Source organism: Lissotriton vulgaris, chromosome 1_1, assembly GCF_964263255.1.
Source record: "Lissotriton vulgaris chromosome 1_1, aLisVul1.2, whole genome shotgun sequence".
NCBI lineage: Eukaryota > Metazoa > Chordata > Amphibia > Caudata > Salamandridae > Lissotriton > Lissotriton vulgaris.
Genome location: NC_141685.1, coordinates 1,684,870,938 through 1,685,015,116, shown reverse-complemented (window position 1 = coordinate 1,685,015,116; position 144,179 = coordinate 1,684,870,938). Strand labels below are relative to the sequence as shown.

Genomic DNA, 144,179 nt, shown 5'->3' with positions numbered 1-144,179 from the left:
ATATTAACAGTGATGCTGATCTCAGAGGAGTTCATGACCCGTCAGCGCGAAGAGTAAAGATTTACATGTAACGTCAGTTCCCTTCTGGTATCTAAGTTTGTTTCCCCCTTGGGATTCTATAGTGTGAATATGTATATAATAATATTCACAGTCATTATGATCTCAGAGGAGTTTATGACCCGTCGCCGCGAAGATGAACAATTTCAAAGTCCCAGAGAAAAGAAGCTCTGAACATATTCACAGCTGGAAAGTATTTAGTTATTGATCTAGTTTTGTATTCATAACTTTATTTTCCTTTTCCTTTTTGTGTACCATCAGTGACACTCTCTATATTGTAATAGAGTGTCATGTTGTTACACAACAGGAACTGGAGATTTGTCCGCGCCAGGAGTAAACCATCTGAAACACAGCTTACTGACCTTAATAACTTACTTCATCAGATATTTTTACAGTGAGATTATTTTTCGAAATTGCAGTCTTAAAAAGATACTTTACATAGATACTATCTTAGTGAATACCTATGATAAAGCCTACATTTCTGAATGATATTTAGTAATTTCTATTTTTCGCAGTTGTGGTTCCTATTCACCTTCTCCGTATAGAATATATAGGACCAGTAGTGTATATTATTATACTACTATCCTATATATTCTTAAAAGAGTACTTGATTTGTTAGCGGAGCAGTGAGCAACCTCTATGTAATATGACAGAACATTACAGAATTCTACAGAATAGAAATTGTAAAAAAGGATAAAGCGTGCATTTCTATGTAGTATAAAATCATTTGGGTTTAACAGTTTTTTACTTGTTATTGTTCTTGTGACCTCAGATGAGGTAGTGCGTGAGTGTTTCTTGTAGCATTTCTTTTCTACTTTATCTAAAAGTAACTCATGCCCTCTTATATTATCAAGAATATGGGACAACACTTTTACAAACTATATAAAAAAAGGGAGGGTGTGGCCATGCCTAAGTGATATTTTAGGAATGCGTTTTTATTTGTCACCCCTTTGATATATACAGTGTCAGTTTGCGAAGAATGTTTATTTGGAATTGCTTAATAAAAACAGTTTCAAACCTAGACAAAAATTTTTGATGCTCAACCAAACCTCCCTGTCAGAAAAGTAAACACCACATCATAACTAAATAGTGCTCCTGGGAACAATCCCACCTACAAGCTTAATAAAAAGAAGATCGCAACACACTCTGTTATTTTTCGGCCGTGATTTGTACACCCCACGCCAATTATATAAATGGCCCTTAAAATATATATAAAAACTATTTTTACCTTCACAATCCCTGTCCACCACCTTGTCACCACTGTACAGAGTTGATAGTGTTCCCCGCCTCCCTGCTACTAGTTTTCCCGTACTCCATTGAAGTCCATCACAAAATGGCTGACAACAGTGAACCGTTCCCAGGCAATAATGAGCAAACTTGTACTCGGAACACTTTGCCAATAAAATGTTGATGGTGTTCCGCAGAGGGAGAGGGAATCGCTCCCAACACTTCTACTTTTAATGCTTCACAGCCAATGAACATTAGGCTTGAGAAGGTCCTGGTTGGAACACATTACCCAATTAGATATCCCTGATGCTCCGCGGAGGGGGAGGGAATAGCTGGCAACACTCCTACTTTCAATGATTCGCAGCCAATGAACATGAAGCTTGGGAAGGTCCTGCTTGGAACACGTCAGCAATTTACATGTCCTTGCTACTCCGCGCAGGAGGAGGGAATGGCTGGCAATACTCCTACTTTTAATTGTTCACAGCCAATGAACATTGAGCTCTTTTTTGGAATACCTCAACCAATTAAACGTTAATTTTGGTCCGCACACAGGAAACAGAACACGCCCTCCCATATAATATAAAATTTCGTCTAACAAAGTGACACAGTCCGTGATAAAAGTGAACACTGCATTATAAGTAAACCTTACTGCGCATTATATTAAAAGAAAGATGCAATACAGTGCATTGTTATTTTCCTGATATGATTGCCACAGCCTAGTGAAGATTGCCACAATAGCATTGTTTTCATGATGGGATTTCCAGAACCTACGCAACCTTAATGCTTGCCGCAATATTGTGCATTGTTATCCCAATGCGATTTCCAGACCCTACGCAACCTTACTGCTTGCCGCAATACGGCGCATTGTTTTCCTGACGTGATTTCCAGAGCCTACGCAACATTCAAACTCCCTACCTTTACACCGTACAGACTGCTTAAACTAAGACCACAGTGTTCCTTCTATACCCTCTTATACACTTTTTCTCTTTTTTTCCCCCTACTCCTTTCAACTGAGTCACAGAACTAAGGATCCGATGGCTTGTAGATGGAGAGATGCGAGCTGGCAGACTGAATCACAAAATGGCTGCCAACACTTCCTAGTTTCAACCGTTCAAGCCAATCAGCCGCAAGCTCGTGCTCGTAACCCCTCAGCCAATCAGATGTCAGAATTCTTAAATATGGATTTGTGTAAAATGTGATATTTCTCAAAAACTACTGAATAGATTTACACCACTTAAACAAAAGCGTGCTTTCTGGACCAACACCTTTCTCCCTGCCAAATTTCACGTAATTTCGTTCAGCAGTTTGACCTGTAACCTTGTCTAAAGTTTCCTATGGAAATTACATTGAGAAAACACATTTTGGGACCCCCCTTTTTCTCAGCCCACCCTTAGCCAATCACCCCCAAACTATGAAGATAGCAGCTGATCAAAAAAGAGAAACTGTTTCGAAAATTTCGTAAAGATTTGTCAAGCGACGCCAAAGTTATAAGCACATGAAAAAATGCTTTACCTATGGAACCGTGGTGGTTCTAACTATAATTACCTACTGGCGACCGCCAGTAGGTAATATATATAATGGTACACTATTATTAAATATATATATTTTACATCATAATACATTTTTCGGGCTTTTTTTTGTTAACTATTATAAAATTCATATATATACACCAGCACCTGCCAAAAGTGATACAATTGGTGCGCCCCCTGCAGACTCCGAATCTAACAGTATTGAAGCCGGAGGTTGAAGCCGGAGAGCCAGAGGGCACCCGTCAACAAGATCAGCTCCCCAGGCTAAGAGTTGCACGCTCAGAGGTGCGGGAGTCAGGCTCATCACTAAAGACCCATTTGGAGGCTAAGTGCGGACAGCAGTGCATAGTAACATAGTTTTTAATACATTGGAGATGAGTGAAGAGGATTGTTCTATCTGGGAACAATCAGCATCTAAACTATTTATTGAGAGTGGCAACCTCACATGAACCGCATGACACTGGACCGCATAAGATTAACTGTGGGCCAAAAATCCGTTCCGCTCGCGGAATTTGCGGATTTTCGGCAATTTCGTGATCCGCGAATCTCGCGAAGTCGCAGAAAAATCCACAAATCCGCTCGCGGGCGGATTTTTTTTTGGCCCACAGGAAGCACTTACAGTTAAGGCAGGTGCTCGAGTTGAAGCTAACTTTGTAACCATTTTAGAATGGCCCCGGCAAGCTGCCAGAGTTGAAGTTGCTTACTTGCAAGTTGCAACTTCAACTCTGGCAGCTTGCTGGCGCCATTCTAAAATGGTTACAGAGTTAGCTTCAACTCGTGCACCTGCCTTAACTCTGTAAGTGCTTTTTGTGGGCCAAAAATTAAACCTCAACAGGAAGCACTTACAGATATAAATAAAGCAGGTGCCCGAGTTGAAGCTCAAATTCAGTAACGTTTTAATCAGCTCAAAACATTAGTGAGCACGGTCGAGGCTGGGCAAGTGTGCTTCAACCCAATATCTGTAATACTCGAGGGAGGTCTTTGAATCCCTGAGTTTCTCAAGCGCAACCCCCGTGTAGTTCCTGTGACCAGGAGGCTGCTTTCTCCTCAACAGCTGCCCTGCTCGCTCTCTGACCCTTTATACACAAGAGGCATATTGACACGCATAGAAGCCCCGCTCGTTTAGCCCCGCACCACACACTAGCGGTATCAAACGTCTTCCCGCCCTTTCCCAACTATGATGGACAGCTCACTCAAGGGACCTCAACACCTTTTGGCGCGGTGGGAAAGTTACAGGCACACATGGTCAGTGGAAACAAATCTTATGGCCCTTTACGCAGCTGCAGTTTAGGAAAAGCACTTTACATTTACCCAACGAGGTAGCACTTACTGAATTTGCCAGTAGAAAGTACTCCAGTTGAGTAGAGGTATTGCACAAAACGGTAGCATCTACGTGGATAACTATGCAGGGCAGGATTCATTCTGGCACGAAGCTCCTGTCACAAAAATTAAACCTCAACAGGAAGCACTTACAGATATAGCAAGTGCCTGAGTTGAAGCTCAAATTCAGTAACATTTTAATCAGCCCAAAACATTAGTGAGCACGGTCGAGGCTGGGCAAGTGTGCTTTAACCCCATATCTGCTGTCGAAAATTAGCTGTAATACTCGAGGGAGGTCTTTGAATCCCTGAGTTTCTTGAGCGCAACCCCCATGTAGTTCCTGTGACCAGGAGGCTACTTTCTCCTCACCTGCTGCCCTGCTCGCTCTCTGACCCTGGACAGCTCACTCAAGGGACCTCCGCGCCTTTTGGCGTGGTGGCAAAGTTACAGGCACACATGGTCAGTGGAGACAAATGTTCTGGCCCTATACGCAGCTGCAGTGAAGGAAAAGCACTATACAATTACCCAACGAGGTAGCACTTACTGATTAGCCAGTAGAAAGTACTCCAGTTGAGTAGAGTGCAAATCGCCAAAAAATCCACGAGTTCGTGGGAAAATCCGCAAATTCGCAGGTTCGCGTGAATTTGCGGACCTCAGATCTGCATAATTTGCCCATACTTACATAAGATATTGACACTTGGAACTGGTGCAGGACACAGCACCAGGCCTCACATACTACTCTTTTATACACTAAAGTTGTAACAGTTCATGCCCACAGCCAAACGTGAATTTCTGGTTACAGGCCCACGCCTTGAGAAAGCCTGAGGCCTGTGTACCAAGAAAGGGGTAAAACGGGTGTTGGCTTTCTTCATCTGTAACCTTGTTCATAAGGATACGGCCATATCAACCTGTGTTCAAAAATGCATGTGATTCTGAATTTAAGAACCGCTTTCAAGCACAAATTTGCACAAGACAATGTAATGTAATGTAAGGGAATTTTATATCGCGTTGAACTGTCACCCAAAGGATATCCTGGCACTTAGATTGTCCGAACAGCAAGGGCGAAAAAAAATGGATTTACTTTATTGGAATACAGCACACAATAAAACAACATTTCAGCTCTGTCCTTGTTTTACGGTATGGACTTCACTTTAATGGGTTAGTGGGTTCCATTACTTAAGGATATCTGAGAATACTGATTATCCCCATTACAAAAGGACAGGATTACCTGGCACAACCACCCCTTTCGTATTGAACGGGCAATGGCAATAATACTTTGGAAGGGGAAAGCAGCACTATGGCTGTTTGGACATGATTGTGGAAGAATGTACAGACATTAGAAAGACTGAAGAAATGAAACTCTCAAGGTGATGCAAGAGTGCCTCTCTGAAAATATATGTGGAAGTGGGGAGGGTACAGAGAGGCCTCCAGATAATGATCACACCCACGAATGCGAACCCCCACGCAGACTTACTAAAAGGCAAAACACAATTCCCATAGCACACTTGAAATTCCCCAAATATTGATCAAATATGCAGATATTGAAATATTGGAGTCATTGTTCAAAAGCAAGGAATTGAATGAGTCTATTGATATAGACGAGAATATTGACTAAGTCTCCAAATTCAGAACTAAACTCAAAGAAAGTCTTACTAAATACAAACCAAACATAAAACTAAGAAAAGCAAATAAATTCCAGCGAGATTGACTTGATTCAGCAAGAGGGTAAATCTATACATTTGACAAAAGATTTGATTCAATAAGGAGACAAGAAATACGGGGACGTAAACAAAAACCAGCAGGACCTAACATTCAGTGACCCAAGTTCCGATATAGGTTCAGAGGTAGAGCAGGATGAAATAACAAGAGAAGCCTATTGCCTATATCCAATCGTACATCAGTTATTGATGAATTCTGTTTTTTAAGACTGGACCAGAGAACCGATTACAGACCAGGTTAGGTCAGGGAAAACCAAGAAGAAGAGAAAGCAGAGGAGGAGGGGCCATTTCAAAACCAGATCAGGGAAAGGCACTTGGGAGAACAACCAAAAACAGCCAGAAGTGATTCCCAACTTATGAACAGCAATAAACCTTGCTAATACAACCTTAATAACTGCAGAAATACAGATACTAGAAATGGGGCTTTTGTCCTTTCAGGAACATAATTTCAACTATTCTCAAAGCAGAATTGATCTTTATGAATTTATAAGGAAGCTGAAATTGACCAAATTACATAAGGATAGGAAGGCATGAACAGTAATGAAATTGGCAGTAGTTGAGGAGAAAATTAAAAAACCTCTAACTTGTTAGCCTATGACTATGATCTAATGAAGGATCGATTTCAACTGGAGGGAGAACACAGTGCGACGCCCGGCACAATAGCAATACAACTTGAGAAAGAGCTTTCCACTATTAATACAACTGCAGCGGGAGGCTAGGATTTTAAGCAATAGTCCAGCTATATCCCTAAAACCACTAGAGAAAACATTGATAACTTCTCTGAAGCTATCATAATAGATTAAGAGATATACAATTTCACTCCATCAAAAGAAAAGGGTTCAAAAGTAAGAGAAATATGACATACAGTAAGACTGTGGCTAGACTGAAGAAAATGGACAATGTGGTGGTCAAACCCTCCGACAAGGGGGAAACGTAGTGTTATGGGAAAAACAATTGTACTTACAAGAGGCTTACATACACCAGAATGATGAAGAATGCTACAAGAGGATCGCCATGTCTGAGTACCTGCAGGTCAAAAACAAATTCACGAATAAACTCAATAAGTGGAAGGAGCAAGTCTTACTTAGTTGGGATGAGCATGCTTTTCTTAAACAGAATCATCCAAGGCTGCCTATATTCTGCTTAATTCCTAAGGTTCATTTGAACAAACACTTGCTTCCTGGATGGCCTATTATAGCAGCCCTGGGTAGCTTATTTGAAAGTGGACCAAAATATATTGTTCCTTTTTAAACCCTATAGTTACAACTCTACCATCTCCCATCTTGGACACTACTGACTTCTTGTGCAGAGTCTTTAATATGAGGTGGGAGGACAACATGCTCATGGTGGCCTTGTATGTAACATCATTATACACAAGTATTAGGTATTCTGATGCACTTACTGCAACTAAACACTTCTTAAGAATGAGACCTATCAAGTATCTGCACCATAATATAATGTTACTTACCATGATGGAATGGCGTTTTCTCTAAAAACATGTTTCTGTTTAATGATTAAATCTTTCAGCAACTTAAAGGAAAAGTTATGGGCACCTGCTTCGTCCACAGCTATGCAAATTTGCATATGGGCTGGTGAGAGGAGAAGGTGCTCGGTGGCAATAGTACCGTACATTGGACTAACCACATCACCCTTTGGGTCAGATTCATTGATGGTTTGTTTGAGTTATGTAAGGGTACTAAGACCAAAGCAAGTCAATTCATAGAAGCACTATATAGAAATGATTTGAATTTAAGGTTCACAAGTAAGATCAGTAATACAAAAATGGAGTTCTTAGATGTACTGGTGAAGGTAGAGTGAGACAAACTGGTTACAACGCTATGCGAGAAACTCACTGTGGGCAAAACTATCCTGGAAGCGCTAAACTTCCATCTTGCCCCTCTTATTAAAAGTATTCACTTCGATGAATTCTATAGAGCCAAGAGAGTGCGTAGCATAGAGGAGGAATGCATTAAGGTTGAAGAATAGATTACATTATGCTTCAGACCTAGAGGGTACAAAGAAAGCATTCAGAAAGCATCATGTAAGAGATAGTTCACAAAAACGGAAGGGAGTGTGGGTTCCAAGGAGATTTAAAGACTTGTGAATGTTGAGTCCCCATCCACAAAAAAGAACCCTCAGGTCTGGAATTGGAAGAAACGGTCTAGCTATAGTGGGGTAGCCCTTTAAAAAGACGAAATTCCTCACCTTCTTCATTGGGACTCTCCGTGCGCCATGATGCCCCAGTCTAACCCCGGGCATAGTGGGCATAGCGAGGCAACGCAGAGGGCCACAGAGTTGAGAGCAAACTCTGGGAGCTCCACTAAGCCACCCGCCTCCCACCTGCCCTATTAACAATTGCTTACAACTTAAATAAAATGACTTTAAAGTAAATGAAAATGACTTACCTTGACTGCGGCGTCCCCAGGCTGCCCGCCTCCTCTTCATCGAGTTCTCTGGAAAAACTGTGCACGCGCGCACGCATGCACGCATGCGCATTTCTCACAATAAATTGTTAATAGAGGGTGGGAGGCGGGGGATGGCCAACTCTGCTCCGTCGTGGAGTGTACAGGGATTTGCCTCCTACACGTTCTAACGGAACGCAGGGTAGGTAAATCTCTGCACACTTCACGGCGGAGTGGAGGTCTCCGCCCAGGGTTAGCCTAGTCATGGCACAGGCTACAGAGCTCCGGGATGTTTTGTATGGACAAGGAAATATACAAAATACCACACAATGAGCTCAAGGTCAGTTGGGAAAGCAGTGCAAAGAAAAAATATATGTGGAATTAGAACTAGCTCCAGGGTATGTACTGTCTCCTTATTTGAACGGGCCAGGACTAAAAACTGCTGCAAAAAGTACAGATGATGAACGTAATGCTGAACCAAGCACAGAACTGGGTTGAATTCATAGTTTTTTGGCATGCCACACCATTCCAGTTTGGACCCAGCCATATGGAAATCCGTCTTGACCATGCTCCCTATGGGAGCAGTCCAGCTTGAATTGCCAGCCCAGGTCCACCTTGGACCAGACACAAGCATCCTGGGAATGGTTTTAGGGTATTAACCCTCATCAGCCACGCTAGTTTGAACCTTGTGGTGTAGGGAGCACGGCACACACATCAGGTCATACCCTTCCCACTTAGGGCGACAAATGCAATAAGAATAGATGATGGACTGAATACTGAACCAATCAAACATTGATTTCCAGTCACAGATCTGGGTTAAATCCAACATTTTAGCCCCAACCATTTGGAAATTAGTCTTGACCCTGCTCCCTATGGGAACAATCCAGCCCAAACTGCCAGGCCACGTCTTCCCTGGACCAGAAACAAGCAACCTGGGACCGGTTTTGCGGTATTACCCCTCATCGGCTAGGCTACCTTGAACCTGGTGCCGTAGCTAGCACAGGACCCATGTCTGGGCATAGGCTTGTCATTTAGGGCGATAAATGCAAAAAGAACAGATGATGGATGGAATACTGAACCAATCAAACATTCATCCCAATTCATAGATCTGGGTTACATCAATACTTGTTTGCACTCCATGCCATTCCATTTTAGCCCCAGCCATATGCAAATCAGTCTTGGCCCTGCTCCCTATAGGAACAGTCCAACCCAAATAGCTAGGCCAGGTCTGCCCTGGTCCAGAAACAAGCATCCTGGGACTGGTTTCAGGGTATTAACCCTCATCAGCCAGGCTATTTTGAACCTTATGGCAAAATGACCACAGGACCCACGTCTGGGCACACCCTTCCCACTGAGGGTGACAAATGTAAAAAGAATACATGATGAACAGAATTCTGAACCAATTAAACATTCATTCCCAGTCACAGATATGGGTTAATGCTGTTGTTCTTTTGTTGCACGCCACACCATTCCAGTTTAGACCCAGCCATGTGCAAATCAGTCTTGACCCTGCTCCCCATGGGAACAGTCCAGTCCAAACTGCCAACCCAGGTCCTCCCTGGAACAGAAACAAGCATCTTGGCACCGGTTTTGGGGTATTGCCCCTCATAGGCCAGGCTAGCTTGAACCTGGTGATGTAGTAAGCATGGGACCCACGTCCTCCCACTTAGGGTGACAAATGCAAAAAGAACAGATGATGGACAGAATGCTGAACCAATCAAACATTACATTATTCTGATTTTATTTTTCCTTTTGAACAGTGGGGGGGGTAAATAAGCTGATACCAAAGTAAAGAGTTGCACTGGTCTGCCATCTTGGAACAGTAAAAAATGATAGAAAATGGGGAATACCATTTCAAGATGGTGGCATGCCTGGCCGTCTGCATAAGACAGTTGATGTCCAGTAGCAATGAAGAGAAGCTTTTGGTACTCTACTCAATTAGCATTAGTCTGCAGTTGCAGATGAACTCTTGGAGGATGAACTAAAGAAAATATATCCTGAGGTCGGACTTCTCTGGATGCAGAGTAATGCAGAGTAAGCAGGCCAAATACTGTTACTCAGACTACACAACAGCCCAAAAAACAGTGGCTCTCTACCAGGCAGAGCTAAATATTGGCAACAAAGCTAGTGGCTGAAGAAGGTGGATCCAGTGGCCAGTTTTATGTATGCTTTTCTGAAGGGCTGAACCAATATGTGAATGACGAAAAAACGAAAAAGCAACAGTTCAGATTTGGTACAAGTGTAAGGAGCAACACTGTGGTGAATGAGTGCAAGCTTGACACACACATAGCATGAGTCATACACACAAAACAGGTACAGCACTGGGGAGGAGTACACGCTTTCCTCACACACAGAGAATACATACTGATCTGGATAGCAGAAAATGCAAGTTTCCCTCTCATGCACAGAAAAAGAACAGCCTCTCCAGCATCAGTTCAACCCTGGGTGTAAACACACACACAATGTGCAGCATTTGGCAGCTCTGTAAATTCGCCTCACACACAGCATAAGCACAAGATGGTTAGCAACAGAGCATGTTCATATATCACAAAGGCTTCTGCATCTAAAACCTATTTCAGGTACACAGAATACCCAGTTAGGAATAGACGTGTGAGAGTCAATGAAGGCTCAAGCAGATCCTAAGCTCTGGTTCAACTCATGGTTCAACTCATGGTCCTCTTGAGGCCAAAATGAGCTAAGCTTACATGCGGTTTCTGCCTGCTACCCACGGTCTAACATCATGCACCAACAATGAACAACAGAACAATAACTTTGCTGTAATCAAGAGTGAGAAGGTGATACCAATAAAGTGCTTCAATTGCACAATGTAAAACCAGAAATGTGGGATCAATCTTGGCTTGGCCACTTGACCAAATTTTGTGATTCATGTAAATTATTTTATCTTATCATGGCTCTAAAAAATGTTTTATTCGTTATGAGAAAACCTTGAAATACTTGAGTAAGAGTGCTGTACAAAAATGTCGAGCGTTTGACTTAAAAGTCTATAATGCTGCACTAAGTCAAATAAGAATATAGCCCACAAATAGGGTGTACATGATAACTTACTTGCCTGTTAGTTCACCAATGGTATTATCGTCATCGTGCGGGATGGTGGCATGAATGTTCCAAGTTTGTCTTTAAAAACGATCACTTTCAATAAATGCCTCTGAATGCAGTGATATAATCTGATGTACTAAGGTGAAATGCTTGTTAAAGAAATTTGCTTTTTCTATTTCGAAGACTACTATATTTTTACGTAATATTTGTTCCACGATTTCCATGGCAAATGCTCCCATTGCTCAGCTCGTGCCTGGGCTCTTAGACCCCAGATAGGCTCATAGAGTCAAGATAGACCCTTGACTCAGCTCTCCCTGTTAATTGTTTGGCTCTCTCACCTCTACTACAACAGTATGTATAACAGTATCTCGCTCTGAGGAGCCACGTCTTGTTTTCTGAGATTCTTGATGGTTTCCAAGGGTGTCAGAAGGATACATTTTCATATTGCTAGTTTCAATAAGGAAGAATCGTGCATTAATGACCCCAATGGGGCGTAGCTACTAGTGGTGCCGCTGGTGCAATGAACAAGGGCCCAGAGTTTGGAGGGAGCCCAACTGCATCCTGGAGTTCCACACCCATTGAGTATGGTACTTGTGTAGTATGTAGCTGGTGTTGCATTTAGGAGTACACGGTCACAAATATATTACTAAAGCATGGAGTGGTAGAACACTGTCATTCACATACAGCACATTTTTCATTGAAATTACCTCTACATTTGCACATAAAATGTTAATGATAATACTGTATAGCCCACAAAAGATAATGTGCAGAAATTGGGATTTAGTGGATATGTGTCATTTATACTTCACAAGGTAAAGTGTCTTGTTTGTTTTTAATCCTATTACAATGGTTGTTTCAATCACAATTCATAATTAGAGAAGTGTTTAATTTGTGCTTTCCTAGGTGTTTATTTATTTTGAAATCTTTGTACAGTTCATTTATATGTATTTACATTTTGTGTGTGATGGAATACTGGAAAAATCAAACATTCACCCCAAGTCACAGATCAGGGTTTAATCCAGTGTTATTTTCACTCACCACACTTTCCAGTTTGGACCTAGCCATATGCAAATCAGTCTTGATCCTGCTCACCATATGAACACTCCTTGGACCGGAAACAAGGATTTCCTTATTTTCTCTATTGCAGTCAATGGTCCGGCGGGGCTGAACATAACAGGGGGAGGAGTGGTTTGCACTCCCTAAGTGCTCATGACTGTTTGTCCGTTCCCCACCAGGTTGCATTACACAGCCTGGTGAGGAACATGCACAGGCTCCCCATCCCCGTCGAAGCACATGGCACGCAGACCAAACACAGGGCTGCATTGCCTGGGTGCCCGTGCGCTACCTGCTGATGTCAGGGACTGTACAGGAAAAAGGAAGAGGACATGGACAGAAACAGAGGGGAGGCAGTGGCCGGCCGTTCCAGGAAAGTCCCCATTTTTTCCCATTCAAATAACCGCCCACCCGCCCCTCTACCCTAGTTCGGTAGCTTCCTCTGCTGCATCAGTGTGAGGCTTTAGGGTTGTATTGTCATTGTGTAGCAGGCCTGGGACAATCCAGGTGAAGCTACAGAAGTAGGCGGACAAAGGGTGGAAGGGAGAAAGCAAAGGCAGGTTATGCAGTGGCAGAGGTTAGTGTGGCCTCATAAGAGCACGCACAGTGTCTGATTAGCCTAGGAGGGATGTGAAGTGGAAGAGAATTTGGAGCGAGGAGTGGCAAAGGTTAGAATCAACTTGAGAAGATGACATGCTCATTATGAAGGTACAAGCAAGCTCTCCAGTGAGATTGCACCATGAAAAATGCTGCATGACTGAGAAAAAACTCAACCAGACAGAGCCTGACTTGGTGATGACAGCATTGACACAAGTCACTGGTGCCTTCCTGCTAGGTTCACACTTGGGTCCTAAATCACTTTGCTGTTTTACAACCCGGGGTCAGTCAGTCAGTCAGTCATTAAACCTTTATTTGGATTGTTACAACCATAAAAGTATTCACTATACATGTATAAAACTTTATAAAAACACAGAGTATAAAACATTTGGAAAATTGCAATTCAGTCTTTTCCCAGAGGACAACCCCAACAACTTGTTAATAAACAGTATCCTCCTAGGTTGTGAAAATCACAAGGGTAAACATGAATAAACATATGTAACCAGGCCTTCCAAACTCAATACATACATTAGGTGCAATCTTGTTAACATACGCCTATACCTCTGTACTCTGGAGAAACCCCCTAACTCTACTCATGTATTTCCCCAAAGCGCAGGCTATATCCAGATTTATCATCATCATTGGGGCCGATACCTCTCAAAGCACTGGAGTGCTCAGAACAACAATGTTTTTATGCATAAAGACATTTCTATCATGAATTGCCTTTAGTGTGATGTCAGTGATTGTTTGTTCAATTGGTAGGTCTTACCACGAATCTCCTGTCTTTTATTTTCATGTTTTTTTATTCATTAGGCGGAATGAGCTACACCGATAGTGAAATGAGCCCAGGACACGCCGAGCAGCGATTAAAATTACTGCTATAAATATCGGTAGCTTTTGCAGGGAGCAGGATTTATCACTGCGTCACTTAATTGGCACAGTGACATTTGGAATGACTAACAATTGCTGAGTAACAACATATCCTTATGTATTGGACAATATAATGAAAATATAACAAAGCGCGACGTGACTTTATGTTAGTGTTTGCAATACTGTGATGTATGTGCACGAGGCTCCCAGAATGTTACGATTTGCAGTGCCATATGTTGAAATAAAATATAATAAAGCTATGCTTCTGTGATCTTTAGCATGCTATATTCCCAGAAACTACACATACTATAATGTTTTAGAATCACATCATCAGTATATCTTTCCTTTCCTGTTCGCAGTGATAACTGTGATGGACTTGACTCTTTAAGGGCCATTATTGCTGCATTAGCGGGACTTTTTCCCGCTAATGCAGCGATAATTTCATCGCCCTATTACCAAGCTGTCGCTAACACCAGTTAGCGACAGCTTGTAGGTGATAGAGGGCATTTAGGGGCCCACTTTGCATGTCAGCGATAATTATCGCTAATGACATGCAAAGTGGGTGTGCCAATATGTTAGCGACTGAAAACAGTCGCTAACATCGCTATCTCCGATTACCAACTTTTGGAAATATTCGCGCTAAGCGCGAATATCTCCAAAAGCTAACGCCTGCCCTGAGCAGTTCTTAGCCATGTTATCCAATGGTAGGTGGATAACATGGCTAAGAGCATTAGCTCGGTAATGCATGAATATCTCTGACTTTTCAGCAATATTCATGCATTTCGGCCGATTTTTATCGCTTAGGAGATAAACCTTGATAAGAACAAGGCTCCTAAGCGATAAAAATAGGCGAAGCACAGCGATACAATTATTGCCGCTAACCAAGCATAGCGATAATTATCGCTTATGCTTAGTAATATGCCCCTATGTATGGTAGCTGTTGCAATATAGGGTGACACCTTCTCAGACTTAAAACCGTGACAAACACAAATATGGAAGTAGGACTGCAAACCATGGGTACAGAGGAAGGACTATAATAGCATTGCTAACCCAATACAAAATGAACTATTTAATAACGCTGTGCCTCCAAGACATGGCTTTTTACCAAGATAGTCCACTTTAAAACAAACGAGAACCTACTTGAGTATAACTTTTAATAGTCACACGGGGGAAAAATGGAAAAATGCCTATTTGGCAGTCAATCTTTTTATATTTGTAAATTGCAGCACACACACAAGACAGGAACTGGTTGAGTGGCGATAGTTGTGAGTCCAGATAACGGTTTATGCTGACAAGAGAGGTAGAGAATTGGGATTAAGGAGAATCCCCCCCCACTCCCCCAAATAAAAAAGGCAGTTAGAGAAAGTGAGCCCTAGCCAGGCAGAGGGGTGAGGCAGGGAGAGAAGTTTAGAAAGATGCTAAATGGAGAGAGTGTGAGGAAGTAGAGAGAGGGAGAAAGTGAGAGGAGCCATAGAAATGCGGGTCAGGTAAACAGAGCGGAGAGAATGAGAGAGCAGTGAAGGGCAGAAAGAGAGATGAGGCATATAGACAAAACGTGAAAATGAGACGCAAAGGCAATGCAGAGAAAGAAAAAGTGACGAGACTGATACAAAGATGTGAAGTCGATTTAAACATGAAGAGAGAGAGGGTGACACCGAAAGAATGATGAGGTAAAGAGAGGTAGATAGAAATGAGGTCGGAAACAGTATAAAGAGAGGTGTAAAGAGAGAGCTGGAGCAGAAAGGCTGAGTTGAAATCCAGAAGGATGTTCAAAGCCAAATAAGAGAGACAATGGGGGTAATGATAGATGCAGAAAAAGAGGAAGCAACGCAAAAAATGAGAAAGCACAGAGAAACGGTGATAATGCGAAAGGACCAAAGTAAGGAGAAAGTCGATCTAGAGGAAAAAGAAAGAGCGTGAAGAGAGGTAGAGTTTGAGGTAGTGTATGACTATTGATGTAAATCAGGTTGTGAGAGAGATGCGTTACTACGAAAGACGTGAGAATGGGAGAGAAATGAGGTAGACAGAGGAGTGGTGATGTAGAGGAAGGTAGTGAGCGTGATATTAGCTGAATGGAAATGTGCTTGTTCACCTACCATAACTTTAAAAACTGAGACACATTTAATTTGTGGAAAAGTGTCATGATTCCAAAGAAGATGTACAGGTGTCCAATAGACAAACCAGTTTTCTGCTGGATTGACCCACTTTTTAGTATCTGTCCCATATCCTACACTTATCTGCTGTAAGACACCAAGGGGCATATTCTCAAGGACTTATGGCCGAGTTATCGGCACTTTAGCGCAGCCAAAGTGGTGATTAATGTATTGCTCTATTCTCAAGCTGATGCAAAAAGCTGATATCGCCAGTTTCCCTGCGAGAGCAGCCACAAAAAACATCCAGTGCAAAAAGATGCGACAACACCACTTCCCAACGACCAGCCAGATCGGCAATGAGATCCCAAAACAGGCAATAAGGCGCATTGACAGCAGGGATTTAACACCTGCCTTTTACTGGTGTTAAGCAGGACGACTACCTGCAGTATAAAAGGAAGCCCAGCCCAGAGCCACATCTGAAGACCAACAGATGCCATGGAGCCAATGATCATGTAGCATGGAGACCCAAGAGGGCCACAACACCCACCGCCACCATCCCCAGGACCACCCCGCAATACCACAGAGGCAGCACAGAACAGTACAGAACAGTAATTGATGTTGTTCGATCACCTACGTTATCAGGATCCTGTTTTCCTGCGGACTGAACCACGTCTTCCTGTCCTTGCCCTTCCCTGACCCCGAGGTCCCAGGCTGGTCCTCCGTGGTTGTGGGGTTCTGGTTGTCCTCTGTATTTGCTCTGGCTACCTTCATTATGCTGCGCAGTTGTTCTGATTTTGTTTGTGGTTTTTTTTCTGCTTTTATGGTGATTTTTCCCGCATGACGTGTGTGAATTGCAGGCCTGGCTAAGATTATCGCTGATTTTTTTAGCTCGGTCGAGCCCATTGCAACTTTTTCACGTTGGGGTTTAGATTTTTATCGCCGTCCTGGTGACTTTATCGCGGACATTTGACGCGGTATTGGGAAACTATTGCATGTTACGGCTGTGTTGTGAATAGGACGTTAACTTAGAGTTGTTTTCCCATGATAGACGGCGATATGAAGCAATGTGCTAACCGATTTTGGCGATGATTATCGCCCGTTCTTGAGAATTTCCCCCCATATTTCCTGCTTTTACACCCATCAGAGTAAACATCGGAGAAATACCAGGATGTGAGACAAATAGGTTCATAATGGGATGTTCCTCTCAAGGGCCAGCACTCAGTGGAAGGGAGCTGTGCAGAGGATCCTGTGAGGTGCATATATCTTCAACATGGTTGCAGTGAACCAGGGCTGAAAGAGGCAACAACTCCTAAATTAGCCTGATTGAGATAAGTCCACCCACGTATTAAATAGCCTGAGACCTCGGGATAAGCAGAGTAATACATTTCACTCATTTTCATGTGTGTAAAAAGGAGGGATATTGGCAGGAATCTTGCAATACATTTACACTACTTTGTAATGAGTTTGGAAGTCTGATATTGTTGCACATCTTTATTGTAATAATGATGTAAGAATAAAACCATAACGTGAGACTAAATGATGTGTTATGGTTCTTCCCATGGCAGATTTCAAACTGGTGCCACCGACTGAAACCTGACACTGAACTGTAGTCAATGTACCTCAGGCTGTCCACCCTTTTAAGAGAAGATGTTCCAATGTACACATTTTTCCTGCTCGGGACTTCAAAGCAAAGATCTGGTGGCCCCAGATAGGACGCACCGAGCAAAACGTTATGTTGCAATATTAACTGTGATCATGGGAGTGCATGGGCAATATAAATGCTTCACAAACGCTACCAGTGCACCTGTTGTTAGGTTTCTGATATGATCTATGCATATTCTGTTTATGTTTCAGCCAGCTATTGCTTTTCATATATTCCTTATGTTCATCTATTTAAGTGCACATTTCTCAGTTATGAACACGTCTTGGATTTTGTATTATTTGCCCATGGATACCATATCAAATGTGCTTTATTTTAGCATCAATTATAGTTTACATAATTTATATTGGATCATAGAGTTGCATGAATGTACAACAAGACGAATATGTTAATTCTTGCATTTAACATCATTCATTTTGAGGACAACACTTTTCAAAATAATCAGAAAAGTATATTTCAGCTGGGTATAGAAAAGTATTAGGCCGAAAGGAGGATGTTTAGTTCCTGGGAGATCAGATGAATGCAAAGGAAAGTTGGAAACATCTTTTGTAAAGGCCATAGACATGCTCCTCGCAGCCAGTGTTTCCTTATGTGATAGCCGGAGACTCAACAACTTACAAGCGTGTTGTTCAAGCTAAGGTATGCGGCTGAGAAGCCACCTTAGAAACTCCTATAGGTGCCTTTTGGAGCCAAACAGTTTAGATAGGGGCAAGAAGGAAGGTGTTGGAGAACAAAGACTTAACTCCACATTTTTCTTGCAAGAATATTAAATTCTACTACAACATTACTGTTACATTTTACATTTCCTTTTTTTTTAAATTTATTTTTATTGTTGCTATCACATGGTACAGAGTAACGGTGAGTCGTTCTTCAGAGCAGCGTCAACATTCAGCTGCCTACAATCAATAGAGCAACTTTTTACATTTTACCCCCCCAACTTTAAACTTGCTACTTCAAGGGTCAAAGTTCACGATCCGTGACAGGAATCTATTGTAACATTGGTGCGTCTAGAGGCATCTAGCAGCCTTTTAAGCAGTCACTGATAATAACACTCTCGCCTGCACTTACAGTTCCCAGGGCCTCGCGTCGTGTGCTGCTTCTGATTCCTACTCCTCGCTCCCTCCCACTACTACATATCCTCATCATCCCCTGAGCTGTCCCCATCTTCCTCTTCAGGCAGAGGCTCACAAATGTCCCCTCTGTAAGTGTTCCAGGGTGTCCAAATTTTGTTCCATTTGCGTGGATTAAGTCTCTGTTGGTACACTGCCCTCTCTGTCACCATAAGCATGTCCATGTTTCTGCACCACTGCGCCAGTGTCGGTGTCTCCAGTGCCCCCCAATTTTTCGCGATATCCCGCTTTGCCAGCATCACACCAATGATCACCCATCTTTTCGCATGCAGTGACAAGTCTGTTGGGCCCCATACATTTAAGAGGCAAACTCTAGGGTCAGGCGTGAACGGGTTCTGGAGGGTCTGGCTGATCGTGCGTGTGACACGCCTCCAGTAGTCTTGTATATTAGGACAGGTCCATACAGTGCGGAACAGTGTACCCTCCTCCCCACAATTCCTCAGGCAATATGGGTGTTCTGCCCTGTGTATTTTATATAGTGTCGTGCGGGTGTAGTAAACCCTATGTAATACTTTGAATTGGACCAATCTGAATCGGGTGGAAATACCTGCCTCCCTGGGTGATGCCAGAGCTGCGTTCCAGTCTGCCTCATCCAGGTCCCCTATCTCGTCTTCCCAATATTCCTTCAGCTTCCCTAGTGGATCCGGTAGGTTGTTCAGTAGTTTGCGGTAAGTGAGGGAGGTTGCACTTGACTCCATGTAGTCCGTAAGCAGTCGGTCCTCTAACGGAGCCGATTCCGGAACTGTCACACCTGGCTCCAACACAGACATGAGTGCGTGCCTAATTTGTATGTATCTGTATGTTTCAGTCACCCCAAGGTCGTACTGCTCCCTCAGGGTCGCAAAGGAGAGCACGCCCTCTCTTGTCCATAGGTCACCCACCGTGGAGATCCCGATGTTATCCCATTGATCAAACCCTTTAGAACTGCGCAGGTTACCGAGGGCCTTGGCATCCCATAGTGGTGTGAGTTTAGTGATCACTCCCTCCCATGCCAGCCGCCTCTGAGCTTTGTGCCATATAGATACAGTGTGTCTGGTAGGTCCTACCAACTTCCTCACCATTCCTTTGTTGTAGAGTGGGGCCAGAAGGGTGGTTGCGCCCAGTTGGTGTCTATCCGTCATGTAAGCCGGGTCGTCCTGTGCTGCGTGGACCCACTGGTTGATCACCTTAAGGTGAGCTGCCCAATAGTACAGTTCAAGGTTGGGGAGGGCTATCCCCCCACTGTACCAGTCTCTAGTTAATTTCAACTGCGCAACCCTGGCCGGTTTGCCTCCCCACAGGAGACCTGACAATTGCGCCGACACGTGGCGGAAGAATGATACGGGGACCATCGCCGGCGTGTTTTCCAGTACATATAGGAAGCGAGGCAGCGCCATCATCTTAAAGAGCGCCGCCCTACCTAGAAGTGTCAAGGGGAGATTCTTCCAGAGGCGCACGTCTGCCTTCAGCCTGTCCAGCTGGGGCTTAAGGTTCAGGTCAAGGAAGGTTGTGTGTTCCCTTGTAATTTGGATCCCTAGGTACTTAAAGGAGATGGGTTCTACGAGCAATTGGCAATCCGTAGGTAAGACCGGAAGGTCGCCCTGCACCATATAAATTATGGAATTGGACCAGTTAAGTTTATAGCCTGAAGCTGCACCGTGGCTCTCGCACAGTGCCAGTAAGACCGGGATACCGTTCGTGAGGTCCATGAGGTAGACGAGCATGTCGTCGGCATACAGGGAAACCCTATCTTCCCATCCACCTCCCCACTGTATGCCTTTCAGCAGCTGGGTGGTTCTGATAATCGTGGCCAGGGGTTCCAGCACTAAGGCGAATAGCAGCGGCGAGAGCGGGCACCCTTGTCTCGTGCCCCTTTCCAGCGGAAGCTCCCTTGAGATGTGTCCGTTCGCGGTCACCCTTGCCACGGGTTCGGTGTACAGTAGTCTGACCCATGATATGAATTTCGAGCCAATACCCATGTGTTCCAGGACCGCAAAGAGATAGCGCCACTCCACCATGTCAAACGCCATTTTGGCATCCAGTGACAGCACCGCTGCCGGCTCCTCCAACTGTGGGGCTCGGGCTAGTACCCCGTGCAGCCGTCGCAAATTCAGCGCCGTACTCCGGTGTGGCATAAAGCCCGACTGGTCCGGGTGTATCAGGTGCGCCAGATGGGGCAGTAGCCTGGTGGCCAACAGTTTTGCCAGAATTTTACTCTCGGCGTTGAGGAGGGAGATCGGGCGGTATGATCCGCACTCTTCAGGGGGTTTGCCGGGCTTAGGTATTGCGATGATTGTGGCCGTGCGCTGATCAGGAGGCAGTCGCCCCTGTTCCCAACATTCCCGGAACATATGGAGCAATGGTGTGGATAGCGTTTCGGACATGAGTTTGTACTATTCTATCGGCACACCATTGGGGCCTAGCGCTTTCCCTGGGTGTAATGCTGCTATGGCTATCTGTATTTCTTCAGCCGTCAGGTCGGAGTCAAGCTTGTCCCGTTGGTCTGGTGGGAGAGTGCGGGTAGGCACTCCTATGAGAGAGCCCTCCGCCATCTCTCGTGTGACCTCATACTCAGGGGAGTATATGGAGTGAAAATGGTCTGCCAGGAGTTCTACTATTCGCGCCGGACTGGTATGTATCTCACCACTAGGGTCCTTTAGTTGCAGTATGGCCCTCTGGCCTCCCCGTGTCTTCTCCAACCACGCCAGGAGCTTCCCTGCTTTATCTCCTATGTCATATACCCTACTCGTAGTTGCTGACATATTGTCCCTCACCCTGCGGCGTAGAAGGTCGGTGTGACGCTGCTGGCACAGTCGGAGCGTGTGTTGGGTGTCCCCAGTCGGGTTCCCCTCGTGGTCCTGTGTTGCCTTGTCAAGTTGTTCCTCTAGATCTATCAGTTCCTGACGCTGTGTGCGCTTGTGCTGTGTGATTACTGAGATCGCCTGCCCGCGAAGAACCGTTTTGTAGGCCTCCCACAGGATTGTATGTGACGCCACCGATCCTGCATTTTCGGTGAGGTAAGATCGCGTACCTCTCTTCAAAGCCCTGGCTATGCCCGGTTCCCTGAGGTAACCCGGGTAGATAGGGTAAACTCGTCTATGGGTTCGTTCCTGACTGGACAGAGTCAGTGTCAGCGGGGAGTGATCGGAGACCCCTCGCGGTCTGATCTGAGAGTCAGTGAAATTGAGGAGACCCCCCCCCAACGTTAGGAAATAGTCAATCCGCGATAGGCTGTCGTGAACTGCCGAGTAATATGTGTACTGCCGGTCTTCTGGGTGGAACCGCCTCCATATATCTACTAAACCCTGCGCTTCCATGAAGTCATGTAATCTGGAGGGCCCCGGTGTTTGTGTACGCACTGGGTGGCGGTCTAGGGAGTCGTGTGCCACTGCATTGAAATCACCTCCCACGATAAGATCCCCTTCTGGAAGGTCTAACAAAAATTTCCCCAGTTCCGGGAGAGCTATGGTGTGCAGTGCCGGCGGGATGTACACCGAGACCACGTTAAGCGGCTTTCCCTCCCACTGCCCATGTATCGCCGCGAAGCGCCCCTGAGTGTCAACGTTAACTGATTGGGTTATGAACCTGGACGAGCGATGCATTAATATCCCTGTGCCCCAGGACCCTCTCGTAAACTCAGAGTGGACCACCATGCTGTAGCCTTTCCTATCTAGGGCCCGTGTGGCTGTGCCGGTGAGGTGTGTTTCCTGTAGTAGGACCAGGGCGGGAGTCAACCTTTTTATACTCTGCAGGACCAGCCCCCGTTTAATTTTGTCTCCCAGACCCCTCACGTTCCAGGACATGAGGGTTAACGGGGATGCCTGCCCTATATTAGTGCCCTCCCCCATCATGTTTGGGTGTGCGGATGGAAAATTTGCACGCGTGGAGGACCAGGAAGCCTGTGAAGTGAGCCTGTGCGCTGTAACGCGACATTACCATTCTACGCTCGTGTGCCCCATCGTAGCTGTCTTGACCCTGTGTACAAACTAAGAACCAAAACCCCATCCTACCCCCAACTCCCCCCCTCCCTGCCCCCCTGCTCAACGGACTCAAAACTGCCCGCCCCCCCAACTCAGCAGAGTGCCTGATCCCAACCCATAACATAGTACTTGCTCGCTGGGGTGAAGGACTCTCCGTGGTCAGCGGCCCCCTTCCTCAGCTGCGGAGGCCCCTCCGCCCAGTGTCCAAGGCGGCCCTGCCGGTCGTCGTCGTCATCAGTTCAACCAGACATTAGCAGTGACTCATTGTTCTCCGTCGGCACTGTCCTCATGATGTTCAGCCAAAGGGGAATGTATCTCTGCATCCTCGTCGTTGGCTTGGGAGCCCTGTCGGGATCCAGCAGTACGGTGTTTGTCCTGCCTGTTGGAGCGACGAGGGAGGCCCGCCGTCCTCCATCCCTCTAGCCAGTCCTGCGCCACCTCCGGGGAATCAAAAAACCAAGTTTTGTTGTCTGCCACGACCCGAAGCTTGGCCGGAAAAAGCATTGAATACGGGATTTCCCTGGCTCTCAGTTCTTTTTTGACTTCGAAAAAGGTTCTCCTCCTCCGTGCAACCTCGGCTGTGTAGTCCGGAAAGAATGCCAGTGTAGCATTTTGGATCTTAATAGGGGGCAAGTTCCTTGCCGCCTGTAGGATGGCGTCCCGATCCCTGAAATTGAAGAGCCTCGCTATGATCGGTCTGGGGTTAGCGCCCGTCTTATGGCGTCCCCCCGGGACCCGGTGCGCCCTTTCCACTGTGAAGAAGGCGGAGAGTCCTTTGGGCTTTAGGGTCTCCTTGATTAGGTTCTCCACATATAGGTCCATCGCCCTCGTGTCTTCCGATTCCGGCACACCTATTATACGGATGTTGTTCCGCCTCGAGCGCCCTTCCTGGTCATCGAGCTTGTCGCGCAGTTCCTTATTTTCTTTTGAGATGCGCTCCATACTAATCTGCAGCTCCGACACGTCTTCAACCAAGGATTTGGTCACCACCTCCATATTTTACATTTCCTTTTAATATTTAGTTCATTAAGTACTATCATTGCCACTATTTTATTCATTTATATAGTTACAAATGCACACTTTTTTGCAATAGGATAGGACTTCAATATTAATGATATCATTAAAAGGTATTCCTAGTGGGAAATTTTGAGCGTGTCTGTTCATGATCAAAACAGGTATGAACCTATTAACAACAAATACTGCCATGAGTCTCCCAGGACAGCTCGTTACAGAGAACACACCATCTACATGTAATACACAGATGGTTCGTGGGCTACAGTTCATCAGCTTTCCTCTCTCCAGTTGGTAAGTTGGCATTTAGCCTGTGCTTTTGCCAGAGGATGTGGAAAACATAATCTCAGTCTGCATTTTGCTCAGAAAAGCAAAAACACCGATCAGGGACCTGATACAACTTGACTTCTCTGACACAGCAATCATTGGGACCATGCCTGGGTATACCCATCACAATATGTGCACCTCAGTGATAAGGCCCAACAAGTCAGAAACTGGTCTGGGCTGCTTTTTTACCACTAAGAAGGAATGTGACCTTGCAGTACAGGCTGGATTGTTCTTACTTGCGCCGGATTTGCACAAGATTAGTATTTGTTTTTGGTGGTACAGTGCGCAAAAAAACTTGACTGCTACCCTCAGTAATTACCAGCAGCTGAGAATAATTCAAGCATTCCACCCATCACTTTTTGGTTTTCCGTTCAGGCAATCAAACCTAAAAACGTCTTCATAGAGTACACACATGAGGCCCCACAAGTAGATTTAGGTCCAGCAGGTCCCATAAAACTTTATGACTTGTTTGCTCATCAGAATGCATTTATCTTTGATTCAAGCACTGATAAATATATATTTGAATTCTGATGTGAGTTTAATGTCTCTCAAAAAGCTACCGAATACAAATAAAAACCGGGAAACACCAATGGGTTGATTCAACAAACCACTGCAAAATCACAGGTATTATGTATGCATCCACAAAGATTAATTCTAAAAAAGTTCTATGTTGCACAATCTCACTTTTGTGGATTTGTCCGCATTACAGGAAAGAAGGAAGTGGTATAGTTTGTGCCCTAACATTCTGAATGCACTTCAGGATGCTCACATTTAACATACAGATGTATACATTTCACTATGGTTACTTGTGATCATTTTAGACAGAAAGTATTTCAGACATTTGAAACTGTTCAAACAAATAAAAACTCACTGGAATTTATAGGTGACCCTTTTAAGGCTCATTCTACAGATTATATTTAAAAAATGAACCTGCCGGAAGACCTGCTACTTTCACCTCCACGTGGTCATGAGGATTTTTTCAGCTTTACGCACTGAAATAGATGTAGGCACTCCAAAATAGGGAGAAGAGCATGAGACTTTCAAATGAAGAAAGCAATTAAGAACGGTGGAGATCAATTTGCTAGCTTCACATCTGCAACTGCTGTAGTTGCACAATAGTGTCGACATCAGTAGCTTAACAAAACATTATAATAAGGAAATAGATCAATACTGTCAGGTTCCCCTCTTCAACCTCAGAGAGCCAACCCCTCTCCATGTTCCACATGGCCCACACACTAATTATTCATCTATTTTTTCAGAGTTTGGAAGAACCTTCTTTTTGAGGATTTTGCTTCAACAAATCAGATACTAAGTGTTTGGGAACCTCTGCTTTGGACACAGTTGGTTATAACAGTCTTTATTGTTTTGTGTAGCCTGAAGACTGCAACCAGATCGTGACAATGACAACAATTGTAAAAAAGGTCTCTTTCAGCCACGTTGGGCAGAATAGAATCTATTACCCCACTTTTGCCGCTTTGTATGCTTTCTGAGGTACTACACCGTCGGCCAAGTAGCACACTTGTTGCATTGCCTGCACCGTTGACTAGGATTACTAGGTAGTGTTCGCTCAGCAGGGCCAGACTGGCTTTAGCGGGCAACGGGCACTTTCCCGGTGGGCCGTAAGGGTGGGGTCCAGTTATGGACCATTGGGGGTCAGTTTTATTTCTGGAGACCCGTTTTGCAGCAGTGCTGCAATATCAGGCCCCTGTAACAAAAGCAGGAGTGATGGAGCGAAAGCATTGCTTCTAACTAGCACCCCCCCATGCTACCGGGGCATGTCAAGCATCTTGGCAGGGCTGGTTGCTGTTCCCACTCCAGCTGTGTCTCTCAACCCGCAACTTGCTGTCAAGGAGTGTACTGACCGCGTCTCATAAAAACAGGTAAGAAGTGCAGGAAAATGTATATGAGAGTTGACCCTTTAGGAGCTGAGGCAGGATAATACAAGACGCAACCCCTAATAAACATAAATGAAGCCTGAGATTTACATGGAGGTTGGCCACAACATAGAAGTGTACTGTTAGAGGGTGTCTTTTAACCCACAGGAATTAACACTAAATGTGTTATCTGAAATAACAAGATACACTTCTGAAAAGCAGGAATCGAGTCAGAAGTGGCACTTTATTAAAAACAAACAAGTGTCAAAGACACATCATTAATCAAGAACAAAACAATGTAATCTAACAACTATTATATCATGGCAAGTCAAACAGAGAGTGAGAGAGAGAGAGAGAGAGAGAGAGAGAGAGAGAGAAAGAAATTGAATATCAAAATACAATGAGGCAGTATAACCTTATCTAATGCTAAATAAATCAGCTAGCTGGGAGCCCCTTGTCATGTATTACACCGTGTGAGGTGATCAATGAGGTGGTCAGTGGACGGTCTTTTTATACTGTTTTAATGAGGAACTGGTGACAGCTAAATCTAAACATTAGCAGGTGCTTGACTGCAGAACATAACAAAAGCTGGACATTTATCAAAAACAATTTGTGTCACTCCTTGAAAAATGTAAGAAGCAGAAGTTACTTATAAAGTACATTGTTCATCAAAAGGTTATTGTTGATTTTGAGCCGTACCACTGTCTTAGGTTCCAAAGCTAGCAAAATAAAAGGAGGGAAGTTGCGGAATGTTATGGTTAGCCCACAGACCTACTCTTAGCCCATCTTGTTCTTCTAGATGACAGATGCATCCTGCTGTTTCTTCATCAACTCGATGTACAGTAAGATGTGCACGCAGAGGACAGGGGCACTGGGACTTGTTTATCAGAAAGGCAGTGGCCTGAGGTTAGTGGCCTTCACAGGAGAGATACACCTAAAGTTACAGAAGGACACAAGGCCTTCTGTCTCAGTAAATGCTCAAGGCAGTGTAGACAATTTAGCTTAACCCTGTCTATGGGCTGGCAGGGACATTCAAAACTCTCGTGCTTCAGATGTGGACAGAATGGACCTGGGGCACTATGGTAATACAAGATCCTGCTTCAGTACCATGGAAATCATTTACTGCCATGTTCCTGGTGCAGCACTCTTCAGTTACTACAGAGCCCACTCCCATTGGCGCCACCTGGATTGCCGCACTTCCAAGACCCCAATGAAGAATTTCAAGTAAGTGCAGCACAGAAATACTACTTTGGGTGAGATGGGGGGAGCCCTGAGTTTATTTTTAAAAAACTCTGTGTGACTTTCACTGTAGTAAATGACTGATGTACTGTGTGTGTTAGTGAACTTCCTACAGTTGTTCTGAATATCACCAAGGCAAGCCCCCCTAAGGCAAGTTGTTGTAACAACTTGGTTGTAATTGAAATGCGTGGTTCAGACACTTTTGTTGTTCCGCCTGCGTTGTTAAGGTATGCGTGGGAAAAGAAAGCATGGTTGTGTCATACAACCCTAATGATTGCCCTATATGACCAATGACTTGATACACGATCTATGGCTGCATAGCATGAATCAGTTATGTATTATTACATTCATTCTGAAATTGTTTGCTAATCCATAATAATTTTAAATCCCTGGCCTACAAAATATATTAAATTAATTTATCAAAATTATTTGTCTATGCTAATATCTAGCAATATAATATGAAAACTTCTATTGTGCCTTGAAACTTGCTTAGCCTGTTTACCATATTTCTCATTTCATGTTAGGGAAGTGAGTAACAAAGACTCGTGTTTTTGGAGTAAACAGGTTAAAACACTTGAAGGAGACTGTTTGGATTCTAGGAGTCACACTATAGTGGTGATACATGTTAGCACTTGATTCACGAATTCTGAAGATCATATTGAAAAAGCATGTGTTCACAATCATGACCTAATGACATGTATGAGGAGATTTGAGAGTGTGTATTTCGGCAAACTAGCAGAAATGTAACTGCAGGTTCATATTAGCTTTTAATAAAATGTTACGTATTATCCAATTGTTCAAATTCTGTAATATGTGCTGCAGAATATGTTTCTAAAATCCACTATAATTGCCATGCATCAAGTATGGCCTAGGTTAGTGATAACAAATTAACTGTAAAGTATAAATATTTTTGTGGTAAATTTTCACTCCTCAGAACAAAGTGAAAAAAAAATTGAAGATTCCATGTTTTTTAATTTAGCATGCAAAGTCTCAGGCAAATTTAAGTTAGCCTCAATATTAGCTCATTTTTGAGAACTTCCTTACCAAAACTGATTTAATCACTCAACCTCACCTGTTAAAACTATGCAGATGGCACCAAAAGCAATGTAAAAATGGATAGCCCAGAAGACCTTTACAATTCAAAACATGAAGCACATGGATAATGAATAACCATCTAAAACTCAATGCCAGGGGGTGTGGCTACCGGCCGAGCAAGATGGCCCCTTAGCCTTTGAGCTCTGAGGCTGACTTTGCCCTTTACATTAATCCGCCCATATATCCGTGTTTTTGGACTGCCCCGAAGGCTGTGCCCCACGTCGGAACCTGAACGGCATCTTCCGGTGAAACTCCGGTAAAAATCGAGCGCTGCCTTCCGCCTGAACTGGCGACTCTGTAAGTGCGGCCTGCTGGCAACGATCAGACCGGGGACTGTAGTAGCGGGCCGCTATCATCTGGGGGTGCGATGGCGCTGCCCTCTCCCCTTCCCTACCACATCTGACAGGCCTTACACGCTCCTCGCCTGGCTTGCCTCAGCTCCGTGAGCCCTTTTATTGCAACCTGTGGTGGCTGACTCCCTTCAGCGTGGATACCCATTTGTGCCGATTGGGAGGCCCTGCTCCCGCTGCTGACCGCGAGAGGAGATACAACACACTGATGACTGGCATACCGGCATCGTGCTTGTGGCCCTGTTCTCCCATCATCGCAGGCCTGATGTTCGCTGCTTGCGGGGTGAACCTACCGCCCACGCTACCCTGCACTGCGCCATAGCCCTTTGGAGAGACTCCCTATGCCCTTTGCGGCGATCCTTGCGCTGGAAAGACATTGTACTGTGCGTAGTTTGGGGCGGCTGTGACTTTGGGGATCGGGGTTCATCCCTGTGTGGAGTAGGCATCACAGGCTGCTGTATCATTCACTTTACGCCTCGTCGGAGTGTGCGTGGACCTCTATCGCCCCGCAAGTTACTGAGGACCTCGCTACTTTGCCCACTCTTGGACTACTGCGATCTGTGTTCTCCCCCCCCCCTGTGCCCCCCTGACCGCTGCGAAACCTACCCTACCACCGGGGTGAAGTCATTTCGGCGCACCTGTTGGATTGCTGCCATCTGAAATCGTGAGTTTTGTCCGGATTTCATATACAGTGTGTTTATCAAGTTGCATCACCATGGCGGGCAGAGGGCCGAAACACCACTCTACACAGGCGAAACTGGACAAGTTTGCATATGATAAGGGCTCATCTCCGGTGCACCCTCAAGGTAAAGCATCGGACAACGACGGGACAAAAAAGGTAACTCTCGAGGACATTATGAAGGCGCTGGCGCGTGTGCAGACCACGGTGGGCACTATTTCTACTGACGTTTCTTTGCTGCAGGCTGACCTCCACAAGATGGCGGACAGGGTAAAAGAAGTGGAGATAGTGGCTAAATCTTTGGTTACGGACACTTTTAAACTGCAGACTTCCATCACCCAGCTGGAAAAGGAGAACAAGTTACTCGCGGAGAAGCTTGACGAACAGGAAGGGCGTGCCAAGCCGCAATAATGTCAGAATTATTGGTATTCCGGAGTCTGAAGGTACCCAAGCAATGGACCTATACATAGAAGCCTTGATCAAAACTAAGCTGTAGCCCAAGGGGCTCTACCATTTCTTTTCGGTGGAGCGTGCCCACAGGGTGCCTGGTGGTAGACCTAAGCCGGGAGCGACCCCGCAACCAGTACTCACCAGACTGTTTAACTTCAGGACCAGGGATGCAATTTTGCAAGCAGCGAGGGTCTGCCCTTCCATCCGTATTTTAAATTCAACTGTATCCTTCTTCCCGGATTACACAGAAGCTGTATCTAGACGGCGGCGAAGCTTTTTTAAGTTAAAAAGTTACTCCGGGCGCAGGAGCTGTCATACTCTATGCTCTTCCCTGCAAAATTAAGAGTAGTGGCGGATGGCCGGACATGGTTCTTTGACACGCCTGAAGCAGTGCAGGGCTGGCTCGAGGGGTGGCGCACTGTGAATCGTTCAGATCTGAGACCCAGACCTCATCGTCCACGTGATGGAGAAGATGCCTCAGGAACTCTTATCCCCGAACACCTGGAAGCGAACCATGACCCACTACGAGAAGAGGAATAAGTACTGTCATGGCACCATTGACTCCTGCTGCCTATGTTGGTCCTGTCGTCAAATGCACTTTTGCCATTCTTTGGTTCTGGACTGGGGCGGACCTGGGGGGCTCCAAAGGGCTGGAGCCTTGTTGAGCTCTCCCCCCGACAAGCAAGTATCTTAGTTATCGGAGGGGAAAAGCGCTCTGCTGAGTTGGGGTGGCGAGCAGTTGGAGGTTCGTCAAGCAGGGAGGCAAGGCGGGTGGGTGGGCCCCAGGGTGGGTGGGTAATTGGGTTGTTTCCATTCGCATTTTTTGCAGTTTGTATGACTGGTAGGGTGTCACACTGTTTTAATGAATGGACATTGCAGGTCAAGTTTATCTTTGGTTGCACAACACTACACTATACCATAGATGGCTACGCACGTAACAGATGAACCTGAGGCTTCTCGAGCACAATTGCCCCGTCAGTCAGGCTTCACCGTGATGATGTGGAACGTCCGGGGATTGGGCCTGGTACTGCAATACTTGAAACTATGTTGTCCTGACGTAGTCTTATTGCAGGAAACATACCTAGTAGGCTCTGCCACCAAGGCTATGGGTAGGTGGGGATATACTATGGTGGCGCACGTAGAATTCTCCTCCGGCTCCAGGGGAACAGGGATCGTTGTCAGGAAAAATTTCCCTTATGTGCTCCAACAGACGCGTGTTGATGATCAGGGCCGCTTTGCGGCAATTACATGCCAATGGGAGGGTCGCTTGTTTAATTTCGTTTCTGTATACATCCCACCTGCCCTACACGCCACTGCACACTCTGCATTCTCAGCATTTCTACTGGCTTTACCTGTCGCGACGTTGGTGATAGGGGGTGACTTTAATGATATCATCCACGATGAGATAGATAGATACCCATCCAAACCAGTGGTACACGGGGGAAGAGAGCTAATTGGTCTTTTGGATGCCATGGGGCTCAAAGATTTCTGGAGGTATAAGCACCCCGGCGACAGGCAATACACTTTTTACTCTGCAGTCCATAGTTGTCTCACACGGATTGATTACATTCTGATGACTGTGGATGGCCTACAGGGCATAGAAGAGGTAGAAATCCGCCCCAGAGGTATTTCTGATCACTTCCCGCTGCTATTAAAGTATACGCACCACCGGACGCACAGGCGACGCATGTTTCCTGTTCATGCTGGTTACTTACAGGTTGCCCCCCTTATGGCGGACCCTGCTGAACCACCAAGCACTTCTTTCAAGAAAATACTGGCTCTCTGACCTCTCCTAGCACTCTTTGGGGGGCCTACAAAGAAGTCCTGCGTGGGCAGGCGATGGCCTTAATTACAGGCCACAAGCGAGCACAGCGGGCGGAGCTGGACGGCCTCGAGGCTGACCTAGCCGCCGCTAAAGCGGAGCAAGAGACGTACCCCTCGCCTGGGGCCACCCAGGAGGTTCGCCTTAAACAAACCGAATATGTAACATACCAGAGGGAAATGGCGAAAAACACTCTCCAGTCGACTCGACATAGAGTTTATGAGATGGGGGACAAGGCAGGGAAGATGTTAGCTTGGCTTGACAAAAAAGAAAGAGCGAGTAGAGTCATTGCACAGATGTCGTCCCCTATAGCTATAGTTGTTCTCCTGGCTGATCACTTTGGGAAAATGTATGCTCCCCAAGCGACGTACACGATGGAAGAAGCGTACGAGTACATTAAAGATCTGACGATTCCTCGCCTTTCCCCAGACGTGGTGCTTCTACTAGTGGCGGACATCACCGCTGATGAGATTCAAGAGGCGACCTATTCGCTCGCGTCTGGCAAAGCATTGGGTCCTAACGGGCTTCCGGTAGAACTGTATAAGAAAACGGCGCAAGCAACGGCCCCCTTCCTACAGAATATGTTCAATGATAGCCTTGAAGCTGGGGAACTGCCTAGAGATCAACGACTTGCCACGATTGTTGCGATTCAGAAAATGGGCAGACCTGCGACGAATTGCACCTCCTATCGCCCAATTTCCCTAATAAACGCAGAACTGAAGATCCTTGCCAAATTGCTGGCGTTGCGCTTGACCCCCCCACCTTGCCACCTTAGTGCATCCAGATCAGTCTGGCTTTATGCCGCATCATAGTACAGCGCTCAACCTTCGCTGCTTACACGCGGTCATGGCCCGCCGAGAGTATATACAGGAACCTGCTGTCCTCCTCTCCCTAGACGCCACTATGGAGTTCGATACAGTAGAATGGCCATATATGTTAGCAGTGCTTCAACAAATGGGCTTCGGCCCTAAATTTTGTGCCTGGGTTCGTCTGCTCTATACCAGACCCCTGACTCACGTGGTTGCCAATGGATTCATCTCAAGGGATTTTCCACTTGCCCGTGGGACGAGGCAAGGATGTCCTTTGTCCCCCTTATTATTTGCGCTGATTCTAGAGCCGTTAGTGATCTGGATTAGGAGGGAACCCTCTGTTAAGGGACTCCGGTGGTCTAACGTATGGGAGGACTGCAAATCTCTCTATGCGGATGATATACTCCTTTACCTCACTTCCCTCAAAAAATCCATTCTAGAACTGATAAATGTATGTGAAAAAAGGGTGTCGGGTTACAGGATTAATTGGTCCAAATCTGTCCTCTTTGTTCTTGCTGGCCTCCCGCCTGTGCTCCCCGCGAGCTGCCCCTTACGGCCTGCTACGACGGCATTCAAATACTTGGGTATATATGTCACGTCAAACCTGGATGAATTCTATACTTTGAATCTGAAGCCACCATTGGACCATTTCAAACCAGATGTGAAGGTCTGGCGGGCTCTACCCCTCACGCTCTTGGGTAAAGCGGCCCTATATAAAATGATGTCACTCCCACGCTTCCTATACCTCCTAGAAAATACGCCTTTTGTGGTCCAGGCATCTTATTTCAAAGCGATAGCGGCGGCAGTCTCTTGCCAATTGTGGGATGGAAAGCCAGCACGCCTCACACAAGACAAGTTGGTGAAGGACTGGTATGAGGAGGCATAGCACTCCCAAATATCGAACTGTACTACTGCCCACCTTTAGCAAATTAATTACTGGTTACCTGCCCCGCAGATTGAGCCAACATACTTATCAGATAGACAGTGCCTGGAGGCTAGAGGACTGATGAGTAATCTCTACAGTCGCCGCATGCCATCGGACTTAATAGGCCCTACGCATCACTCGGTGCATCTGTGGTACAAAGCACACAGGCGCCTTCAATGCTCCGGTACTATTACCCAAATGACACCACTTTGGGACTCGTGCAGGTTAGGTTCTCTCCGCAACAGTAAAGGGTTCCAGAATTGGGACAACATAGGCATGTTAGTGGTGGGAGACCTTTGGAAGAAGAGTAAGGCGGTGGACTTTTCTTTCCTACAGACGCAATACGATATGGCGCGGGTGGAACGGTTTAGGTACATCCAAATTGGGCATGCGTTGCAGACTGCCATTCCACTGGGTACGGCATTGCAGGAATCCACCCCTCTTGAAGGTAGGCTGTTGACAGAACATATGCCGGAAAAGGCAACATCCCTCACATACCGAAAGCTTGTTAACAACCTTTCTGACATGATGTCCAAACTGAGATTGAACTGGTCTCAAGACGTAGGCACATTTGATGACTTCGAGTGGCAAGAGGCCCTTTCCTCCCCCCGAGAGACGACTATCCCCTCCAGGCTCAAATTAATCCAGCTTAAAAATACTGCACCGCATGGACTACACCAGAACAATTTTACACAAGATAGGGAAGGCGTCACATGTGTATTGCCTGCGTGGGTGTGGGAGGAGGGGAATTTTTTTTTAAAAATCTTTTTATAGACAATTTTTTTACATTAAATAAAATTACATTCCCTCCCTCCCCACCCCCCCCTTTCCCTGACCAAGAACACGTCAAAAAGAAAAATAAATAGCATATTATATACATGCAGCAGAAATTAATCCCGGATGATATACTTTGCCATCAGTGTACAGACAAAATAAAGATGAGGATAATACTATATACACAAAATACAATCATGTATGTCTCTGGATTCAGGATAACATTGGTGACCAAATCCGCATGCCCATTAATCTTTTCTTAGCCCCTTTGTTTTTATAAATTGCAGCTTCCAGGCTATAAGTGGCTAATAATCTAGCTCTCCATTGTTGAAATGCCGGTGGATCAGGATCTAACCATGCTGAGGCAATAGTAAGTCGAAGTATAGCCATGGCCACGAATATGAAGCCCTGAATGTTTGTCTGCAATTCACGATTTGCTACCCCCAGCAAGATTTCTTCCATTGAGATTTCAATTCTTATTTGACAAACCTCTGAAATAAATTCAGAGATGTCATTAATCAGCTTAGTCAACGTATTACATGTGGCAAATATATGTATAATATCGGCCCCGTATAGTGCACAACGAGGACATGTTGTTCCCTTCCCTGTTCCCCATTTAGCAATTTTCTTAGGGGTGTAATATAGGAAGAAGAAAGTTTTATAAAATTGCGCCTGTAGCTTTATTGACATTAGTGAATGTAGTGCAAACTCATATGCTATGCGAGGGATATTAGAATGTACTCCTAGTTGTTCCTGACACATTACGCAATGTTAGTCCATATCATCTGGGGCCATTAAGTTCAATGTTTCATAGATTTCCCCAATCCTGGGAGTTGTTTTTTACATAAATTATCAATCAATTGATTGTTCCGGAAGTTCTCCCGCCCACCAGTTTTCTTCGTTAGGAAATCTCTAACCTGCAAGAACTTAAAGAAATCCCTATGGCTAATATTATATTCCTCATGCAGATCCTCAAATATCTTAAGACATCCTTGTTTATAGAAGCAACCCAATTGCACTATCCCTGCCGATATACATCTATTTATGCACATGTCATGAAATATTAGAGGCAGATCATTATTACTATTCGTTGGTGTGTAAAATGAGAATCTCCCAAGCCCCAACATTTTACGAATACTGCTCCATGCTTTATAAGCCCCTAAAATAGTCTTAAACTTGATTTTCTTAAAGTAGTTGTCGTTAGTATGTCGCCAGAAGCAACCAGCACAATCTTCTCCTAATAGGAGTTCCTGAGGGGTCGGGATCTCCTGATTGATACTACCTATCGAGATCAAATTGGCGCAGTATTTTGAGATAGTGGCCCAGTAATACAACTTAAAATTTGGTATGGATAAACCTCCCTTTTCCTTCGGTAATACCAATCATTTAAGAGCCCGTCTAGGTTTTTTATATCCCCAAATAAAATTTGAAAGCATAGAATCGATATTCCTAAAGATTTGGGGGGAAAATTCAAGGCAGACGGTCCTAAAGAAATATAAAAATCGGGGGGAAAAAAGCATCATAATCAAGTTACAGCGGCCCCCTATAGTTAGATGTAAATTATCCAGTCGGACCATCTCCTTCTTGGTTCTAGAGAACAATGGTTTTAGGTTAATATCAACAATGTTTTGAATTTTGGCAGTTATTGTTACCCCTAGATATATGGCCTCCTTAGTTACTCTTGCATCCCCCATCACAATATTGTTATTTAGAACAATCTGGGTTTTATTAGCATTCAGTTTATATCCAGATACTAATCCGAATAAATGTGCTTCCTCTTCTATCACCGGCATGGCTATATTGGGGTCTGTAGTGACAAGCGCAATATCGTCGGCGTATGCCAAGGTTTTGGTATTGTGACTATGTATTTGAATTGGTGAAATATTTATACAATTGTCCAGCCAAATAAATAAATGGATCGATATAAATAGCAAATAGGAGGGGTGAGCAGGGGCATCCCTGCCTGGTTCCTCTCGTGATTGCAAAGTTTTCTGACAGGAGCCCATTAACTAATACTCTAGCACTTGGTTTATTATATAGGCCTTTTGTGGCCACAATAAATTTGTTGTTGATTCCACTATAAGACATTGCCGTCCATAAAAATCTCCAGGAGACCCTATCAAATGCTTTCTCTGCGTCAAGGAGTATAAGCGCCTGTGGACTCTGTATAGTCAAACAGTGAGATCACCCGTTGAACATGGTCAGTTGTTGACCTTCCTGGTATAAATCCATGTTGGTGTTTGGATACTATTTTATTTATTATTGGTGCCAATCTGGCCGCCAGGAGTTACGAGTAGATTTTTGAGTCCCCATTTATTAGAGTAATTGATCTATATGAACCTAAATCAAGCGGATTTTTTATTTTTTTTCAAGAAGACCACAATCTTAGCTTCTGAGCAGGATGGAGGGGGTGTACCTTCCTGAAATATGTGGATGAACAAAGTCATCAGAATTATTTTTAATTGATCAGCAAATTTCAGATAAAACTCAGTTGGTAACCCATCCAGTCCTGTCGCTTTTCCGCTTTTTAATGTTTTTAAAGATAGTAGAATCTCATCCCAGTTGGGTATTTCATCCAACTTGTCCTGGTCCTTCTTCTCAAATCTAGGACCTTGATTTACATCTAGATAAAGATCTGGATCCCCCAATCCACTTATCGGTTCTGTATAGAGATCTTGATAAAATCTCTGGAATGCGGCCCTTACTTCATCTGGTTCTGATTGTATACCTAATCTCGGGTCTTGGATTTCTCTAATAGTGCTTGCTGATGCCTCTTCTCTAACACGCTTCGCTACCTGATGCCCAACCAGTTCGCTCAGCTCATATATCTTTTCCGTATTTACTGATGCTTTAGTGATGGCCTTTCCACTATTATTTCTGTGATACGGTTTTTTGCAATGGCTACCTGAGTTAATGCACTGTCTAACTCCTGGCCTTGTTGAGCTGCAGCAATCAGATCTTCTTCTGTTTTACCCAAGTTATAGTGTAGTGCAGCTAAGTGAGATTTCCCTTCCTTGTTAGACCTGAGAGAAAATTGTAGGGTCTCACCTCTTATGCCCGCATTAAGGGCATCCCATACGAATACTATAGATGTACTTCCCATATTATCTGCAATAAAGCCCGGAATCCACCCCTTCATGTGTTCGCAGTACTTTTCATTCATTAATAGAGCCCTTTCGAACGTCCAGCTCTTATTTGGATGATTATTCGGAGTATATGATAGTTTTAAAGTTAATGGGTTATGATCTGATAGTAGGCGTGTTCATTTATCTATCGTAAACATACTTTTCAGTGAGTTTGATATAAGCATGTAGTCAAGTCTTGCATGTCGCGAATGTGGATATGAGTAGAATGTGAAACCAGGATCTCCCCAATGATTATGTTGCCACCCATCTATAAGGCTATGTACCAAACATAAGTCTTTTAGAGCCCGAAAGACTCTCGGTTTCCTGCCATGATATTTAAATTCTGGACCAATAGTCCAGTCCCCGGGGAGATGTAGGTTAAAATCTCCAAACACTACAAGGGGAAGAGGTCAATGAGCGAGCTCGTTGGAGATCTTTATTAGCAAATCTGGTTCATCACAAACACTCCCATATATAGTGCAAATTGTTATTTTATTTCGCCCCCTTATTGTACTTGCATTCGGCGATTGCCCATCTCCCGAGTTTATCGGGCAGTACTCTGTCAAATTGGAGCCCCCCACCTTTTGCTAAGATTGCCACCCCCTTAGTTCGGACTCCCTGTATAGAAGCTGTGATAAGGTTATATCCCAGCGATTTCAATAAGTAGTGCTGAGAACCTTCAATATGAGTTTCTTGCAAGCAGGTGATATTAGCCTCCATTAGTTGTAGTCCTACCGCCACCTTCTGTCTTTTTTTAATATTGTTGAGTCCGCAGATATTTAAAGAAACAATTTTTAACTTAGCCATATTAATATTAGAATTATAGCCATCAGCCTGGTGTCATACCCATGTCTTTGTTTCCTAATCGTTACACGATTGTCTGTGACTACAGTGATATAGTTTTTTTTAACCTTCATGTGATTGGTGTTCCTTGGTCCTTCACTCCCACCCCCTACTTCCATGTCCCACCCTTTCCCCCCCCCACCATCCCCGTCCCTTACCATCCCTTTAGGCATCCTAGGTCCTGAGTCCTAGGTGTGGGCGCCCGTATGGTCAGATCGCCAGTGCGCACCCCGCAGCCCTGACAGATTTATATAAATTAAACACAACCTTTAAACTGGTAAAGCCATTTGTTTCTGCAAAGGGTTTTTAAGTTTAAACTCATAATATGCTTCACATTACTTATACATTTTAATACTCCCCCGTGCATTATTCAGTTATTTCCCCAAATTTCGGGTCTCTATCTCTGAGATTTCTCTTAAATATTCTTCAGCTTGTATTTCACTCGTAAAGCTTCTGATTGAACCTTTAAATAAAATTTTCAGCCTTGCCGGATTCTGTAGGAATACCTTGGCACCAATTTTTTTAAATGGTGCAAATAATTGGCGCATTTTCCACCTTCGCTCTACGGTGGTATGCGCGAAGTCTGGTCTGACAAAAAATGTAAACCCTTTATATTCCCTTTGGCTTGTGGGTCTTGCAAGATCATAAATTGTTTCTCTAAGAAGAAAGTTCCCAAAGTAAATCAGCATAGCCCTGGGATACTGGTGTGTTTTCTGAGAATGTTTCGGTAGAGTCATAGGGAAGCGATGGACACGTTGAATCTCTCTATCCATATCCCATGCCTCTAATTCCGGGAATGCCGTTTTGATTAAAGTAATCATTGTCCCTCTATGAGGGGACATTTTATCATACTTTATGGAACGGTGGTCGGATAACAATGTACTGGACAGCCGTGTTGCGTACCATTTCTCAGACTCTATCTATTTCCCTTTTGCCTGATCCCCGGCAATGTTTGTTGAATGTATGGGAAGCTAATGACTTAACGCATCGCCATCAGGATTGGGTATGATGGTGGCGAAACGCAATATAGCCAGGCTGTGGGGCTCGGATGTGTTGCCCACGCTCAGGAACTGGTGCAGGGACATGGATGATGCAATGGTGGCGGAGAAGGCGGTGTTTGTCCACCGGAGGTGCTCTGGGAAATGGGAACAAATATGGGGTGCTTGGAATAGGTTCAGGGGTAATATTTGCGAGCCCCCTAGACTAGATGAGGAGGAGGTTGCCTCGGACTGATAATTGCTATTACGATCCTGTGTGATATTGCATTGTTGTGCCTAATTCAAAGTATTTCCTACAACTTTGTGACTTAGACATTAGTTACGCTTGATTGTGCCTGCACTGTATATCTTTAACTATGCTGCAAATGTATGCTTCTTCGCCCTACCTGTTTACTTAATAAAAACAATTAAAAAAAAACTCAATGCCACAACGACAGACATTGTTGCCTGCAGACTGTAGCAAAAAAACCTGCCTACTGCCATATGATCTAAGGGACTTGTGGCCCTTAGATCATATGACCACAAGTCCCACAGACAACTTAAAAACCTAGGGTTAATCATGGATTCAAGCCCATTGTTGATACCACGTTGACCTGAAAAAGAGTTTGTTCTACATAATGAAAACAATACGTCAAATCTTCCCATACCTTGCTCACCAACATAAACTGCAAGCCATTCTTACGCTTGTAATCTCTCAAGCTTTACTATGCCAACAGCCTATAACTTGGCGCACCAACATTTATCATATACAAAATAAACACATGCAAGGCTCTTTACCCACTTCCACCCAAGAAAACACATAGTTCAAATTCTGCAATTGCTCTGTTGTCTACCTATTGCTAGAAGGGCGATGTTCAAGACACTGAATTGTCCCCAAAACCTCTTAACGAAAAGAACCAATATTTCTACAAGTTAAATTCAAGCAATACGAACGAAACAGAACACTGTGCTCCACTCTCTCACTGCTTATTATCATAGCACCTGTCCCTAAGAAACTGGTAGGAGGCTCTGCTTTCTCAGTACATGCTGCCTATCTCTGGAACTCACTCCCTGAGAGCATTAGCAACAATCAGGAGCATATACACGTCAGAAAACAATTGAAAACATGTTTTTTTCCAAGATAACGACCCCACCCCACATCCTGGCAACAGAGCCCAGGAAGACAGCCACTGCCTCAAGCACAAACTTCAGCTTACAATCCACTGATTGGAAACAACCCAAACAGCACACTGCACACTGCTTTCGATATGCAGACAAGCTAAGAAGAGTTTACCTATGGTTTGCCAAGCATTATAGAGTTATGTAATTTCATACAAAAGATGTATGGCCCACAAGAGACCATAATACTCAGCAGTCAGCAGCCAACTGTAACTAATATCTCTTACAGTCGCATAAAACATCTACTACAAGGGTTGCCCATCTCCAGTACTATACAGCCAAATAACAGACATCACCAAATAAACAGGCATAACATAACTGTAGAGATCTGTCACATTGCTGGACAATTCAGAGGACTTTAATGTAGTCCACCATTGCAGCTCATAAATATCTTTATACTCTCACTGCTTCTTTACATCTCACAATGACACTCAGATATGGGGTGATCGTAAACATGCCTGTCCCAGCAGATCTCCTTACTTTACTCTATCCATGCCAGCTCAGGACCACAGCTATACACAAAATCTCAGACTGGAAAGCCCAGGGTGGTAACCAGCTTAGCAGTCTATTTTCATAAGAAATTTCACAAAGGGACCCACACAGCTGTTCAAAGCTGCCAGCACATTAAATCATAAAACTCTGTGACTCTCACACCTCATCACCCAGCAAACTGCTAGCATTGAATTCCCATACCTCAGTGGTTCTCACTCACAACATGGAAACACTTCCCACAAAGAATTACAAAACAAAGACATCATCATTCCAACCACATACCGTGAATGGCATAGCTTGCCACACATGTAGGTAAGCACCTCAGTGCCACACATAAGCGTAGTAAGCGCTATACAAATGCTGTAATACAGTACAATACAACCATGCCCACAAGATGTGCTGACCTGCTACCCACTTGCCAGGGGAGGAACAACTGGACCTACGACTTCACCTTGAACCCAGGACGCCAGAGTGACTCCAAAGACTAGTCTGACGGGCTCCTGTTCTGAGCCTCAGGGACATTACAGGTTAGGGAGTTGGCTCTGAGGGCTAAAGAAAATCTACTGTTTTGTCACCTTAAGGACTTTGGGAAATTTAGAAGTGTAGTTTGTGAATAGCAAAGTGCAGTTTTGTGGGTTGGTTTTTATATTAGCCTAGCCTTCCCTAAATCTCTCCCTATGTTTTCCTAAATCCCTCCCAATGTGTAGCACTTCCACATTTACTACTTAAACAAAAGCTTATGAGTGCAGAGGTCTCTGCCACTATGGTGGTGAAATCCACTTAGAGACGATATGAGAGGCTGAGGTGGAGGTATTCGCCCATAGGATAGTGAAGAGCATTTTGGAATATGTGATTAGTACTACTCTATTACTACTTCACGTACTACAAAATGCAGTTTGTAAATCAATCCAGCGTGTTCCAGAGGAGTGAAATATGTCGTTTCTCAGTAGAAGAAAGAAGGTTTTAATTACAACAATATCAGACCTGACAATTTCTAAAGGTTGTTTGCCATGCGAGAGGAGGGGACAGGGTCTTCAGGGGTCAGTGCTTTGTGCTGCACACAGCCTGAGACACTTCTAACTCTCCTAACCCCCCCCCCCAAAAAAAAAAAGGCATCGAAGCTGACACTGATGCCCTGAGAACTTTTCATACCCTGCAGTCCACACCAACTGTGCTGAGCCTCCAAACATAACCTGGAAATTGGCTCTATGCAAGGATTTCCAGCCCACATTCTGCTCACCAAGCAATATCAGCTCTTCACCGTGTGACAGTGTGAAGAGAGCTGGTATCGAGCCCAGTACAGGGGCACTGTGCAAGTGTTAAGGGCTGCAATACACCAACGAAGGCACAATAACATTTCTACCTTGAAACCAGTCTTTCTCGACCACTAGGAGTGCTGCATCCCCGCTCACTTATTTACCATTCACAGCTAACATGTAGGTGGAAGTGCTTACAAGATATAGGGGATCAGTGCTCCACGTACATCCCTTCCTGTCATTTCATAGCTGCTTAAACAGGTAAAAGTAGTCTGCCCAGCCACACTTTACTGCAAAAGCTGCAAACTACAAAGCATAACCGCCAGTGTAGATATTTGCCACGTACAGCAAGCAATAAGATTTCAGTTGGCACCAATAGCCAGACCTAACTTTATATTAATATCCAGGGCACAAGTCCTAAAAAAAGAAGTGGGGGGACGCTGACGTCACGACAGGAAGTGACGTCACAAAAGGTGGCTTGCACCATTAGACTCATTGCCTCCCCTCGCTCACCCCTTAGATGCGATTGCCTCAGAGAAGCCAGCGCGTGAGCAGCGTTCGGAATGAGCTCCGATCTTGCCCCAGAGAGGCCAAAGAGTGAATGTGTGGCTCCATTTGCTCTAGTTATCGAGCTCCCGTTAAAATAAGTGGGGGGACGCTGTCCACCCGCGTGGTACCCCGACTTGAGCCCTGTTAATATCCCTTTTAGCTGTTCCTGTATTACAAGTCATCCCCTTCCCCCAGGAATTTTAGCGGTCCCACTTGCAATTCTTGTTGAATTAACAACCAGTTCCTGACAGAATATGCAGAGCAGTAGCATTTACAATCCTACCTATAACATAGGAACCTTCCCGCTGTGAGTGAATTCTGATTGGGCTGTTTTGATGCTCTCTCAGCCAGTTTGACTTTGTCCCAGTACCCCGCTCTGCAGAACTGATGCCTGGGGCGCAATTTTCTCCAGTGAATATGAACATTAATGCATTCTTGACACTGACAATTCTAAAATGAAAATACAAATGAAAACTCTAAAATACAAAATACAGCGGGCTCTACGGTACAAAATTGAGTCGTCTATTTCAGAAAAAAATTAGAGGGGCCTAATCACATTTTATGAAAGTCCATGCCTGCAAACAACAACCAATCTGCAAAGCGCTGGAGGGCAGTAAAATAAAGACATTATCGGGTTTTATTTTTTTTTAGTTTTATATAGCATGAACTTGATCAGAAGGTATCAGAGCTCTTTGCATAAGCACTAGTTGCGTTACAAACGGACACATTCATTTTGTTAGACACGAGGAGATTAAGGAGCAGATTTACAATAACTGGCGCATCCCCAGGGATGCGCCAGTTATTGTGCGCCGCAGCTCCGCCACCCATGGTGCGCCGCATTTACAATGCGGCGCACAAGGTGGCGCATTGCTGGAGTTGCGTCGCAAGCGCGATGCAGCTCCAGCAAGGCTCGGGATGCCCTATCTGTCTAATGCTTTGTCAAGCCTTATGCCTGCTTCAAGCAGGCGCAGGGTTTTGACGCAGCATTGGCCTAAAAGTGACTGAGTGAATTCTTGTAAATTTCACTCAGCCACTTTTGCGAGGCGCACCTGCCCCGGAACGCCCACCCTGCGCCGGAACGCCTACATGTGGCGCAGGGCTTTTACAACGTGACGCATCTGCCTAGATGCGTCACGTTGTAAATGGGTCGCAGGGATGCGCCACGTTTACGCCGCCGTTGCGTGATGCAACGGCTGCGCAAGTCCAACATAAATCTGCCCCTTAGTGATTTGCCCAGAATCACAGGATGTTGAGCGTCCCTGCCGAGACGCGAACCCGTTTCCCCACCTTCGAGGGCAACCGCTCTAGCCGTTAGGCCACATCCTCTCCCAAAAGCATCAAATGGGTCCCTCAGAGCACTCGGCCTCGATGTCACTGTGCCTGCTGCACCAATGTTAGTTGCACCCCTGTGCTGATGGAAATCACAGTGCCCTCTGACTCGCACATTTTCAAACCTGCTGAGAGCGCAATCTCAATCTTCAGGGGGATCAGGCAGGATTCAAGGCTGGTAACATTTGGCCTTGGAGTTTTCAGGCACATAGTTTAGCAACAGATATATTTGCAGCGTGTGAAAAGTGCTTTAGTACAGCTTTCTAGGGCGGGGATCTTAATTGGCTTTGCCATGAGACCCCCGAACCCTACCATCGAGCCTTCATTTATGCCATGAATTGCTGTGTCTGAAGGTAGCGGCTGCACTTTGAACCACAAAACAGCCTGGCGGTACACAGGTGTAGGAGACTCTCCGGATACACAGCCATTTATGAAAGAAGGACTTATTTTCAACCAGGAGAGCTAGAATTGCATCTCTACCCTTGTCACAAACTGAGTTGTCTGGTTATCGACACATGAACTAATTCCGACCCAGAATAGAAATTCACCCTTCGTTCTCAATACACTAACACTTTGTAACCATCCGCTTGACTCTAAACTTTTTACTTTCTTCCAAAAATCTATGTAATTTAGAAACGTTCTCCAGATTGTCTCTCAACATAATATAAAGCAATAAGTGGTATAATTTACACCTCTTTTTTTAATATAAATTCCGTTTTCATTTTCAAGCAAAACTACATATGCAGTGATTTATGCGGAAACCAGCACTAGAGGAACAACTGTTTACTTACCTAGCTGGTGTGGCTCAAGATGACACCTCTCGCAGGCTGTTATTCTTCGTCTGACTGCAACATGTTATTTGCCTGCGATGGATGGAAGGACGTTGATGGGACGGGAGAGGATGGGCGGGAAGAGCAGACATTGTACCGTAAAGTTATTAAGTAGGGAGGGCGCCGCGACGTGAGATCGGTGCGAGATTACACTTCCTGTCACATTTGGTTATTGCATCCCAATTTCAATGCGGTGAACAAAAAAAAAAAAAAAAACAGCGCCTTATTGGATTTGCCAACCTTTCAATATTAAAATGCCAGCGGACGGCAGTAGATTTGTTTTAAGTTGCGCTGCAGTATTGTAGGTGTTTATGTAAAAACATTCCTTCCTTGAAATGCAGGGTGTGATCAGGGTTGGAAAGAGCGACGCGCTGTGTCGTCCAAGGAATAATACAGCGCAGCCGTGAATGCGATGGTGCTGGAAACAGTAAGAGACATATATCATGAGTTATCCCCAGTCTTCGGTGTCTTGTTGTGAATACTCTTCAGTTGGCCAATCACAGTCGTAGATTACTCATTATTTTACATAAATAGTCCTTGTTATGGCATTCTTTTGGGGCCTGATGTATGAATTGGTTTTGTAGTCCCAAAGCGCGTGATTACCAAAAAAACAGGATTTGTGACCTCAAAATCACAAGTCGCAATGCGCAATATGTTTTGTGAGTCAAAGAAGTATTTCAGACTCACAAAGTGCCCTCTGCGACTCATTCAAAATAGCCTAGAGGAAGGGGTGTGAGAGGCTTTCTGTGCTGTGAGCCACAGTTATATGTGGACGCAATACGGGTCACAAAACTTTGACAGGTTACCAGCACCCGACATGGGGTTCCTGTGCTTAACTTGTAAAAGAGTGAGTGCCAGTGACCAAAGCTCTGCTCAGACGAGCACGGTCAATGCAATCGAATGTTGGTGTGCCGCACACCAAGGCTGCATAGTCCTAAATCCACCTCATGTCTCTTTGATCCAGCACCAAATACTCCCTTCCCCTTTATGAATCAATCAATTAATCAAGGGTTTGTAAAGCGCAACTACTCCCCCTTGATGGCCTCAAGGCGCTAGTGGGACAGGAGGGGTAGGGACTTGCCAGAGGTGGAGGGGGATGCCATTTCAGGTCTTGGATGCTAGGTAGGAGGAGGACTTCTTCCCGTTCTGGTCTTGTAGATGCGTGGGATGGTGGCCAGATAGAAGCCAGCTGCTCGGAGGTGTCCCTTGGGTGTGTGGAAATAGAGGTGGTTGTTTAGGTATGCTGGTCCGATATTGTGGAGGGCCTTGTATGTGTAAGTGAGGAGCTTGAGGGTTATTCGTCATTTGATGGGGAACCAGTGGAGATCACAGAGGTGTTGGGTGATGTGGTTGTGATGGGGGATGTCTAAGATCAGTCTGGCTGTAGCGTTCTGAACAATCTGGAGTTTGCGGAGTAGCTTCTTATTGATTCCGGCTTAGAGGGCATTGCTGTAGTCCAGTCTGCGACTTATGAGGGTGTGCGTGACCCTTTTTCTAGATTCTCATGGGATCCATCTGAACGTTTTTTAAAGTATGCAGAGGGTTTTGAAGCAGGCCGTGAATACAGCGTTGATCTGGTGGTTCATCATGAGTGACCAGTCAAGTATAATGCCAAGGTTTCAATCGTGTTTCGTCGGGGTGAGGGGGTTCCCGAAGGCGGGGGGACACCACGTGTTGTCCCATGCAGAGGGGGTGGTGCCAAGGATGAAGATTTCTGTTTTCTAGGAGTTGAGCTTCAGGCAGTTCTACTTCATCCAGGTTGCGATGGCTTTTATCCCTTCTTGGAAGTTGTGCCTGGTGATGTTGAGTTCTTTGGTGAGGGAGAGGATGAGCTGGGTGTCATCGGCGTGGGAGATGATGTTGAGCCCGTTGTTTCTGACAATGGTTTATCGCACTCTTGGAGGTCCCTGCTTTCTTCCTTTGTTACTGTTTTTCTCTACCGCCGTCTTTTCTTTTTTTGTATTTTGTTCTTTCTTCCTCTAGCAAATGTTTGATGTAGTAAAATAAGTGCAGGTCCATAAAAATAAGTGCCTGTGGCATCCACCAGTTCAAATTAAGCACTAGTTATAACCAATTTGAAAATTGGAAGCTATTACAGTGAGACATAGTCCACCTTTTGAACTGTGATGGACAACTTCAGGGGTGCAGGCATTGGTGTTCCCCTGTACACAAAGTCATCCCCTGCATGCCAACCTTTTCTTTAAAGAAGTCCCTACCCTTTTAAGAACATGATGATCTGCTTAAAAAAATAAAAAGACATATAGGCAATGTGAACGAAAGGATGAAGGTTTGCTGTCCCTTATAGGCATTTGCAGGTGAGAGGGGTAATGCATTGCTTCACATATTTACCTGGAAGGAGGTTTTAATGACATCCTACAAATGTGCATTTTTTGGCTGATTAATATAAAAATATTAAAGGCAGGTCACAAACCAGCAAATATTCAAAATCACTGAACAGTTTATATCCTGCGTTTTGTACATCAGTGCGTTAGTGCTCAATAATGTATGTTATTTGTAACCCTGGGCGGAGTTGGCGGAGTGGGGCTTCGCGGAGCTACGCAAAGTGGGCGAGAAACTACGCCCACCTCCGCACTCCGCGTAGCCCCACTCCGCAAACACCACTGGCCGCCAGCCCCGCCACCCGCCTCCCACCCGCCCTCCCTAAATACTTTCAAATAAAGTAATCAAATAATTTAAAAAGCACTTACCTTTTCCGCCGCTGCCCGCCGCGTCCCCGGGGCTCGTTATCTTCCGTCTTCCGTCTTCTTTAGTAATGCGCATGCGCGGGCGGCCGCGCATGCGCATTTTCTCGTGAAAATGCGCATGCGCGGCCGCCCGCGCATGCGCATTACTAAAGAAGACGGAAGACGGAAGATAACGAGCCCCGGGGACGCGGCGGGCAGCGGCGGACAAGGTAAGTGCTTTTTAAATTATTTGATTACTTTATTTGAAAGTATTTAGGGAGGGCGGGAGGGAGGCAGGTGGCGTCCAGCTACGCTCCGTCTGCGGAGCGTGCGTAGTGCCGCCTGGCTACGCCAGCTCCGCAAAATGCGGAGTAGGCGGCACTACGCACACTCCGTGCACGGAGCGTAGCTGGCCGCCCACCGTTAGTTATTTGTATACTCGGAAAGAGAAATATTTCATGAATCATATTATTGGATCAAGTGAATGGTTGGTAAAAGCTGTGTCACAGATAGGAAGAAACATGCACATTCTCGACATGAATATGGCCTCCAGCATGTAAAAGACACCCAACTCTATCTACAAGTACAAGCTCAAATACAGAGACAATACTGTAAGGAGTGAAGTAATGCAGGAGGAAAACAGATCCACTAGAAGGTAAACCCAGCTCTGTAGCAACTAAATATGGATGCCAGCTTGTTGCCTTTCTGGCAATGCATGGTTAGAGTACATGAGCAGGAACAACAAATACTACCTATGTTAAACAAGGTTATCAGCAGACATCTCAGTTCCTGAAAGTTATGCAATTAACAACAGCCAAATCCTATATCGTTCAGAGTAAACAAGCATTGACAAAGCCAATAAGTCTGGCAGCTGGCCTTGGCAAGCTGGGGGAAATGTTACTTCTTTAATATTTATTTTAAGCCTATGCCGCAAACATTAAAAAAGGAAAGCATGTTGCCAGCAAAGTATGGTGGCCTACAAAGGACTGGTTACTGAGAAGGTTTGTTGAGCCTGTTTCTTGACTGCCTGAGGAAAGGGCAACTCCTCCCTGTAGACACAATACCACTCTGCACTTAATAGTACATGTGAAATGGTTCAGGCACTCCTTATTGAGTGGCAGACAGCAGGACATAAAGAGTAAAAAAAAACTCCTGTCCGGGCTGGACAGGCTACTAGGCGTTTCATTCTAAATAAGCAAAGCATAAACAAATGATATTCAAGTAGGATTTAAGTGATAATATCATTTTATTTTGCATTTACTTATAAGCGCTGCAAGTAAGAATGTGGCTGGCAGCCAGGTCCCCATCATCAAAACCGCCCCATAGCAGTGAAACCGACCCCTACCCTTCCAGCCCCCCTGAAAGGCCCAGTAGCCAATCCAGCACACCTTGGTAATCGTATAGCTTTTAAATGAAGATTAAGTAGCAAGGCAGAAAACTCCACCTGCCATCATAGAAGAGGAAAGAGCCAAGTAAAAACATCCAGAAGTAGCTTATGTAGAGGTTCAAACTGCAAGAATAAGATAAACAACGACAAATAATAGCAACGAGGGGAAGAATGTGATGAAAAATAAGAGAACAAATGCCTTACCAGATATCAATCACCTGGACATGTCTCTTTACATATTATTCAAACAGGAAGTGACGTCACAAAATGGACACTACTTCATCTTAGATAGTAAACCTCACCCTGAGTTCTCTGGACAGACTACGATATTGGAAAGGTCATTTTAAAAGGCCCATGACCCTTTCCCATAACTCTAGGCATTGATTTGAAGCTGAGGAGTTGGATACTGTCTCTAGAAGACAGCCAGCTCAGCTCCTGGTGAAGGGAACAAATAAAGACTTACAGAGAATTGATAACAGAGATTTTTTACATGCTCAGTCCATTTAATCCACTACATTGGCATCCTCTTCAGAATACTCAGAAAGAAAACTCCTAGATGCTGTATCTTATGATTGATTCTAAATGATGCAGTCAACAATTTAAATGCGTTTTTAAGTAGCACTTCATAGCACAAATTCTGCCACCTTGGAAAGAGACAGAAGTCAGTGTGAGCCTTGCTGGGATTCCAAATCATGATTGCAGATCAGTACAAGTTTTAGTTGAAAATGTTAAGCTAACTGAGCTACCCTGTCTTGAAAGTGCAAGAAAAAGATAAAAGGTTTACTTAGACATGGAAGTATCATAGGTAGACTCCAAGATCCCGTGCCCACCTCCACATGCATGCTGTAGCCAGTTTGGGACGTTCTGATGAATATGTGACAAAGGAGTGTGTGAAATACAGAAAGAAGCGGGGGGTGATGCAGCGCTACTCTGGAAATTTCATCCAAGAACCTCTTCACCCTTCCCTGAAGTTTCAAATCACACACTTACTCATCAGTGGGGCCCATAACACTGCGAGTCATCGTACACACTTTACTCTACTTAATGGATTGGTGAAACTCAAAGGAGAGCTGCTGGACCATAGCGGAGTGTCTAAATTAAGCTAAATATTTATAATATGTACACCTGCAGTTTAAATTGTTTTACCATGGTTTTATCAACGAGACAATTTATTCAGACACACCACTATTATTTGTCAATGGATCTGCTAGTAAAAATTAGGCTAAGGATGAACTAGACCAGCTTAGTTCTTCATTTATCTAATTTTTATTTAAAGAAAATCTTCTAGCACGACCTGTATTTATTCACTTATAAATTCATTTAATGCAAAATAGATTTAAGTAAATAAAAGAATTTGACTTATACATTTATATTCAAATTTAATTCAAAGCTCAGAAATAAGCACATTAATATTGAGATTATAGGACATGAATATTAGCAAAAGACATAATAGTTCCCAAAGTTCATCTCCCTATTCTCTCTAGCTATTAACCTCATCTACAGACTCCATACTCATCCTAACAAAGTTAAAGTTCTTAAAAATTCAAAGTTCTTACGCCACAGGAAAATTCAACATTCTGGCAGCATGTCAGGATACAAAGATGGAAATCAAAGAATAGAGAGAGAGAGAGTTTCTTCTTAAGTCTGAACACACCTTTTTATACCCATTTTCGCTACCTAATCTATCTACAAAAGTAACTATCAGTGTCTTTTAACAGTTCTAATTGGTCAATCCAAGGGGTGGATGAGCATAACCCATCATCTTATTGTTTAATTTCCGCAAGATCAGATCAATGAAAATGGTCTTTGTCCTTATTATATCCGCTTCGCTCATGTCCTTTAACTTGTAAGTTTTGCCTCTTTTCCCATGATTCTCAGCACGGATGTCCATTTTGTTGGCCCTCAGCTGGACTTTCAGGGCACACTGTCCTTGACCCATTCTGTACAGGCACAGGCAGCTCATACTTGCCTGCAGATCATTTCATCATGCTCATGCGTACTTCACTTCAATCTCGGAGTCACAAAAACTTCCATTTTGTTCTAGGCCTCATAGGCCAGAATGGGACCTATTATTGAAACAAACACAATCAAATGTAAATTGTTGAATAATAACCCTTCTGTTTACCTCCCCCTTACTAAGGTATCCCTGTTAGTTATTACCTAGCAAATAAAGCAACATATATGTGTGTATTGCAGAGTTAGTTTTACCTTATCATTCCAATATAGGGCTTTTACAAATTCCTAGTGGGAATGAATTGAGAGACCCAGCTGACCTGCCATTTGTAGCGGAAATATATTGTCAAGGATATGGCATTTTCCTCTATGGTAAGGCCATTTATAAATTGGTTATTTAAGGGATTGGACCCTGAGTGGGTGCCATGTGAAGAAATGAGGCAGATTAGCCAATCAGGCTGAGGGTTATTTATCCATTGAAACCTACTGTTGCTTTATTTGACGTTCATAGGTTCCTCTTTTATGGTTGAAGTCAACCTTTTTATATATCTAAGATGGGAACATTCTTCAAGTCCTTATAGCTCTAAATGTGATTCGCTTCTACGAACACTTTATATCCAGAGACTATTTTGAGGTTTGTACACCCGTGATGATGAGACTTGGTTTATTAGTGGCCACAACATATGTGGATTATCACATTAAAAGGAATGTTCGGTTCTCCTGTTGCTTTAGCTATATAAAAGTCATTTCTTTTATGAGGTTGAAATATTGTGATCCTGTCTACCTCTACATTTAAATGTGATCGGTTTTGTTCTAAAAGGTAACATTTGATCATTTTTGTTGACAGAGTTGGTTGCATGAAGGTTTGGTCTGGACACAGAAGAACGGATGAGACATTTTTAAACATGCATTTAATCAAGAAAAAATGGACACTTGTAACACTACTCGACCTTTGGTTCAGGGAGATTAGGAAACCCTAAAAAAAATCAATGTTAGTTGGAATGCGGTTTATATGTTTCATCCGCCCCACATTGAGATTATGGCAGTTATCATAGGGTGTTCCTGTTTGTGTTGACTGCCAGCCTCATCCAGAGGCACCTCTAGCCTCGAGTGCAGTGTCCAGAGACAAAAAGGATTTCCCCACAGAAAAAGGAATTAAACAAACAAGTGATACACATAAGGGATATTGTTAAAAAATTGAGAAAATGCCCGAGTGCTTTTAAACATGACACTTGTTGGTCAAGAGTGTGATGATCTATTAGTAAGAATAAGGGTTCCTTTTTGTATCTTTGTATGATTGTGATATTGTGTATAGAAGTATGTTTTTGATATTGTGTTCACGTTTTTATAGATAGTAGTTTGGGAGGAGTAAATTAAAAAATTGGTCCCAAAGAAGGTGGCATATTTGCACTAAGACCACCGAAAGGGTTTGGCATATTTTATTAACACGACCCACAGTGCTTGGACTAGTATAATATGCCATTGAACATACTCAACGAAAAAGGTTACACTCCCACTGAGTGTGTTTTGGGATACAATGACGCACTCAGTGGGAGTGTAACCTTTTCTTAATGATTGATCGGTGTTAATCTTTCTGAATTGTGGTTTTATGAAATGATTTTACCAAATTTTGGATATGTGCTTCATGGGGTCCTGTTGCACACAGATTTGCTGAGTGTGTGAGACTGGATGCAAGAAGGTGTTTTTCAGGCCTTGTAAGGGGAACCCTTGTTTGCCTGATAGTAACTGAAATCCAACAGGTGAAATAAATGCATGAGTGCATTAGTAAGTCCAGCACTCATTCGCTGGGTGAATAATCTTCCTTTAACTGACTTTACTTAGGAGAGCTGCATAGGTCCTACCCAATTTGATAGACTAATCTTGTTTTTCCTTTATAATGATAAAGTGATTTACTATGGCAATGCCACCCCTTTTAATGTTGCCCCTATTGTTGTTGCAACGTCCATTGATGCTCTCCTTGATATTTTTACCACACTTCAGTATGCCCTTGAGGTGAGTTTTCACCTTGCACAATCACTGTATTATAACCCTTACACAATCACTCTAGCAGTGATATAGTCTACCCGCCAAGCGTAGCCAACAATGCTTCTAAATACCTCTCACCTAAAACTCTCATCGAGCAACCTGACATTCTCATTGCATATAAATAACACAGACTGAATTCTGGAACCACACATGCAGGCTTTATTTTCTTCTTCAGTAAATCAGAGGCTTGGGTCACCACTTTCTATGACTTTTTCACCATCTTCAAAACATCCAAGGATCAGTATGATAAAAAAAAACTCTGTCACCTGTCATTCAATCTAACTCTGTGAGCTACATATTAACATTTTTGATGATAGTAGAGCTGTGTTGCAGTCCTCAAGCACCAACCTGCTCATCTTGACCACCATTTTTACGGCCTGAAAGACATGAATCATCTCACAAACAGATGTATCCTCCAAAGGCTCCTGCAACATCCTCTATGACTTATGCGTCCACACAAAGAATGACTCCCACACCTTACAAGTTATCGCCATCCCCTGACAGCTCTTTTGCTGAAAATATTCTCCAATTTATTACCCTCATCTACAACCTCATACAATCATACCAATCTCTGGGGATGCATCACAAGCCCTGAAAAGCACCCAGAAATTGTATATTCTTCTCATCGGTTTATCCCCTTCAAACTCGAACCCTGCTCAAGTCACAGAATGACACTACTTAGACTCTTGTCTTCAGCAATATTTATACCTCTTGTATACTCCTCCCTTCCACACATCACCCCAGACCATGCCACTACATCCCTGCTACTGTTCACACTCATGAAGAATGCCCCCGATTGGAATGGACCATGCATTTCTTCACTGGTATCTTCTTCTCTCAGCATTGCTCCCACAATCATGTTAGTCCAAATCATGACAGAGACAAGAACAAGGAGCAAAGCATCCCTCTATAGCTACATCCCCCCCTATGAATCTGCCTCCTTTCTGAAAAAAGGTGACACCATCTTGCAATTAAATAAAATGAATGACGTTGTACATATTTGTCCATGGAAGAAAGCTCTTTCACCTAAAAATGACTTTATTAACTCTCACGATCAGTCTGAACTGCTCCTCTGCATCTCCTTCCATGATCACCTTGACCATGAAACCTCATGAAATGCCTTTCAACCATCGCTCTCTACACTATTCACCTAAAACATTCACGCTGATGCCCCCTGAGAACTCACTCACCCCTCTTGCCTCTATGATCTGTAAAAATAATTCATACAACACACACAGCCAAATGGAGTAGACGGACCAGTGTAAATGAAAGGACAGACTGTTACACCAACCTCATGACCAAATAATTCACCAAATTTGAGGCTAATACCTACGAATGGCTCACTTACACTGTACCGTAACTAACAGAAAATTGTCTACTTCTAGCATTGCTTCCCTCTCTGATCTATTACACAGCTATGATCTGGACATTCTTACAGTCACAGAAACATGTTTCTTTCAAGCCTCTCGTCCAACAAATTGTGCCATGATCCCAAGTTGCAATAACATAGAATGTAAAGAGAGGACTTCCAAATGAGGCAGCGAAAGCCCTTATCAATAACGAATTATCTCTTGCATCATGATTAAAACAAAATTATGTTCCTATTTTGAATACCTCACTACTAACATTGTGACAAACACAGATAAAATAATCAGACTAAGCATCATCTACTACCTGACAAGAAAGAGTAATTCCTTTATTGATGAAATCACTGAGTTTGTTACTGATCAAGTTTATCTCCCCTAGGGCATAAATGTATCTGTGATTTCAGTCTCCTTTGAACGATGTAAATGATAAGGCCCAATCATATATCAAGACTTTATTTGATTACAATTATGCATTTATTCAAAACATCATGCCTTTGTTCAAATCACAGTGTCATCCACAAGTGAAAGGAGTCATACTGGATCTTATCATCGCAAGGCACAAACATCTAGAAGTCTTTAACCTGCTCACAGTAGCCTGATTAAGCAGCATTATATATTTCTCTCTTCTCAGCTCTCCACCTACACTGAAAGCCAAGCCCTTGAAGACCTTAAGAACCACCAAGCACCTAAAGAGTGATAGTGTAGCATTTCAAAACATGGTTGCGCCTTCTCGTAGTTGCAAAGTCATCTATTACGGACCTCTCTGAGTTCATTCCTGAGTACAATTGTAACTTGGACCATATGCATTGAACAAAAGCATTCTTCCACCTAGCCCATCTCTATTGGAATCAGCTCCCTATTCATCTGAGACAATGCCCTGATCATCTCTAATTCAGAAAGCTCCACAAGACCATCCTTTTCTGATTCTGCCCGTCAGCTTTCCCGCAGCATTGCCCGGAGGGCAGAGATACTCCCGAGGGGTCGATTCTGGCGCTATGTAAATAAATAAATAAATATGTTGGATGAACTTGCTCCCCCGTGTAGACTAAAGGTATATAGAAATATGTCTCCCTGGATCACCCCCAAAGTCAACAATCAAAGGAAACCTTTGCAAGTCTCAATGAACCTTTGGAAAAACTCCCCACTGAAATGTACCCCAACCAACTCAAGTCCAGTAACAATTCCTACAAAACATATCTTTCTAAAGCCAAATATACATTCTTCAGAGCAAGAATTGCAAAATCCAGTAAATCAACCAAGAGACACATACAGCACTTTTAAATAACACTCCGCACAGCCTGTACATCAGGTCAACAGCTCCAGATGTGTTGAATTTGTTAACTACTTTTATTTAAAAAAAATCTTCAACATCAGAAACTAAATTGATTCCTCTGTCACAGAAATCAGAGTGGTGTGACTGTTGCAGCCGCACCTGGTGTTGAGTTCAGAAGGCGTTGTATTTAGAAATAACTTATGGGTTTAAAAGCACCTGCTGCAAAGTTCTTTGCGTCTAGCAGGTTTTAGACAACACAACAATGTTAAGATAATTCTGATGATTAATGTTCCTACTGGAGAAAGACAGAGGTTTGTCTAGTGGCAGTTTTGACTCTTTATAAAGTAGCAGAAAGGGTTAATATGCCTGCTGCAAAGAACGTATACCACGCAGATCACTGAACAATATTTTATGTGGATAGCTCAGTGGTTTACTGCTTTTGTCACAGAGATGATTTTGTTACTTGTAGTTCATAATTTACAATCTTAATATAGCACAGTGACCTATGAACTGTCATTAAAGAGATGCATACAAACAGCATGGTATAAGTTATAACATCATATTTTTCCCCAGTCTTTCATTATCATAATGTGCTAAAAAGGGTTTGTTTGGGTAGAAATACATTATTATTATTATTAAAAGCCAAACCCACCCACTGTCGGACATTGTAAATCCTGAGTTTGCGCTTCTCCAGACCAAAATCTACAGACTACTAGTATTGATGACATGTGAATCCTACACCCTGTAACCCTCATTGTTTCATGTAACATTTCCTATATTGTTTAAACAGGTATGATTCATTGTCTTTGTATAATGTGTGTGTGATGTGAAGTGCTCTGAAACCCTACATTGGTATGAGTAGCGCTATAAAACAAAAGAAATGCATATGAGAGAGGGGCTATGGAGAGATGAGGGGCACTCTTGGAGGGTGATAGTGACAGGATCCTTGGAGAAAGAGGTCAGTCGGGGAAATGCCAACAAAGATTGTGGCACCATGGGCCGCCAGCGCTAAAGCCAGCCCTATGTCCATTGGAAGATTGTGTGTGGCAGAGACTCCTGGTAAAACATACGTTACAGAGAAACCATGGCTGATTATATGCCAGCATGAGCACTTTTGTAATATTTAGTGTTAAGACACAGGGCATAGAAAACAAATATTTGAACGGTAATGCTAACAGTGTGTGCTATGATCATAATATTTTCAAACATTATTCTCAGTACAATAAGTTGATATCACACTAACAAGAAAGAGAACTGAAACTTTCCATTCTCCAAAAAGCTTCAGTGCAATGATTGGAGCTTCAAGGCCATCCGGCCTAACACAAATAAGGCCTGGTAGGAATAAAATCATATTTTCCTGCCTCCTGTGTGCTTCTGCCTCCTTCAGGAGTGATGATTTCAGAAGCAGCGTGCAAGTTCCCCCACCCCTCGCCATGGAAAATAATTGGAGGGGTAAGTATAAACAGTACTCTGGGTTTGTGAGAGGAATGTAACGGTGGGATTAATTTTGTTTCAACAAGAGTGGATTGGACAGGATACATTAATATTTGATAAATGTATTTGATAACAAGATTCCAGTTACAGTACTTTCAGTGTTCACCAGTCTTTCAGTCAGTCAGCTCACATAAAGTCTCTGCTCTTTTCTTCAATTGTAATTCAAGTAGTAGTCTTGCTCCCCATGTTTTCTTCCATCGCTCGATGTATGGATTTGAAGAACTTTCACCGCAAGCTTACGCCTCAAAAAAGAAAGATGTACTAGTTAAGTTCAAAATGTAACTAAGAAGTAAGGGCCAGATGTACACCACAGTTTTTTGGTCGTAAATGCTCCGATTTGGGGTTTTCGATTGAAATACTGCTTTTAATAACGTATTAAACCAGTGCTTAGTTCGTTAAATAAGTGCCAGTACCCAAAGTTTTGTTCTGAGGCCTGTGGCGGGCGCTGCGGACATAGTGGGTGCTGAATACTAAGGTTGCATAATCTTAATTACACCTTCTACCTCTTTAATCCACCATCAGGCCCTCCCTGCCTCTTCATCTCCCTCTTTCATGTTCCTTTCCATCCTTGCTTTCTCTCTTTATCAGCGATTTTCCATCTTTTTCTCCTTCCTTCTATCTCCCCTGTGTGCATTTCTCTCTCTTGCTCTTGGTGAGAGGATTATGAGGAAAAATAAGGGCCTTCCGCACAAACAAAAGTGCCAGTGGGCAAAACCTGCAACTACAAGCTCAAATTAAGAACTGTAGTAAACCCATTATAGGAGTTAGTAACTGTGAGAAGTTGGCCTGGCATATGCTGTCCACTATTCTAGTGGGATTCTTGCACCAGTCTAACAGACCCTTATTGATGGTAGGTTTAAAGACAACCTATATAGAAAGCTATCCTAGTGGTAGCTGTGGAGAGCAGCCTTCAGGCTAAGTCTTGAAGGATATAAAGCAGCTTGTTTTACCAGTCTATAATCTCATGAATGACCAAATGAAAGGAGAACAACACCAGGTATATATATAAAATATATGTGTTTATTCTAAACACATCCCTCTAGTCTCTTTATGAGGCTAGAGGAAAACGTACATTCAGTAAACTTAATTAGCACACAGTAAATTAGCACAATATACCTTGAGCCTTAGGAGCGTACCAAACCATATATTAAGAAAGTGGTATAAGAACCACGACTGACATAGATACAAGGCCTAGAGCCTTTAGAACCACTGGGGCCACCATAAACCTCCCAAGGCAGTGACACAGGGGACCCACGTGGGACGCCTGCAGTGTCTAAACATAGCCGTGAATTACCATTACCTTCTATGGGGAAAGTCGCAGTTGGAAATTTAAAGATTAAGGACACTTAGAAGAGGACTTGGAGCAAACCCCTTTTGAACTAGGAGGTTCTAGAGTCAACACCCACAGGAAGACCGGAGAACTCGAGTTACCTCACCCAGGGAAGCCAGGTGCATAGGTGTCTTTTCGTGTCGGGTTTCGTCGTCGATTTCAATGGCGAGCTGCTGCAAAGTGCTGCTGGGGACCAAGGGAAAGTATCTGGGTGGATCAAAGAGTGGATCAGAGATTTGAAGAACCTGAAAGAAAGCGGAGGCGACAGAGTCTGGGTCACTTGCCAGTGACCAGGAAGGCAATGAGCGGATGCCCACCAATGTTGGGTGATTTCAGGTGAAGAAGGTGAAGCTTGACTCTTCAGCCACGAGGACCAGAAGGCATCGAGGATGACCAGGTGCTGGATTCAAGCTGTCCCACAAAGGATGTCAAGCGCTGCAGTATCGGTTTCTGGATTGGACCCAACAAGCCTTTGCAACAGGAACCCACACAGAGAGCAGAGATTGGCTTTGGTGCCGACCAGCAAGGTCTGAGGGACTCACCCTTTGGAAGGGAGTCAGGGCATGTCTGGAGCCACCAGGAAAGCCCAAGGAAAAGAAGAGTTACCTTCATGGGAACCCACCAGTTGACCGACCAGGGATCGCAAAGGTGCCTCGAGTAGAAATGCTAGAAGTGGGCTCACGGAACATTCATGGAGTGTAGGCCCACAATCTTTGGTGCAAATGGTGCTCGGGAATTGGAATACAAGTAGCCCAATGCACAACTTCAGAAAAGCTCGGGAAGTGGATGCACTAGCAAGTGTGCATGGTGTATAGGAGTTCCAGTCCCACGTAACTCATGAGGGCTGCGGGTCTCAGGTTTGCTGGGATCTCATGTCGGCCTCTGAGAAGTCTGGAAGTCTGTGTCCTGAGTTGCAAATACTTCGGGGTCCGGCGGGAGCCTTGGAAGTGCAGACCATTAAGATGCTTCTTTGGTGCCTGTTTGAACATGGGAGTCACTCCTTAACCCCAAGGGAGATTCTTCCGTCTTCTAGTTATGTAGAATGTCGAAGTTCCAGGATATATGTTGCAGAGTTTCATCCAGGTGTAATCTGAAGTCCTAAGGACTGGGGTCCCATACTTATACTAAGTTAGGGGTTTGGACATAGTCTGTGGACCCACCTATGGGAGGATCCAGGGAGGGGGTGGCTACACCCTTTCCCTTTGTCCAGTTTCATGCCAGAGCAGGGGCTGAGTGCCCCTGCAACCTGTTTGAACTGGGGTATGCACAAGGGCACCAAGTTTGCCCCCAGCACTGTCTGAAAAGCATTATCTGAATGCACCCACCCAGCCCAATACACTAAAGCATGTCTGGGAGGTGGTTACACCTCCCTGAGACAGGAAAACTATTGTCCAGGCCTCCCCAGCCAGAATTTCGTCCAGCAGCAGGAGGTCAGACCAGTGTCTGTGGCTGTAGCATCCATTTTGAGATGCTGGGGCTCTTTTAAACTATTACTGTTTAGGTCAGTGTGTACAAGTCTCTCCCTCTAGAAGGGTGACATTTTACCCCCGCCACCAGGATTGGCGGGGGGGGGGGGTTGGATTCCAAAGTGTTTGACACCGAACACAACATGTTTCCATGCAGCCATTCCAAAGTTAGCATTTCCCGGTTGGTTATAATGCACTTACGAGTATATGGTCTGGCTGCATCCCAGAACAGCTTCAGAGAATAGATACCGAAAGCTGCAAAGGGGTCCTGCTCATGCATGGGCACCCTCCCACACAAAACCAAGCACTCTGCCTTCAGGATTGATAAGGCCTGCCATAGGAGTGACTTATAGGTTTATATGTGTCAGTGATTAAAGGTAGATACAGGAAACCTATATCTTAGTAAGGGGTGCATGCACCACTTTACCCAGGCTGCAGTAGCAGACCTGGGGTGGCATTTTGGAAGGCTTCCCAGGGGTGGTATAATACATGCTTCAACCCCTGGTTGGTGTCTGGGGTACCTATGCCCTTAGTTCCTAAGGTACCATATACTAGGGACTCACAAGGGTAACCCAGTAACCAATCTGGAGTGTACCTAATATACATGCAATCATTTCAAAGAGGAATCAGCTAGGCTGGGGTCCTGGTTAGCAGGGCCCCAGTCAGACTAAAGTCGAGAAACAGTGAAATACCAGCAAAAAGTGGGGGTAACCATAGTAAGCAAATCCAACTCTCCTACAGTAACTTTCACTGACTCCTAAAATGCGTTATATAAATGGATAAGAAATTGCTATTTGAAACTGACCTGTTGTAGGTGTCTACTCCAGATAGCAATTCTTACCCATAAGTATTAACGGTTTGGGACTGAAATAGTGGTTGTAAACAATTAAAAAGTTATCAACCTCCAAATTGGGGTTGTAACCCATTTGTAGTTGAGAAGTGGGTCCCATGGTCATCTCTTCCCCATTGTGAATGTTCAAAAAAAGTATGTTTGTCAGTAAACAGTGAAAACTTAAAAACATTTGCCTTTATTTTTAGACACAGCCCCGTTTCCTTTAAGGAAAACAGGCTACATTTACAAAATAAAATTGCTTTATTGAAATGCGATCATAGATATGGTGGTCTGCTGACCCTAGCAGGCAACCATCCCTTTGATGGCATCCAACCATAGTGAGTCATAGGAGAGGAGTTGGCCTAATGGTTAGGGCGGTCGACCTCGCATATGGGAACTGGGTTCAAGTCTTGGCAATGACGCTGCACAACCTATGATTCTGGGCAAATCACTTAATATCCCTGTGCCTAACAATAATAAATGTGTCCTCATGTAATGCAACTGGTGCTATGTCAAGCGCTCTGATACTCAATTTGTGTCAAGTTTCCGCTATATAAAACTCTGTAAAATAATATGTTTTCAATCACCTTATTAACTTAATTATTTCGCTGCTAGGCCTCTCCCCATGCTAACATTACAAAAGAGGGGGGTTGAACCTATGCAGTCGCGGGGACCTGGGTGTTATGTAGTAAGTGTAAAGAGGGGTCCCCGCAAGGAGAACGTGTTGAGTGAGACACACACACTAACACAATTATAAAACAATTAATCAAAGATAATCAAGGGTTACTCATAAACAAATCTTGTCATTTATTCAACAACACTAAGTATAAATCAGTAAGACATTACATTCAAGTTTGAAGAGTAAGTAGCCCCAAAACGGGAGAGGGAGAGGGAAGAAAATGTGCTCAAAGCAGAGTAAAGTCAAGAAAAGTACACAGACTCAAAGAAAATAGGTTGTTACAGTCTTCAAATCGTAATTGGTATTATTCCAAAAACAGAAGGCCTACACAAATTGTGGCATACATTGTAACACAATTAACCTGGGGACATTCTACGGTCACATACACAGTTCAATGTAATCAGGGGAGTGTGCCGGAGGTCCCAAAAAAGGAAAGTCGTCGACGTTTTGACCCCTAAACGTAGGCTACAGTAAGTCCTTTACCGGGGTCTTCATCAGGACAGGTACGGTGGGGGAGAGGACGAAGTGGGGCCGTCCTATTTCAGATTAGAATAATCAAAATGCTGAAGTAGGAAGTCCAAATATTTACTGTTCCAGGTAAAACTAGCTGCTCCAAGAAAACACCAAATTAACTACACAGGAGTGATAACACTGGAAGTCTATGCAATTCGAGTGTGTTGCCTGATGTCGTTTATCCTCACGAGTTGATGCTTTAAGACAATGCCGATGTAACACCTTGTTTGTATCTGGGCGAGACCGAGATGGATTCAGTTGTGGCACTGTTGCGTGTTCAATCGGTGGCCAGTTCGCCATGCTAAGACTTTTTTCAGCAATTTCGGGTAATTCATTCTTAGGACCCCATAACATTTTGCCCACATAAGGTATCCATGCCAAATTTGCATCCTTTATTTCCAACTTCCTGAGGATTCTAAAGGCACACAAGGTCTGTGGATTCCTCTGGAGGGGACTGGGAAATTAGCCGAAATACACCTACATTTAGATTGTTTTGGGGAACAAGTGCTGCAGAAGAAAGTGTCTGTTTTTTTCTCCTGCAAATAGCATCAACAAAGGGTTTGTGGCGCTAAAATCACCATCTTCCCAGCTTTCAGGAACAGGCATACTTGAATCAGAAAACCACATTTTTCAACACAGGTTTGGCATTTTACTGTGACATAGCCCATTTCCCCTAATGTTTGTGCTTTCAACCTCCTTCCAGTTAGTTTTAGAAGTGGGTGTGAAACCCATGGCGGAACCTGGAATGCTATACATATTTGAAAGGTAGACACAATTCTGGGTTGATATGTTTAGATCCTTCACATTTTTCTTATAAAATGTAACAGTTGAATAAAGGAAATATTGAAATTGAGTTGAAAAAAAATCAGTCATTTGTGTCTACGTTTTCACCTGTAACTCTTTCTAACGATGGCCTATTTTCAAAAGCAATATACCCTTATTTCTGCTAGGCCCTTCTGCTTGCAGGGATATATAGTGCTTGTAGGTTCTCCAAGAGCCCAAGGAACCCAGAGCCAATAACTGAGCTGCACCTTTCAATGGTTTTTCATTGCGTGCCAGGTATACAGCAATTCATTAGGCAAAATATAAAAAGTGAAAAATAGGTATCAAGGAAACCTATATATTTCTGAAATGGGCACAAGATGTGGAGTTTATTTAAATTACTAGACCTGCAGCTCTAGTAACATTTTATGATTTTTCAAGGATGGAGCCCAGGACCGAAGTCTCCCAACACAGGGCCCGCTGGGGCCCTGTTGGAGCTCATAAACCCACCCATGCAGGGGAGGACTCCCTGGGCCCGCAGCACCCCTCGGTCCCTTTTCCAGGCAGCAGGCTAGAAGGCGGAGCCCAGCACCGGAGCTCCCTCCACACGCATGGCCCAGCAGGGACCCAGGGCCCAATCAGAGCATCTAAACCCGGCCAAGCAGGGGAAGCCTCCTCAGGCACTTAACAACACCGCTTGGGCCGTGGAAGGGTGCTCAGGGCCGTGGTCGGCCTTTAGTCCTGGGCCTGCTGGTTACCTGACCCATGCACAGCCCCATCCTGCATGTTCTACCGGAGAAGGGAGAGAGAATTTTCAAGGCATGCTGCTTCCCCTTTGCCAGGCCCCAATTGTTCTCAGAGAATGGTAAGCCTTGTTCCAGGCCTGTCGACAGTACCTCTTGATTGGCGCCGGATAATAACCAGCGCTACCATTTGAGACTGGGCCCAGGCATCTGCTGAGGGCTTCGCTGAGCTCACCTGGCCTCATGTTTTAGCTCGGTGCCATGCTGGGCCTTCATGCAGGGTTGCTCTAGCCTCTTGGCCCAAACCCAGAGGCAGAGCGAAAGAGGCCCCCATGGTCTGAAGCCACCCAGTCTTGGGTAGTGATTACCACCACCATACCGTGGGCTCAGGGTGCTGTCTTGGGTGGGAGCCTTACACCTGCCTGGAGCCCAGGCCTTGGCAGCCAAGAAGAGTTAAACCTGCTCACCCCACACTCTCTCTCTACGGGCCTGCCAAGGAAGCCCATTTTACTTGGCTATTAAGTCCCAGCAAAGTGGGGGCTTACAGAACCCTGGGGATGAGAAAAGTGGGAGTTAGCTTGGCTGGCTGGCCAGCCAGCCATATGGTCACCCAGCCTGCCAGGCCATCTGGTTGCACAGCATGACGACCAGATGGCCCAGAATGACCCAGTGACCAGATTGCCTGGGATCTAGTCAAATGGAAGTCCAATGACAAGAGTGGCCATGCACTCTAAGGCCAGTGCTCAGGAAGCTCCTTACTGGGGCTGATTGCCTCGCAGCATCTTGTACAGGACTAGAGGGACTCGGTCAGGCCATCTGGTCACCCGGCTAACCCACAAGGCATCGTGCCCCCGTCCTTGCATCCGGTGGCACAACACTGGAGGGGGAGGCCTCCGTGCCAGTCAGCACATGATTGAGGCCGCCTCCCACGGGCCCACATTCTCCCTCTGCATCTCTGCTGCCAGCCTGGCAGCAGAGGGACCCATCACCAGGTGTGGTGGGGTGGTCTGCGGGCACCCACGGATGGAGGGAAAAGCTTGGCTCAAGGAATGACTTTTAATTGCATTTCGCAGCATGGTAGCTGTTCTGCTATTTACCAAAAACCCTGACCCAGAATCAGATCATCTGCAAATGATTTAGCATGATTTAAAGAGAGTTTCAAAGTGCTTGGCCGGGGAGCCCCCCATCCTCATGGATGGCAAGGGCTCCAACAATGGCAGAGGCAGGAAGACCTACCTCTGGCCCCTCTCAGAGGAAGACTTCAAACCCCACCTGCACATCAGCCATCCAGCACCGAACTCATATCCAGCTTAGCGGCAGCACCTAGCCATGCCGGAGGGCTGGGGTTGGCCCACCCCTTGCCCTGTTCAGAGGCACCGGAAGTGAAGAGCTGGGAGGTTCCCCCTCCCACACGTCCCCACCAAGAGGGACCGAGGTTCACTGACGGCGGCAGTGCCTTCTCATACAGGCCTTTGGGAGTGCTCCCAACCCAGGGAGGTACTGCGATACTGCTTCATGATAAGTGATTGTGGGTTCCCTCTTGGGAGGGCCTTCCATCAGCACTGCACAAAGAGGGGCTGGGATGAGGGCCCCACCCACGCTCCATCCACCAGTCCCTCACAGGTACGGCGGTCAGGTCCTCCCCCAGTGGAGGAGCCTGACCGGCGGCCTGGTCCTGGCCCATGCGCCCCAGTGGCAACAGGCTGCTCCTCCAGCCAGGACATTCAAGGGCTGGGCCAGGCATTGCACCTACAGGTGTGGTTTCCACCTGGAAGACAGGCCGATGGTTTGGCGCTGGCGCCATCAGTCGCTCGGGTAGCTCCGCCATTTAATGATCCTTCCACAGGTTCACCTACAGAAACCTTGTTACGACTTTTACTTCCTCTAGATAGTCAAGTTTTATCGTCAAGTTTTATCGTCTTCTCAGCACTCTGCCAGGGTCGTTGCCAACCCCCAGCGGGCTGATCCGAGGACCTCACTAAACCATCCAATTGGTAATAGTGACGGGTGGTGTGTACAAAAGGCAGGGACTTAATCAACATGTGCTTGTGACCTGCCTTTCTGTGAATTCCTGATTCATAGGAAATAATTGCAATCCTTAATCCCTATCATGAACGGCGAAGGGTAGACACATGCTAATCCATTCAGTGTGGCGCGTGTGCAGCTTTGGATATCTAAAGGCATCACTGACCTGTTATTGCTCAATCTCATGTGGCTGAACGCCAATTGTCCCAGAAGTTGGATGACTACCAGTGGGGGTCAAGTAACTAGTTAGCATGGTGGGGTCTCGTTGGTCATCGGAATTAACCAGACAAATCGCTCCACCAACTAAGAACAGCTATGCACCACCACCCACAGAATTGAAAAAGAACTATCAATCTGTCAATCCTTTGCTTGTCCAGGCCGGGTGAGGTTTCCCATGTTAATTCAAATTAAGCTGCATGCTCCACTCCTGGGGGTGCCCTTCCACCAATTCATTTATGTTTCAGCTTTGCAACCATACCCCAGAATACAAAACATTTGGTTTCTCGAAGCTGCTCAGCGGGTCATCGAAATGAGACATATCCGGTCCTAACAACTTCCGACCAATCTCTAATATTGTGACTTTATCCATACTAGTTGAGAAGTACGTACATACACAATCTGCAAACACATTGATCATTTTCAACTCCTTGACCAGCACCAATCTGCTGTCAGATCTGGACACTGTATTAAACTGTGTTAACACACATAGTAGACAATGCTCTAAGACTTCTTGACCAAAACGAACCATGTCAAATTATACTGCTTGAGCTTTCCTCAGCGATTAATACGGTCAAACACAACAATTTAATCAACATTCTAGAAACAAAGATGGAATTATCAGGTCTAGTCCTAACTTGAGAGAAAGAGAAACTTGTTTATTTAGACCTTGGTCTTTTAAACCATACAGAACACACGCAATTAGGCTCAAAAAGTACAGACAGACAAAATTCTACTACATCTTAAATAAGTAAAATTCGGTACTTGTTAAAAGAAAATTAAAAGAGGGTGACGCCCTCAGAAACACTACATACAATACGCCCTATTTTACAGAAATCTCAAAATCACTAAAAGGATAAGAAGAAAACTTTCATTTTATAAAACATTAAAACAATTTAAAATCAGTGCCCCTCTTTCGAATCACCCTTCTATATTCTTTTAAACTCTTCAAAAATGTACCCAATCCAATTGCAATTTCTAATGTGGGAATATCGGTAAGTAAACATACCGCCTGGGCACGTGAAGTTATCTTATGTGATAGAAATATCGGACGTAAAAACAATTTCCATATGTGGCATATCATGTCTTAGTCCACGCCCACAGTTACAATTACCTTCTGGGCCGATCAGTGCAGATTTTAATTTTCCATCTATCTTCCATGGGTTAACCCCAACCCGAGTCCTAAGAATTTCATATCTCAGCACTCGATTGGGCAGAATGTCCAAATACGGGAACCAGCCATCATTAACCTATGACTTTTTTAACCACTGGACCGATTTTTTCTCTGACATATAATCTTGGTCCTGCGCCCTGGAGAGAGACTAGCCTTGTTCCCTAAGGGTTTTCTTAGTAAACTCTGCCATCAAGGCGTCCTGAGAGAATTTCACATTAAGGCGCCCAGTTACTTTCTGGAGGGTTTTGCTCACATCCTTTGCCCAGGCAAGATTACTTATTTGGATCTCATCCCTACACCACTGTGAGACCTTTAGTGTCACTCCTGGGTCTTGGCGCTTCCAGAATCATACCAGGGCCATTTGAGATTGTACGGTCCATGAAGTTAGCCCAAGCTCCATTCTTATTGCTTGAACCATTCCAGAATCTTACCAGGGCCATTTGAGATTGTACGGTCCATGAAGTTAGCCCAAGCTCCAATCTTATTGCTTGAACCATTCTTATTGCTTGAACCATCTTATTGCTTGAACCATTCTTATTGCTTGAACCATCTTAGTCCTAACTTGGTTTGCCTTGTTCCTTCAAAATAGATCTCAAAGAATCATAGGCAACAATGATCTTTCCAACAGTAAGCCGGTCTCTATTGGAGTTCCACAAGGATCCACACTCTCACCCACTCTCTTCAACCTCTACTTGGAACCTGCAACAGAAATTCTGAAATGGTCTGACATACAATATCACATGTACACAGATGATACTAAACTCCATATGAAAATGTCCTCACTAGACAACATCACTACTCTCAACCATGCTCTTCTGAAAATTGAACAGTGTTTTCTGACAACCACCTTATGTTAAATACACTGAAAACAGAATTCCTCTAGCTTGCCACCGCACACATTCAGGACTGGCTCAAACAACTAAAAGCCCTCAATTGCATCCCAGATCACTAGGCCTAATCTTGGACAAATGCCTGAATATGCAAGAACCCATCAGTGCAACAATCACCAACTATGCACATTAAGAAAAAACAAACCGTTCCTGCCGCCTACTGACCTGAAACAAGCTGTCCAATCCCTAATTATCTCCCATTTAGACTATGGAATTGCGACCCTGGCAGGGCTACCCAAAGCTAAACTGGCCCGGGCCACTCTGAACTCTGCTGCCAAATTCATCAAAGGCTCAGGAAAGCATGACCACATCACACCAGACTTAATACAACTCAACTGGCTCTCAATCTATACAAGGATCAGGTATAAGATAGCCTGCTTGATGCACAAAGTGCTCAATCAGAACCCACTCACTTGCCTGGCAAATAAACTTGAACTATCGGGTGGGAATCATGATCTAAGAAGTTCACATACTTTACTGCTGAAACCACCAACGTTCAAAAAGAAGAGAACCTACAGACGTGCCTTCTCAAGTGTTGCTCCGAGAAATTGGAATGCTCTCCTGCCAGAAATCAGAATGAACCCCTCAACCTATGCATTTAAAAAATAATTTAAAGGTTTGCTCTTGAATAGTTACATATGACAATAGTACTGTAGCCTTACAAACTAATGGTACTGACCTACAACCCTGCCTTCCCTGTCTACTATGCAATTTTCATTTTGTTAACTGTATACATGTCTACTATGTCTCCATAATGCTTCTACTACATAAGCTTAGCTAGCTATTATGTTCTCCTATGCCAGCCTAACCAGCTGGCTTCCTTGTACAGTGCTCTGATACCCTCCCGGGTCTTGTTCGCGTGCAAAAAAACCTTTCAAATAAATGCCGCCAGATCGCTCGTCGGCATCGTTTATGCTCGGAACTACAATGATATTTGATCGTCTTTGAACCTACAACTTTCATTCTTGATTAATGAAAACATTCTTGGGAAATTCTTTTGCTATGGTTTGTCCTGCACCAGACCAAGAATTTCACCTCTAGTGGCACAATACGAATGCCCCCCTGGCTGTCCCTCTTAATCATTGTCCCAGTTCCGAAAACCAACAAAATTGAACCGGAGTCCTATTCCATTTTTCCTAGGTGAATTATTCAGGTGACCGGCCTGCTATGAACACTCATTTTTTCAAAGTAATCACTTCAGACCCCCACAATACTCAGTCAAGAGTACCAAGGGGGCATTGAGTGGCAGGGGCTGGGACAGGCAGTAGCTCGCCTCGTGGCGGACGGCCAGCACAATCTCAAAAACCAACTACGAGCTTTTTAATGGTAGCAACTTTAATGTTTGCTTTTGGTGCTGGAATTACTGTGGCTGCTGACACCAGACTTGCCTCTAATAGATCTTCATTAAAGGATTAAAAGTACATTAATCTTATTTACAGGGCCTCGAAAGAGTTGTGCATTGCTAGTTTTCATCACTATCTCTCCCAATCGGGAGTGGGTAATTTGGGTGCCTGCTGCCTTCCTTGGATGTGGTAGCCATTTCTTAGGATACCCCATTACCCAAGGTCCCCATGGTAGGCACAGACAGTACCATAGAAAGTTAGTTGGCAGACATCCAAATGTATTTTTACCATCACAGGATGTGCAATAGGCCCGAGGTTTTCTAGAGTCACCAAAGCAGCCGGTCAAGCCCGGTTTGGTCTTGGTCTGATAAATACATGCATCCCGTGAGGTCAGCACTTGTGGGCATTTATTAGCTCTAGAATGACAACCATTATCCAAGTAACAGATGGAGCGGTCAAAGGAACCATAACTGATTTAATGAGCCATTCGCAGTTTTACTGTACCGGCCTTTTGTTCTTAACGTGCATGGCTTAATCTTTGGGACAACCATATACTACTGGTAGGATCAACCAGGTAGATACACCTGCTGGACGAGTTGTTGGGAGGCTTGCTGTGGGGACAGGTTTGGTGACACAGGAACCAGCAGGCTCAGCCATCTCTACAGAAGAGAGAAGCGGGTCGAGGTGCAGCTGAGCGAGACACAGGGGTGCAGGCCTAGGGGGCTAATGACACCCACAGAACGGTCATTCAAAGCTGCTGCAGAAATGCTCTAGGTGGAGGAGGGCAATGGTTTGGCGCACGGGGGCCCAGACCACCAGGTGGCATCTGGGATCTGGCACCACCCTTCCCCCTTCCACTCTGGTCATACCACTGTGTAGCCACAAGCTGCCAAGGCTGCTCGTCCTTTGCTCTGCTGGGTAGGGTTTCCACAAATGATGGCTCCTTGAGTCAGCTTATCTCTGACAGGGTGGAAGCTCTTTGCTTGAAACAACAGCTGAGGCTGGCCAAGCAGTCCATCCCTAAACCGACCAAGATGCCTAATTGGTCAGACTATACAGCGCTGGCCAGACCTTCCCTGGGCAGGCCACCCTCTGCTGGGATGTAGGCTTTATGTCCCTCCCTGTTCTCAGGGAAGGCAGGCTCAGAGGAAAGGCCCATCAGGCAGGCGCTTACCTGGACCCTGGGGAACCAGGCAGGCTGGCCCAGGCAGCAACCAGCTAGACCACAAGAAGGTCAGAAGCACCCTGTCCCTAATAATGCCGAAGAAAAGTACCACCCTTACTAGTAATCCGTACAAACCAAGGTGCAGAAGGGACCACCGGTGCAATTGCACTGGACCTCCTGGAGCCCTGCATGGGTTTGAGGAAGCAAATGAGCCCTCATTGGGACTTTCAGGACAGGTGGGATGTCACAGTTTCGTGTCTCTGCCTGCTCTCTGGGAATGCAGGCTTGAAGGAAAGGCCCATTGTTCAGGGCAAGGAAGCAGGAACAGACCCAGGCTCCTGGAAGCACCAGACTGAAAACCGCTGGACCACAAGGGAGTGTGGAGGACCAGAGGAAATCTATGAGCAGCGAGTGACAGAAGGGGCCAAACGAGTAAATGCACCTGACCTCCTGGAGCCTTGGCTGGGCTTAAGGGAGCAAATGAGTGCTCATCAGAACTTCAAGGGCAGGCAGGCCATCTGGTAGCCCCATTGGAAAGCATTATAGTGTGATTATAAAAATGAGAGATCCTAGAAACCTCCTTTAGTGACAAAGCTTATGCCTGATTGTCTTTCCCAGTGACCATAGAGTCAAGATGTTCCACGCTATATAAAGAAGAAAACCTGTATGTAATACTCCCCTGATTCCCCCTTTTTTCACTTGTAAATAGCAAACACAGGAACAGGTTTTGATTAGTTCCTCCACTCTCTACACACAGGTATTTCCAGTCCTCCTTGCTAACCATCCACCCTGATGAAGACCTCTGGTTAAAGAAACGCCAAGCAGAAGGTTGAAACACATTGGTTACTTTCCCTGAGAGAAGAGTCTAAAGAACCCAGGACAAAATTTATGCTGAGAACTTTTTCTAGCTTAGAGCACACTTGGTACCGCTCAGATCTGGGTTCAGAACTTGAGGCTAACTCTCATTGGCTAACTAAAGGTTTAGCGTACTGTGAGGATTTCAATGAGATAAGTCCACGTACAACTATCTAAAAAAGAAGTAGGACTTTTCGAATTTGTTTGGCTTTTTGCACAGTTTCAATGTATATATTTTGTACAGGTATTTTTTTGTGTATATTGTAGAGTTATCCCTTCTGAAAATTGTCAAGAATGATGTTGAATGTAACTGTATTTTATATGTCTTGATTTGTTTGATTTTTGTATATACATTGTATACCATTCAGAGTAATTAATTCTGTTTCTAGTATGTCCTGCATAGGGACACCTCGTCTTGGTGAAAATGTAAAAATATGTTTGATATGCATTTAACTGCACACCAGGGATTAATAAAAAATCAACCTGGTAGAAAATTATTTTTGTATTTATGCTGTCAGAGGTTTCATGTTTTGAATATATCCCACTGGAAAGCATGGCATGCAACTAGATGGCTAGGCTCAGGGGACTCTGCCGCCTGGGTGCTCAGAGCCCCAGATGTGCCTCAGGCACAAGGCTGCAAGAGGGGACCTGCTGGAGCTCCGACCCACGGATCGTGGCAGCTTAACACACAGGTGAAGCGGGGGACCAGATAGCCCAGGACTCAGGACCCAGGACCCATGATACAGGCCCCAGGCCCAGGACCTAGGCACCAGGTTCCAGGACCCGGGACCAGAGCCACAGGACCTAGGACCCATGACCCAGGTCCCAGGATCTGGGCCCCAAACCCTGGGACCCAGGAGCCATGACCCAGGCCCCAGTACCCAGGCCCCAAGACCCTGGACCCAAGGCACAAGGACCCAGGTCCAGGCCTCAGGACCCAGATCCCAGGCCCCAAGACCCAGTCACTGGGACCCTGACACAAGGACCCAGGACCCAGGATCCAGTCCTCAAGAACCAGGACCAAGGTCCCAGTACACATGTCCCAGGACCTAAGACTCATGACCCGGGCCTCATGACCCAAAACCTAGGCCCAGGACCCAGAACCCAGGCCCCAGGACCAAATAACCAGGACCTAGGACTCAGGACCCAGGACTCTGGATCCATGACACAGTTCCCAAGACCCAGGCACCAGGACCCGGGACCCAGGCCCAGGCCCAGGACTCAGGCACCATGACCCAGAAGCCAGGCCACAGGACACAGATCCAAGGACCCAAGACCCAGGAACTAGGACTCAGGACACAGGATCCATGATCCAGACCCCAGGACTCAGAATCCTGGACCAGGCACCAGGACACGGGACCCAGGCCCCAAGACCCATGCCCCAGGACCCAGGCTTGAGGTCCTAGGACTAAAGCTCCATGCTCAAGGACCCTAGACCAAGGACCCAGGGCCCAGGGCCCAGGACCTAGGTCCCAGAACCCAGGCACCAGGACCCAGGTCCTGGGCCCAGAATCCGGTCCCTGAGACCCAAGCCCCTGACCCAGGTTTCGGGACTCAGGACCCAGGCCCCACAACCTAGGATCCAGGAACAGGCCCCAGGACTCAAGCACCAGGACCCAGTGCCTGGGACCCAGGACTCAGGAACAAGGACCCTGGCCCCAGCACACATGATAAAGGCCCCATGGCCAAGGACCTTGGACCCAGGCCATAGGATTCAGGCACCAGGAGCCACAATCCAGGGTCTGGGACCCAAGCCCTAGGACAAAGGCCCAAGGACTCAGGACCCAAGATCCTTGACCCAGGACCCATGCCCCAGGCACAAAGATCGATGGCTCTGGGGCCGGGACTCGGGCCCTACAACCCAAGCACTGGGACCAGGACCCAGGTTCCAGGACTAAGGACCCAGAAACCAGGCCCCAGGACCCAAGCCACAGGAACCAGGCTCCAGGATCCAGGGCCCAGGGCACAGAACTCAAGCCCGCAAAACAGGCCCCAGTACCCAGGCCTCAGGCCCCAGGACTCAAGACCCAGGACCCAGTCCCCAGGAACCAGGTCCCATGACCCAGGCCCCAGGACCTAGGCACCAGGACCCTGGACCAAGGCCCCAGGTTCCAGTACCCAGGACCAAAGCCACAGGACCTAGGATCCATGACCCAGGTCCCATGCCCAGGAACTGGGTCCAAGCCCTGGTGTTGGGGTTCAGGGGGGGCAGGTGCCTTCTGTCTAGTTCCCCGGTCACTGACCCAGAGACCAGGCCCTAGGACCCAACCACAGGAACCAGGCCCCAGGCTCCAGGATCCAGATCCTGGGCCCTGGACACAGAGCTCAAGTCTGCAAATCAGGCCCCAGTAACCAGGCTCCAGGGCCCAGGACTCAAGACCCAGGACCCAGTCCCCAGGAACCAGGTCCCATGACCCAGGCCCAGGCCCCAGAACCTAGGCACCAGGACCCTGGACCAAGGGCCCAGGTTCCAGGACCCGGGACCAAAGCCATAGGAACCAGGATCCATGACCCAGCTCCCATGCCCAGAACCTGGGCCCAAGCCCTGGGACCCAGGAGCCATGACCCATGCCCCAGTACCCAGGCCCCATAATCCAGGATCCTGGGCCTAAGGAACAAGGACCCCAGTCACTGGAACCAAGCACAAGGATCTGGGACCGAGGATCCAGTCCCCAAGAACCAGGACCAAGGTCCCAGGAGACATGCCGCAGGACCTAGGACTCAGGACCTGAGCACCATGACCGGGAACCCAGAACCCAGGACCCAGAGCCCAGGCCAGAGGACCAAATAACCAGAATGCAGGATCCAGGACCCTGGATCCATCACCCAGTTCCCAGGACGCAGGCACCAGAACCCGGAACCCAGGCCCCAAGACCCAGGACTCAGGACCAAGTCCCCAGGGCCCAGGCCCAGGACCCAGGCACCATGACCCGGAACTCAGGCCGCAGGACCCAAGCCCCAGGACTCAAGACCCAGGACCTAGGACTCAGGACACATGATCCATGCCCCTGGACCCTGGCCTCAAGTCCTAGGTCCAAAGCTCCAAGTATTAGGACTCAGGACCAAGGACCCAGGGTCCAGGACCTAGGTCTCAGAACTCAGGCACCAGGACCCAGATCCTGGGTCCAGAATCCGGGCCCTGGGACCCAAGCCCTGACCCAGGCTCTGGAAATCAAGGCTCAGGACCCAGGCCCCACAACATGGGACCCAGGACACAGGCCCCAGGACTCAATCACCAGGACCTAGGGCCTCGGACCAAGGACCTTTTTCCCCTGACCCAAGCCCCACGACTAAAGCCCTGGGATCGAGGAACCAGGACCCAAGGCCCAGCACATAGGAAAAAGGCCCCATTGCCAAGGACCTAGGGCCCAGGCCATAGGATCCAGGCACGAGGACTCACAATCCAGGACCTGGGACCCAAGCCCCAGGACAAAGGTCCAAGGCCTAAGGACTCAGGACTCAGGATCCGTGACCCAGGACCCATGCCCCAGGCACCAAGACCTTGGTCCTGGGCCCAGGACCCGGGCCCGCGACCCAAGCCCTGGGACCCAGGTTCCAGGACCCAGGCTCTAGTACCCAGGACCTATAACCCAGGCCCTAGGACCCAGGAATCAGGTCCCAGGACCAAGGACCAAAAATCCAGGCCCCAGGACCCAGGACCCAAGCCCCAGGAACCAGGACCCAGGCACCCGGCCCCAGATCCCAGGCCCTGGACCCAGAACTCAAGCCCTCAACCCAGGCCCCAGTACCACAGACCCAGGGCCCAGGACGCAAGACCCAGGACCCAGTCCCCAGGAACCAGGTCCCAGGACCCATGACCCAGGCCCGGGACTCAGAATCCAGGCCTTGGGACTCCTGGCCCAGGTCCCAGGCCCCAGGACCCACGTGCCATGACCTGGGACCCAGACCCCAGGACCCTGGACTAAACCTCCAGGCCCCAGGACACATGCCCCAGGATCTATGCCCCAGGACTGAGAAACTAGGACTCAGGTCCCATGGCCTAGGCCCTAGGACCCAGGCACCATGACCCGGGACCCAGGCCCCAGGACCCAGGCCTCAGGACCAAGGCCCCAGGCCCAAGGACTCAGAACCCAGGACCCAGGATTCAAGACCAGGACCCAGGCACCAGGCCCCAGCCACTGCCATGCTGCAGGAGAAAAAAAGCGGGCACATTACCCATTGCATTCCTGTGGCAATTTCTGTAATATGGCCCCGGTACCTGATGCTCATAAGAGGGTACACTACGTATTATTCCTCTTGGGGCTGAGGAGATCTACTTTGATGTACCCCCTCCTTCCCGAGATGTGGGTTCACAATAGCATCCTCTCTGTGAATAAGCATGTCCTTGATGGCTGAATACAGCTATCCCATGTGCAGACAGACTGAAGCACAGTGTGCAGCATCCTTGTATATATGTTTAGCCTTAAATGTACATTGTTATAGACTCCAATGCCTTGTGTAGTATAACCATGCACAAGTTTCATTTCTAAAGCCCAGCCTAGTCTCACCTTGTCCAAAACCTGGGAATTTTAGCTCCAACTGGCAGAATATCATCACTTTTCAAAATCAATTGGTCCAATTGAAGTAAGCCAATACTACCTAATTTTCCCATGAGATAAAGGGATATCCGATAGAAAATGCCTTAGTGGGGTCTAAAATCAAAATCATGACAAGTTTATTGGTTCAGCTTAATAGAAAAGCCATACAATAATAAAACATACAATACAAAATGCTGATGAATCCCCGGTTGTTGAATCAATATATGATTAATTTCCCAGATAATACAAGAGGCAGTAAGTAAAAGGAGGCTCCTGGCCACAGAACATAGACAGGGATGTAAATCTCACACACGGGGATTTGGACATGAAAAATCTTATGTAACTAAACAAAAAAATAATATTAAGTGCGTTTATAAGCCTTTTAAGGGGTTTATAGACTAAATAGCAAACTGACAAAAATTGAATAAAGTAATTATAGCCAAGCTTGACAATGTGGGGACGGCCTTGAGAAACTAAAAAGCACAGGAACCACTAAAATGCAACCGTACATAGGAAACAGTTTGGGTGGGCGCACAAAATCATACAGTTTGCAAATGATATAATTTCCGAAATGAAAAACGAAATACTGTTAGGCTTGTATGTACGAGACCCACAGAAAGTGCAACGGGGCAAAAACAGAGTTGTTAAAAAAGATGTTATGAATCCATGCAACAGGCAAAATTAGGTTCTAGGTGCAGCTGCCAGCATTATGTGGCTGTAAGGATATTACAAATAAGTGCTTCCTAAGGCTAAAATGAATGAATATGGAGGCTATGCAACAGGCTGATAAAAAAGATGGTAAAAAATAAAAAACTCTTTGGAACCTTGTAAGAAAGTTTGAGTGGGCAATAGACACAGAAGGCATCCATCAGTAAGTCAAAATAGACTAACATTAAATAAGATAGTATTTATTGTTTGTGCAACTTTGCGAGATAAAGTGCAATATGCGATTGCTGGCATAGGGAGATTAAACGCTATTAGTATGGTTTGAATGCCAAAAGTTCAACCCTGCAAAGAAAAATGGTCGGAAAGTCTTGCATATATTTGCAGCAGGCAAAGTAAAATACTACATACAATTGCCAAGAGACCTTCCCGTCCAATAATGTGCAGATACAAGTTATGTGCAGATATAAAGCAGTTTATAACCATTAATCCAGTTGTCAAGCTGGTACTCCAGACAAAAATTATATAAAGCAGAAAAGACAGTAAAAATATTTGGGCTCCGTGATAACTATCTTAGGAAGTGGCGCTCTCAATTGCCTGTGTTGAGAGTTGAGACTGGTCGCCTTCTTTTCCAGGCGATTTATATTTATGAGGCTACGGCCTGGGAGATATCCGAATGGTCAGTTCTGTAGCACAACAGAGGAGTATCCTTACAACTTCTCCTACTATATTCTAAAAACAAGGAACGGAGGTAGGTTCTACGAGTGGCTAGAGAGTTATTACAGAGTAACAGAAAGGGCTTCAAGGTTTCTTAGCCACCTAAAGAGCAGTCAGTACATCCAATCTCTGCTGCCATAGCCCTTGGGCCAGGATTCGTATATGAGTGGACCTTCAACGTGTCTAGCCTGAATGTCTGACATAATATCGACAGACAGAATATCGAAATACAAAAATATCGGCACAAAAATATCGACATCAAAAAAATCGGAATCATATCTTCATAAAGGTAAGTACAAAAATATCGAAAAAATAATATCGTAGTACAAAAATATCGGAATTAAAAATATCGTTTTTTAAATGTATTAATAATAATGCAAAAATAATTTTAAAATACATATAATTTTACAAATATTAAATAAAAATATTAAAACAAAATTAAAACTAATACATATACATTTAAAATAAATAAAACACTTAATAATTTAATGTAATGTTATTGTTTTTAATGTTATTTAATTGATTTAAAGTAATTTTTTTTTGTTTTTACCCTGTACGCCTGTACCCCAAAAACCCAAAACTGACCCTGAACCCTAAAAATATCCCTGTACCCCAAAAACCCAAAACTGACCCTGAACCCTAAAAATACCCCTTTACCCAAAAACTGAAAACTGACCCTGAACCCTAAAAATACCCCTTTACCCAAAAACAGAAAACTGACCCTGAACCCTAAAAATACCCCTTTACCCAAGAACTGAAAACTGACCCTTATCCCTAAAAATACCCCTTTACCCAAAAACTGAAAACTGACCCTGAACCCTAAAAATACCCCTTTACCCAAAAACTGAAAACTGACCCTGAACCCTAAAACACAGAGACGCTTGACGTTCTCTGTTCACAAACCAATTCTGAAACCTTCACTGAGATTCCTGAAATTTCTAAGGACGAGATAAAATCTTTACTAAATACCACAAAAACAGGGTCCCCCCTCGATCTCCTCCCCCCCAGAGTGATGAACATGCTCTGCACTGACCTCTGCCCCTCTATCCAAAGAGTTTTGAACCTCTCTTATATAGAAGGTAAACTCCCCCAGCAATGGAAAGAGGCAGTGGTGAATCCTATTCGGAAAAATGCCACCTCCCCATGGACAGAGCTCTCTAACCTCCGTCCCATCTCCTTGTTGCCCCTCCTGAGTAAACTGGCCGAAAAGCATGTTAACATCCACTTGTCCAGGTTCATAGAGGCGACAGGGGGCCTGGACCACTCCCAATCTGGGTTCAGGCCCAACTACAGCACCGAATCTGCTCTCCTCACCGTGACCGATAACATCAAGATGTCACAGGACAGAGGAGGCTCAATGATTCTGGTGCTGTTAGACCTGTCGGCCGCATTTGATACTGTGTCCCATAAGATCCTCATGAGCCGTTTACAAGGAGTGGGCATAGGAGGTCAAGCCCTCTCCTGGCTGGAGAGTTTTCTGTCCGGGCGCTCACAATCCGTCAGCCTGGGACCATATCGCTCCTCTTCCAGGATGCTCACGAAGGGGGTGCCACAGGGCTCATGCCTAAGCCCCACATTGTTTAATGTGTACGTGGCCCCCCTTGCTGAGATTGTGAGAAAATATGGATTCACCCCGGTGTCCTACGCTGACGACACCCAGCTTCTTTACCCTTTCCATTCCTTCAACTCCAACGTCAGGGACAACTTTGCGGAAGGCATGAGGGCCATCTCCAACTGGATGGCTGCCAACCGCCTCCAATGCAACGTTGGAAAAACGGAGCTAATGCTTTTTGGAAAAGCGTCCTTACTGTGGTCTCCCGACTGGTGGCCCCTTGACTTGGGACCAGTACCCACCCCAAAACTAACAGTAAAAAATCTGGGGGTGAAGCTGGATCGGGATCTTACTTTGAAGGAACATGTGAATGCAGTCGCTGGGGCATGCTTTCACACCATCGGTCTGTTAAGAAGAGTCTTCCCCTACCTTTCAGACAACTATAGAAAGACCCTAGTGCAGACTATGGTGATAAGCAAAATTGACTACTGCAACGGACTCCTTATTCAAGCCAACGAGAGTGCTATTAATCGCCTCCAGGTAGTCCAAAATACAGCAGCAAGACTGGTCTTGAATGCCCCCCCCAGAACCCCCTCCAAACCCCTGCTGCGAGAACTGCATTGGCTGCCAATACGACAACGCACCAAGTTCAAGATCTGTTGCATTGTCCACAAATGCTTGTTCGGGAAAGGCCCTGACTATCTGTCCCAAAAGCTACCTTTCTATAAACCTGACAGAGCCTTACGGTCAAGCAACCAACTGCTACTTAAAACCCCTCTTGTCAAAAAAACCAGACAAGGTGGCAGAGCCTTTTCTCTGGTAGGGCCCAAGCTCTGGAATAATCTTCCAACTGACCTAAGGCAGACCCATAATCACTCCTCTTTCAGGAAGAAACTAAAAACCGTCTTATTCCAGGAAGAATAAAAATTCCAAACTTCAGTCTATAACCTCAATCTCTGTTCTACAGCAGCCATTCCATCCTGCGAGCAAAGCGCGGAGATACCTCGTAAGGGGTCGATTCTTGCGCTATACAAGAATATAAAATAAATAAATAAAATAAAAATACCCCTTTACCCAAGAACTGAAAACTGACCCTGAACCCTAAACATACCCCTTTACCCAACAACTGAAAACTGACCCTGAACCCTAAAAATACCCCTTTACCCAAAAACTGAAAACTGACCCTGAACCCTAAAAAATACCCCTTTACCCAAGAACTGAAAACTGACCCTGAACCCTAAAAATACCCCTTTACCCAAAAACTGAAAACTGACCCTGAACCCTAAAAATACTCCTTTACCCAAAATTAATTAATATTATTTAATTACCAATTAATTATTAATAATTAACAATAACAATAAAGTAAATATATTAGCACATTAGCAGTAATTAATTTAATTTAATAATTAATATTATTTTTCCCAATTAATTAATTAAGAATAACAAAAAATTATATATAAAAAATTACTATAATTAATGTATTTAACTAATTAATATTAATTAGTTACCAACTAATTAATAATTAAAAATATGTACAAAATTATATTAATTAATTAACTAATTAATATAAATTAATTACCAATTAATTATTAATTAAAATATGTACAAACATATATTAATTAATTAATTAATATTAAATTACTTCCCACCCTATTCCCCTATAAACCCATTACCCGCTACAGAACATATTTATCAATTAATCAATTAATTAAAATTAATTAAAATTAATTCTCAATTAATTAATTAATAATTCCTACTAATTAATAATTAATTTAACATAATTAAATTACTTCCCACCCTATTCCCCTATAAACCCACAACCCGCTACAGTAGTAAAAGACAATATTTAATTAAATTACATTAAAAATAAATAAAAAAACATAATAAATACAATATAATATACACTAAATTTATTTAAACATTGATATTAGTAACATCGAAGTTATTTATTTCGATATTATTGACATCGATATTTAAAACTTCGATATTACTGATATCATACTAATATCGATATTAAGACTGTCGATATTACTTACCTTCGATATTTTGTCCCATCGATATTTAAACTTCGATATTATTGTATATCGATATTTAAAACTCGATATTTTGTCTGTGTACCGTCTAGCCTGAAGCTGAGAAAAAGAGCCCTTTTTGGATGGAAAAATCGAATCAATGTAAGGAACTCATCCTGGTTTGGCCTTTAAGAGCAGGTATTTAGTTAGCAAGGCACTGCTTGCGTCTCCGGCCTTTTGCCACATAAAATTCCAGTAGTTCCTTCTCATCAGTGGCAATGTATCTTTGGTTATGTATTCTGGGTGAAGCCTTAGATCTGAACAGCAAATTATCTTTAATGTGTGCTCTATATGTCTGAACCACTCCAGTTTATTACAATTCATCAATCTCATTATTTCTAAGCATGGGCGTAAAATCCGTTCTGCTCGCGGAATTTGCGGATTTTCGGCAAATTCGCAATTCACGAACGCTCGCGAATTTGCCGAAAATTCGCAAATTCGCACGCAGCGGATTTTTTTGCTTGGTGATACAATATTGCGGCGCGCGGCGTTCACTTACCGTCATTCAGCGTTTGCAGAGTTGTTTTTCTCCATATTTTGCATGTGCTGCGCCATTTTGGATCTTGCTGCGAGATCCCGCGGGAGTTTGGCGACCGCGATTACGTCATCGCGGCTTGCCACCTTGCACAGCACGCATCGCGAGAGTTCGCAATTGCGAACACGTAGATGCGGCGGGCAGCAACAATCTCGCACTCGCGAAATTGCAAAATTTGCAATTCTGCACAAGAAATCCACCAGCAAGCAGCATAAACCTTCTGAAAATGATGATTTTTATCAGAATAAATCCTCAGGTTGACATTTGCCTCCACTTTTTTTTGCAAGGAGTCCATTTGGGGGGGGGGGAAGGAAGTGCCCCACAGTCTCCAACTTCCTGTTCATGTCCAGCAGGCTCCTCCCAGTGCTTTCTTCATGTGCTGGTCACTTTCATTTGGATCTTGACCTGGAAGGATTACTTTTTGTGGATGCTGCTGGATATTTGGATTTGAGGCCTTTTTGACTTTCTTTGGATCACTTTTGGATTAGAAATTTCACAAGTAAGTTTGTTTGGGGCATTACAGTTGCTGCAACTACAATTTTAGAATTCTTGATTTTTGGGCTGTTGTTGAGGCCTTTTGCCTAGGGGTAGTGAGTGGTGCATGGACTGAGTCTTTCTGTGGGGTCTCTTTAATGTAAACATCATGGAGGGAATAAATGGCATGGGATTGTGCTGATATTTGTGTGTTTTTCGATTTTTTAGGCTGCTGTTGGGGACTTTTGCCCAGGGGTAGTGAGTGGTGCATGGACTGAGTCTTTCTGTGGGGTCTCTTTAATGTAAACATCATGGAGGGCATGGATGGCATGGGATTGTGCTGATTTTTATGTGTTTTTCGATTTTTTGGGTTGTTGATGGGGACTGGCCATGTGGGTGGGGGCCATTTTGAGTGCTGGTACAGGCAGGCCCTGGCCATGTGCTGGGGGGCAAGGGGCCATTTTGAAGGCAGGCAGTGTTCTCAGGCCTGCACCCATTTTGCCTAGCTTTCATTCTTTATGCCCAGGGGTAGTGAGTGGTGCATGGGCCTAGTCTTTCTGTGGGGTGTCATGAATTTAAACATCATTGAGGGCATGGATGGCATGGGATTGTGCTGATTTTTGTGTGTTTTTCGATTTTTTTGGCTGCTGTTGGGGCCTTTTGCCCAGGGGTAGTGAGTGGTGCATGGACTGAGTCTTTCTGTGGGGTCTCTTTAATGTAAACATCATGGAGGGCATGGATGGCATGGGATTGTGCAAATTTTTGTGTGTTTTTCGATTTTTTTGGCTGCTGTTGGGGCCTTTTGCCCAGGGGTAGTGAGTGGTGCATGGACTGAGTCTTTCTGTGGGGTCTCTTTAATGTAAACATCATGGAGGGCGTGGATGGCATGGGATTGTGCTGATTTTTGTGTGTTTTTCGATTTTTTGGGGTGTTGATGGGGACTGACCATGTCGGTGGGGGCCATTTTGAGTGCTGGTACAGGCAGGCCCTGGCCATGTGCTGGGGGAAAGGGGCCATTTTGAAGGCAGGCAGTGTTCTCAGGCCTGCACCCATTTTGCCTGGCTTCCATCCATTATGCATAGGGGTAGTGAGTGGTGCATGGGCCTAGTATTTCTGTGGGGTGTCTTGAATTTAAACATCATTGAGGGCATGGATGGCATGGGATTGTGCTGATTTTTGTGTGTTTTTCGATTTTTTTGGCTGCTATTGGGGCCTTTTGCCCAGGGGTAGTGAGTGGTGCATGGACTGAGTCTTTTGGTGGGGTCTCTTTAATGTAAACATCACGGAGGGCATGGATGGCATGGGATTGTGCAGATTTTTGTGTTTTTTGATTTTTTGGGGTGTTGATGGGGACTGGCCATGTGGGTGGGGGCCATTTTGAGTGCTGGTACAGGCAAGCCCTGGCCATGTGCTGGGGGCAAGGGGCCATTTTGAAGGCAGACAGTGTTCTCAGGCCTGCACCCATTTTGCCTAGCTTTCATCCATTATGCCCAGGGGTAGTGTGTGGTGCATGGGCCCAGTCTTTCTGTGGGGTGTCTTGAATTTAAACATCATTGAGGGCATGGATGGCATGGGATTGTGCTGATTTTTGTGTGTTTTTCGATTTATTTGGCTGCTGTTGGGGCCTTTTGCCCAGGGGTAGTGAGTGGTGCATGGACTGAGTCTTTCTGTGGGGTCTCTTTAATGTAAACATCATGGAGGGCAAGGGTGGCATGGGATTGTGCTGATTTTTGTGTGTTTTTCGATTTTTTGGGGTGTTGATGGAGGGTGGGGGCCATTTTGAGTGCTGGTACAGGCAGGCCCTGGCCATGTGCTGGGGGGCAAGGGGCCATTTTGAAGGCAGTGTTCTCAGGCCTGCACCCATTTTGCCTTGCTTTCATCCATTATGCCCAGGGGTAGTGAGTGGTGCATGGGTCTAGTCTTTCTGTGGGGTGTCTTGAATTTAAACATCATTGAGGGCATGGATGGCATGGGATTGTGCTGATTTATGTGTGTTTTTCGACATTTTGGGGTGTATAACTGATGTTCCTCTGTCTTCCATTGCTTTTAGGTGCACAAGAGAACCACCAGTGCCAGGAAGAAGTCCTGCAGCAGTGTGTGCAGCATAACGTCACGCGACGTCACGTGTGGCCACAGACAAGACAACTCTTCAACTCGTGCAACTGCGGCCTGCTGTTCTGACATCTGAAGAAGATGGCCCCAAAAAAAGTTCCCCGTAGCTCCTCTAGCAAGAAAGTTGCCAATAAGGAGCAGAAGAAGCAAGTGGCGCCACTTACCAAGGAAACTGGTGTGCCGTCCGCCACATTTTTTGGGAATAAAAAAAAGTACGCCTGCAGCAGCAGCGGGATCTGCTGGGGACCAAGCTGGGAGCAGCACCCCCGCTCTATTGGGCTCAGTGCCACCACCACCACGCCAACCTAAGTCCAAGCCCTTGAGTGCTTCAGAGGCAGCCAGTCTAGTTGTTCAATCACCATCGACCTGTGATGTTGGCTCATCGCAAGAAAGTAGCAGCATCCCTCAATCAACACAGGTTGTTGTAACTCATCTGACGAGTGTTCAACAACCACAGCCACAACAACAACCACATGTGCAAGTACAAGCCCAAGTACATGTGGAAGGAGAGGCAGCGCAAGGAGATGTGCAAGCAGAGGTGCATGGAGCGGCACAAGTGCCCACAATAGTTGTTCCTCCCGAAGTAGGGGCACATCAGGAAATAGACATTCAAGCCGAGGTATCATTTGAGGAAGCCACTCCCCCTGATCATTCATTGTCTTCCAGATCCCTATCAAGTAAAAGATCAAGGATGGTGTCTACATCTTCTTCAAGCCCCCTTCCTTCTGATGATATGGATCTAAATTGGGAACCACCACAGCCGTCTGAGAGTGAGCCACACCATGATCTGACAAAGGTAGCTAAGCGTAAAAGGAAGGTCCCCGAAAGTATCGTACTTATGGAGTGTGATGATGACGCTGAAGAAGAAGTGGAGTATACTACTGCTGATGAAGACTCTCACGACGACGACGCAGTCATCATAAACGCCACTCCAGGCTCAGCGGGCATGCAGCAAACAGACATTTTAACCCTAGCCCGAAATGCTGCTGAGCGTGATGTTGGCGACGTGGGAATGGGACCACCACCAATGCAGTTAACTAGTACACCACCACCTACCGCTTCCATATTTTCTCGCCAGAAGGGACCTCCATCCACCTCGACCTCCGTTTCCTCAATTAGTGGTGCTGCAAGTGCACAACGTAGTAAAGTTCGGCAACACACATCTTCCACTTCATCTGGCATTAGCATGACCAGTATCGCCTCCTCCGCCCCCTACAGACATTTGAAGTCTGCAGTTTGGGACTTCTTTAGTGTTAGCACAACAAGGGAAAACATAGCCTTTTGTACCATTTGTAAGCTTGAAGTTAGTCTTGGTAAGCTTGGTACCAACTATGGTACCGGAGGCCAGAGAGGTCATCTTGAGAGACAGCACACTGTCAAATGGCATGCGCACCTAAAGGAGATCAAGGAAGCCCGAATTGCAAGTCAACAAACTGTATCCGTTGATGTTTCATCTGTTTATGACGAGGAGTAAGACGCGTCAAACATTCCTTCAGTTACACCTAGTACCCCTGTCAGCAGCACACCCCCTGCAATATATATGAGCCACACTAAGAGTGTGGGAGAGAGTGAGACACCAATGCGAAAAAGTTCATCAACATCACCAAGCGTAACTGGGTCGAAGAAGTCATCATCATCATCATCCCGTAAAATGGTCCAGCCCACCCTTAGAAGCATGTTGTTTTCAGATGTGCCATTTGAACACAACCACCCAATGACGCGTCTGTATAACACTAAGCTGGCTAAAATGCTAGCTCTGGACCTTCTCCCTTTTTCTTTTGTGGAAGGGGTTGGTTTTCTTGAATTAGTGGCAATGCCCTGCCCTAAATGGAAGGTTCCTAGCCGGTTCTATTTTGCCAGAGTTGCGGATCCAGCACTACTTGAAGATGTACTGGAAGTGATTGGGGCAGCTTTGCAGAAGAGTGCTGTTCACACTATACATCTGACAACAGACATGTGGACCAGTTGCGCAGCCACTGATTATATGTGCATCACTGCACACTGGGTCTCTTTTTCAGGGCTTAAAGCAAAGCTAACCGGAGGTGTTGACCCAGACAACATTTTTAAAGCTGCTCAGAAACATGCAACACTAGCCATGTTTGGCATGGAGAAAAGTCATACAGGAGAAAACATTTTGCATGAGTTTAACACAAAGGTCTTTCAATGGCTGTCCCCAAGAAAACGCATGATTATGTTTCCACGGATAATGGCGCCAATGTAGTTAAGGCCATGGATATGGGTAACTATTTCAGAGTGCTGTGTTTGGCGCACTGTATAAACCTGGTTGTTAAACAATTCTTGAGTGAAGAAAGTCCAGTGTGCGAGTTACTGACCATCTGCCGAAGAATGTGCACACATTTCAACCATTCTTTTAGGGCCCGGAAGCATCTGAGGGGCCTGCTACATGAACGGAAACTGCCAACAAAAGCACTCATCCAGGAGGTGGCAACACGCTGGAACTCAACCTTCTACATGGTGAGCGTCTGGATGAGCAGTGTGCGGAGGTCGATCAGTATTTCTTTACACAGGGTGCAGCTATGAAGGACATGAGGATACAGGCGGAGCAATGGAAGCTAGTTCAAAGCCTGACAGACATGCTTCGTCCTTTTGAGGTCTTCACGCGTGCAGTAAGCAGGGAGGACTGTAATTTGGGAAAAGCTATCCCATTGTTGCGCATGCTAGAGCACCAACTGAAGGCGGTGTCTTCTACGTTTCGAAAAGATGAAAAAAAGCAAGAAGCTTTTGATTTGGCGGAGAAATTATTAGAGCGCCTACTTTGCGATGAACGTCTTCAAAACATCCACACAGAACAGCATTACATTTGTGCTACTATTCTGGATCCACAGTACAAAAAGGCACTGGCAGGCAGAGTATTCTTTCCTTTTGATGACGCAGAAGTTACAAAGTACAAACGTTGGCTAGCTATGTCAGCCACTCGGTTTGAAAGAGAACGGCAGGAAATTGAAGGAAAAGGCAGTACATCAGCATCAGCAGGCCATCCGGAGTCAAAAGAATCCACTTCTGCATCTGTGGCTGTGGCAGAAGTGAGTGATTTTCCCTCTCAGCCATTAAAGACACCAGCAACGGGATCATCTGCACCAGACACAACAGTAACATTGTGTGAAGAAGAGGATTGGCTAACTCAGCATGGGTTTGCTTCTCAAAAGGTCCCAGCAAAAAGTAAGCAAAGTTGAGGAACCGTGGAGAACTTTGAGTCGATGGTGCAGGACTATCTGAATGACTCAACAGAGGTCTATGTTCATGATGACCCATTGGCGTATTGGCATGGGAAAAAAGAATTGTGGCCAGAGATCTCCAACCTGGCTATAAATTACTTGTCTTTTCCACTCGCAAGCGTGTCTTCTGAACATGTTTTCAGTGCTGCTGGTGGCATTGTAACTTGCAAAAGGACCCGCCAAAAATGGGGAGAGGTTAACAATGATCAAGATGAATCAGCACCTCATACCACCAGATTACAAAATACGAGAATACACGCAGGAAGAAGATGAGGAGGACACCAACTTAGATGAGGGAAGTTCTTCTCTGTTAGGTGACCTACTCCCGCCTGAATTCGCAGAGTATGAGGACAAACTCTTCTTCCCTGACACCGGGCCCTGAAAATGAGCCAATTTATCAATAACTTTCTTTTTTGTCCTTATTCACTTTCATTCCTGTGTGTCTGTCTTTCTTTGTTTTGAAAAATCTATATAAAAAAAACTTTTATCACCTAATCACAAAAACAAGCCCATCAGCAGAACTGTCTTCACTTATTTGCTTATTGATTTGAAGGTGCCCCAGTCTGCATTCCTCAGGTTCACAAGTTCACAAGAACATGCTCCTCTATCCTCCTCCTCCAGACTCCTGTTTCCCTCAAACCAGATGGCTGGATTACGCCCAACGAAGAAAGACTCTGCACTTATGGGGGTGTTCTACTTCTTTGCGGGTGAGTTGATGGGTCTGGGGCCATTGCTGGGAAGGTCTAATACCGGATAAAAGTGTTTTGGAGAAAATCAGAGTTGAAAAGGTTTTTGCCTTTTTGCTCACTGTCATGTTTTCGGGGGCCTGTTTGGGTGGGTTCCTGGTGTTTTGGGGTGGGGTTTGGGGTCTGGGAGCACTGCTGACACAGTCTAATGTTGATTGCATTTGTTTTCCAGGACATCCATGGTGGAAAAGTGGAGTTATGACCTAGCTGCACAGCGCGTTTGGACAGAAGGCCGAAAAATATTGTAAGTATGAGATTTTCCATTTTTGCTTTTTGCCTGTTTGGGGGTGTTGTGCTTTTTTGCGGGTGGGTTGGCGGGTCTTGGGGCATTGCTGGGAAGGTCTAATACCGGATAAAAGTGTTTTGGAGAAAATCAGAGTTGAAAAAAGTTTTTGCCTTTTTGCTCACTATCATGTTTTCGGGGGCCTGTTTGGGGGGCTTCCTGGTGTTTGTGGGTGGGTTTTGGGGTCTGGGAGAACTGCTGTGTATGGATACTTTTGATTGCAAGAGGTTTGAAGCAAATCAATGCTGGCAAAGGGGAGTTAGGGCCTAGCTGCAGAGCGCGCGCGGAGTGATTTTGGAAATTTGCCTGAAAATTACTGTCCCCATTTTTGTAGTTTTGCTTTTTGGCTGTTCGGGGGTCTTCTACTTGTTTTCGCCTGGGTTGACGGCTCTGGGGCCATTGCTGGGAAGGTCTAATACCGGATAAAAGTGGTTTGGACAAAATCGGAGCAGAAAAAGATTTTCCGCTTTTGATCACTTGCCTGTCTTTGGGGTGCTGTTTGGCCGGCTTTTAGGTTGTTTTGGGTGGGTTTTGGGGTCTGGAGCACTGCTGGCACAGTCTAATGTGGATTTCATTTGTTTTTCAGGAAATCCATGGTGAAAAAGGGGAGTTAGGGCCTAGCTGCACAGCGCGTTTGGACAGAATTGAAAGAAGGCCGAAAATATTCAAAGTAGGAGATTTTCCATTTTTGCTTTTTGCCTGTATGGAGGTGTTCTGCTTTTTTGTGGGTGGGTTGGCAGGTCTTTGGGGATTGCTGGGAAGGTCTAATACTGGATAAAAGTGGTTTGGAGAAAATCCATGCTGAAAAGCGTTTTGGCACATTAACTTAGGGCTAGCACTAGCTCAGAATTGCATGTGTTTCGGGGTGTTCTAGATTTTTGCAACTGAGTTCTGGGGCCTTAGAGCACTCGTGGGAATGTGTAATTTTGGTTGCAAGTGGTTTGAAGAAAATCCATGGTGGGAAAGGGGGGATTTGGCCTAGTTAAAGAAAGCATTTGCCACTATTCTTAACTTAGGGCTCGTTAGGGTTAGTAGTATTGTATTGCATGTGTTTGGGCAGGGGGCTGTTTGTGGGGGGGTTTGCGAGTCTTGGAGTGATGCTGGGAATGGACACTTTTGCTTGCTTGCAAGTGGTTTGAATACAATCCACGGTGGGTAAGGGGGGATTTGGGCCTACTTTACTTTCAAAGTACGTTTTGTCACCATTTTCTACTAGGCCTCGTTTTTTGAGATCTGATTGGGGGTCTTCTACATTTTTGCGACTGGGTTTAGTAAGGGTCTGGGAGCACTGCTGGGAAGGTCTAATTTTGTTCTAAAACACAGTTTGGGTTTAGTAAGGGTCTGGGAGCACTGCTGGGAAGGTCTAATTTTGTTCTAAAACACAGTTTACAGAACACCTAGCTTGAGGGGAAAGATCCGCTAAATTAATTTGCCCATACTTATTTATCCTTCAAAAGTTCAGAGTTCAGAGTACGCACTTTCAAAAATATTGTACTGTCTATTAGGAAACTCAAAGTGTGATTTTTTGCACTACACAGCGTACCTACCTTATATTTATTTGTCAGTGGTGTTCTAATATCACTTCCTGTTTTTCGATCAATAATTACAGGCCGGGTTTCAGCCTGTGCAATGGGAAAAGGATGAAGTCAGGCTTCACATTAGCGAGCCGCAATTCAGCATCCGCCAGGCAGGCAGTGGACAGGGTGTCTTCTGGTCACCAACATTGATGGACGGAGCGTCAGATGGAATGGAGGAGTCACGCGGAGTCATGGTTGGATGCATCTTACAACTTCCCAAATTCAACAGGACAACTACAACAACATACAGATACAGTATCCGTTCTTTTCTAATTATCTTTTAACTAATGTTATTGCTGTGAACTTCTATGAATGTGACTCTGCATTTCTTTGATCTCTGCTTCTAAATTCATCCCTACAGCCATTGTATAGGTTTTACTTCTGCTATTTTTCAAACCTAATTTAATGTACGAAGTGTTTCTCTGAGTGCAGAGATAGGCAAGTAAAAACGCATAATTATTACTGCAGCCCTGTACTGTCGCATTCTTTCATTCACGGTTGTCGAAAGTACTACTTACTTTTCAGTAACCATGCATGCAGTAGTGCGTACACTTCCTTTATGTCACTTAAAAGATTTATGGTTAGCTTTGTACCCAAATATTTCTTTATCTTCAATTATTGTTTGTCCATGCTGTGCTTTTTTTTCTTCTCTCAACAAAACTTTCCCAAAATCCCCCATTCTCATCCATTTTCCAAACCCTATCCCTCTTCTCCCGGGCTGTGTGGTTTTGATTTATGTGTGACTAAATGACAGCAATAATTCCACACACTTGCTGGGGAGGATAAGGTCATAGCAACAGGCTGGTGAAGGAATCCGAGGATATATTCTATTCTTACTCAACTTGACACTCAGTCACTATTTGCAAATGAAAGCAGATTTTCATGTGCGCCATCAACTTGATTGGTCATCAAAAACATCCTCCTCCTAGACGTGGCAAATTATTACGCTGCTGTGTCCTTCACCTTCAGTACTATTTCTTGTAGTAGTAGCCAATGTCAAAGAAATTCAACGCAAGTACTAGTTATACTTTCAATACTTTACCATTTGTTAGGCTACATTGTGGTACTGTTCTAGTGTACTGTCACCTGCTATATTCTCTATCGTGCCGTTCTAATGCTACGTTAACACCTTGGCTGCTAGGTGTTTTCCCCTCCTGTGCTGGAGATCGTTGATATTCATTATTCATGACGAGCTCAGCTCGTCATCAGCACAGCTCAACTGTGCATCATGACGAGCTGAGCTCGTCATGAGCATCGAAAGGGTTAAGGACAAACAAGGTTTCATTTTCTTTTTTTTCAGACGCTGCAACTGCCACTGTGTAACACCACAAGTACCACCGCAATGATGACATTTCATCCGCCCAGGATTGCCAACCTTAATCGCCATTTCGCGTGCAGCCAGCCCTGTGCCTAGCCCTATTTCCAATTCAGAAAAGGGGGTGGTGATGAACAGAGTGTCTGAATTAAGCAGACCACTCTTACCCAGTCCAAAGATCAGGGCTTGATCCATCACCGTTATTTATCTCACTGCACCATCCCAGCTCAGAACCTGGCTATATGCAAATCAGTCTGTCCCTGGCCCAGTGCATCATGGGAACAGGGCAGACTAAACTACCAAGCCAATTCTTCACCAGAAAGGAGACAAGCTACCGGGGACCAGTTTCTGGCATTTCAGCCGTCTTCGGCCCGGCTTGCTTGAATCCTGATGGTGCAGTGGGAAAAGGGACTCATGTCTGAGTATACCCTGCCACACCTATAGTGGCCAAAAACGATTCAGAAAAGGGGGTGGTGATGAACAGAGTGTCTGAATTAAGCAGACCACTCTTACCCAGTCCAAAGATCAGGGCTTGATCCATCACCGTTATTTATCTCACTGCACCATCCCAGCTCAGAACCTGGCTATATGCAAATCAGTCTGTCCCTGGCCCAGTGCATCATGGGAACAGGGCAGACTAAACTACCAAGCCAATTTTTCACCAGAAAGGAGACAAGCTACCGAGGACCGGTTTCTGGCATTTCAGGCGTCTTCGGCCCGGCTTGCTTGAATCCTGATGGTGCAGTGAGAAAGGGACTCATGTCTGAGTATACCCTGCCACACCTATAGTGGCTAAAAATGATTCAGAAAAGGAAGTGGTGATAAACAGAGTGTCTGAATTAAGCAGACCACTCTTACCCAGTCCAAAGATCAGGGCTTGATCCATAACCGTTATTTATCTCACTGCACCATCCCAGCTCAGAACCTGGCTATATGCAAATCAGTCTGTCCCTGGCCCAGTGCATCATGGGAACAGGGCAGACTAAACTACCAAGCCAATTCTTCACCAGAAAGGAGACAAGCTACCGGGGACCGGTTTCTGGCATTTCAGCCGTCTTCGGCCCGGCTTGCTTGAATCCTGATGGTGCAGTGAGAAAGGGACTCATGTCTGAATATACCCTGCCACACCTATAGTGGCCAAAAATGATTCAGAAAACGGGGTGGTGCCCCAGCCCTATTTCCAAACACAAATTACAGGTAAGATAAGCGTTTGGGGGAGGTAGTATAATGGAGTATTAGGAGAGACGAGAGACTGACGGTCCTAGGACTATTGAATTCACTTACTCTGTGAGAGGCACTTAGTTTTGAAAACATTTGGACCATTACTACTTACACAACTTGAATCAAGATGCCACTTAAGTTTCTGGACTGTTAAACCCCCACCCACCAGCCTCAAAAGCAGTAAAAAACACATATGCTAAGATAAAGTTTAAAGTATATTTATATATCCCTAACATAAATAATCTCCCGCAAGACCCAACCCATCCCCCCTCCGAACCCCAACGAATGTCCCTGAAAACTAAGTCCAAAAAAGTAGAAAACCCAACTCCCAATTCCCACCCCCCAGAAGTCTTTAAAAAAGGGGCAAGGGACAGTCTCCTCCTACTGCTGGCTGCTGTTGACTTTTCGGGCCAGGTCGGCATGCTCCTTGCAGAGGGTCTCGAGTAGGGTTTTGGTGTTGAGGAGCTCCTGCTTGAGGTAGGAAATCCTCAGGGAAAGGAGGTGTATCCTTTTTTTTCAACTGCTGTGGGGGGGCAGCTGATTTCTTTGCTACTCGGCGGTGGCGGGTGGCTGCGGTACCCCGGCTCCGTACCGCTGGAGACCTGCTGCACAGACTGGCTGACCCAGGGAGCACGGAGGAGGATGCAGGTGTCGCCGTGGATGTTGTTGATGTACTAGTCTGCGTGTCCTCCTCCTCCTGGGCCACCAGCTGCCGATATTCGGTGACAGTGGCCTCCAGCCTTCGTTGCTGGGCCCTTTTAGCCAGCTCCTTCAGTGTTGGTTTGGAAGGAGCATCTATATGAAGAAAGAAAGACATAGTCTGTAACCAATGCTCTTTAAGATTAACACAAAATGATTCAGCAGAAAGTTGTGTCACAGTAGAACTAGCAACTTGCAAGGGCAGCACATAACTATTGTGGCCAGTATCTATCTAACCTCCAACTTCTTCATCCTTGCTCTAACATTAGTGGGAGTTTAAGGAATCAATTCTACGAGCACTATGGACTCACTCCATTAGAGTCGACTATGACAGTACACCAGTCTTATTCTTCTTCTTCTCTCTTGTTAAGCAAAATTGGTACATTAACTTCTGCTAGCCGACATAATGCCAGCGCAGTCAACTTGCACCCGAGAAAAACAGACGCCCGCCATGATGAGTGAGACAGACTTGCGTTACTGTACCAGTCCAGTACATGCAGGTGGTGATGCTCTTACTTTTCTATTATGGGTGGCACTGAGAATACTCTGTTACAAGGGCTACTGCTTAATTAATTTAACTTTCACCCTACAGTGCCAATGAATACTAGAAAAGGAAAATGAAGAAGATAAATAATCTGATTATCTATCACTGCACATGCTATGCATTTGCTTACATATGGGATGACTTTAGGTGCTTTGCATTTTATTGAGTGAACAGTGATACGTCATCCACACATGAATGACCGAGTTCTACTAAACTTATTAACAGAGGTAGTGAGTGGCCATCGTAATAGCCGGATATATGCTGTGCTTGCAATACAAACTACTGCTACTATTCATGGTAATATTCGGACAAAATTACAACTTCTTTTCCTTGCCTTTCCTACACTGGGACGGACGTGCGGGTGCGGTGTTACCTGCTCTTCAAAGTAACACTTAGTTCATCCAGTGACCGTCTACTCTCTCTAGATACACATATGCTATCTAAGAGTCAGATAGTACCATGATCCAGGCATCCATCCATTCAAACTATATGTCAATCATTCTTCTTCATGTCTCTCATCTGGACAAACCTTACGTTTTCTCACGGTTAGCACACTATGCAGTCTGCAATCTCAATAAGTAAGGAATATAAGAGCTTACCACTGCCCACCACTACCGTGGCAATCCGCAGCAGTTTGATCCAGCACTTGCATCGCCTCCTCCCCAGAGCTTTCCTCCTCCACCTCCGCGCTGGGCCCAGAACCAGATGTTCCACCTACAAAGTACATTTAAGAATGTTAGATGTCATAGACATACACCACTCACTAGTATTTTGTCTAGGAATGAAGAAATGTGAATACAGAAACCAATCTAATAATTTGTGACTGTCTACTCTAAAGTAAAAATGTCCCTTTTTCCAGGGAAGGGTGTTGCTTGCTGCACTTTTTGGCACAACTGATGAATGCTTGCTTTTTAACATGCACCATTTTTCTCATAACAGACAGAAGCTTCACTTCTAAGAAAAAATCATCATCACCACTAGGACAGAGGGACCAGCGATTCAGCACTAAAAAGAAAAATTCAAGTTCAAACCAGGTGAGGGCTGGGCTCGCCCACAATAAATGTGTGAAATAAATCACTATAAGCACTTTTCCATTTTTAATCAACTGTTTACGTTTTATGACAAGCTAGATTTTAATAAATATTTTTACTTTTAATAAAGCTTTAAAACTTAAATAGACTCTGTGGTTTTTGGTCAAGATTGAATGAGCAAAAGGTTTTGCAATTTGCAAGCATGAGTCCGTGCCTCTGACGCTTCTGGACTCTGACTCCGTACTCTTGTCCTGCATTGGATAATCATCATTGGGGATCAATCATCGATGAATTCAGGAGGTAAAGGACTCTGCCACACTACCTAGTCAGTAAGGAGATTGGGGGTTCTTCAAAGACTGATATCACTGAGGTATGTGGAAAGTCTTCCTGCGCCTATTATAATTGATAAACAATGCACTATTTAGTGTCCATAGTTCTGTTTGTGCAGATTTGTCCCTGCAACAGTAGTAGTATGGATTGTCCTCCTATCCAAACCAAAAGTAAAGTAGTATCTCATTCTTTCTTGGTGGTCATTCACCTTTTTATTGTTGGTAATTGTCAAAGCATAAACATTTAGAAGACTTGAAAAGACATTATGGACAATCACAGAGGACTGCACTCAGTGCATAGAGAGCTATTGCTGACTAGAATGGGAGTTTCGTTTAACACCTTTTGCCAAATGTGCAATCTTAGTTAGCTACACAGACAGACTAATAAGAATAATCTAGTAATACCACAGAGAGTCATAGTCGAGGCAGGAAAATAATTTGATACAGTCTACAAGAAGATCAAAGACGATGTAGAAAAAATCGAATGAGGAACGCTAGGAAAAAATGGGTACTCTATATTAAAATTAAAACATACCGGGGCCAGCAAAGGAGCCCTCGCCTGACCGATCCTGGCCTTGTTCAGCAGCAGCAGCCTCCTCCAATGTCCTCTTGCCCCTGGGGGGAGCTGATGTACAACATGAAAGAAAGAAAGACCCGAAAACATGGATGATTGTTGTCAACCAAATCAAACATTACAAAACAACAATAACAAAATGTTTTGGCGAAATAGCAAATAGACAACTATTCCACGGGATATATTGACCTATCTCATGTGGTCTACTACGATATTAGTATTGCTTGATTTGTGGACCGTCGACTTGGAAAGTTATGTAACTCACTAAACAAACTACAAGAAATGTTCGCCTAGGACTGGCAGGCAGCAGTCCGCAGCACGCGTAGTGACAGACAAACTCCATTGTGATTGCAGATCAGCGACAACACTAAAAAGTTTCTTACTACATTAACCAGTCATTAAAATACTCAAACAATCAATCCACCACCACTAACTTCTTATTACCAGGTGTACAAAGGAAGGACTGGACTTGAGTCTGTAGGGGCAGATTTACAGGCCCCTTGCGGCTCTTTTGCTCCATTGTTGCATGACTTTTGTGATGCAGCGGCAGAACAAAAGAGGCGCCATGGTGCGGCGTATATTAACAACGTGATCCATATGGGAGATGCATCACATTGTAAAGCCCTGCGCCATCAGGGGGCGTTCCAACGCAAGGGAGGGCGTTCCTGCGCAGGAACGCATCCTAAAAGTGGCTGAGGGAAATCTACAAGATTTCAATCAGTCACTTTTAGGACAATGATGCGTGACTCAAACCCTGCGCCTGCTTGAAGCAGACGTACGGCTTGATGCAGCATTGGGGAGATAGGGCACCCCAGAGCATTGCTGGAGTTGCGCCATCATTACGACGCAACTCCAGCAATGCACCGCCTTTACGGCACAGATGCGTAACGCTTCGGTGACGTTTTGGGCCCATGGTGCGCCGCATTGTAAATACGGCGCACCATGGATGGTGGTGGCGTGGCGCACAATTACTGGCGCATCCCTGCTACTTTGCAGGGATGCACCGGTAATTAAAAATCTGACCCTTAGTGGCTAGCATTACGCAGTTCTTTAAACTACACTCATACATAATTCCTCAGGCCAATGAAATGAACACAAAATCGAAAACAAATAAGCATAGTAGCAACGCTACTGAGAAGGAGAGCAGAGCACCTGAAATGCACAGAAGATTTTGAAATATATTTTTCCTACAATGTAATCAGCAGCATTATTGCAGGAGAAAACAGAGTAGTGGAGAAATAGCTACTACTACTCACCAAGCCCGGGGATCTCGAGGCCGAGCAGGTCGGTCAAGTCGCGTTCCCGGTCAAGGAGATCTGTCCAACGGTGGTGGCCTGGTTGTAGGTGCGCCGGACCCGAGAGTGTTGGTACATGGCCCGGCACACCTTCTCCCACCGCTTCCGCGCTCCCGGATCCCGTAGCCGCTAGCGATCTTGCCGCCTGCCATTATGGTCCTGGGGAGGCGGCGCTGGACATAAAAGACTAGTGCGGCCACCTCCTCCGTGCTAAAGATCTCCCGGGCTGTGACTGTCTCCCCCCTCAAACGCCCGCATGGGAGCCGGGCACGGGGTGCAGGACCTTTCCCCTTCTCAGACTGCTTCCCGGCTCCCTTTACCATGGTCTGGGCAGAAAGGAAGGTAAATAATAAAGAAGAAATAGAATAGGGAAGAAGAAAAGAAAAGAGTTTAAAAAAGTAGTTTAAAATTAACCAAAAGTAGCTGAAAACACAAAAATATTGAGCTAGAAAAATAGAGGGATAGTAAAAAGTTAAATAGATTAAAAAAAACTTCAAACAAGCAAAGGATGACAGAGGATACAGAAAGCATGCCCAGAACCATAGCAATGAATGAAAAACAAGATGGCCACGCCCGTTCACGACCGCATGGGTAAGTTTGCGCGAGATTTTCCTCGCGATCACACGCAAACTTGTACTAGCGAGCCGCACACTTTGCAAGATTCCACATAGCGCCCGGAAACGGGAATACGTCACGCAAACAAAATGGCCGCGCCCGTGAACGACCGTGAGGGTCGCTTCGCGCCGTTGCGCTACAAGCGGCTCGCTAAAATGCACAAAACCTTGCGAACTAACACGCCGCAAAAAAAAAAAAAGCATATTCGCGTGATTTTGCGGCTTCCGAATTCGATCTCGCGCAAATTCGCGCCCCACGAATCCCGTGAAATTGCAGAAAAACGGTTTTTGCAAAACTGAAAGCACTCAGCAGGTGCAAAAGTTCAACCTCATCATTAGTAACCATTCCCTGTAGTGCTTCCTGAAGGCCCCCTCAAGAGTTCAGTTGCCTACTTGCAACTATTCTATTACCCTGCTCTGACCCTCACAGCAGGCTCAGAGAATAGCTACAAGTAGATCACAAAGGTCCTGTGAAAAAAAATTGCACTGCAACAGAAAGCAATTACAGATAAGGAAGCAGGTGCCAGACTCAGTGACACATTAATCAACCCCAAATGAATTCATGTCACTTGAAACAGGGCAGGTGTGCTGCCTTTTCCCCCCATAATCTACAGTGATGAACCAGAGGGTGGCAGTGATGTACCAGAGGGTGGCAGTGATGTACCAGAGGGTGGCATGGGTGAACCAGAAGGTGGCAGTGGTGAAATAGAGGGTGCTGTGATGAACCAGACGTAGAAACAACATAGTCGCGACCGTTGCGACCCGACAAGTAAGTTCGCGTTTGTGAACTGGTACAAAACCCTTGCGAACTGGCAGAAACCCTTGCGAACACAAAAAAATAGAAAAAATCTGCAAATTCGCGAGAGTTCGTGGATTTTGCGGATTGCGAATTCGTGAATACGCAAATTCGCGATCCGCAAATTCGCAAAATTAGCCCATGCTTAATTATGTCCTCAGACCCTTTTGATACTTTACAAGAACCGGTGTAGACCAAAGATGGGTCCAATAGCTTACTGGGTGAAAAACAATGCCACAGACCTTATTCCCGGTTCAGCTATGAGTGCTACCATTGGAGTACCTGGGCCTAGGTGTAGGAAATGCCTCAAAAGGGCATTTTCCACTGTAGGTCCTGTGTATAGATATGTCCCCAAATGTTGGCCCTATAGACGCTTGCGGTTATTGCTTTCGTTTTATATGCAGACAGGGCTGGCCTTATCAGTCGATTATTGCTCTTGCTCGCCAATCTCTGTACTACCCTTGATTGTTGAGAGAGGACTATTTTGAACTTGGTAACTTGACTGCTCCAAAATAACTCATCATCAATCCGTATACCCAGATATTCAAAGGTTCTCACCTGTTCTATTTGGGTGCCATACATCCTGAGGGTTGATTTTAATTTGGCCTTTGATTTTATTATCATGAACTTGGTTTTCTGGACATTTATTGTTAATTTTCTGAATCTGCAGATGCGTTCAAAGTCTTCCAATAGGCGGTGCATGGACAGTTCAGGGGATGTTAGAATAACTGCGTCATCTGCAAACATAAGAATCGGAATTTTATCCTTCCCTAGCTTGGGAACATTCGTGCAAGGTAAATGAGCATCTTCCCTATATCATTGATATAGATCTTAAATAAGGCTGGTGCCAGCCCACCCCTCTGTCTGACCCCTGAGTGTATTCCAAATGCATTCGTGCACTCAATTTTGAGGCCATATTTTACGGCCGATGTGTTTCCAGTATGGAGAGTAATTAACAAATTCAATAAGTTCTTGGGGACAGTATGGTCATCCAGAATCGGCCATAGTGTAGCCCGGGCCATGCTCTCAAAAGCGGTCTTTAAATCAATAACCAGGAATAGTGTTTTTTTCCATAGCGGGACATACTTTGAACAGATCATGTATGGGCGCCAGACTTGGTCAACCATACTTGACCTCTGTGGAAGCTGGCTTGCAAGTGAGACGTTATGCCATTGGCCTCCATCCACGTCTTCAAGTGAGCCAACAGCAACTTACCAAAAATGTTACCTACTTCGTCCAATAATGAAATTGGGCAGACGTTGGAGGGGTCGTCCCTAGGCCCTTTTTTATGAATGGTGACTATTATAGATGTTTTCCATGAATCGGGGACCACACCTTCCAGTAAAATAGCGCTAAAGGCTGATGTGAAAGAACTGAGCCACACGTCCAGGTTCTTTTTAAACACATCTATGTGGACATGGTCAGGGCCTGGGTCCCAGCTTTTGTTGATGGATAGCCTGGACTATTTTCAACTTGCTAATGCATCGTTTTTGTACGGTTAGTTACACTGGGGACCGCGTATTGGCTTGGTTCTGTACAACGACCTGTATATTCATCTTTTCACTTCCCAGGTCATCCTCCATAGACACTTGGTATCCTGAGTGGGGTCAAGACAGTACAATGAGGATACATGTTCAAAGTATTTTTAATACATAAAAAGTGGTTATTTTTATTGAGAACATTTAAACATACTTTACTTTTGAATAAAGGTTACAGTAGACTCTGGGTACTCCTGGCCAACACTTTTTGGTGTATTGGACAGTAAAATAGATGATTCTGGTGTGCATAGATGTATGCATATTAGCTTCAGCTATTTCACTGTTCAATACAATACCAGCTTTCTCAATCTATGCACCTAGGATCTCCAAAAACATCCCCGTATGCATCCTTATTGGTCCACCCCGTGCGTATTTTGGAAACTGCTGACACTCACCTCTTTAAGGATGCAGTAACAGTCTAAAAATCAGCCGCCGCATGTCCTTCAACATGTTGTCTGTGTCTTTCCCTTTAACCCTGTACAGTGCTCTACTGCCTATGGATAGGTTTGTGCTAAACTATATACATACAATATAAAAAATGAGGGCTTATACCGAGGATCTGAATCTGTTATCTGTAACCCCGATACGCCCACACCAGCGGTACCTCAAACAGAGATGAACAGCTGGAGTGGTGGTCCACTGCAGTCATTCCGAAATCACCCCTATGCCCCTTGCGTCAGTGACCCTATGCCCCTTGCGTCAGTGACCCTATGCCCCTTGCGTCAGTGACCCCTTGCTCCTTGCATCAGTGACCCTGTGCCCCTTGCGTCAGTGACCCTGTGCCCCATGTGTCAGTGACCCTGTGGCCCTGTGCCCCTTGCGTCAGTGACCCTGTGCCCCATGTGTCAGTGACCCTGTGGCCCTGTGCCCCTTGCGTCAGTGACCCTGTGCCCCATGTGTCAGTGACCCTGTGACCCTGTCCCCCTTGCGTCAGTGACCCTGTGCCCCATGTGTCAGTGACATGTAAGCACAGCACATGCAGCCAGTATTGCTGCAGCTCCGAAGCCAGACTGTCCCTCTGTTTGCAGAACCTCGAGTTAGCCTTATTCATAGCCAACCTGCTAGCCCCATGCATGTGTACCAGTGTCAGGGCTCTTTATCACGTTCAATTGAAGGGGGACTCAACTCCCTCAGGGCCCCTTCCGTATGGGAGAGAGAACCTCAATTCTGCAGTTTCGGGTAAAGACAGGTTAGAATCATTCAACTTCCCACCCCTGGTGCTCACATTGGATTCTTTACCCTGCCGTTTGCAGTAATTTATTTGGTTTAATACTGTATATTTGTGTTGGTATTGGCGCAGTGCACGTCTCCCATTGAAATGTGCCCAGATATATTCAGAGGGACCTATGCATTAACTGAAACGACTCAAATCGCCTCTGAGCTAGTTTCGCACAGGCGAGAACTGTGAATGTGACTAGTTCCACTTAATTAAAACAATTGATGCAGTTAATTAGTACAAGAAAGATATATATGCCAGCAAAGGCGTGAACACTCTTTTATATAGCGTGTTCCCCACCAGAGGTCTTTGCTATGCTATAAACACAAGCCTTTAAACATAGGACGCCTAAAAGACTGTCATGTCAGAACAAGATTGTTCAAGTGGCACAAGATAACGAAAGTCTAACAACAACCAAAGGGAAACCTGGTGGTGCCTGGGTCTTGGGGATCTGAGATTGTGGGTTGCTAGATGAGGGGCCAAATTGTGGTGTTTTCCAACTGCAGCTAGTTCGTGGTGCCCAGCTCAGCAAGCCCACACGCAGGCACCTCTGTTTTATGTTTTTATGTTTCTATTCGTTATTGAAAGAAGGGAAAGCGTACAAAAAATATGCGGCTGCGTCTCATAATCATGAGAACACATAGAAGGGGAAAAGAAAGGGAGTGTCTTCGAAGTTCCTTCCAGTGAACACGATTCGATACCCTGTACCCCAAACAGATACATAGATCTTTGAAATGGCACCTCGACTGTTAAGTCTATGGTTACTGCCAGCACTGGGATTTTTAAATGTTATTGTTTATTTGTGCGGGGCAACTCTTAGTTATTGACAGACTATAATCTCATAAAAATGACGGTGCCTTGCAAAACCATGATGAAAATAATACAAGTAAAAAGTCCAATTTTTAGTAGAAGGGGCAGGAGAAGCAGGGGGAAAGGTGGGGTGGGAGAGAGTTACAAAAGGGGAAGCCATTAGTAAGATCCATAAGTCTGAAATGATGCTGGGACTAATCCAGAGGGATAGGCACAGGTCTATCCAAAAAGGTCCATTAATGGTGAGGGTAGACGTGTATTGTCATGCTGATTTCTCCTCCTGTCATTATTCGGTTTCAGATGCGGCCAAAAAAGATGCCCAATACCTGTGTAAACAACTCCATTCTGTTTACAATCTATAGATATGTTGCTCATAGGTCTCAATTTTGTACATATCCGACAGCAATTCAAAGTGGGTTTGTTAGACCTGTCATCCTTGGTGTGGTATCCCCTGTCTTTTTGCCTCTACTTCCTGTGTTTTTGGCTGTATGCTGGACTTCAATTTTCAATTCAAGAATCTTTATTCGGTGATTAAAAAACACCATAAAAGCACATTCATATTTACATAGTAAAAAGTCATTAAACATTTCAGGATTCTTTGTACAATGAATTTACACGACATAACTGCAACAGTAAAGCCATGTTAAACATTTAAAAATAAGAATAAAAAGATTTCAATCTTCCCCTCTAGTGAGCCTTAATCGTAGTGCTACCTTAATAAAGTTCATAATGCTACACAGTGTCAAGGGGTCCTCCGCTTTCTGTAAGAAAAGTAATGCATCTCTAGCATGGACCAGGTTAGCTTTTCTCAAAATATCTACCAGGTATTTGCGTCTGGGCATTGAGTAAAAAGGGCAGAGTAAAACCAAATGAAGGGAGTCCTGCGGAGACCTGTTGTCGCAGCCGCAGGGCCCCTTCTGTTCTAGTGATGTAACAAACCCCGCTGGAGATGCCAACATGAATGGGAGTAGGTTCAATCTGAATCGGCACATCAGAAACCTATCCTGTACATTATGCATGAGAAACAAGTATGGCTCCATACCTTCCACGCTTTTTACTTGGTGATGGGCCCTCACAGTCTTTTTACACCCTTCGGCCTCATCTCTGCACAGGTTTTTCCGCTCCAGGAAAATTCTTCCCACATGCTGTTTGTTCTGGGCTACAATCGATGCAGGGTGAAAGAAGAGGTTCCCAAAACCTAGTTCCTCTAACGTATTTTTCACATAAAGGAGCCAAGGAATGCGCATACACTTGTCCCTCTTTAGGCAATCTGATAAGATTTCTCTGCCTAGTGTCGCCTCCGGGTTCACCCAAATTTTTAGCCAGGCGATAATAGGCCTCAATTGTATCAGATCTTCTATATATGGTCTCCCTAACTCTCTATGGGCAATCAAACCAGCAGTACATTGTGGGACCCTCAGAAGTGATTTCAGGTATTTATTTTCTTCTCGTTGGATGCAAGTGGTATTAACAAAGCCCCACACTTCTGCCCCATAGAGTACCTTGGAGCATGATACAGAGCTATACAGGTTTATCACCTGTTCCGGGGACCATCTTCCTAGCCTCCTGCCATAGCTAGCGATTGCCCCGTTAGATGCAACCATTTTACCACAGCGTTCCTCCACCAAGGTATCAAATCGCAAGGCGCCATCAAATGTTACGCCAAGGTAGGGAAACGTTTTGACCACTTCCAGAGTGTGACTCCCTATTTTGTATGTGAATTTGGAGGTGTTTTTTTTCCCTGCCAGGAGCACATAGGATTTACTTAGATTTGCAGAGAGGTCCAAGGCACTCATAAAACTGACAAATCCATCAATCAGGGTTTGTAGACTCCTCGGTGTGCGTGCAATCAGAACCGCGTCATCTGCATAAAGCAGAACAGGAATGTGACGCGACCCCACCCTTGGGCAATCTGCCTTCAAACCCAGCAGGAACTGCTCTAAGTTGTTGATATAAAGGGAAAACAAAAAGGGAGCAAGAATGCAGCCTTGACGGACTCCACTCGTGCAGGGAAAAGAACTAGTCAATCCCCCCTCCCTGTTAAAGCGGACCTTGGCAGTGGTGTCACTATGTAGTTCTCTCAAGATGTTAATTAGACCGCTCTCTATCCCCATATTGAGCATCATGCCCCACAATTTATCCCTGTTGACGTGGTCGAATGCTGCTGCCAGATCCATGAAACCCATATAAATGGGTTCATCACTAGCTATGGTATACTTGGCAGTCAGCATATATAGGTTCAGGCACTGGTCGCTAGTGGACCTCCCTGCCCTAAATCCATATTGAGTGTCCGAGAAGATGTTTCTTTCATCGGTCCACTCGGACAGTCTATTAAGGATTGCCCTCCCCAAAAGTTTTGCTGACACATCAATCAGGGAGATCGGGCGGTAGCACTTTGGCACTTTGGGTCGTCCCTATTACCCTTTTTGAAGATTGGCACAATTACTGCCATGGACCAGGACCGGGGTAGACCATAAATAATAGCAGTATTTATTACCCTTGTCATAAGAGGGGCCCAGAGCTCGATGTTACTCAAAAACAGGTCAGGAGGGATTCCATCGGGCCCCGGTGCTTTGTTTTTGGTCAGACCCTCAATCCCTGCAATAATTTCTTTGATGGAAAATTCCACCAATGTGGCCTCAGTTGAGCTGCCCGGTAGGTCTACAGTGGAGCCAGACTCATGATTATACAGGCCCCTGTAATGGTTGACCCACTGTTCTGGGAGAATATTGGCCCCTATATCCGGGGAATCTTTTTCCTGGAAAGTTGGGTTATTAATTATTTTCCAGAAACCTGTTAAGTCCTTTCTTTCCCCCGCTTCTCGCAAATCTGCCCATGCTTCCGCCTGCAAAGCAAGCTTCCTCCTCTTAATCTCCTTTTTGTAGACGTCTCTGCACTCTTTAACTTTATGGGGGTCCCTTGGTTTGGTTTTAAGGCAGCTTTTCAACTCCCTCAGAGCTTTAGAGCAGTCTTTATCAAACCAACGGGGATTCCCGTCATTCTTGAGTGGCACACTAGTCTTTAATAAACCATCGACCAGCTTAGCTATCTGTCCGAAAGCTTCCATTACCCTCGGTCCGTGGACCTCTATATCCAGACAATCGTTAATAGCGAGTTTCCCTGCCTCTACCAATCCCTTATAAAATTTTTCTCCGTCTATTTTTGCCCATTTTAATCTCCTGCCCTGGTCAGTTACTCTCTCAGTGACTGTAGGTTGGGCTCTAATTCTTGGACCTGCCAAGTGCAGCAGTTCCAGAACAAGGGGGTTGTGGTCACTAAAACCACTCCACTCGATCCCCACACTGGTTGTCTTATTAATTAGTGCCCTAGACACCAAGATGTAATCTATAAAGGAAGAGCATCCTCTGCCCTTGAATGTAGGGGGGAGTGTGCCATCCTCCTGTGTCCCTACCATATTAATGGTATGTTCAAGATCATATTTGAACCGTAATGTCCTAAGAGCTAGGCCCAACGGCGTATGAGAGAAATGCGGTCCCTTCTCCATGGGGCATTGGGACCAATCTATATTTGTTTGGACCAGTGCCGGGCACAAATGGCAGTTAAAATCTCCCATGACCACCAACCCATATGGGAGCCCATTTTTTTGACCTGTTGTTACCTGGCCCAACCTGTTATCTAAGTTCGGTAACAAGGGAGGTATTAAATCCCACAGTCTCATTATTATAGATATTTACAGCGATAAATCTAAGACCTTTTCCGGTGAACCTGACTGCCTGAATCCTATGAGAGTTACAATCAAGGCAGGCATAATTTCCCGGTAGGCTCAAATCTGTATAAATAACCAAACCTCCCATGGCTCACCCTGATCTTGATTTTTGCGCAGGTACAAAGAAAGACTTGTACCCTTGCAAATGGAAATTGTTCTCCAGGGCCCAGGTCTCCTGCAAACATATTATATGGAATTTCCTGATGTATTCGAGCCACTCTTTGTTATTAACTTTGCCAGCCAAACCGGCTATATTCCATGAAATAATTTTTAGTGTGTCTCCCACCCGGACCCCGCTTCGCTGCAGCCCACCTAGTGGTTCTCGCCCTTGTTCCCCCGGGACCAGTCCTTGAGCCCCACCTAGGTGTGCAATATCCGCAACACTAGGTACATCCAACACCTGGCTCCGGACACAACCTGGTGGCACATGGCTGTGCTTCTCATGCTCTGCGTTTTGGGCACCTCTACCCCCAATGACCCGCCTGCAATTTTCTGTTTGTCAGTCCACCCCCTCAAGGCCATCCAGACAGTGGAACCGCTTAAATGTATGGAAGGGTGGCTCTGGGCGGTTAAATGGGGGCCTGGGATTGAACTCGTGGTGAACACCCCTTCGGCCCGCCCTTTCCCAGTTGTCATAAGGGCGGGTCCCATGAGCACGAACCGGGACAGGTGGAAAGAAAAAAGACACATGGAGGGTTTGGATTGTTGTCACCTGTGATCTATTCCTTCCCTGGCATATGTGAGCAACTGTTCCAGTGTCCCTGAAGCTCACCAATATGCAATCCCCTATGATGGATTTACGTGTTCTCCCTATCCAGGGTACCCTTCTGACCATTATTATCTCGTTACTTAAATGTACAGGTAAGGGTCTGTTCTGGTTTAACCACTTTATCACCCTACTTTTTAAGGTACAAAAATCCTCGGCTTCACCCTCCTTTAGTGGGGGGACGCCCGCCATGACTACTGTGAAGTCATTCGCCTCTGGTGGTAAGTTGGGTCTGCGGGGCCTAGAGGGCGGCTTCATTAATGGGGTGGGTGCAACACTGTCTTTGGACTGTGGTGGAAGAACGGTGTTTACAGTTGCAGGGGGGCTAGGTCCTGTCGAGTTAGATGGCTTATTTGGGGCAGGGTTGTTCCTCTGGGTTTGTGATGGGGCGGCCGCAGTGGCAGCCTGTGGGGGAGCAGGATGTGGTACGCTTTTCGGGGCTTTTGGGGTGACAGTAGGTTTAAGAGCCTTTTCGTGGGAATTGGCCGGGTTTTTCATGCTGCTTAGTGTGGCCTCGAGAATGGTTAATCTAATTTCCACTCTTTTAATGCTTTCGCTAATAGGTAGCAAAAGTGACCTGAGCAGGAATTCCAGGTTGCCCAGTGGAACGACCGAAAGGGGGGCATTGGTAATATTACTAGCCATCTCTTTGGTCAGAATGGGAACCCCAACATCCTGTGCCGTGGGTTTGGAGTTTGAATCACCCGCCACAGTCACAGTTGGTGGGGTATGTTTAGATGGCTTCCCAAAGTCAGAGTGGGAGATCTTAGGTTTATTTTTAGCCTGGGCACCCTTCGACTTCCTCCTGCGTTTGTTTGGGGGGGGCCCAACTACTCCCTGAACTGCAGCTGGTTTAGGTTTGGTTTTTCTAGACTTTGATGGTGGGGGAGGTTGGGAAATTAAATCAATCGTCCCCCTACTTGGGCTTATGCACCTCACTGGGGTTGAGGTCAATGGTATCTCTGGGGGCGTTTTTGTGACCTCCCTAAGCAGGATTGGGACGTCTTCAGTCAGTGTTAGGTCTGTGCTAGGTGTGGGAGGGTAATCTCCTAGGGGTCTGCCTTTCAAGTTGTCTATAGAACGCCTCCGCTCGGCTCTAAGCCGGCTTAATGTATTCTCCTTATCCCCTTCACCCCCCGCCCGAGGAAAATAATTATCTAAAGTCATATTTTTAGTACCTGCCTGTCTGAAGGGAGTGCTTTCTCTAGCCGGGGACGGCATGGTTTTTGGGGTGTGATAGAGCTATGTGGTACTTTATCGGCTTATGTACTTAGGGGTAGTCGGCGGAACCAAGAGAGTAGGCCCAACCCGGCCTACTCCGGCCTCTGACGGCCACAGACGGTCCCGCCCTTGTCCCGGGCTTCTCCCGGCACGCTCCCGCTCGCTCCCGCGAAGCGGTAGCCCTACTCAGTCTTGTACTCTACTACGCCTACTTGGTGGCCAATAGGCGGGAGGCGTGGCTAGCGGGGAGAGCAGCCCAGGTGTAGCTGGTTGGGCGCGCAGGGGCTCCTGGACACTGGAGTCCCTGCTTCAATGCTCACAGCCCCGCTGACTCGCTCGCCTGCCCCGCACTCCAGAAGGCTATCCCAGACAGTCAATCAGGCAACAAAGCGCTGCGGGACCCGCGAAGCGGGTCCGGCGAGGCGCTGGCTGGTTCCTTACGTGACAGGGCGCGCAAACTCCACACAAAGCGCCAAGGTCCAAACGAAGGTCTCTACGATCCGCTGGAGGGTCCCAATGGGTCAAGGATTCAGTCCGCCTTTAGCTCCGTCGGCGGGGGGCGTGGCCAGCGGGGAGAGCAGCCCAGGTGTAGCTGGTTGGGCGCGCAGGGGCTCCTGGACACTGGAGTCCCTGCTTCAATGCTCGCAGCCCCGCTGACTCGCTCGCCTGCCCCGCACTCCAGAAGGCTATCCCAGACAGTCAATCAGGCAACAAAGCGCTGCGGGACCCGCGAAGCGGGTCCGGCGAGGCGCTGGCTGGTTCCTTACGTGACAGGGCGCGCAAACTCCACACAAAGCGCCAAGGTCCAAACGAAGGTCTCTACGATCCGCTGGAGGGTCCCAATGGGTCAAGGATTCAGTCCGCCTTTAGCTCCGTCGGCGGGGGGCGTGGCCAGCGGGGAGAGCAGCCCAGGTGTAGCTGGTTGGACGCGCAGGGGCTCCTGGACACTGGAGTCCCTGCTTCAATGCTCGCAGCCCCGCTGACTCGCTCGCCTGCCCCGCACTCCAGAAGGCTATCCCAGACAGTCAATCAGGCAACAAAGCGCTGCGGGACCCGTGAAGCGGGTCCGGCGAGGCGCTGGCTGGTTCCTTACGTGACAGGGCGCGCAAACTCCACACAAAGCGCCAAGGTCCAAACGAAGGTCTCTATGATCCGCTGGTTTTGGTACTCTGGGCACTTTACCACTGCTTATCAGAGCTAAAGTGTAAGTGCTCCCTGTGTAACTTGTGATTCTGATTGGTCGTCCATAATTGCCACTTTTGATTTACTGGTAAGTCCCTAGTAAATTGCACAGTTTGTGCACAGGGCCTGTAAATCAAATGCTACTAGTGGGCCTGCAGCACTGATTGTGCCACCCACATGAGTAGACCTGTAAACTTGTCTCAGGCCTGCCATTGCAGTGTCTCTGAGTACAATTTTAAACTGTCATGTCGACCTGGCAAGTGCCCCACTTCTCGGGCCCTAACCTTCTCTTTTACTTCATGTAAGGCACTCCTAAGGTAGGCCCAAGGTAGCCCATGGGCAGGGTGCAGTGCATGTAAAATGTAGGACATGGACGAGTGTTTTTACATGTCCTGATAGTGAAATACTGCCAATTTCGTTTTTCACAGTTGTGTGGACTATCTCTCCCATAGGTTATCATTGGAGCTGCTTTGTAACATCTTACAAATGTAAATTTAAATTGGGAAGAGATGGGGATTTGAAGATTGTGCTCCCTGAACTCACAATTTAAAAATACATCTTTAAGTGAAGTTGGTTTTTAGATTGTGTGTTTGAAAATGACACTTTTAAAAAGTGGGCATTTGCTTGTTTTACCAACCTGTGTCTTTGTATACCTGTGGAATTAACTTCTGGTTTAGACTAACAAGCGGTGTTTGTGTCTTCACTCTAGGCAGTCACACAATGGAGGCTGAGTGTGTACCCTGCATATCCTGATGGCCCATTGCCTTCCTGAGCTAGAGTGGTGGAAGGCATTGTCAAAGACACCTGAATAGGGCTGTTCCTGTCCTCTAACAATACTGTCTCCTCCCGCCTGTGGAGTGTCTGAAGCCAAGGTAGGACAAGGCAGGATCCTGTGGGCAATAAAGACTTCCTTTGATGTATGTCTACTTCAATGGCCAAATGAGTTATAAGTATTGGACCTGAAACCTCACATTTTTAAAATACTTCTGGACTGAGGACTTTGCCAAGATGAAGAGCTGAAGAGCTGTCAAGAGGTGTACTGCCCCTTTGCTGCATGCTGCTTTATTGCGTTGACCTACATTTGCTGCTTCTGTCTGTGGGCAGTAAAAGCAAACACAAGGAGATGAAGGACGGAGCTCTGAAACTCACCCCCAGTCACAGATCTGGGTTGACTCCCATCATAATTCTTTAGCTCACTTCACCACCTCAGTTCAGACCCAGCCATATGAAATTCAGTCTTGACCCTGTGCCTCATGGGAACAGTCCAGCCCAAACTGCCAAGCCAGGTCTTCCCTGAACAAGAACAAGCATCCTGGGATCCGTTTCAGGGTAACACCCCTCATCAGCCAGGCTAGCTTGAATCTAGTGGCAAAGTGAGCAAGGGACCCACATCCGGGCATACCCTGCCAACTTAGGGCGAACAAAGCAAACACGAGGAGATGATGGACAGAGCGCAGAAACTTTTCAGAGACTCACCCCCAGTAACAGATCTGGGTTGAATCCATCATCATTCTTTAGCTCACTTCACCACCTCAGTTCAGACCCAGCCATATGCAAATCAGTATTGACCCTGTGGCTCATGGGAACAGTCATGGCCAGACTGCCAAGCCAGGTCTTCCCTAAACTGGAAACAAGCATCCTGGGATTGGTGTGCCCAGATGTGGGTCCTGTGCTCTCCATGCCACTGGAGTCAAGCTATCCTGGTCGATGAGGGGTGAAACCCCGAAGCCGGTCCTAGGATGCTTGTTTCCAGTTCAGGGAGATTCTGGCCTGGCAGTTTGGGCTGGACTGTTCCCATTGTGCCTGAAGGATGGTGACTCACAGGATGGATTGTGGCTTGCAGAGTTTGAGGCGCCTTGGGTTTACCTCACAAAGAAACAAACAAAAACAGTTCGATTACCAACACGTCCCTAATCATTGTAACTATCCTCCTTACTCACTGGTAACTTAGTATGCCTTTCTTGGCACTTCCCAATAATATTCATTTGACACCTTCTGGGTACAAGGCACAGTGAAAGTCACGTTTTGAGGCATCACCTTGAGGGCATGCAATATAATTATCACATAATTGTTGGCTTCCACAGTTATTGAGTTATCATTATTTATTTTGCACCAAAGTCTTTATCATGTTTTATCTCCATGAAAGCTGATGCTGAATAGGCTTAAATTCAAGCACATTGTCATCCTGGGCTCAGGAGGCCCTACATCAGCATAGGCAGTCTTTTGTAAATGAAATGAGAAGGTACTTCTTAAAATAAAAGCTCTTACAGTTTTTTCTAGAGGAATTTCGTTATTGGCCCAAACAGATCAACAGGCCACGTTACTCACAAATCTTATTCTTTCTGTCAGTGCACTGACCGTGTCCTCTCAGTAAAAGAATGTAGGGATGGTTTTCACAAGTATTTGTCTTTTCCGTTTGCAGGGTTTCGGCCAGTGGTGTCTGGAAGGCGTTGATCTAGAAATGCTGCTGATAAGGAGACAAAGTCGAGTAACCGAAGATGCACTGGTGACACACTGCCTCAGAACTCTTAGGCCCGACCAGAGAAAGCGGGACGAAAGAAGAAGGCAGAAGATTCCCATGGCTGTCCAAGCAGTGGTCAAACAGGAGGTAGGTATCTCAAAGCCAAGCAAATGAAGGCAGCAGTGGGGGTGATTTAAATAGTCTCTCTATTGTGTGCTTACTTTGGGCCGATGAGCTCATTCATCCTGCGTACCTGTAAGTGCTGATGAGCGTAGTCCATCCTGTTTACTGTGCGCACTGATGACTCATCTTTGCTGCTTATTCATCTTGAGTTAGGGCAAGCCAGTGCCAAGGGATTACTCATCTTTCCTGTTTACTCATCTTGAGTGGGGTCAAGACCATGTAATTAAAGCACCCATTGGCAATGTGGGAAAGGCATGAGTTGAAGGGATGATCTAACACACACACTCATAAATAATCATAAAGCATAGTTGCGTAGCAGTGGAGGGAGGCCTAAGGGGGCATTAAGTATTTGATCAATTTATGTACCACCCATAGGGAGAGGGTCAGTGTATGGAATCAGGTGTACAGACTATATATGTGAGATAACAATCCCAGGCATACAATTAAGGTAATGGCACACTAGACTAAGGCAAACACACAACTAATTCAATATGAAAAAATACATTTTTAATATGATAGAGACATATAATAAAAATCAATACATTGATCCAAATTGATAAAATAACATTGTACTAATACATATGTTGTCACAATAAAAAGTCGTTTTTTAAGAAGAATAGATGGTTTCCTGCCAGGAAACCATCTATTCTTCTTAAAAAACGACTTTTTGTATGCCTGGGATTGTTATCTCACATATATTGTTTGCCCTGTCCCAGGATATTTATCCATAGCAGGGGGTCCTTGTTTTTTATCAGGTGTACAGACGGCACAGGAGGCAGGTGTCATGACATTGATGCAGCACCATCGACGCACCGCCTATCTCGCCGCCACATTGACCCACAGCCACAGGGCCTGTATTTTTCCACCCATCGCACCTGGGCACCAGGTTTGCACCACATCCCCCCACAGTAAGGAGCCACCTCTGAAAATCGACGCATCGCTTCTCCTCACAGTAAGGAATCGATGCAACACTTCTCCTGTGTGCAGAGCAGAACCAACACCTTCATTCCTCTTGGACTCAAGAATCAACTCATCGCTTCTGTTTCCAACCATTCCCACCATTGCGGCTGTTTTTTGTCTTGGATTTTGACGCATCAAAGGTACTTTGTGCTAAAATCACTGCATCCATAGAGTTATATGGATAGAGTTGCTTAAACATTTTAAAAGTGATATCTTGAGTTCTGAAGGTTGGATTTTTTGTCATTTTGGTCTCATTTGGGTCTCCAACCTTTTCTTTAATAAGATCTACTTTTGTTAAATGAAAATCATCTCGAGCTACTAATAGTAGTGATGTAAAGGTGATCATCCCTTCTAAGATTGTCAGCAGTGATAACATTGGTGCAGGGTTGCCATCAGTAAAGTAAAAAACATATTATCGATTTGAAATGCCCCTTTATGTGGGTAATGCATAAAAGCCATAGCTGCAATCCACCTGGCACCACTGTAATAATATGAGTAATACATTTCTCCAACTCAGATAGCAGCTTTAAATACCTTTTGAAAATTCAACCATTTTTCTCCAAACATCAGCTTATGAGTTTTGAAAATACGCAAATTTTCTTCTCGAATACATTTTTTGGTACTTTTGGTTTACATATATTAATTCAACCAAGCAAAAGCTTCTATAATAATAGGCTGGGCTGCACCCAGGAGACCTACACACAAGCACCTGGAGAGCTACTGGTAGCTCACGAGCTACTCGTTGAAGACCTTTAGATAAAGATTGTTTTTTTTTCTAAACTGGTGGGGTGTCCATTTGCAGTGTTTTCACTGTGCTACTGTGAGTGTTATATGCAACTGATTTACACATTGCCTCAGACATTGGCCTGACGGCTCGTGCCAAGCCACCAAAGGGATCAGCAGGGGTTATCTGGGGTGTGTAACTCCCTTACCTTGAATAGAAGTAAGGGTCCCTACTTGGACAGGGTGTATACCACTGCCAAATAGAGACCCCCATTTCTAACAGGGTTGGTAAAATGACTAGTTTTCTAAATAGGGGGATAGGCTTGTCCAGGGCACCACTCAGGTTGGCACACATCACAGACCAGTAGACCCTAAGGGCAGGGCACAGATAGAGGCTATGTAGCATGTAACAATCTTAATTGCAGAATCACGACCAGTCTGCATGGTGTAAAAGGCACACCAAGTGGAGTTTAGTGGAGGTCCAGTAACAGTCTTGTAGTGACTTGTAGAGGGTAAGTTTCATTCTTGATTTTTGAACCCCCTGTCTAGGTCCTGAGAAGGTCTCTCCAGTCTTCTTCCATATAGTGTGTGTGCAGTAGACCCTGACATTAGATGCACAAGTGAGTCAGGAGGGGTTGGAAATGTAGCTGGTGCACTATCAAATTGTAAAGCCAGGGCTCAACCCTTTGAAAACACCCCTAATTATTGGCAATGGCGAGTTGGGGACTTCCCATGGAGGGTTGTTGTGGAGTGAATTTTTCAGTTGCAGATATTGCTATTCCTGTGCCTGGGTGAGTTGGAACTCATCTTGCACGGAAGCAAGAGACTGTTGTGCCTTCGCTCAAAGGTGCTGATTGATTGTTAGTAACTCCCTGTGAATGCCACTCCTCCCAGACTATGAGTCATTTCTTTACTAGTATTCTGGCATTGTGCCAGATTGGGTCTCAATATTGAATGTAAGCATCACTTTGAAACAGTTTGTGGGACTGCCACTACGTCTGGGCAGCGGAGAGCACCATCAGGTTGTGGATCCGTAATAGGGTCGTTTCTTGGGCCGTTGCCAAGTAGAGGCCAGGTCTGCCTTGCAGCAACTGTAGTTCAACTGACGCTCAGAGAGCTGGGAGTCTCTGTAGATAGGCCAAAAATAATCAGTTGCAACTGGTGAAGAGCCATGGCTTAGTGTTTCACGTTTAGGAGGCTCCGCCCCTCACATCACCTGTGGGCAAGCAGTTTGGACATCCATTGTCTGGGTTCAGGGGGCCGCATATGAAAAAGTTGATCCCACAATCAATGTCCCTTAAGACCGACCTTTTAAACTGTAGCCAGTAACATCCCTAGCCAAACACATAAGATGATGGACGGAATGTTGCACAATGGATAAAAACATTCACCCCAGGTCACAGATCTGGGTTTAATCCATCGTTATTTTGCTCACCAAGCCACCCCAGTTCAGACATGGCCATATGCAAATCAGTCTTGACCCTGTGCCTCGTGGGAACAGTCCAGCCTGAACTGCCAAGCCATGTCTTCCCTTGACCGGAATCAAGCATTCTAGGACTGGTTTCTGGCTATCAGCCGTCTTAAGCCAGGATAGCTTGACTCCAGTGGCTTAGTGTGCACGGGACCCAATCTGCGCATACCCTCCCACATAGGGTGAACAGCAAAACACACAAGATGATGGACAGAATGTTGCACAATGGCAAAACATTCACCCCCAGTCACAGATCTGGGTTTAATCCATCGTTATTTTGCTCACCAAGCCACCCCAGTTCAGACATGGCCTTATGCAAATCAGTCTTGACCCTGTGCCTCATGGGAACAGTCCAGCCCGAACTGCCAAGCCATGTCTTCCCTGGACCGGAACCAAGCATCCTAGGACCGGTTTCTGGCAATCAGCCGTCTTCAGCCAGGATAGCTTGACTCCAGTGGCTTAGTGAGCACGGGACCCACGTCTGGGCATACCCTTCCCACATAGGGTGAACAGCAAAACACACAAGATGATGGACGGAATGTTGCACAATGGCATAACATTCACCCCCAGTCACAGATCTGGGTTTAATCCATTGTTATTTTGCTCACCAAGCCACCCCAGTTCAGACATGGCCATATGCAAATAGTCTTGACCCTGTGCCTCGTGGGAACAGTTCAGCCCGAACTGCCAAGCCATGTCTTCCCTGGACCGGAATCAAGTATCCTAGGACCGGTTTCTGGCTGTCAGCCGTCTTTAGCCAGGATAGCTTGACTCCAGTGGCTTAGTGAGCACTGGACCCACGTCTGGGCATACCCTTCCCACATAGGGTGAACAGCGAAACACACAAGATGATGGACGGAATGTTGCACAATGGCAAAACATTCACCCCAGTCACAGATCTGGGATTAATCCATCATTATTTTGCTCACCAAGCCACCCCAGGTCAGACATGGCCATATGCAAATAGTCTTGACCCTGTGCCTCGTGGGAACAGTCCAGCCCGAACTGCCAAGCCATGTCTTCCCTTGACTAGAATCAAGCATCCTAGGACCGGTTTCTGGCTAGCAGCCGTCGTCAGCCAGGATAGCTTGACTCCAGTGGCTTAGTCAGCACGGGACCCACGAATGGGCATACCCTTCCCAAATAGGGTAAACAGCAAAACAAACAAGATGATGGACGGAATGTTGCACAATGGCAAAACATTCACCCCCAATCACAGATCTGGGTTTAATCCATTGGTATTTTGCTCACCAAGCCACCCCTGTTCCGACATGGCCATATGCAAATCAGTATTGCCCCTGTGCCTCGTGGGAACAGTCCAGCCCGAACTGCCAAGCCATGTCTTCCCTGGACTGGAATCAAGCATCCTAGGACCGGTTTCTGGCTATATCACAGGTGTTCAAGTCCTGGTGGGATAATGACACATCAAAGCAGCATTGGGGACAAGGAATGGTAAATTCAGCCCCCTACATTCATCTTTCCATCGTCCTGTCTGGTGGTGGTTGGGGAGAACAGATGGTGGGGTCCAAACCCACAGTCAGCCAGAGGGATGGACAAGGGTCTCAGTGGCGATCAGGAAGAGTGTGTCACTTCCACCGTCCCACAATAGAAGGCCTGGTGCGTCCTGTGGTCCACAGCAGGACCCGGGCATCTGAATGAGGTAATGCAGAAAGTAGGAGGACCAAGGCCCCTTATGGCCTCCCCAGCGGGGGAGCTACTTGGGGGTGCAGGTGCTCAAGGCAGTGGCCAGTCCTATGGCTCACGATGCAGCAGCCAATGGGTGTTGCCCACAGGTGCAGCCAATCTTTAGGTGCAGCCGGCTGGTAGCAAAATGTCCTCAAGCTTCACTGTCAACTTGCGGTTCAAATGGACCAGAGTTGGGACCGCATGGTGGTGAGAGGAGAGAGAGAGAGGTTGATCCCCAGGTGTTGCGAGGTCCCTCCTGGCCCCTGCTGAAGCCGAGGCTACTGCAGCTGCAGGGAGCATGTAGGCAGCCCTGTTCCTGGAAGGCTCGCAGTGCACAGGAGTTGGCTCATTCCGCGGAGTCAGTGAAGGTGGTGATGTGCGTCCCCTGAAGCAGTGATCCTGCTCTTCATCGCAAATGGTATCTTGGCCCCCCCTCCCCACAGGTGAGCAGAGCTTCACACTGAGGCACCCATCCTTTATAGGCCAGACCCTTCCCCCGGTACCTTTGTTTTAAAAGAACTAAATAGAAAATTAATGCAGGAACCCCCTTTTTTGCGTACTTCTTCTATGAGAACAAGGGCTTTAGCTAACAGGGCAGTGCTCATTTATCTGGTGATACTTAATAATGTTGATGGTTGTTTCCTAGAGCTAGATGTAGGTAATTTCCATTTACAGACTCTTAAATACCGAATTTTACCAATTCGGTATTTAAGAGTCTGTAAATGGGAAGGGGGCAGACTTAGGTAATTTTAAAATCTGAATTACCGAATCTGTAAAATTCGGTATTTACCGATTCTGTAAATACAGAATCGGTATTTCCCATTGATTCCTATGGGCTTTGAATCCCATAGGAATCAATGGGAAATACCGATTCTGTATTTACAGAATCGGTAAATACCGAATCCTGCAAGGGTGCAGGGGGTGTCACTTTGACACCCTCTAGCACCCCAAGTACAGGCTTATGTGCAATGTGGCACACATACATGCCCTAAGGGCATGTCTGGGTGTCACAATGCACAGGTTTGCATGCACAGATGTGCATGCACACCTGAATTCGGTATTTTACCACACAATAGGATTGTGTGGTAAAATACCGACTCTTAAGGGCCTGTGGCACTGTAAACTGTGCCACCAACATTTGCAATTACCGAATCGGTAATTTTACCGAATCGGTAAATATACCGATTCCGTATTTTTCAGCCCCCTACATCTGAAAACCCTAATACCGGTCGGAAACGGACGAAATCGGCCATTTCCGATCGGTATTATGGCTCCTACATCTGGCCCCAAGTCTCTCAAGCAAAAACTAGGCTGGATGAAATTATTGTAATTTCTTTACTGGAAATACGGCAAAATACCCTTAAATTACATTTGAGCATTTTTTTCATAGGAAATATCTCCTTCCAGCAAGTTTGGCGCAAGAACACATTTCACTCTAAAAATACAATAAGCAAAATTGCACAAGACATGAATAACAACCACTCATGTTCTGTTCTTTTGCACTATTTGTGTGCTCCCACGAGAAGAGTTTTACCCTATCAAATTTCTCACTTAAACGATTTGGTGCTGGGCATTAATCTCGGACAAACACAAATTAGGCAAGATTACGCCGATGTAAACACAATTTCACCTGGATACTAGTAAAAACCCCACATGAGATCAGATTCCATTCTTCTTTCCAAGTGCACAGAGCCTGCCATGAAAAGAAGCTATGCATCCAACGAAAAACGAATCATGTGTTCATAGATAAATTAGAGATCCGTAAAGCATTATTCTAGTATGACCAGGCAAGTCAACAACGTCTCCTCGGCATGCTTCAACATCCTACGCATGCTACGGAAGATCTTCTGGTGGATCCCCACCGAGACCAGGAAGACCGTCACCCAGGCCCTCGTCACCAGCCGACTGGACTACGGCAACGCCCTCTACGCCGGGACCACCGCCAAGCTCCAGAAGAGACTCCAGCGGATCCAGAACGCCTCAGCCAGACTCATCCTCGACATCCCACGAACCAGCCACATCTCCGGACATCTGCGAGACCTTCACTGGCTCCCCGTCAACAAAAGAATCACCTTCCGCCTCCTCACCCACGCACACAAAGCCCTACACGACCAAGGCCCGAGCTACCTCAACAGCCGAGTCAACTTCTACGCTCCCAAACGCCACCTCCGATCAGCCAACCACGCCCTCGCCGCCGTCCCCCGCATCCGAAGAGCGACTACAGGAGGAAGGTCCTTCTCCCACCTGGCCGCCAAGACCTGGAACTCCCTCCCGACCGACCTGCGCCTGACCCAAGACCACCTCTCCTTCAGGAAGAAGCTGAAGACCTGGCTGTTCGAGCAGTAGCGGCTCCCCCCCCCCCCAGCGCCTTGAGACCCCACGGGTATGTAGCGCGCTTTATAAGTGTCACTGATTGATTGATTGATTGATTGATTATGAAATGGGTGAATTATTAGCCTGAGTGCTAAGAACCAAAAATATTTTTAACAAAGAGGCACAAGCAACTTTAGAAAGCTGGGATTTAGTTACGATGGTAAACATGTTTTTTTTTACAAACCAATCTAGGGAAAATAGAGAATTTAAAAAAGGAAAGCTACACAGATTGGTCTCTTGAATTGTTACGAGTTAATTGAATATTGATTGCAATTTATCTTACATTCTAAGGGAACATTCTTCTCTAATTACTGCAATTACCAGTTTATCCTTTTTGTTTATCACTGTTTTATCCAGTATGCATTTAAAGCTTAACCTTTGGAACATCTTGTTTGTCTTTTATCTCATCAAAGGTAGATATTTAGATACGATTATTGGCAGTCCTATCAGAGATTTCATTATACATTTGTTTGTGAGGGTGCAATAAATATCCTCTTAGATGTAATTAGTGAGTATGAAGAATAATATATATATATTAACTGCCTGACCATGGCAAGTAAGTCTTTAGTCACAATCTAAATAATGTAAGTAAAGGAAGAAGCACTGATTTATCAAGTTGATGGATGTGGGTATCTGCCACAAAACAGCAGATCCCCATATGCCAACTGTGTGCTTCCCCCATTCCACATAGAGGTCAAAAGCTGAAGGATATCCAGAAAAGGGGCATCAGACAGCTTTGCTGTCAGAAGTCCATGAGCTGGTAGCCTATCTACCACAGGTCAGCTGTATCCTTGTGATAGTAGCCCTGTGCTAATTTGGGTGTAGCGACTATAAATGGATTTCTCTGCCTCAAACCCATTCACTGGTGGGGTCGCGGGCGTGGGGGTGCTGGAGATGAGGGGGTGTGCGGGCATAAGCGCAAGGCAGCGCAATTAAAAACAAAATATTTTTTAAAGAAAACATTACACACTTACCTTACCACTGTTCCTCCCGCCTCGTCTCTGCTCCTTGCTGCTTCTCTTTCTTTGTGGCGCTAAACAGAAAGCAAGGAACAACTGCAAGGCTCCCTTGACCAATCACAATGCTGCAGTGCAGCGTTGTGATTGGTAAGCACCCAGGCTCACCTGACCAATCACAACGCTGCAATGCAGTGTTTTGATTGGTTGTAAGCATTCTAATTAGACGCTCAACCTGGGAATGGGAGCCTGGGCTTGTTCTCCATGCAGGCTGTAATGCAGCCTGCATGGAGAACTGGGAAAGTGCACATTACTGGTGTGGGCGGCTTGAGAGGGCTGACCAAACAGTCATTGGGCACTTAGGAGTGGGCAAACCACTCCTCCCCAGCCCTGCTCCGTGAGCAGAGCAGAGCAGCCCTGCCCACCCACCCACAAAGAAAGGAAACATAAAATGATAATCACTAATAGTGATTATCATTTTTAATTTCCTTTCCACTGCTCAAAGCAGTGGGGCGACGCGCCTCTGCCATAGCAGGGGAGCCGCTACTGCTTGGACCACTCACTATTCGTGCTCAAAACCATGTGTTCCAGGCACAGAGAATAAACAAGGGCCCGGATGAGCAGGTGAAATAACCCTGTGTGTCACGGCTCCCTTGCCACCTCTTGATTGATTGGCCACCTTCTACTCAATAACAGACTTCCATAACCCTCCTGATCAAACTTTTATAACACGTGAAATTGGCCTTCGCTACTAAAACCTGGAACCCATAGATGACCTTTTATAATCTTGATTACTTCTAGCATCTTGTGCAGTCACCTCCAACTAATTTCCAAGTCAACCTGTATTTTTCTGGTAAATAAACACTCCTCTTCAGAATATTCATTTTTATTCTCATTTAAAAAACACCCCTCTCCTCAGCAGTCGAGAGGTTGACCATAAAGGTGCTCCTGGTGACGACACAATGCAGATGACATTATTGAACAAATATTACAGTACACAGATTTTATATACATGTAATCCTAACCACTACAATACATATGCATTAAAATCCTGGCATACAGTGGTTCACGATAGAGCGACATGCAACCATTAATGAGTGGCTAAGACTAAAAAGAGTTGACACTTGACCCCAAGCAGTGAACTGAACGGGATCTGCCACAGGATAGAAACTCTGAACCACTATATGACAGGACTTTGGTGTGTATGTATCCTAGTGGTTAGGACTATCTGTATTCACCATCTGATCACTACATAATGTGTTCACTACTGTCACCTGCATTGCTCCATAACCAGGAGCAGCTCTATGTTTGAACAGTCTGTGAAATATTTGCTTCTTCTTCATAATATAATACCGATACAAAGCATATTTTTGTCACATTCTTTCTTTTTTTCTTTTCTTTTTATTAGCTAATACATTAAACATTAAGGGCTCGATGTAAGTAATTCCCAAATACCGATTCCTTAATACTGTTTTTTACTGAATCAGTATTAAGGAATCGGTATTTACGATGTAGAAAAACATTTGGTAAAAAATTTCCCAATCCGTAAAAATCGTAAAAAAAAACCGATTTCATAGAAATCGGTAAAAAAATTACTGAAACCCCATTACCGAATCGGTATTACTGATTCTGTGATATTGATTAGGTAAATACCGATTCGGTAATTTTAAAAAACTGTATTTGTCGAATCAGCCAATCCTGAGCAACCACATGATCTCCCAACCAGGAAGTGGCCACACCCATGCAGGTGCACTGAATCTGTAGCTGTTGGAGAGACAGGGAGCAGGAACAACAGCAGAGGAGCTGCACAGCCAACTTCCAGCTTATACAGAGGAACTGCACCATGGCCACACCTGAGAAAGGGAAGGATGCTGCCGGGAGGAAAAGGAAGCACAAGTTTAGTGAAAGGGAGTTGGAGGTCCTCATTGAGGAAGTAGTGAAAGACCATGATCAGCTCTTTGGGAAGAGATCACTAAACATCCCTGAGTCCCAGAAAAGGAGCATTTGGATGGCAATCCAGGAGAAGATAAACGCAATTGGGGTCATAAATCGCACAACAGAGGACTTAAAAAAGCGATGGTATGACCTGAGGGCACGTGCCAAGGAGAGGTGGCCGAGCAACAAAAACAAGCGGGGAATACAGGTGTGGGAAGCTCCACAGCGCCTGCTCCTACTGCCCTAGACCAACTGGTAGAATCCACTCTCCAGCCAGAGAGCGTCAGTAGCATCGGGGATGTGGATAGCTCTGCTACACCATCCAAGAGGCAAGGTAAATCGCATGCACAGCAGGCTGTCTCCCCTCCCTAACCCCAATCCCCCTGCAACAATCCCACTCCAGGCCATGTTTTATGTATGATCAGCAATGCATCATGGGAAATGTTGTCCATATCAATGGGTAGCAAATCAGCCACTCCCCAATAAGCATAGGCAAGTCACACACATCAATAGATGAGATAGCAGAGGACAGACAGCTAGAATGTCATTTGTGAAATTTATTTGCACACAGTTGCTGCAAGAAAAGTGAGTAATAGTACATTCTGTATCCACAGGTGGAACAGCGCCACAGGCTACAGAGGGGGAGACTGCTGATGCCCCCAGGGAGGAAAACAGAAGTGAGGAGGAAGTCATGTCACCTCCAGACATTGCACCAACAACCCCACCACCACCACGGTCAAAGAGGTACACAGTGGCTCCACTCCAGGAGATAGGTGCCACAGAGGAGGACAGGCAGGAAGCCCAACAGACAACACCGGGCGAAGACACACAGCCATCTGGGGCATAGTCCCCCGTGGTGGAAAGTATCACAGGTGCCAGTAGATGGCGACAGAGGTCACAGAGACGGCAACAGAGGTCACAGAAACCTGATTGTGAAGGATCAAGTGTCTTCTCAGGACTGTAGGGCCAAATGCTGAAAGTCCAGCGCCTGCAGGGGAAGACACTGAGGGCCATTCAGAGACAGATGGTGGCTAACAACAGGAAGGTGGACGAAATGAAAGAGGCCATCTACTGCCTCAACAATACTGTGGCCAAGGGAATAAAGGAGGTATCGGAGGCAGTAAGGCAGTTATGCTGCAGAATGGATGGAGAACAAGCTGCAAGATGGAGAGATAGGCAGGTAATTGCAGGCTTCACCAAGTTCGTGAACCGGCTAAGCAATGCGACCCACGTGCCATCTGTCCCATCTGTGGCCATGCAACTTGAGATGGCAAAGTGCAGCCCATAGGTTACCCAGGGCCTGGTCAAAGTCACCAGTGCTGTAGAGGTGATGCAGACTAACCAGATTGCTGCCACTGGTTCAGGGGATGTGGAGGAGAGTGAGGACGCAAGCAGTGGTAGCACTGAAACCCCCCCTTGCCAGAGAGCAGGAGGCGCAGTGTGAGGCATGGGTCTGCTGCAGGACACAGTGCTGCTGAGGACAGTGTGCATGCAGAATGCAGCACTGGTGTGCGGGGGCGCAGGAGATAGGCACGCCCTCTATTCACATTCTGTTGTGGGTGACGTACCCTTTTGGACACATGGCGTTACGGTGTGCTGGACAATTGCCTGTTGTAAGGTATATTAAACACCCTGACACAAATTCATTACCTGGCTTTGTCTCATTACTTACTCAGAAATAATTTTGTGTGATCTCTGACCGTCTCTGTCTCCCATCTGCTGCAGCTGCGCCACCTGCTGCGCTGTGCTGTGGCTGTGTACCTTCGTCATCCTCATCCTCCTCTTCAGAATCACACATTTCCACAGGTGTACCCTTCTTAGTGGCAAGTTTATGCAGCATTCCACATACAGCTATGATTTTGCAACCCACCAGGGGCTGGTACTGCTGTGCACCTCCACTTTTTTGCAGGCAGCAGAACCGGCTTTTTCAGGAGTCCAAATGTTCACTTAACCATACTGCATGTTGTTCTATGTGCAACATTGTATCTCCTTTCACTTGGAGTGGATGGGTGCAGGTACGGAGTCAGGATGAAAGAGCGCACCGCATAGGCACTGTCACCTGTATGTGAGAAGTAAGTAAGTAATTCACAGTCTACAATCGCAGCAACAGGTGTATACTTCAGGGGGTGTCACATGTACTTACCTAGCAGGTAGCCTTCTCCAAATTCACCTTCAAGGAGACGGGTATAGAACGCACTGTTACTGAATATGTATGAATCATCGGTGATCCCTGGAAATTTTGCAACTATGTTGGTGATAATGTTAGACGCATCACATATGACCTGTACATTGATGGAATGTGTGGACTTGCGATTGCTGTAGATTACTCAATCGCAGCAGGGGGGCAGATTAGTATATGTGTCCCGTCAATGCAACCAATGACGTGTGGGAACTGGGCCTTCTGATAAAAGTCCAACTTGGGCTTCAGCAGTTCTGCCTGTATGCTGGGGAATTTGATGTAGTGTGCCATCCTTTGCAACATGGCATCCAGGCACTTATTGAAAAAACGCGACAGGCAACTCTGTGACACTCCACCTGCCACAGCTATTACCCCTTGGTAATTGCCAGATGCCAGCAGGTGCAGGCAACAGAGTACCTGTACATGAGTGGGTATTGCGTGCACCCTTGGTGTCTGCTTCTCCAGGAGTGGGTGCAGGTCCCGTATGAGGTCCAGGATGGTGTTTGAGTGTAGCCTGCATCTCTCATGGATTTCAGCCTCAGTCAGTTGGAACAGTGTTACACGCAGTCTGTACACGCGCTCCTCCCGTCTCCAGATCCTCAGTCCTGCGGCTCGCAAACGTAGACGCCTTGCTATCACGTAGAGGGCTGCCATTGTGTTCACACTGTTGCATTTTGGGGCTGTTTTATGCAGTGCACCTGATTACCACCTGCTTTGATGCAGTGCTAATTACCGATTCTTAAATACCGATTTTTAGCAAATTCGGTATTACCCATTTTTGGTACATCGCATTTCTGATTTTTTACCGATTCCTTATTTACCGATTAGGTATTTTTGTCTGCCAATCGGTAAATAAGGAATCGGTAATTGGTTGGATACCTACATCGCACATGGCTAAAAACCGGTCGGTAATGCTGAAGTTTACCGAATTTCGGCGTTATCGACCGGTATTTAGCCACCTACATCTAGCCCATAATCACTAATTTTGACAATGATAGCCAATAAATAAGCATTGTGAGAAATATTTTAGACACAGTTTAAAAATAAATTTCATAAACCATATATCATAATCTCACCTAATGCCTTGATAATCTAGCCCCAAGCAATCAAAGTTATCTATATATAATACATTATCCTTTCTAATAATAGGTAAACAGATTAAAAACCATAACAGACACAGTAACAATCAACAATGATATTTCCATGAGTAAAACAATCAGATCAGAATGCGGCAAAATCTGGGTATACTTTTAAAAATCCAAAGCACAATCATACAAAGTGCAAAAACATATCATAATAAGGTACAATATTAAAAAAAGAATTAAAAACTATGTGCAAAGCCCACATCTGATCGACCATTATATATTGCGTAACCAATCTTCTATTGGCAAAATAATTCAGTATAATCGTACAATTTAAAGTACAAAGTGCAATCATGCATAGTGCAAAAATATTAATAAAGTGAAACTGCAGAAATCATTGTGCAAATGCATGAGCATAGACCCTCATTTCTCAATTAACTGTGCAAAGAAGCAATTCTAAAAATACAGAGAAAGATCTCAAAGTACAAATGGATAGGGTCACATTTTAATACACCATTATCCCCCTCTCCCCCTCCCCCATATTCAATGGGAGAATCGTCACAACTGTTCAAATTTATCAATTTGATTATTCTTCTTGGCATACATGTATTCCAACTGTCGCACATTGGTCATTTTAGTTTGCCATTGACCAAATGATGGATATCTTGGAGTCTTCCAAAATTCTAAAATGAGTGATCTAGCGATTGAGACAGCTAAAAAAATAAACCTTTGCTCAGACCCCAATAAGAGCTACTGATAAGCCTGGCTGCACCATTTTTCATAATTGTTGAGTTATAAACATGAATATCTGTTGCCAGAACATTTGCAGAGCTGGGCCAGTAAGAATATATGCTCCCAGTCTCCCTGCATCATTGTGGTGCTTTTAAAACACATATTTGAAAGTTTGGGGAAACATTTATTTAAATATTGAAGGGTATAGTGGAGTGTCTATCTAGCAAAAAAGTTCCCTCTTTTATTATTTGCTGCTCAGGACAGTTTGTGACCAAAAACATAAATGTTCAACAACTGATTTGGAGAGATGGCACTCCCTGTTACTAATGATAACTTTTTGAGTCATTCTGGAGTTGTATTGTGATAAAAGCTCACAATTCTGGTTTAGTAGAAAGAGCAGGTTTATGTATCCAACCATCAACAGTAATCCTCAGCAACTGACACAGTATAGGAAAGTCAACACTCCATCAATGATGTAGAACAGGCAGTGTTCCATTAAAGAGACAGTAACCATAACACATCCCCTTACCAATATAAAAGATGAATAAAATCAGAAACAACAACAGCTTCATAAACAACTTAAAAGAAATTACAACAAAAGGAAAATAGCTAAAACGGACGAATGAAAACTACAGACAAGAGACTGTACCAGAAAACTAATACAGTACATAATCCTTAAATTTCCTGGGATCTTGTCTTGTCCTAGGAGTCACTCTTGAATTATCAAGAGCACTATCTAGACCTTGGCTAGGAGAAGTTCAGGAATGGCTGGAATTATTAATAGGCACAGAACCACTATTAGAGTGACCATTAAACTTGGAACCCTCGTCGCCAGTGATAAAAGCTCACAATTCTGGTTTAGTAGAAAGAGCAGGTTTATTGATCCAACCATCAACAGTAATCCTCAGCAACTGACACAGTATAGGAAAGTCAACACTCCATCAATGATGTAGAACAGGCAGTGTTCCATTAAAGAGACAGTAACCATAACACATTCTCCTGAATTCTCTGATGGAGCACCTTCTACCAACACCGACTCATAGCGGGTTATGTTTATAAAATAGTTTTCAGAAAGTCTCCATTAAATGGATCTATTTCTAAATTGAGGTTCCACAAAAAACTAAGCATTTGTGCACAACTATCCAATAGGGTAGAAGTACTCACATAGGCCTGGAGAGCTAACTGGTGCCAGATCTTCCAGCTACCATTTATAATTAAATGGGACAACAGTCAAAACCCCAGTCTATTCCAAAGTGCAATTGAAGATTCCGAGCCCTTTAAACCCAGACTATTTCAACCCTGTAAGGAACAAAAACGCATGACAATCAAATATATTATATTTTACCCCGTATTAATTACTGCACAATATCTTTGTTTTTTTAATTGTATGCCTAGTTTTTGGGGGTGTTTTGAAAAAGTACTAGTGATGCAATCTTAATTTCTCTACCATTTCTCTTAGGATAAAATTATTAGAAGAGAACATGTCGGCATATTAGATAAGCGTGATAATCAACAAAGGCTGCCTGATAATAGTGATAGAAATCAGCTTTTTGCAATGTGCCGAAGTAGAGCCAGTGGTTTCTGGTTACAAGTCCCACAAAGTGTCTGCCTAGATGGGGTCAGAAACCCAGTACTTATACCCTAAAGTGCCTTTGATGTGTGGGGGAGTGACTTCAAAGGAACTCTCCGAAGCGCACAGGTCCCCTTTCAGCACAGTCATGTCTGCCTGCCTAGCTATGGGGGATAAATCCCCTTTGTGAGGAGACAGGACACTACCTATTCAAGTAAAGTATTATCTCCTCTCCTCCCTCTGGGGCAGGATGACCCATGATATATACAGATGAACGCAGATGCAGTTGAGTGTCTTTTGTTGTGATTGTCTATAGGGAATGTACAAATGTAGCTGTCACACAGGCCAGCACAGATGTGTATTGTAGATAGGATGTCAGGCACACAGAGCAGTAAGTGCAGAGAAATGTCTACTTTCTAAAGGTGAGATTTCTAAAACAGGAAAGTTAAATCCAACCTCACCAGTAAGAAGGACTTATCAATGCCATCCCAAACATATGAAACATCAAAAAGCTACTCCTCTCTAATCAGGAATTACAGCAGAAAAGATTATTAAGAAATTCCCAATGCTACTCTCTGAGTCGGGTAGGCCTCGCAGTAGTGAAAACATGAAATAGTTTGTTTGTCACAATGAGGAAAAAATAAACATACAGGTACATGTCCTACCATTTACTTACATAGCACCTAACCCTTAGGGCTACCTATTGTCTATCTTAGGGGTGACTGATATGCAATAAAATGTAAGTTTGGGACTGGGCAAGTATTTTAAAATGTCACGTTGAAGTGGCAGTAGACTGCACACACGGGTCCTACAATGGAATGTCTGAGACAGGTTTGAAAGGCTACTTCTGTGGGAGGCACAATCAGTACTGCAGCTCACTAGTGGTGTTTACCTTACAGGCCCTTGGTATATGATATACCACTTTATAAGGGACTTACCAGTAAGTTAAATATGCATATCAGGTGTACACCAATCATAAACATGTTATGGGGAGAAGCTTATGCACTTTTCCACTGGTTAACAGTGGTAAAGTGCTCAAAGTCCTACGGTAAACAAAAAAGAGAATCAGTAAAACAGTAGGTAGAAGGTAAAAAGACTTGGGAAACACCACACTAAGGATGCCAGGTCCAACAGTAAATACCTGCAATCCTCCAACAATCTCTTAACCTTGCAAAGTGTTATGCAATCATTTAGCTCAAACAAATCCAGAACATTGGAGTTTACGATACCCCAATATATCTAATAGGGCGAGTAGGCACCCACTGAACCCTAAATGCAATGGAGAGATTCTCCTTCGGAACTTTAAAAAGTAAAATTTCAGACTTTTTATGGTTGATCTTATAATCCCCAATTAAAGTAAAATCACTAAAGCTATCAGGGTTTCTTTAGATATTAGTGTTCACTGCATCGAAGTACAAAATATTATTGTCTGCGAAAGGTTTTACTTGAGACATGCCTAAAACTGAAGGTACAATTGAATCACCGTTCTGTAACATACTAGCCGAAGGTTCAATATAAAAAGTAAATGAAATTGGCAAGAGGAGGCACCCTTGACCAATTCCATGAAAAATGTGAACTCGACCTACATCACTTGATTTAATGCTGATTATAACTACTGCCCCTGAGAACAAATTCTTTAACATATTTATAAATAAATCATGGAAACTAAACTTCCTCAAAATCTGAAATAAAGTTGCCCAGCTGACCAGGTCTAAGGCTTTTTCCTCATCAACCATAATTATGGTTGCTCTAGTCTTATTAGTCAAAAAATAATCTATGACCTGGATCAAATATTTTTTACCATTGACCAATGGGGAAGAAAACCATTATGGTCGCCATGAATACATTTCTGGGCAATGGAAGCTAAACGGTTTGTTAAAGTTTCCATCACACATTTATAGTCTGCACTTAGCAAACTAATAAGCCTCTAAAAGAATTAATATTGAGGGGTGATTTATCTATTTTTTAAATGGTCAAAATGACAGATTCAGTAAATAATGAAGAGATAGACCCAACAGAAATTATGTAAAAAAAGACATGAAAAATCTTGAAATAGCAGAGCAATTTCATTAAATACCTAAATCGGGATATATTCAATTCCTGATGCCTTTGCATTGGCCATACAAGTCAAGGCCACCCGAAATTCTGAGTCTGATATTGGGTTCATTAAGCTTTCCTGCTGCTCAGTGCTCACTCGGGAGCTGGGGAATTGAAATTGAGTCAAGGAAATTCAAGATGGCATCCTCTAATGTCTCTGCCAGTATGAATGTATGACATTGTTCTGTATTCTGCCCATCAATTGTTCTTTTTACAGCTGTCAGAGCCCCATACAGGGTAGAAATATGCTTTAAAAAAATTCTATGGATACCCTCCTTACTAGAAGTAATAGAATTAGTTGCTGGATCCATCACTTCTGATATCCAATTGGCACTGGCCCTGGAGTTTACTGACCATGCCACGACATGGCCCACGTGTTCCCTCTCCTCGTAAACCCTCTCAAATGCTGTCTTTACATGAACTATCACTTTATTGAAAAAGAAGTCAAAGAGCTTTTGTTTAGCAAGTTTAGCATTTTGCTGAGTATAAAAGAGAGCTGAGGCATATACTAATTTCCTTCTTATACGCCCTTGCATTTCCTCAATAAATGCTCTATGAGATTTCACTAGTTTTCCATTAAAGTCGATAAACTGGCCCCGAAAACAAACCTTAAAGACCCCCAAGGTAATTATTGTGGAGAGCGTGGTCTCATTAATCCTTAAAAACTCTTCTATAAAAGTCTGGATATCATTTTTAATTAATTTTAATCGAATTAGACTCAACTTGAAGAGAAACAATTGAATGATCTTAGATGCCATTCCCCGTGATCTGCAAGTCTAGCCTATTAAACTGAGAGGAAATGTTTTTTAAACATTTCAAAAAGTTGATTCCTGATGAAGGCTCAAAGCGCTTAGAAAAACACCTGTACTGCCTAGAATCTGGATTCACAATGAATTCATGGTTCTATTATCCCGTAATCTTCCTTAGGTCGGTCCAACAGAGCCATTTATTTAAGTTTTAATTGTTTCTCATGGCTTACGAGAAGCATTCATCGCAGGGTTCTGGAGCAGATAAAACCCCCCATCCCCCATAATAATCAACTCCCTTGCTAAATCAGAGCTAAATATGTTTGTTTAAGAGGGTGAATATCATCCTCTATTGGATGGTAGTAGTTAATAAAATGAATGAGATGTAAATCTAAACGTGCTACGACCCAAACCCATCAACCCTGACTGTCTCTCTTAATACTCTCTTTTACTCAATTAAGGGATCTAGAAAACAGGTAGCTACCCCACGACATGTCAACCCAGCAGATGAAAAGACAGCATGGGAGAACCAGGGGGGATAGTTAATTTAGCAGTAGTTGATTTTAAATGTGTTTCCCGCAAAAAAATAACATTAGGGCTAAACACCTTTAACCAATCAGTGGTAGTCATATTCTTTTGTCTATTACCTTGCCAGTTGTATTACAGGATATCACTATAAATGACCATACCATTCTAGATCACCAAATGCAGTGTTGTGAAGCCACTTGTTTAAAGATATTTAATACTTTTCTATAGTAAAACACATACCACCATTTTTACCTATAAGTCACCCTAGTGCATGCCAAACCCCGCCATCAACATGACCCTTGCCCACATATCTCCTGGAGCCAAACCCACCACCAGCCCACCCTGACCCAACCCTCCATCAACCCACCCTGAAAACCAAGCACCTCTAAGGTCCTCTTTCAGAAGGGAGCCCCCGTTAACCCCTCCTGTTCTCTTTAATCCTCACTTGATGGGTGCCCTCGAGTGGCACCTTAGACTCTGTCAAACCTCCATTCCAACTCACCCTCACCCTTTTTTAAAGTCAAAACAAAAAAAAAAGAAGAGAAAGAAAAACCACCACAAAGCCCAACTCAGCAACTAGATAGACTTATGATAGTACATACATCAAACATATACCAACATACATCAACAGCCATTTATACCGTCTCAATCTGGATCTCTTTTAGCAAGTCATTTGCCTCAATACCTGAGGAGAGTACCCAAACACCACCTTTAAAAAGTACTTTTAGTTTGGACTGTGATAAATTACAGCTTTAAACAAGCTGATCATGTCCTTGAATTCTCTCCTTCAACGATCTGTGGCAACAGACATATCAGAAAAAATCAGCAGCTTAGAACCATCCTTCAATACAAACACCTTTTATTAAATTGCTTTAGATAGGATCTGTTCCTTGACCTTACAGTCCGAAAAGTTAACTAAAATGGTTTGCGGCTGCTTTAGATTTGAAGTTGCTTGAAAAGAGACCTGATGGGCTCAAGTGACAGACAAATCTGTTGTGGCATTAGTGAGTACATGCCTTTTGATCAAAGTTTCCATTAGGGTATTTACCCCTTCCTTCGAGCCTGTTTACCCTTCAGGATGCTAATAAACCTGAAATTTGACCATCTTGAATTGTTCTCTAGTTTGTCTAATTTTGGTTGAAGCGAGGCGAGTTCTTTCCCCGCATCAGCTGCATATTTTTCTTGCTTGCTTATGTTGCCCTCTAGATCCAAAACTTGTGGATCGACCTTGTTCAGCTGATAAGAAAAGTGACCAATTCCAGATTACTGCTAGAAGAATAGCAAACCATTGCCTAGACTGCCTATACAAGTTAGGATTCATAAATCCACATATTCCTGATGGCCAGTGCCCGCACAATCAGGAATAAATTCAATAGCCTGAAAGTCATTAAAGCATACAGTGAAGTGATATGCTAGCCAGAAACCATGGAGACCAGGAAGCAAAGCTACAGAGAAGCCTTAGTCCAGAAAGCAGACAAAGGTCGCCCAATCATATGGACTAGGCATCCTCCAACACAGTACCTCTAGTCGGCTGGCAATTCCTAAATCTCACCCCGCTTGTGGACTCCTCATGGTCTCCACACAAGCCCAATCAATGCTTGCAGTAGCTTGAGGGACTCCGATGTTCACAGCGACTCAGAGAGGTCCACACAAGCACTTTGACTGCCATTTGACAGTTTGCCTGCTTTGCTCTGTGTCCTCTTTAGCTTAAAAGCCTTGTTGACCTCTTTGGCCAGCTGAATCCATGGCGATAACTTCTATAGCATGGACCAGCATCCAGATACTTTTACAGATCGATACTAAATGCTGTGCAAAGCACCATTTAGGCATTTGATAAGCAGAGTGAAGTGGAGGTGAAGTCTTAGTCGTGCATGACGAGTGCATTGTCAGAACTCGTTCATTTTGTGTCACATTCATTGCTATTGTATAATATAGTGTGCACTGTTTAAGGCTCTCTGTGACTGCTAAATTATTATTGAATGGTTAAGAGTGGAGCATTGTATCTTTATGTATGTATTGCCCTAGTTCCTTGGACTACATGGATGTCTCATTGCTGTTCCGACCTTTTCATCCTAAAGCAAATGCCATGCATGGGGGGTATTAACAGAATATCTAGTGAAAAGAAATCCAAATATCATATAAATGTAGCACAATTAAAATAAAAGAAACTGCAGGAAAATATAATTCTTGAAATACCTTAGCAGCTTTGAAACATGCCTGAAAATCTGCAGGAGCTTAGAAATAGATAGATATTCATTATGCCCCAATTGACATTTTAAGGTTGTATGATGGAACCACCCATGCCTCTACCACGTATGCCTTCACAACACAGTTATTACTCCAAAAATGCCTTTACCACTCATGTCTTTAACACACATTTTTTACCACAAATATATCTTTACCAAGCATGACAATGCAGTGAAAATGCAAGTATTACACAAATGAGAATGCATCTTTTTTTTAAATGATATAGGTTAGAGGGACATTATAGTTAGGTTAAGATTTTACCCACATAAAAAACACAGAAATTCACCAGTTATAGTTATCTCAAGTAACTATCGGCCACATGCATCAACCTATTTAGGAAGTGCAAACGGTGCGAATCGGTAAATTCGGCCGTTTGCGATTCCTAAATAGGTTTTTGGGATGCATCATGCATTTTTGTGAAAATCGCTATTTTTAGCAATTTCCAAAAATGCGATTGCTTTTAAGGAATCGCAAATTTGCGAATCCTTAAAAGCAATGCATGATTGTGTTTCAAATTGCGAATTCGCAATTAGGGGGTGCAAATTACCACGAGGGTGAACCTCGTGGTAATTTGCGAAAATGTTTTAAAATAATCAAAATTGCATTTTAAAACACTGTCATGTTACAGACACACATGTCCTTAGGACATGTGTGTGTGAAACATGCACTTCAAAAAAAATTTCAGGGGTGCAGGGGGGGTCCTTTGGACCCCCCCCCCCTGCACACCTGGAATGCATTAACATTTTGAGAATCGCTAATTGAAATTCGCAAAATGTCAATGCCTTCCCATTGATTCCTATGGGCCTTTTGGCCCATAGGAATCAATGGGAATTGCGAAATCGCAAATTAGAATTCGCATAATATTTGCGATTTGGTAAAAATTGCGATTTTTACCGAATCGCAAATATTATGCGATTTAAATCATGCATCCCATTTTGCGATTCCTTATTTGCAATTCCCTAAAAATCGCAAATAAGGAATCGCAAAACCTTACTTTGATGCATGTGGCCGCTAGGATGTAGATGAGAGAGAGGCAAAGTTCATCTGTTGCTCAGAAGATGCAAGTTTTTAGAGCCTTTCTGTATTGTGTTTCGGTTTTTAGCATTCTCAGTTGCAAAGGCAGTAGGTTCCAAGCTCTGGAACCTAACACTGCTATTGTTTTACCTCCTTTAGTTTTGCATCTGAAATTGGGAGGTTTGAGCAGGTTAGCTGATGAGGACCTGAAAGTTCTGTTTGTAATATAGGGGCTGAAACTAGATGATAGTATTTTGGTCCTATCTTGAGTGACGCTCTGAAGGTGATTAGAAGGATTTTGAACAGGATTCTTTTCTGTAATGAGAGCCAGTGAAGGGTTTTGAGGGCTGCAGATGTGGAAGACCTTCGAGGAAGTCCTAAAACAAGCTGTGCTGCTGTGTGTTGGACCACTTGTAGTCTTTTTACATTTTTTTTCTGGCTCCTGCCAGGAGGCTGTTGCAGTAGTCAAGTCGCAAAAGAATTAAGGTGACTGCTACTGAATTCCTTGCTGCAAGAGGGTGTAAGTAAAAAAAAATTCTCAAGGATCTTATAATGCTAAAGCAGGTCCCTGCTACCTTCACTGCGTGTGCTTGGAAGGTGAGGGCGGAGTCAAATTGCACTCCCAGATTTCTTGCTACTTTCATAGTCTCAGGCGGGGGTGAAGTACCCTTGGCCACCAATTACTTGGTAGAAATGAGACTTCTTTCCCAATCGGTAGGATCTCTGTCTTGTTGGTGTTGCACCTAAGCATGGGCGGATCTTGCGGATCCACGATCCGCGGATTTTGCGGATTTGCGGATCCTGGATCCGCAAAATCCGCGGATTTTGCGGATTTGCGGATCCGCGGATTTGAGGCGGGGCTTCCATGCGAGTGCACATGCTTCTTGTGTGTATAAAAGGTCAGAGAAAGATCAGTTCAGCAGATGAAGAGAAATAAGCTCCTGGTCACAGAAACAGCACGGGTATTGCGCTCGTGAAAGTCACGGATGCAAAAGCCTCTATCCAGCATCACAGCTGATTTTCCACAGTAGAGTTGGGAAGAAGGCACACCTGTCCAGCCTCGACGACGCTCACGATTGTTTTTGGGCTAATGAATGAGTCACTGAATTTGAGCATCAACCAGTTCAAGCGACCATGTGTGTGTTACTATGCAATCGCCCCGAAGGGCGCAGGGGTCCCTTGAGTGAGCTGTCCATCATAGTGGGTGAATGGCGGGAAGACGGTGCAAAAACGCGAGTGTGTGGGCAAGGCCAAACGGGCAGGGCTACCATGCGAGTTCACACATGCTTCTAGTGTGTATAAAAGGTCAGAGAAAGATCAGTTCAGCAGATGAAGAGAAATAAGCTCCTGGTCACAGAAACAGCACGGGTATTGCGCTCGTGAAAGTCACGGATGCAAAAGCCTCTATCCAGCATCACAGCTGATTTTCCACAGTAGATTTGTGAAGAAGGCACACCTGCCTCGACGACGCTCACGATTGTTTTTGGACTGATGAATGAGTCACAGGAAGGGCATGGTAAATATTTTAGGATGGCGCCGGCAAGCTGCCAGCGCCATCCTAAAATACTTACTAAATTAGCTTCAACAGGAAGCTCGAATAGATAAAATCGAGCACCTGCTTTATTTTATCTATTAGAGCTTCCTGTTGAAGCTAACTTAGTAACTATTTTAGGATGGCACTGGCAGGTTGCCGGCGCCATCGTAAAATAGTTACAACAGGCCAGGCTTCAACTTTTGCCCCCGGAAAAATCCGCCGCTGGCGGATTTGCGAATTCTCTGTAAATTCGCGGGAGTTCGCGGATCGCGAATTTACCGAAAATTCGCAAAATCCGCGAGCGGAACGGATTTTCCGCTCATACTTAGTTGCACCTAAGATGGCTGTCCTTCATCCACTGAAGGACCTTGGTCAAACATCTTTTAAAGTTGAGTTCTGCATCCTTGGAGTTCTGATCCAGAGATAGTATAATTTGGATATTGTCTGTGTAGGAGGTAACTTCGATCCCGCATGATGTGATCAGTGAGATAAGTGGAGTAATATAAACGTTGAACAACAATGGGCTCAGTGTGGACCCCTGAGGCACCCGGCTGTGATGGTCCGTTCGACAGATAAGAAAGTTCCCAGCGACACAGCTTGTCTGCGCTTGAAAAGGAAGGATTTTATCCCTTCTAAAGCGGTATTCGAGATACCACTAGATTTGAGGGGGACAGGCATCCAGGGGAGAGCCTGATTTGCATGCTAGGATTGCTTCTCAAGTTTGATCCAGTGACACTGGTTTCAATGAACACATGGAATATGTAATGGCGGTTTGTGCTCAGGGACGGCGTATTTGGTCGGGACTGGGTCCGTAGTGAAGTCCTTTCTAATAATCATAATCTTTTCTTCAAAACAGACTGATATTGATCGCGTAACCTCTCGGACGGGGGTATTTCTTTTGGAAGCGCTTTAGGATTGGTATTGGACTGTACGGCCGAAAAAAAGATTTTTGGGTCTAGATTAGCTTCTAATATTCTGTTTGAATAGTATTCTTTTTTGACTAGTTCGATTTGAATATGGTACAGTTTTCTGCTTATTTTGTATGCTTGTTTTTCTGCTGCGTTATAACATCTTCTCCATTTACGCTCTTGTTGTTCGCATTGGAGGTGTGCTAGTTTGAGAGTAGGTGTAAACCAGGGGGTTTGCTGAGATGTTTTCTTTACATCATTTTCTTTCTGATTTTAGCTTGTGTGATAAGTTCATCACTGACAGTAGTCATCCAATTATGGAAGAGACATGAGTCTGCTGCAGTGTTCCTTATCAGGGTAGGCACCAGAGCCTGTGCGGTAGTAGCCAACCTGGGATTGTGTGCTAGTTGTGTCCAGTTACGCCTGGGCTGCAGGCTTGTTGGTTGTTTGTCCCGATGATTTATCAGAGGGATCTTCAACGTAAGGGGCACAAAATTGTGCTCTGACCATATTTGAGGGAAGGGCAGGTCGGTAGAGAGGAGGGTGAAGTTTGAGCAGGCCCCATCCAGTGTGTGGCCAGCTTGATGTGTAGAAGCGTCTACCATCTGGATTAGCCCTAACTTTTCTGTTATTTGGAGGACATTTTCTACGCCTGGCTCTTTTTTCTCTTCTAGGTGTAAGTGATTGTGACCTAATAATGTGAAGTTTGATATCTAAGTAGGAGGTGACTTAGGGTGTCTCCCAGCGAGTCAGGGAACGTGGTTCTTTGACCTGGTGGCCGATAGATCGGGCCTCTTGAGAAGGACACTGAGGCATTTCATGGGATGCAGAATCCAAGACTTTCTGCTTCCTTGAGTGTGTCTATTTCAAAGTTAGTACAGTGAAGTGTGTCTCTGAGGATAATGGCCAGACCCCCTCCTCTGATGTTTTCTCTGTCATTTCTACAGATCGGGTACAGTGATGGTAAGGCTATTGCAATGTCCGGGTTGCAGCAATCTTTCAGCCAGGTTTCCGCAAATAGGACGTCTAGTTGTTATTTTATTATTAAGTCTCTAATGTCTTGGCTGTGTTTGCACATAGAGGGGGCATTGATTAGTCCCCCTTTTATTTGGGCAGTGGTAATGGGAGCAACAAATTTGTGATTGTCAGTTGCAATAGGAATTTCTAATTTGCAGTGGTGACATGAACAAGCCCCCTTTAACATCTCCGGTGCTATCAGGCATTTGCCTGATTCTCCTTTGTTAAAAGTTTTCAGTGCTGTAGATGAGTATACCAGTTTAGGACCAATGTTTGCAGAAATTCCTGCCCTAGTCGCGATCTTGGCGTGGACTGGCACAGACGGGTTTTCCTTTTGCCTGCCTTCAGCGTGCGGGTGGCACTCCCGCTGCGCGCGTCCGCTGCGTGTCCGGCTCAGCATATGATTAAATAGCGAGCCGGGCGCGGGAAAGGCTGTGGTCGGAGTTCCCGATCGGAAGTGAGGTAGGCGGGGCAGGGGGGGGCGTATCCACTTCCCTCCGATCAATCGGCTAGTGCCGCTTTGGAAGTGGAAACATTAGGATTTGCATAAAGAAATGCAGGTATTGACACACTACTGTGCAACGCTGCTGTCTAAGTTTAAAATAAGATAAAAATATGGGATTGTTAAAAGCGCAGTCACCGTGGGAGATAAAAGACCAAAGGCGGTTTAAAATGCAGGGTCAAAATGCAGTGCTCGCTTCTAAGTGAGAGCGCGTCTCACCTCATGTATCGCTGCACGACCGGCCCAGCATATGATTAAATAGCTGGCCGGGCCAGTGATGCCATAGAAGATGTCATTAGTGATTTAATATGTGGGGTAATTAGCAATGCACGGCGAGGGCATGGTAGTAATAACAGCATGTAGATGAACATCAATCCTGCAAGCATACGATCTGTGAAGTGGTATTTAATGAACACTTAAAAACATCAGAAAGGTTCTGGTATTTTCGGGATCTGGTTTGAAGTGCCAATGTCATTCTTCCTTAATTAAACAATCCAGTACAGCAAACCATAGCTGCAGTTGGAGGGACTGGAGAATTAGAAGTGCAACACGATGCTGAACAACAGTCAATATACGTCTGATCATGCTCCAGTAGTACTCATGTTGGACTTAGTGCCACCTCCTGCTCCATGCCATGGAGGATGGTACATTAACAAAATGGGTAAAATCAAACGGCTAACTTTATTAAATTTAATAAAGCCTTCCTCATTTTAGCCTATGGGGCTAGCAGCACTACAATAATGAAAACAACTTTGGTTGCTTTTTCGTACCAGGGCATATAATAAGTCCTCATCAATGGGATCCTCAATGAGGACACGGGACCTTGCATCACAGCCTTGCTGCATCTCAGAACCAACGCATTGCTTCAGCTGCCAGCACATCATCGGGCGGACTATTGCAATGCTCCGCAAACCAGAATTTAATGTTCTTAGTTCAGCGAGCGTTACTGGGTCCCTGTAGCCAGCTCTCAATCCATTGCAGGCGGCCTGAATTTGTGACTTTGTCGGGACTGGCGCGACCAGATATCCACAGTTGGCGATTTGCTCCTTTTGGTTCTGTTTTCACTGAAATCTTTAAAATTGCATATCTCCTGTCCCACTGATGATATTTTTGACACTTTGATCTTGTTCTATTTACAATTCTTCCATTTACAAAAAATTACACTATTTTCTAATCTGATGAGGGATCCTTTTTGTGTGGTGTTTTCTCTTTACTAGTGTTTGAAGTGTGACACTAAATCACCATTGTGTCTTGGAAATTGATTTAAAAAGACTAGCTTGAAACTCCAGATTGTCAAACTTAAGATATACAGCAGCACTGAGAAGCTCAGACTGAATTCTGTCTCTTTTGAGCAGGACTGGGACTTAGGGTCTGCCAGTCTCCCATGCCAGATGAGGAGACATCACCCAGGAAGATCAAGAACATTCTCCTGGAAGCACCAGCTTCTGCCTGACCCAAGACAGTGGGTCCTGTTGCGTGGATCCCGGGAGCAGAGTGTAAGACCCTGGTCCATTGGGACCTTCGGACCGATCGACGTGCAGGCCTATGTGACATGGTTTGTGACCCATTAGCAGTTGGGGGTGATGGTGAAGACCCTAGGCACTGCATTGTAAGATATGAAGGGTCCTTTCAGGGTACAGAGCTGTGACCTGAAAAGTGCTATCCCCCTGTACGTGCTACCTGGGACACCTGTTTGCAAGCTGCGGACTGTAATGAAGAGGGAGGGCTGCCACTGTGTATGGACTGCTGTGACCCTGCCTGCGTGTCAGGAGGAAGGGGCCATGAAGGGAACAAAAGGCCATTACCCTGACCCCACGTGAGAAAACACCGCAGGCCAGTTAAAGCAACAACTTCAATTCACCTGTGCAGGAGTATCAGAGACCTGTTCTCGGATCCTAAAAGAGACATACCACATTTGAGGAGCACCAAGAACAATGGGCGCCGCTACAGCAGCTTCCCATTATCTGATCACATCTAGGCTGCCGAGAGACAACGAGGGTCTCTGAACTGCCACTCAGCAAGAGCAGGTAAGATTGACTAACAGGCCGCCGAGCCCTGAGGAACTTGGTCGGAATTGAATGGCACTTAAGTTCCCCAAGACTATAAAAACAATGATGATATACATGCAATGCAAATTAAACACATTTGTGAGGAACATCAAAACTCCAAGAGTTTCTGAATGACAATTTTTAAGAATCTGCTTGATGATAGTCTTCCTGTTTGCCCGCTGTCTCGCCGCCCTCCGCTCTCCCTCCCCGCTACCGCCGCTAACCCCGCCCCTTTTTTCCCTTCTGTACCCTCCCCGCTCCCGCCCCCCAGCTGCTCCGCCCACCCGCGCACTTGGCCTTATATGGCGACCGTGTGACGCAGGTGAGTGTGACCTACTTGTAGGACACCCCCGCGCCGCAAGGCCACCAGCTGCTGCGTGTGCCCCCTTGCCCCGTCTGCCTCGCTGCCTGCCTCGCTGCCGCTGACCACGCCCCCTCCTTCGAGCGGCGTGGTCCGTGAGCCCCTGCCGGTTTCTGTAGCCTGTTTTCTGCATTGTTTGTATTTTCCTTCCTTTGTGCCTGTTTATTTTATAATTCTGTGCCCGTCATTGTGGTTTTCCTTCCTGTTTGCCCGCTGTCTCGCCGCCCTCCGCTCTCCCTCCCCGCTTCCCGCCACCGCCGCTAACCCCGCCCCTTTTTTCCCTTCTGTACCCTCCCCGCTCCCGCCCCCCAGCTGCTCCGCCCACCTGCGCACTTGGCCTTATATGGCGACCGTGCGACGCAGGTGAGTGTGACCTACTTGTAGGACACCCCCGCGCCGCACGGCCACCAGCTGCTGCGTGTGCCCTCTTGCCCCGTCTGCCTCGCTGCCTGCCTCGCTGCTGCTGACCACGCCCCCTCCTTCGAGCGGCGTGGTCCGTGAGCGCCTGCCGGTTTCTGTAGCCTGTTTTCTGCATTGTTTGTATTTTCCTTCCTTTGTGCCTGTTTATTTTATAATTCTGTGCCCGTCATTGTGGTTTTCCTTCCTGTTTGCCCGCTGTCTCGCCGCCCTCCGCTCTCCCTCCCCGCTTCCCGCCACCGCCGCTAACCCCGCCCCTTTTTTCCCTTCTGTACCCTCCCCGCTCCCGCCCCCCAGCTGCTCCGCCCACCCGCGCACTTGGCCTTATATGGCGACCGTGCGAACGCGCAGCGGTCATGCGCAGCGGGCGCGCCGATTGTGCGCCGAAGGCGCGCCAAAGGTAAGCCCGTCTATGCCCGTCCGCGCCTGGACCGCGCCCAGTGCCAGGACCCCTGGCCCGCGAGGACCCCGAGCGACCCGCCTGACGTACACAGCCGCCACCCTCACCGCACTCAACACCGGACGATTCCCGGGATGCTGCAGAGCCACCCCACGACGCGTCCACGGGCCCTTCAGCTGCAACACCTGCAAGTTCACCTGCATCCGGACCTGCCCGACACCAGCACCTGCCAAGCCGAACACCAGCAGCAACCACCTCAAGTGCATCCTGCTCAACACCCGCTCCGTCCACAGACACGCCATCGAACTCTGGAACCTCCTAGACGCCACAGCCCCTGACGTTGCCTTCATCACGGAGACCTGGATGAACGCCTCCTCAGCGCCCGACATCGCCATCGCCATCCCAGAAGGCTACAAGATCACCCGGAGGGACCGCAACGCCAACCAGGTGGGAGGAGGCATCGCCATCATCCACAAGAACACCATCCGCATCACGACCAGCACCGACAACACCCCACCCTCTGCCGAACACCTGCATTTCCAGATCCACACCGACCCGAAGACCACCCTCAGAGGCACCCTGATCTACCGACCTCCGGGACCACGCACTCAATTCAGCGAGGACATCGCCGACTTAGTCAGCCCGCACGCCCTCCCCTCCGCGGACTACATCCTCCTGGGGGACTTCAACTTCCACCTGGAGAACAACAACGACTGCAACACCAGCACCCTACTCGACAACCTCGCCAACCTTGGACTCAAGCAGCTGGTGTCCACCCCCACCCACCTCGCCGGACACACACTCGACGCCATCTTCTCATCCAGCAAAGACATCGCCTTCAGCCATGCCACAGAACTCCACTGGATGGACCACAGATGCATCCACTTCACCTTCAGAAGAACGACGATCCACCACCACCAGCAACAGGTTGCCCGAAGAAGCTGGAACAAGATCACAGCAGACCAGCTCGCCGCTTCCCTGAGCCAGCACCCTCCGGCCAGCTCAGCGAACCCCAGCCAGGCCGCCGACAACCTCTCGAAGTGGATCAGCAAATGCGCAGACGAACTCGCCCCTCTGAAGATCCCAACCAGTAGACCCGGCAATAAGAGAGCCCCTTGGTTCACCGACAAACTCAAGAGCTCCAAGAAGAACTGCCGAGCCCTCGAGAAAGCCTGGAGAAAGGAACCCACGCCGGACAACAGGACCACCCTCAAGCTCGCCACCCGGAAACACCACCAACTGATCCGCACCGCCAAGAAAACGGCTTTCAAGAACCGACTGGACGACAACGCACACAACTGCAAGGAACTCTTCAACATCGTGAAAGAGCTCTCCAACCCCAACGCCGGAAACAACGACATCACCCCATCGCAAGACCTCTGCAACTCCCTCGCCTCCTACTTCCACAACAAGATCGCGGACACACACAACAGCTTCAGCACCCAACCGATGCACGCCACTACTGCAGCAACGCCACCCACCACCACCCTCCGCGCCTGGACCCCGGTCAACACCGAAGACACCGTCCACATAATGAACTCCGTCCACTCCGGATCTCCGACCGACCCCTGCCCTCACCACGTCTTCAACAAAGCCGACGCTGTCATCGCACCCCACCTGCGGGACATCATCAACACCTCATTTGACACCGCCACCTTCCCCGAGAGCTGGAAGCACGCCGAACTCAGAGCTCTACTCAAGAAACCTACAGCAGACCCCACCGAACTCAAAAATTACCGCCCCATCTCTCTTCTCCCGTTTCCAGCCAAAGTCATCGAAAAGACCGTCAACAAACAGCTGGCCGCCTTCCTCGAGACGAATGGATCCCTCGACCCATCGCAGTCCGGATTCCGTGCCAACCACAGCACCGAGACCGTCCTCATCGCCGCCACTGACGACATCTGAGCCCTGATGGACAACGGAGAAACAGCGGCCCTCATCCTCCTAGACCTCTCCGCGGCTAGTGCAGCGCCTCAGCAACGTCGGAATCCAGGAGAAGGCACTGGAATGGATCGTCTCCTTCCTCGACGGAAGAACACAAAGAGTCCGCCTACCACCGTACAAGTCAGAGGCCACCGAAGTCATCTGCGGCGTCCCTCAAGGATCCTCGCTGAGCCCTACTCTCTTCAACGTCTACATGAGCCCCCTCGCGGCCATCGCACGCCAACACAACCTCAACATAATCTCCTACGCCGACGACACCCAGCTGATCCTCTCCCTGACCAACGACCCCGCCGCCGCCAGAGGCAACCTGCACGAAGGGATGAAAGAGGTAGCCGAGTGGATGACGACAAGCCGCCTGAAACTGAACTCAGATAAGACGGAGGTCCTCATCCTGGGCTCCTCGCCCTCCGCCTGGGACGACTCCTGGTGGCCCCCCGCCCTGGGCACCGCACCCAAACCGACGGACCACGCACGCAACCTGGGTTTCATCCTGGACTCCTCCCTCTCCATGACCAGGCAAGTCAACGCCGTCTCCTCGTCGTGCTTCAACATCCTGCGCATGCTGCGGAAGATCTTCTGGTGGATCCCCACAGAGACCAGGAAGACCGTCACCCAGGCCCTCGTCACCAGCCGACTGGACTACGGCAACGGACTCTACGCCGGAACCACCGCCAAGAACCAGAAGAGACTCCAACGCATCCAGAACGCCTCAGCCAGACTCATCCTCGACATCCCACGACACAGCCACATCTCCGGACACCTAAGAGACCTACACTGGCTCCCGGTCAACAAGAGAATCACCTTCCGCCTCCTTACCCACGCACACAAAGCTCTCCACGATCAAGGCCCGAGCTACCTCAACAACCGCATCAACTTCTACGCTCCCAAACGCCACCTCCGATCTGCCAGCCACGCCCTCGCCGCCGTCCCACGCATCCGCAGAGCCACCACAGGAGGAAGGTCCTTCTCCTACCTGGCCGCCAAGACCTGGAACTCCCTCCCGGCCGACCTGCGCCTGACCTAAGACCACCTCTCCTTCAGGAAGAAGCTCAAGACCTAGCTGTTCGAGCAGTAGCGGCAACCCCCCCCCCCAAGCGCCTCGAGACCCTACGGGTAGGTAGTGCGCTCTATAAATGTCTTTGATTGATTGATTGATTGATTGATTTCTTCAATGTAGGATATTCTATCTATGTGATACTGCTATGCCCTATATTTGTTTGGATATGTGTTGGCTGTCTGCCACTGCCTTGCACACCCACTCAGTTTTCCTTTAATGAGTGACAACACCTATAAAAACAACTATCACAACAAATCTGGCTTATTGGAATTTTGTCTGAAATAATATGATTACTTTGACACCTTGAAACTCACTCACGCTTAGGGGGTTAGGGGTTTCCCTCTGTCCAGGACAAGTATCACAACAATATCTGCTCAATATCCAATGGATAGTAAGAGATCGGGACCCATCACCCCTTTGCTTACAGAACTACAGAACTATTCCGCCTACACTCACCTTCTCTAAAAGCGCACGCACAGGTCAACGTTTGGTTTAAAGAATCCTTGACCCTAGCTAGGAAAAATTGCAAGGTCTTAAAGGGAGCCTGGAGGCTATCCTATGACCCTCTGGCTAAAACAGAGAACAGAAGTGCGATTGAGGCTTACCATAAATCGATCCGCAAGACTAGGGCTTCACACTATACCAACCTGATAACCTCAAGCAATAACCCTACCAAAACCGTCTTCTCTCTTCTGAAGGACTTGGTAAAGCCCTCCTCTGCCTCAGACAGTATCATATATTCTAGTCTGCAAAGTGAAGCACTGGCCAAACTCTTTCTTGAGAAGGTAGAACGCATATACAGCGGCTTCCACCCGGGACACATCCCTCTGGGCTCTGTTCAGAACGTGCCGACAAGTTCTG

General features: G+C 45.5%; 1 long non-coding RNA gene and 1 pseudogene across 1 annotated transcript; one reads left to right on the top strand and one right to left on the bottom strand.

Annotated features, from left to right (window-relative positions):
- The first annotated feature begins 26,808 nt into the window (after positions 1-26,808).
- Positions 26,809-122,449, top strand: LOC147751055 (uncharacterized). The gene is made up of 4 exons (XR_015299926.1): positions 26,809-27,108; positions 108,897-109,059; positions 110,610-110,795; positions 121,550-122,449. It is a non-coding gene; the product is annotated as an uncharacterized LOC147751055 (long non-coding RNA).
- Positions 68,226-69,361, bottom strand: LOC147751056 (18S ribosomal RNA; annotated as a pseudogene).
- Positions 122,450-144,179: the final 21,730 nt, after the last annotated feature.